General features: G+C 44.4%; 1 protein-coding gene across 1 annotated transcript; it reads right to left on the bottom strand.

The window, feature by feature from the left end:
• Nucleotides 1-31,916: 31,916 nt before the first annotated feature.
• Nucleotides 31,917-141,135, bottom strand: LOC126209997 (axoneme-associated protein mst101(2)-like). The gene is made up of 3 exons (XM_049939105.1): nucleotides 140,058-141,135; nucleotides 42,680-43,290; nucleotides 31,917-31,940 (listed from the first exon to the last, which is right to left on the bottom strand). Exons 1-3 carry the CDS (start codon nucleotides 141,133-141,135, stop codon nucleotides 31,917-31,919), a joined length of 1,713 nt encoding a protein of 570 aa, XP_049795062.1.
• Nucleotides 141,136-144,179: the final 3,044 nt, after the last annotated feature.

Genomic DNA, 144,179 nt, shown 5'->3' with positions numbered 1-144,179 from the left:
CTCAACCAGACTTAACGTCTGAGAAAGTAAAGAAATAATAATAATAATCCATCATCTTTGACATGACAAATGTAATTAAATATGGATATACTCAAATATGGATACAATACATATTTCTGCACATAATAAGTTTCCTAACAGATAAATTGCAAGACAAATGAATTACATAGTTCAGTGAATGACAGACAATTAACAATAAATACATGAAACAGTAATGCAACAGTTGCACAGTGTGGCATATGTATACTTTGCAGTTAATTTCTAGTTCACTCTTGTAGGGAAATTTGGTCATTTGTCACGTACTCAAGGAACTCTTGAGAACTGTAAATTAGTTTACTTTTCATCTACCTCGAAAGACTAGTTTTAAAATTAATTACATGTACTGTGTAGGCATTTTCAGGCAATTTCTTGAAGTAGACAGTACCAAGATATTGGTAACTTATGTATCTTTGCAACTCTAGCATATGTCACATTGTGTGTCCACTTTTATTGTCATGAACTGTTATCCGTAAGTCAAATATACTCAGATTCTCTTTAAGGAAGACAGGGCAGTTGTAAATATACAGACAAGGCGCTGTCATATTTAGTTTCTTAAAATCTCCACATGATTCATATGGGCTTAGTCCTGCTATGTATCGTATGGATTTGTTTTGCCATTTAAACACTTACTTTGAGCCTACGGAATTGCCCTAGAATACTGGAAGGATGGAACAGGCCAGTATTTCATAACTTCTAACTGAAACGCCATTTGCAACGTTCTATTCCTCAAACATGTCAAGCAGGGGACTACTTGATGCGCCATTGTGGCCATGTAGCAAACTACGATCTATCATAATAGGCATTACACAGTGACCAGAGCTCAGGACAGATAGCGGCTCTAAACGTCACAATACTTCCGCAGTGTTTGCCTGCACACCTAGCTATAATTGGAACAGACGAGCAACTGGAGGTTGAATGCTGCAGCCACAGAAAAATTGAAAGGACCCTGATTTATGTAGAATGGAGGAGAACCGTTGAGGCTGCTGTTGCCTTGTATGCTGAGCGCCTTCGAAAGAAAGCTCGCTGTCGCTCGTTATTTCACAAGGCTATGAACGCCTTTACGTCTGATGGCAGCGTACAGATCAGCGAAATGAACAAAGCATACTTGTTACATGAGATGCTAATGAAATAGCTGTACTAGGGGCAGCATACGACAACCCATCGGATGAGCGCCTGGGAATTAAATCATGATTCCGGTTTTGCCGTAGGTGGTACCGTTAAAATACTGGATCCTCATGGGTATCACCCATAGCATGTGTCGCTGCATCAGGAACTTCACGGGGGATATTTCCGTAACTGGGTAGTGTTTCATGAATGGGCACATCTACAAATGGAAACGACTACCATCACGTTGATAGCTGAGGTACTATTTTCTGCTGAGTCTACACTCACAAAGCATGGCAGCTTTAACTGGCATAACACGCATTACTGTAGTGTAGACAATTCCCCACATGTTGTGGCAAGCTCACCATCGGCGTCCTAGGTTGGTTAACGTACGTATTTGCGTCTGGGGCACAAACTCGTGGGTCCGTATTCTATCGATAGTACACTGGACTCAAAACCGAACGTTTTTGGAACAGGAACTACCGGTACTACTGCAGGATGTTGCCCTGGACGTTTCACAACGTATGTGGCTTCAGCATAACTGTTGCCCTGCACATTATGCAACTGAAGCATGGGAGGTATTAGACTGTGTTTTCACTGGTTCAGTGTCAGCCAGTTTGCCGTGGCATACGCAGCTCCATCGCATCTTTAACACTGGTAGCATGCCGCGACAGCGTGGACGTGAACCGTATGTGCAGTTGACGGACTTTGAGCGAGGGCGTATAGTGGGCATGCGGGAGGCCGGGTGGACGTACCGCCGAATTGCTCAACACGTGGGGCGTGAGGTCTCCACAGTACATCGATGTTGTCGCCAGTGGTCGGCGGAAGGTGCACGTGCCCGTCGACCTGGGACCGGACCGCAGCGACGCACGGATGCACGCCAAGACCGTAGGATCCTACACAGTGCCATAGGGGACCGCACCGCCACTTCCCAGCAAATTAGGGACACTGTTGCTCCTGGGGTATCGGCGAGGACCATTCGCAACCATGAAGCTGGGCTACGGTCCCGCACACCGTTAGGCCGTCTTCCGCTCACGCCCCAACATCGTGCAGCCCGCCTCCAGTGGTGTCGCGACAGGCGTGAATGGAGGGACGAATGGAGACGTGTCGTCTTCAGCGATGAGTCGCTTCTGCCTTGGTGCCAATGATGGTCGTATGCGTGTTTGGCGCTGTGCAGGTGAGCGCCACAATCAGGACTGCATACGACCGAGGCACACAGGGCCAACACCCGGCATCATGGTGTGGGGAGCGATCTCCTACACTGGCCGTACACCACTGGTGATCGTCGAGGGGACAGTGAATAGTGCACGGTACATCCAAACCGTCATCGAACCCATCGTTCTACCATTCCTAGACCGGCAAGGGAACTTGCTGTTCCAACAGGACAATGCACGTCCGCATGTATCCCGTGCCACCCAACGTGCTCTAGAAGGTGTAAGTCAACTACCCTGGCCAGCAAGATCTCTGGATCTGTCCCCCATTGAGCATGTTTGGGACTGGATGAAGCGTCGTCTCACGCGGTCTGCACGTCCAGCACGAACGCTGGTCCAACTGAGGCGCCAGGTGGAAATAGCATAGCAAGCCGTTTCACAGGACTACATCCAGCATCTGTACGATCGTCTCCATGGGAGAATAGCAGCCTGCATTGCTGCGAAAGGTGGATATACACTGTACTAGTGCCGACATTGTGCATGCTCTGTTGCCTGTGTCTATGTGCCTGTGGTTCTGTCAGTGTGATCATGTGCTGTATCTGACCCCAGGAATGTGTCAATAAAGTTTTCCCTTCCTGGGACAATGAATTCACGGTGTTCTTATTTCAATTTCCAGGAGTGTATGTAGCACGCGTGTCCACATTATTATATTTTATACATTTCTATCTGACACACCGATAGCTAACACACATGTGTGAGAAAAGTCACGGTAATTCTAGTGATCTGAATACAGTAGAAAGAAGGTTAACATTGCGGTATACAAAAACATGGCTGAGGTCGATAATGGAGGATGATCAACTTCATGGCTTAGCTCTGTTGAACACTCATCATGACATTGGTTGTCCTATTGCCAGGAAGAGTAGACGCCTAGAATTTATTATTTTAGGAAGAGAACCACATTGGAACTTTTTGTATCATAAGATGGCATTGTCTTGTAAATGTGTACGCACGACAAAAAAGTTTTGTCACCCAGGTTCACGGAACTCCTGAAGATAAACATGGACTGTGGATGTTGTATCACAGACAGCCCCTTCGACTGTTCAGAGATGTCACAAAACCTTCACAAAGATGTAAACAACCATGCACAAGCAGCACCTATTAGACGGAGTCTGTCCAATAGCCGATCAGTTCGTCATTCCACCAGGAAGGAGGTACATTGCTCGTGTTGTCTGCATTGTTACTTTGTGCCAGGAAGTGTTCTCAACAAGGGAAGTGTCCAGGTGTCTTTGAGTGAACCAAAACAATGTTGTTCAGACATGGAGGAGGTAAAGAGACAGGAACTGTTGACCTACCTCACACAGGCCGCCCAAGGGCTACTACTGCAACAGATAACTGGTACCTATGGATTATGGCTCTGCGGAACCCTGACAGCAATGCCACCATGTTCAATAATGCTTTTCATGAAGTCACAGGACGTCTTGCTATGACTCAAACTGTGCGCAATAGGCTGCATGGTGTGCAACTTCACCCCCGACCACCATGGTGAGGTCCATCTTTGCAACCAAGATAGCATGCAGCGTGGTACAGGTGGGGCCCAACATGCTGAATAGACCATTTGGGAATGGCATCATTTTCTATTCACCGATGAATGTTGTATATGCCTTCAACCAGACAACTTATGAAGACATGTTTGGAGGGAACCCGGTTAGCCTGAACTCGTTAGATGCAATTGTAGCAAGGTGGCGGTTCCTTGCGGTTTTGGGGTGCCATTATGTGGGGCTAGTGTACGCCATTGGTGGTCACAGAAGGCATCGTAAGTGCTGCTTGATATGTGAATGCCATCCTCTGACAGTGCAACCATATCAGCAGCATATTGGTGAGGCTTCAGTCTTCAGTGATGACAATTCGTGCCCGCATCATGCAGATCTTGTGAATGATTTCTTTCAGGATAATGACATCGCTCTTCTAGAGTGGCCAGCATGTTCTCCAGACATGAACCCTATCGAACATGCTGTTTATGGATGACGTGACCCACCGACCATTCTGAGGGGTCTATGCCAAATCGCCATTGATGAGTGGGATAATCTGGACAAACACTGCCTTGATAGTACACGATGACGAATACAGGCATGCATCAATGCAAGAGGACAATCTGGACCACCATGTCTGAAGGTCTCGCTGGGTGGTGGTACAACATGCAATGTATGGTTTTCATTAGCAATGAAAAGGGCAGAAATGATGTTCATACTTATATCTAAACATGACAAACCCACAAGCAGAAAAAAATAGTACACTAAAGACAACAATGCAGATAAAGGAAATGTATATTCACATCTTAATGTCTATACAATTAAAGTGGTGCACCACAAAAACTTGATGACTCGGGGTAGCGTTCTCGCTTCCCGAGCACGGGGTCCCGGGTTCGATTCCCGGTGGGGTCAGGGATTTTCCTGCCTCGAGATGACTGGGTGTTGTTGTTTGGTCTTCATCATCATCATTCATCCCCATTATGGTCGGAGGAAGGCAATGGCAAACCACCTCCACTAGGACCTTGCCTAGCAAGGCGGCGCGGGTCTTCCACGTCGCTCCCCTACGCTCTGTAAAGGAGTATGGGACTTCATCATCATCATCATCGTCATCATCATCATCATTATTATTGCTCTCTCTACCAGTTTTCTGTGCAGGTTCCGGAACTCTCAGAAATGAGGCGATGCAAAACTTTTTTGGTGTGTGTATAATCAGTTGAAGTAAAAATTTGCATGTGACTTGATTATTTGTGTTATGGTAAAAGTAAAGGTAGTGAAAGATATCTTTAGCATCCCCTCCTTGAGGTTTTTCTGTATCTGCCACTGATCTGATGGACTGTTTCTGCCCACCCTGTACACATGAGAAAAATAAATCAGAAATATACTGTTAAAATGTAAGTACTGAGTATATAATGATCAGAAAGAAAATTAACATGGTATTGTATAAAGAAACAAAATGGAAAATGTAGTATTAAAGTAGTTTCCCTAGCTTTCATGTACTGGAGAGTAATAAGGCATCCAGAAAAGTACTTGGTCAATAAATGTAGTGTGCATACATATGTGCAAATAAAACAAGAAAACTTGAGTATTATTTGTAAGAAAAATTAGCTTTGTAAGGAAACCACTGCATGTGACAGTTTTGTAGAGAAATATTATTAATAAACAATAACAAAAGATAGTAAATAGAAATGCATTGTCTACATCAAATGCATAACATTGTAAATAAAAATGAGAAATGTTAATAAACAACAAAGATAAGCATGTATTGTGAAAACAGTTGTTCATAATCTGTTACTGAATTTGTTATATAATAATCAGTTCCAATCCCTTCCACTAGATAATTATTGGTTATAGCAGGCCTGAAGATCTCCCCATAAATACTCAGACCTCAAAGGGAGAAGCTTAACACAGTTGAGGATTATAGTAATGGAGGAGGGTGAGCTCTGATCTTATTTGTTAGATAGGATTCCTGCCATTTTATTGTGCTTCAGTTGACTGAGGCATGTGGAGGGGTTACTTCGCAACTTTAGGGTGTATCATGTAACCTTTGGGTTATGTCAGGAGATTGAATATAGCTTCCACAATTGCCTAGGGTGTGTGGGAGTTCCCGTGGATGACTTCTTCTTTCTGTATATGTCTGTGGATCATTTCCTATAATGTTAGACACCATGTTTACATAAAGCTTACATATACGTAGCAAAAATACTGTGATATACATCAGTGTATAATCACATTCATAATCTGACTTCATATAAGCTGCTTACAAAATGTAATTATGTGATCTTCATTCAGAACTCTCAAGAAAAATAGAGGAAAAGTACAGTCGAATTAGCATTTTGTCATGAAATATTATTAGGTACATCATTCATAATTGAAGTGATTTTATATGTAGTTTCAAATCTGTTACAGTTTCTCTTTGCAGTGGATACTGACAAACTGTTTAATTTTTTATTTCAAGATATTCTTCAACACTGTAAAGGCAAATATTGACCAGATGGCTTTTTAATTTTCTTTTAAAAAGAGGCATATTTTGTACCATCTTGATACACTATGGTAAACTGATGTACAATGTGTGTCCAGAATTTACATGTTCTCTGTTAATTTTGGCCTACTTTGTTCTGCATGATAGTCATTTTTTCTTCTTGTATTATGTTCATGGTAACCTCTGTTCAGCAATGCAGCACAGTTTTTAGGTAGATAATTGTTTCATATACATACATATATACAAACACTGATGCTACTGTTAAAACTTTAGCTACCTGAATTTATTTCTGCAGGATTCTAGGGGATACTTTTGCAGTGTGTTGTACAGTTCTCTTTTGTAAACTTAATAATCTGTGTGTGCACATTTGCAGCATTCCCCCCAAGGCAGAATGCCATATGAGAGATGCAAATGGGCTAGTTTGTAGTACATTGTTTGTAGTGTGTGTCTATTTTCTGATTTTGACATTTTTCTCTTCAGTAATGTGCTTGAACCTATTTTGCTACAAATGTTACTTATGATTCTCCCATGTCATATACCTATCAATTCTTAAACCTAGAAATTTATAGCTGTCTGTCTCTCCTTTAGTTGTGTGTTTCCAAGCCTGGCAGTAGTATTGTCAACAGTGTGGTTTTTTGTCTGATGTATCTGCAGATATATGTTGTTTTGTTTCCCGTTATAAAAACTGTTTTCCTTGAAATAATTGTTTACAATTTTTATATTTAGCAAAGCCTTCTCTTGCAGGTCATTTGTTGTAGAACTGGTAATAACAAGTATAGAGTCAACATGACTACACTATCAGATACAGTTTTGGTCATATCATTGACATACAGAATGAATAGTGGACAAAGGACAGATCCTGGAGGAATCATGTGCTTCACAATTTCAAAATCTAAAAACACACTTACAGTATTATTTTCACTTTATTTCAGCACACCAGTTACTAGTTTCCAATAACAGTTGAATGTTGTATACTGCTTTCCCTCTTACACCATAACAATTGAGATTTTCTAATAGATTATTATGGTGTACACTGTCAAATGCTTCAGATAGGTCCAGAAACATATTGCAGAAGTTCCGTTCACAAAGTGCTGTAGTTAAGTGTTATGAATTCAGCAAATGCTGTTTTGAAGGATTTGCCCTTTCTGAACCCATGTTGTTCATTGTTGAGAATATTGCATGTTTGTATAAAATTTAATATTGTCATTTATTATGGTTTCTATTATTTTAGAAAGGAGAGATGTAATAGTTACAGGTCTGTAATTTCCTGGGTCTTTTTTGCAACCATCTTAATGTATAGGGATTAATTTACTCCTTTTGAGACATTTGAAATATACCTTTTTTCTAAAGATAGGTTTATCTGACTGGCTAATGACTTTACTACCCACTGTAAACAGCATTTAATTAGTTTAGTGGATATACCATCTAGTCCCACAGTGTTTTATGTTTTTAGACTATATATTCTTCTTGCGATTCCTGATTTATTAGTTGGGGCCAGGAATTAGCATATGGAATGTTGGTTTTTATTTTGGAAGTATAATTTTGATTTACTAATGGGTCCCCAACTTCAGTAACTTTGTTTGAAGTTCTGATGACATTTTGTGCATCCCTGAATTCCCTCAGATTTAACTCCAGTGTTAAGTCATCATTTCCACACATTCACCTTCCCTCTCATTTATGAGAGACCCTATGATTTTAGTGACCTTTGTTGAGGTTGCTGTCTTGTTTGAATAATATGTCAATAGTTTCTTTCATCAGTTGGCTGTACGATTTCTTCTTTTCGCTACATGCATCCCTATTCATTTGGGTTGGTCTTAGCCAACAATTTTTGTACACAATTTCCACTCCCTTCCTTTTTACCTCTACTTTCATTATACTTCTCATTTATTTCCCTATGTATTAATGGTCATGAAAAATCTGTGTAATGGCCTAATGTATTTCAGAGGGATTCCCATCCTTCATCTAGGTTTTCTGTTAAGTATAGTTCACTAAAATCTTGGATTTCCAATAGCCTTTCTAGCCTACATATGTTTGTATGCTTAGTTTGTCTAAGGTCTTCAAACATTTTTTCTGGCCTTCCTATGCTGTTTGCTGATTTAACTAATACCCTATAATGGTCTACAATGGTTATGTATATGAACTGTACTGTCTGCCTGCTCTGTTGTGTATTAATGATTACGTGATCTAGAAATGCGTCTGTATTTTCACAGCACCTCATGGGGCTGCCTACTGCTAAATTAAGTCCATAGGTTTTAATCAGATCTTAAGAACACCTTGTATAACAATTGTATTTCAGTGTGTTAATGTTTAGATCACTAATTACAATTACATAATTGAATTCCCTGTTAGCCTTATCTAACAAGACTTTTAACTCACTTTGAAATCAGTTTATCTGACCTTGATGAATTCCCAGTGGCTATGTGGGAGAAGGGGACTGGGGGTGACCTTGAATATAAATTGGCCAAGTGGGTAATCTGACACTGGATATGCAATTTGACAACCCCTTATGGTATCCTAGACTTTGAGGTCAGATTATCTCAGCTGAAAACACACTGCTGTACTGTTGCACATTTAAATTGTGTACTGATAACCCCTGTTCTCTGGAGATGCATATACCTTCAAATCTAAAACACACACTACTGTCCCATGTACAATCAAAGTGCATTTCACTCGTGAGTATTTTTGGGGATGGAATTTTCAGAATCATTAGTGCATATAGTAAGTACGTAATATTTCTGTAACTATGGTGTTGACTCAAGCAACCAGATTCCTGTGTAGCATCAGTAGATTGTGCAATAATTGTAGCAGGTGCCCCACCTTTCTTTGTCATGGAAGGTATCACACCTTATGGTCTTTTTGTTTTGAAATGAATTTTCCTCCTGTGTCGAGACATGCAGTGAAAGGAAGTGGATATTAACATTTTGAACACTGGGCACCTAGGGTTTAGTTCATAAAGTATACTTGACAATTTACTGGTCATCTATACACAATGAAAATCTGTTTCAGAGGGCAATTTACCTATGAAACTCTGCAAACAGACAGACATCAATGACCATTTTTTATATCATCATGACAATGTGGTGTTTTCGTAACAAATTTCTCTCAGTATGAAAAATTTTCAACTGCATTGGAAATTAAATCCTGTGTCACATCAGTACCAGGGATATTATCTTAATTTTATGTTTAATTATATTTGTGACAGTAGTAGTAAATTACATTATTCCAGTGCGCAATGTGTGTTCATTTGTTACAGTCCCATCATGGAACACAGAAAAGGCCTGGAGCTGAATGTCACAGCTTCATCAGATGATGTAAGTGTTTCTGTGGGATATTAAGTCAGTACTGTGAACAAAATACACTAATTAAAAACTTAAATATGTGGTATTGATGTTGCACTATAAAGCTATTCAAAAAATTAATTTTTCTTTGAAAATGAGTTACACTTGCCCCAGTGTGAAAAATTTAAGAGAATTTGGGAAACTGAAGCTTTCATCACAATATGCAAAAATACTAATTGGCATCTTTCCTTGCCTTTGTGGAACATCTATACTTTGAATTCAAGTTTTTAATAAGTGTTTTATATGCCTCTTTAATTTGTCCAAAAATGTACTTTTGTGGTTTCTTCACAGTTGCAAGAAGATTGCATCATATTGTTCAGAAATGTAAATTGTAGCATATAATGTCACTCCTCCTCCATTGGTCTTGAATTACATTGAACCATGAGCAGAACACATGGGCGTTCCATGAAGTCTCTCCCTTTCGCCGCCTCTCCCTTTCGCCGCCTCTCCCTTTCGCCGCCTCTCCCTTTCGCCGCCTCTCCCTTTCGCCGCCTCTCCCTTTCGCCGCCTCTCCCTTTCGCCGCCTCTCCCTTTCGCCGCCTCTCCCTTTCGCCGCCTCTCCCTTTCGCCGCCTCTCCCTTTCGCCGCCTCTCCCTTTCGCCGCCTCTCCCTTTCGCCGCCTCTCCCTTTCGCCGCCTCTCCCTTTCGCCGCCTCTCCCTTTCGCCGCCTCTCCCTTTCGCCGCCTCTCCCTTTCGCCGCCTCTCCCTTTCGCCGCCTCTCCCTTTCGCCGCCTCTCCCTTTCGCCGCCTCTCCCTTTCGCCGCCTCTCCCTTTCGCCGCCTCTCCCTTTCGCCGCCTCTCCCTTTCGCCGCCTCTCCCTTTCGCCGCCTCTCCCTTTCGCCGCCTCTCCCTTTCGCCGCCTCTCCCTTTCGCCGCCTCTCCCTTTCGCCGCCTCTCCCTTTCGCCGCCTCTCCCTTTCGCCGCCTCTCCCTTTCGCCGCCTCTCCCTTTCGCCGCCTCTCCCTTTCGCCGCCTCTCCCTTTCGCCGCCTCTCCCTTTCGCCGCCTCTCCCTTTCGCCGCCTCTCCCTTTCGCCGCCTCTCCCTTTCGCCGCCTCTCCCTTTCGCCGCCTCTCCCTTTCGCCGCCTCTCCCTTTCGCCGCCTCTCCCTTTCGCCGCCTCTCCCTTTCGCCGCCTCTCCCTTTCGCCGCCTCTCCCTTTCGCCGCCTCTCCCTTTCGCCGCCTCTCCCTTTCGCCGCCTCTCCCTTTCGCCGCCTCTCCCTTTCGCCGCCTCTCCCTTTCGCCGCCTCTCCCTTTCGCCGCCTCTCCCTTTCGCCGCCTCTCCCTTTCGCCGCCTCTCCCTTTCGCCGCCTCTCCCTTTCGCCGCCTCTCCCTTTCGCCGCCTCTCCCTTTCGCCGCCTCTCCCTTTCGCCGCCTCTCCCTTTCGCCGCCTCTCCCTTTCGCCGCCTCTCCCTTTCGCCGCCTCTCCCTTTCGCCGCCTCTCCCTTTCGCCGCCTCTCCCTTTCGCCGCCTCTCCCTTTCGCCGCCTCTCCCTTTCGCCGCCTCTCCCTTTCGCCGCCTCTCCCTTTCGCCGCCTCTCCCTTTCGCCGCCTCTCCCTTTCGCCGCCTCTCCCTTTCGCCGCCTCTCCCTTTCGCCGCCTCTCCCTTTCGCCGCCTCTCCCTTTCGCCGCCTCTCCCTTTCGCCGCCTCTCCCTTTCGCCGCCTCTCCCTTTCGCCGCCTCTCCCTTTCGCCGCCTCTCCCTTTCGCCGCCTCTCCCTTTCGCCGCCTCTCCCTTTCGCCGCCTCTCCCTTTCGCCGCCTCTCCCTTCACTCCACCACCAGCACATGTGGCCAATCAGTGTGATGGGGCTGATATGTACCCATCTGGCTAAGCCCCTTGGCAACACAGTGACCTGACTGCTGATGCTGAGCTGTTGCATGCTCATATACACACATTCACCACCGCCACCACCACCACCACCACCACCACCACACCATCATTATTGTTTGCGTAAAATATCACATAAATTTGGCAATGTGGGTTCTCTTGGTAAGATGTGGTTGGCTTCACTGTTCATAAAAACTATTTCTGCCACTCAGTGCCTTTTGTGCTTCTGCATATCTTGGCAACATCTGAACATCCCTCTGTCCGTTACTCCCCACCAGTCTTTGAATATGGTTCAGGTCTTAATGCGAATTGCAGTGGTACTGATGCAGTTATGCTGGCATTTGAGGGAGATATGCTCCTGGAGAAGGGCAAGGCTTTTGTGTTATTGGTGAGTCATGAAGCCATATGTTTTGCCCCACATGTGGTGTTTATGCAGCTTGTGTTTCAGGCACATCTTCCCGCTCTATTAAATGAACATGAGAGGAGCCCTTACATTCTGCCAGCCATGTGTGTTTATTGTTCCAACCAACACACTCAATGTTCACCAGATTGCCTGTTTTACAAGAAGGAAAAAAGAGAGAAGTCCTTTGATAGTTTATCTTACACTGAGGTTCGTCAAAAAATATGACAGACTTCACCTGTCGATCTATTTTATGTTTCATAGTTTATAAAAAACAATATGCCAATGTATTTTAGATATTCTCCATCTGCTATGTGTTGTACGTACATTTTAAATTTGAATTACTACACCATTCACAAAAGTACAAGAGTTATTTAGTGTTAATAATTCGCAAAACCAATAATACTATGTCTTCACGTGACACATGTCACATAGAGGGCGTGTCAAGCCCCGTCACACCGAGGTCTGCTGAACAAGTGCAGGTAAACAGCGACCTCAGTCTATGTGATCGCCGTAATGCATAGTGTCAACAGTGCATCCCAATTTAAGTTATACAATATAGGTTTGTTTCTAACAAGTGTAATGTTCATATACAGATGTAATTGTGATTTTCTATGTTGTACTCTCTGATCGTAATGTGAAAAATTTTTTAACTTCTAGCACTGAAGATGGTCACTCAGTGACAGAAAATCGATTCTGCAATAGTAAATATATACGACCAATGCTGTCTCTTTTTTCAAGTAGACTTCACCTGTGTCGATGGCTTCTGCCTTTCTCTCTGGTACATCCTTTCCACTTTCTCCGTACCCTAGTCCCCCCCCCCCCCTTTCCTCTTCCCTTCCCTGCAGTTCCCACGCCCTCCCCTCCACGAGCCACTCTCCCTTACTGGGCAGAGAAGTGTTAAGTTTTTGGCAAATCACTTGTGATTGGGTTCCCTTCTGGGACCTCTCCCTGGGGTCCTCCTGGTCGGAGGCCTGGTATCACAACTTGGCCATGGGACACGGTCTGTGTTCCCCAAGGTCACATGCTTTCGGCTGATGAAGATGAAGAAAAAGAAACATCTGTCTCAGGACTATGTCCGCATGGTACTTCCAGATGTGCCATCTTCTCTCACAACCTGAGTCTGTCCAATTATTGATGGATGCCACCTGTCCTCATCAGTGGTGGGTGGTGATCTGGTGATGTGATTGGCTCGTCTGTTCACCATCCATTTAGATACCCACTCTGTGCTTATTCAGTGGAACTGTAATGGAAACTATCGTCACCTCCCAGAGTTGCAATCCCTTATTGCCTTTTGACAGCTTGTGCTGTTCTCCAGGAATCTCATTTTACTCATGCTCACTCACCAACCATTCATAGATGCTATGCTTTTTTGGAATGAGATTGGCCCTTCAATGGCTTGCGGTGGTGTTTGCATGTTGGTCTATATGGACATTGTTAGTACACAGATCTCACTTCATACTACCCTGGAAGAATTTGCTATCTGGGTCCACTTGGACTCTGTGGTCAGTTTTCAATTCGCCACACTTTGATGGTTTTTGTTTGGTTACCATGTGACCCCAGCCTTTGCAGGATCTTTTCCCTTCCATGCTGGATGTTTTCCCCTTGCTATTCTTTTTCCCCTCCCTTGGGGACATGTCAGGTGTGTTACTGGGAATGTTCAGCACTGTCTGTTGCTGACATAAGAACAGTGTCACCACGGTTTTTTGTTCCCAGGTTTTCATTCCCTTTTCCTTTCTTTGTTCCCTTTCTCTTGTCCTTCCTCCACTTCGGCACTTGGGGTTCCTCTTTTCCTTCTTCCTCGCTGTGTACTCCTGAAGGCCTACTATGCATCTGACACAACAGGTGATTGGGTAACATGTAAATCCCAGCCATGGGTCGACAGGTAGGGATTGCACATAACCCCTGATACAGGCGAGGCCCAGGGAATGGTGATATGCCTAAGCTGCTACCTTCCCAAATTGGCAATTGGACCCCCCCCCCCCCCCCCCCCCCCCCCCGTCAGGTGTTTGCGAGGTGTGACTTGAGGTGTGAACAATCACCCTGGTGCACCCCCTGGTGAGGGAGCACCCAGATCAGATGGAAGGAGCAGACCATTGGAGATGGTGGCAATCATGGGTGAGTTTCTTCCAATGAAACAATTGTTTTCACAATCAATGTCTACAAAACGTAAACAGAATGAAGCAACCAATTCAAAGAACCTTCAAACTCCACCATCATTCCTAGTGGTATCATGTACTAAAGATGGTCAGTCCTTCGCAACGGTAAATCCAATTATTCAGAAAGGTGTCGATGCAATTGCCATCCCTGTGAAATCCTGCTATTTTTTACAGAGTGGCACTTCGCTTTTGAGACTACTTTTGATTCTCAAGCAACAACTGCTTGCAGCTTTTCACACCTGCATGGCTATCCTGTTAATGTTGAGGTCCATGGAACACTGAATTCTTCCTGCTGTGTTATTTATACTAGGATGCTAGATGATCTGACAAAGGCAGACACACAAACATATCTCTCTGATCAGGCTCTCATTACAGTACATAGGTGACGAAAAAGTAGACGCCTCGTAAGTGTCCACACTCACTCTCACTCTCTTTTGGTGGAGTGATCCTTCCATTAAAGATCAAAGCAGGTTATGAAGTTATCACAGTCAGACCATATATTTCAAATCCAATGCAATCGTATGAGTGTAATTGTAACAATCGCATTATAGTCCTGCCAACACCCATCCAAACGTGTAATATGTGGTACGGATTCTCATGAGGGTGATTTCCCACCTCGTTCTGCCCATTGCATCAACTGCAATGGCAAGCATGCTCCTCCTTCCATGACTGTTCAAAGTATCTCAATGAGCGGGCTCTCCTGGAGATGGGGGTGAAGGAAAAGTGCCTCACCCAGTCGCTCACAAGTTGTTGGCTAGTGGGAAACCCTGTGTTCTACCATCTGGCACTTACAGTACCTCTGTTGCTACATCTCGTTCCATGGAGGATGTGGCCTTACAGGCATGTGACCTTAAATTTAGCACCATGGTTGTGAAATTGCCCTGCACCTTGGTAGCATCCCCCATCTGCTCCTCCAGCTGTGCAACATGCCACCAAACTTCCGCTTCATGTGGTGAAGTCAGCAGCTACACAACCAGTAGCCCCCTCCCCTCTTTTTGTGGATACGTGCGTAGTGAGCACGGGACCCCGAGCTAATGTGGCCCTCCTTCCTTTCCGGGCTGCATACCTTCCTTTTCTGCATCCTTCCCCATCCCCCACCTTTGCCCCCCTCCCCCCCCCCCCCCACCACCTCTTTCCTTCACTTTGTCCCCCTCTGGGAGTATGTTTTGTGCCTACGTCTGGAGTTGGGCGCTCGAAAATGTAACACATTCCTTGCTCTCTCTGCTTGCAAGTCTTCGTCCTTACTTCCTTGCTTCGTCCTTACTTCCTTGCTTCGTCCTTACTTCCTTGCTTCGTCCTTACTTCCTTGCTTCGTCCTTACTTCCTTGCTTCGTCCTTACTTCCTTGCTTCGTCCTTACTTCCTTGCTTCGTCCTTACTTCCTTGCTTCGTCCTTACTTCCTTGCTTCGTCCTTACTTCCTTGCTTCGTCCTTACTTCCTTGCTTCGTCCTTACTTCCTTGCTTCGTCCTTACTTCCTTGCTTCGTCCTTACTTCCTTGCTTCGTCCTTACTTCCTTGCTTCGTCCTTACTTCCTTGCTTCGTATTTCCTTACTTCCTTGCTTCGTATTTCCTTACTTCCTTGCTTCGTATTTCCTTACTTCCTTGCTTCGTATTTCCTTACTTCCTTGCTTCGTATTTCCTTACTTCCTTGCTTCGTATTTCCTTACTTCCTTGCTTCGTATTTCCTTACTTCCTTGCTTCGTATTTCCTTACTTCCTTGCTTCGTATTTCCTTACTTCCTTGCTTCGTATTTCCTTACTTCCTTGCCTCGTATTTCCTTACTTCCTTGCTTCGTATTTCCTTACTTCCTTGCTTCGTATTTCCTTACTTCCTTGCTTCGTATTTCCTTACTTCCTTGCTTCGTATTTCCTTACTTCCTTGCTTCGTATTTCCTTACTTCCTTGCTTCGTATTTCCTTACTTCCTTGCTTCGTATTTCCTTACTTCCTTGCTTCGTATTTCCTTACTTCCTTGCTTCGTATTTCCTTACTTCCTTGCTTCGTATTTCCTTACTTCCTTGCTTCGTATTTCCTTACTTCCTTGCTTCGTATTTCCTTACTTCCTTGCTTCGTATTTCCTTACTTCCTTGCTTCGTATTTCCTTACTTCCTTGCTTCGTATTTCCTTACTTCCTTGCTTCGTATTTCCTTACTTCCTTGCTTCGTATTTCCTTACTTCCTTGCTTCGTATTTCCTTACTTCCTTGCTTCGTATTTCCTTACTTCCTTGCTTCGTATTTCCTTACTTCCTTGCTTCGTACTTCCTTACTTCCTTGATTCGTACTTCCTTACTTCCTTGCTTCGTACTTCCTTACTTCCTTGCTTCGTACTTCCTTACTTCCTTGCTTCGTACTTCCTTACTTCCTTGATTCGTACTTCCTTACTTCCTTGATTCGTACTTCCTTACTTCCTTGATTCGTACTTCCTTACTTCCTTGATTCGTATTTCCTTACTTCCTTGATTCGTATTTCCTTACCTCCTTGATTCGTATTTCCTTACCTCCTTGATTCGTATTTCCTTACCTCCTTGATTCGTATTTCCTTACCTCCTTGATTCGTATTTCCTTACCTCCTTGCCTCGAATTTCCTTACCTCCTTGCCTCGTATTTCCTTACCTCCTTGCCTCGTATTTCCTTACCTCCTTGCCTCGTATTTCCTTACCTCCTTGCCTCGTATTTCCTTACCTCCTTGCTTCGTATTTCCTTACCTCCTTGCCTCGTATTTCCTTACTTCCTTGCTTGCTTCCGTCCGTCCTTCCTTCTTTTTTCCTTACTTCCGTCCTTCTCTTTACCGTACCCCTTCTCTTTACCGTACCCCTTCTCTTTACCGTACCCCTTCTCTCCGCTGCGGCGTTTTAGACCTCTCCTCTTTCCTTTCCCTTTCTTTGTTTTTCCCTTTCTCTTTTTTCCTCCATTTGTGTGTCTGAAGGTCGACATACGAATTTCCATGCATAGCTCGTGACTGGGTAAAGCGTAATTCCCCACCCCGGGTAGACAGGTAGGACACGTACGTACCCCCTGGTAACAGCCAGGCCCAGGGAGGGGTGATTACCCGAGCTGATACCTTCCGAAAGTGCCGATTGGTCCCTCCGCCCGTTTGTCGGGAGGTGTGACCTGAGGTGTGAACAATCACCTAAGGCGGGAGTGCCCTCAGAGAGTGACCCCCACAAGGGAGGAGCGCGCCATCTGAAACGCCGGTAATCATGGGGGGTACTTCCGCAATGGTTTCCTCATCTTCTACTATGTCTGCTCACAAGCGTAAGTTCAATGAGTCTCAGCCACAGACAGTTCTTCCATCGTTGCCACAGTTCCTTGTTGTTTCTCGGTCTGAGGAAGGTAACGACTTCTCCATAGTCAACCCTTTCATTATTCAGAAAGGCGTCGACGCAATTGCGGGTCCTGTGAAGTCTTGTTTCAGATTACGAAATGGCACCTTGTTGTTAGAAACAGTCGGTGCCCCCCAGGCACAAAAATTGCTGTGTACTTCATTGCTACACACCTTCCCTGTCCGGGTGGAACAGCACCGTACCTTAAATTCCTCGCGTGGAGTCGTTTATACACGCTCCCTCGATGGATTGTCTGACGAAATTCAGCACTACCTGTCTGACCAGGGCGTAACGGCTGTTCATAGAGTTATGAAAAGGGTTGACACAAACATCATTCCAACCCGCACTTTCATCTTGACATTTGACAAAGTTCAACTCCCATCGAAAATCAAAGCAGGCTATGAGATAATTTCCGTTCGCCCTTACGTCCCAAACCCTTCGCGTTGCTATTGGTGTCAGTGGTTCAATCATACCAGCCAGTTCTGTTCCAATCCGGCCAAATGTGTTATTAGTGGTAAGGATGCCCATGAGGGTGCTTGTCCACCTCCATCCCCTCGTGGCATCAACTGTATGGGTGACCACACTGCTTCCTCTAGAGATTGCCCCATTTTTAAGGACGAAAAGCTCATTCAGGAAATCAGAGTGAAGGAATAGGTGTCGACCTTTGCTGCTCGAAAATTATTCGCCAGTTGAAAGCCCACTGTGCCTCAGACAGGTAAATACAGTACTGTCCTTGCCTCTCCTCGGCCAACAAAGGAGGCGGCCACGCAGACTTGTGACCTTTTACCTTTAGTGCCACGGTCGTCAGATCGGCCAGCGCAAAGATCGCCCGTTCAACCTCACCACTTTCGCCTGCCCACTCTATGGCTCACCCTTCATCGGGTTCTGCTAAATATCGAGCCCACAAGTCAGACACCTGGACTTCCAGAAAAGAGCTTACTCGTGAAGATTTTTTACGTCCCCCAACTTCACAACCATCGATTCCTCCTTCATCTAAACATCCTGTTTCCAAGAAGGCTAATAAGAAAGAGTTCCTCTCCCTCTCCGCCACGGCGTGTCTCATCTACAGCACCACCTGGCGGTAGCAGCCCTCGGCCGTCTTCTGTGTCGCCGAGGCGCCCTACTGGCGGCCGATCAACCGGCCGATCGCTGGTGGCAGGAGCTGCTCCTGAACAACCTATGGATCAGGATCTTCTGCCTTCGGCTGAATGCCGTTCCACGCTGTTGGTTGCAAGCTCCGAGCAGTCGTTGAGTTGAGGGCAACCTTGGTCACATTCTTCCATTTTCTGTCCACCCTATGTCCATTATCCATTGGAATATCTGCGGCATTCGAGCCAATCGGGATGAATTGTCGATCCTCTTAAGATACTACTCGGCGGTCATCTTCTGTCTTCAGGAAACAAAGCTGGCACTCCAGCACATGGAGGACTCGTGCTTCTTCTCCATGATACTCTCCATCATCAACCAATCCCCTTAAACACTACCTTCCAAGCTGTCGCCGTCTTTCCCTTTCTGGAACACCTTCTCTCTTTGTACTGTATACATTCCATCGTCCACACCAATGGCACGAGCTGATCTCCTTCATCTTCTTCAATGCCCACCACCCGCTTTGGGGATCTCCACATCCTTGTCCGCGTGGCTCACTACTGATAGACGTCTTCCACCAAGCGGATCTTGTCTGCCTCAACACTGGGGACCCTACATTTTCGTCTGCCTCCACGACAAATTTCTCTCATTTGGACCTTTCGGTCGGTACTGTTCCGCTAGCTCGGCGCTTTGAATGGTTCGCCCTTGCTGATACACACTCCAGTGACCACTTTCCATGTGTCCTTCGATTGCAGCCACAACTGCCATATATGCGCCCGCGACACTGGAAGTTTGCCCAAGCCGATTGGACACTTTTTTCGTCTCTAGCGACATTCGACGACCGTCACTTTCCCAGCGTCGACGATGAGGTCACACATTACCGACGTTATTTTTACAGCTGCGGAACATTCAATACCACGCACCTCCGAATTGCCCCGGCGCCCCCCAGTTCCTTGGTGGAACGAGGCATGCCGTGACGCAATACGTGAGCGGCGACGTGCTCTTCACTTTTTCAGACACCATCCTACTTTGGCCAACTGTTTCCGCTATAAGCAGTTCCGTGCGCGATGCTGTCGCCTCATCCGCGACAGCAAAAAGGCAAGCAGGGACTACTTTACTAGCTCATTTAACACCTTCAATCCCTCCTCGGAAGTCTGGTGTCGGATTCGACGGTTATCTGGCCTCACTGTCGCGCATGAGACATTAGTGGACCCCGTCGCAATATCTAACTCATTGGGTCAACACTTTGCTGAGATTTCGAGCTCTTCAAATTACCCGCCAGCGTTTCTTCCGAAGAAACTTGCAGCGGAAGTGCAACCTTTTGCATCCTCCTCTCAAAATAGCGAAAGCTATAATACCGTTTTCTCCATGCGGGAACTCCAACATGCACTCTCTTCTTCTCGTTCCTCCGCCCCAGGACCGGATGGTATCCACATCCAAATGTTGCTGTATTTATCATACCATAGTCTGCGTTACCTCCTTCGCCTTTATAATCGAATTTGGACCGACAGTACTTTTTCCAGACGATAGCGGGAAGCTATCGTCGTTCCTGTTCCGAAACCTGGAAAGGACAAACACCTACCCTCTAGCTATCGCCTCATTTCTCTCACGAGTAGTGTATGTAAGGTTTTGGAGCGTATGTTGAATTGCTGTTTTGCTTGGTGGCTGGAGTCCCATAGTCTTCAAACACCTGCCCAAAGCGGTTTCCGAAAGCATCGATCTGTAGTTGACTATCTTGTTGCTCTCTCCACTTATATCATGAACAATTTTCTCCGGAAACGCCAAACAGTAGCAATATTTTTTGATCTGGAGAGAGCATACGGTACCTGTTGGAGGACAGGCATCATCCGCACACTGTTCTCTTGGAGCTTTCGAGGTCGGCTGCCCCTTTTTCTTCGCGAATTTATGGCAGAGCGCACATTTAGAGTGCGGGTGAACAATACTCTCTCCCGTACTTTCTCCCAAGAAAATTGGGTACCCCAGGACTCTGTGCTAAGTGTTGTACTGTTTGCCATTGCCATAAATCCGATTATGGATTGTCTCCTTCCTGATGTCTCGGACTCCCTCTTTGTGGACGATTTTGCGATCTACTACAGCTCTCAACAGACCAGCCTTCTTGAACGACGTCTCCAAGGATGTCTCAATTGCCTCCACTCTTGGAGCAGCGAAACAGGCTTCCGCTTTTCTCCCAGTAAGACCGTTTGTGTTAATTTTTGGCGTCGTACGGAGTGTCTTCCACCTTCCTTACATCTAGGACCTGTCAGCCTTCCGTTTTCCGACGTCGCTAAATTCTTGGGTCTTATGGTGGACAGAAAACTGTACTGGTCCTCCCACGTTTCCTATCTTTCGGCTCGCTATCTGCGATCTCTCAACACCCTCCGTGTCCTGAATGGTACCTCCTGGAGAGCGGACCGAGTGGTCCTTCTCCGCCTCTATCGCGTCTTAGTGCGCTCGAAATTGGACTATGGAAGCATAGTCTACTCCTCTGCTCGGCCGTCTATTCTTCGGCGTCTCTATCCACCACCGTGGATTACGTTTAGTGTCTGGAGCTTTTTACACCAGCCCTGTGGAAAGCCTTTGTGCTGAGGCTCCTGAACCCTCGCTGTCCAATCGGCGGGCTGTCCTGAGTCGTTATGCTAGCCATCTGTTTTCCATGCCTGCTAATCCAGCCCATGACATTTTTTTCGACAGCTTCTTGGATTTAGGGTATGCAGGCCGCCCTTCCTCCCTACTACCACCGGGAGTCCGCTTCCGTCAACTGCTCCATTCTCTTTCCTTCCGCTTTCCTAAAACCTTCTTGACAACTTGGGGTACAGCACCACCTTGGCTCCGTCCCTGGACCTGCCTGCTCCGTGACCTTAGTCAGTTTCCCAAGGGTGGTACCTCTTCCCTTGTTTATCGTCGAGCATTTGCTGCTCTATGTGCACAAATTTATTTACACTGATGGCTCAAAAACATCGTTTCGTGTAGGGAGTGCCTATATTGTTGGCAACACCCAAAATAAATTTCGGCTTCCCGACCAGTGTTTGGTTTATACCGCGGAGCTTTGCACTTTTCTCCAGGCTGTCAAATACATCAGTCGCCATCAGCAGATACAGTATGTTTTCTGTTCAGATTCTTTCAGCTCTCTCCTCAGTCTCCAAGCTCTCTACCCTGTCCACCCTCTGGTCCACCGGATTCCGGACTGCCTCCACTTGCTCCACTTGGGGGCCGTCTCTGTGGCGTTCCTCTGGGTCCCAGGACATGTTAGTATCTGTGGAAACGAGGCGGCCGATCTAACGGCCAAGGCTGCAGTCTCTCTTCTTCGGCCAGCTATTCGCATGATTCCCTTCGCCGATCTACGGAGTGTTTTATGTCGTCGTGTTGCTCTTTTATGGCACGCACATTGTTCGACACTTCCCAATAATAAATTGCGGGACGTGAAAGCTCTTCCCTGTGCTTTGACCTCTTCGTCCCGAACGCGTCGTCGGGATCAGGTAATTTTAACTAGACTTCGGATAGGGCAATGTCTTTTTAGCCATAGACATCTATTAAGCGGCGTTCCTCCCCCACTCTGTCCCCACTGCTCTCAGCTGTGGACGGTAAGACACCTTTTACTTGACTGCCCCTATTTTACTCCTTTACGCGCCAGTCTACAGCTGTCGCCTGATATATCTTCTATTTTAGCAGATGACACGCGCTCAGCCGATCGCGTTCTTGAGTTTATTAGTGCCAGTGAAATGACGTCAGTCATTTGAAGCTCTTTTTGGGGACAACCAACCCCTTCTATAGTGGTTTTTTAAGCTTTCCTTCGGTTTTTAGTTTCTCCAGTTTTTTGAGTTTCGTTCCCATTGCTACTGGTTTCCAGTTTCGTTTTTTTACCTTTTCCTAAGTCACAGACTGGGCGCTAATGACCGTAGCAGTTTTGCGCCCTAAAACCATAACAAAAAAGAAAAAAACAAAAAAAAAGCCTGCCAGAAAGGGCATAAGGAATACTCTTGAAGACTTCCTATGTCCCTCCAGCCACCCAGTATCTGAATCTTCCTTGACTAACCGGAAAAGCTCAAGGAAGTCAAACAAAGGTGAATGGTCTCCTTCATGACCTGAAGATCCTCTTCACTGGTGTCACCACATGATACCTCCTTCTAGCCGACCTCTGTGTCGCCTGTGTACACCACCAAACATTTTTCTGCGTTGGACTCCACAGGCCGACAGCAGAAGAAAGCCGATGCTTCTGTGAACCTCATGGAGCAGGAGCCTCCAGCTTCTGTGCCCTGTCACAGCGTGTCTTTGCAGGCTGGCTCTCAGCAGCCACTGGGGTGACAACACTTCATTTTTCCTCATGATGACTGCCTTCAATCCAACAAAGGATTTACAGCTGCTTTTAGAATCACAGCATCTACTTGTTCTCTGCTTTCAAGAAACAAAATTGCATCCTCATGACCACTTTGAGTTTTTACATTTCTTCCCGGTGTATTTTGATCTTCTCTCCCGATGTCGGCACTTACCCTTTTCCCTTAGTGACATTTACATTCCTCCATTATCCAATGTCACCAGGGCAGATTTCTTCCAGCTTATTGGGCAGTTGCCTCAACACTTGCTGTTGATGGGTGACTTCAGTGCACACCATTCCCTTTCAGGTTCTCCCAGAGCCTGTCAGAGAGGTGCCCTCTTGGCTGACCTTCTTAATGAATTTACTTGTTTGTGCCTTAACACAGGAGGCTCACATTCCTTTTGGACTCCACACATATCTGTTCCAATTTGGACCTGTCCTTCTGCACCACCCAGCTTGTTCATTGTCTCAAGTGGCCCATTCACTCTGACACATACTCAAGCAACCATTTCCCATGTGCTATATGTTTGCTGACTTCTACCCCACCTAAGTACACACCCAAATTGTAGCTTACTATGGTCAACAGTCTGCTTTACTCCTCCCTGGTGAATTGATGAAAAACATTTCACCAGTTGTGATGACCAGATGAATATCTTACAAATGTTATTCTTACCACTGCAGAACATTCCATTCCTCACATTTCCTCTTTACCACGCCATGTGCCTGTCCCTTGGCAGTCTTAAGCACTCTGTGAAGCATGGAGATGTGCTCTCCAGGTTTTTAAATGTCCTTATACAATGGTAAACTTCATTAATTATAAACAGTTTTGTGCATAGTGTAGTTGTGTTCAGGGTAGCAAAAAAGCTAGCTGGATTTCATTCAGTAGTTGTTTTAACAGTTCCACTCCCTCTTCTGCCGTGTGGACCAACCTCTGACAGCTTTCTGGGACCAAGATCCATTCCCCAATTTCCTACCTGACAGTAGCAAATGATGTCATTGTGGAACCTATTACCACCTCCATCAACTTGGGCCACCATTTCGCGGAGATTTTCAGCTCTTCCCACTATCCTCCTGTGTTTATCCATCGGAAATTAATGCAGGCGGGTCGGATGTTCCCCTTGTCTTCTCAGAATCGTGAGTCAGTGCTACAATGATGCCTTTCCTATGAGGGAGCTAGATCATGCTCTCACTTCATCCCAATCCTCCGCTCCAGGGTCAGACACTGTTCACGTTCAGCTGCTGCTGCAGCACCTCTCTCATGTGGGCAAGCACCCTCTGCTTCATACATACAACAGCATCTGGGCAGAGGGCAAGTTTCTCAGACACTGGCATGAAGTCACTGTTGTACCTATATCTAAGCCAGGTATGGACAAACACCTTACTTCTAGTTACCGTCCTCTTTCTCTCACAAGCTGTGTTTGCAAGGTGATGGAATGTACAGTTGATGCCCAACTGGTATGACTGCTCAAGTCTCAGAACTAACTAACCACAGCACAGTGTGGATTTTGAGTGCTCCACTCTGCAGTTGACCATGTAGTCACTTTGTTGACCCATGCCATAAATGGTCTTATGCAGAAATTCCAGATTGTGGCTTTGTTTTTCGATTTGGAGCAAACCTAAGACATGCTGGAGGACTGGTAATCTCTGTACTATCTACGTGGGAGGGGGGGTGGAACTACAATCAAACCTTGTAGATATACCGGCACATCTTGACCTTTGTCTCTTGAATATTGATTCCCCCACAAACTTCTGCTTGATCGGTGGAACTTCCTCAGCAGTTGCCCTTTGCATTTGCAGCCCTTGTTTCCATCCATCCATATCTCTCTCTCTCTCTCTCTCTCTCTCTCTCTCTCTCTCTCTCTCTCTCCCTCTCCACTGGAGGGTCAATGATGACCTGTATGGTGGGGATCACTTTACAATCCTCCTGTCCTTCACTCAGTATCACTCCCATGGATGCCTGCCCAGATGGGGTCTTAAGTGTCAACTGGGGTGCTTTAACATTTGCTGCCACCGTCAGCTCCCTGTTGTGTGGAGATATCAGTGAGGCAGGCCAGAGTACAACTCCACTCATTCTTTTGGCAGCAGATTTGGTGCTCTCCTGTCATCGGACCTTCCCCAAAGGAAGACTATACCTTGGTGGTCAACAAAAATTGGAGGCCATTAGAGGTCATAGACAGGCTCTCTAGTGCCATAACCAGCACTCATCTATGGAGCACCTTATTGCCTTTAAATGGGTCCTTGCCCAAGCCCACCACATAATAAAACAGAAACAAGCATCTTTAACCATGAGACCAGGAGCCTCTCTGCAGCAGGTTTGGGGTAAGGTCACACATCTCCGTGGATACCAGACATCTGCAGGTGTGACTGCATTAACTTGAATGGCACTGTCAACAATGACCCAGACACCACCATTGAAAATCTTGCTCTGCTTTATGTCAAAGCCTCTGCATCAAATAATTACCAACCAGCTTTAGTGTCCCAAAGGAGTGAGTGGCAAAAGCAATTATCTTTCGCTGTCTTCCACCTGGAGCCATATAATGCTCCATTCAGCAAGTGGGAGTTAGTGTCCTAGCCCACTGTCCTGACACAGCCCCAGGGCCAGACTGCATGCACAACCAAATCCAAATAACCTGTCGGCTTATTGTCAGCATCATAACCTTGCATCATAAACCGTATATGCGCAAGGGTGAGTTCCATCACAATAGTGAGAAAGCATTATCTTCCCAGTACTGAAACTGAGTAAGCACCGTATAGAGATGGGACAGTTATAGCCCAATTAGTTTCACCAATGTTCTCTGTAATTTGCTTGAATGCAGAGGTGAGCTGGCAATTGTGTTGGCTCCTTGAGTCTTGGGGTCTTCCAGCTCTGTCACAGAGTGGAAGCAAATTTTGTATGGAAGGTGCCGAATGCTTGTGCCAGATAGGTACCAATGCACCAAAATGACAGAGATAAGGCAATGAAGTAAAAGAAAAATCCAAGCAATTAAGAGTAGAGTACCAACAGTAGGATAGAAACGTGGTCTAGGGGTAGCGTCTTTGATTCATAATCAAAATGTCTTCGGTCCCGGGTTCGATCCCCGCCACTACCTAAATTTTGATAAATAATCAGCATTGGCGACCGAAGACTTCCAGCATAAGTCAGCCTCATTCTGCCAACGGCCTTGTCAAAGAGGGCGGAGGAACGGATAGAGGTTCAGGGCACACTCTTGTCCTAGGGGTGGGAAATTTCCCCTAAAGGTGGAAGAATCAGCAATGATCAACGACATGAGGATGCAGAAGGCAATGGAAACCACTGCATTAAAGACACGTAATATGTATCCACAGGACACGTGGCCTATAATTGAAGAAGTGTCACGATCTCTCCATTGGCAAAAGAATTCGGAATAGTCCCCCATTCGGATCTCCGGGAGGGGACTGCCAAGGGGGAGGTTACCATGGGAAAAAGATAGAATAATCAACGAAAGGATAACGTTCTACGAGTCGGGGCATGGAATGTCAGATGCTTGAACGTGGTAGGGAAACTAGAAAATCTGAAAAGGGAAATACAAAGGCTCAATCTAGATATAGTAGGGGTCAGTGAAGTGGAAGGAAGACAAGGATTTCTGGTCAGATGAGTATCAGGTATCAACAGCAGCAGAAAATGGTATAACATGTGTAGGATTCGTTATGAATAGGAAGGTAGGGCAGAGGGTGTGTTACTGTGAACAGTTCAGTGACCGGGTTGTTCTAATCAGAATCGACAGCAGACCAACACCGACAATGATAGTTCAGGTATACATGCCGATGTCGCAAGCTGAACATAAACAGATAGAGAAAGTGTATGAGGATATTGAAAGGGTAATGCAGTATGTAAAGGGGGATGAAAATCTAATAGTCATGAGCGACTGGAATGCAGTTGTAGGGGAAGGAGTAGAAGAAAAGGTAACAGGAGAATATGGGCTTGGAACAAGGAATGAAAGAGGAGAAAGACTAAATGAGTTCTGTAACAAGTTTCAGCTAGTAATAGCGAATACCCTGTTCAAGAATCACAAGAGGAGGTGGTATACTTGGAAAAGGCCGGGAGGTGTGGGAAGATTTCAATTAGATTACATCATGGTTAGACAGATTCCGAAATCCCCCCCAGGGGATCCACAACTCTTTTGTGGATACGTGCCTCTATCGCGCCTTAGTGCGCTCGAAATTGGACTATGGAAGCATAGTCTACTCCTCTGCTAGGCCGTCTATTCTTCGGCGTCTCGACTCTCTCCACCACCGTGGATTACCTTTAGTGTCTGGAGCTTTTTACACCAGTCCTGTGGAAAGCCTTTATGCTGAGACTGCTGAGCCTCTGCTGTCGAATCGGCGAGCAGTCCTTCTGAGTCGTTATGCTAGCCATCTGTCTTCCATGCCTGCTAATCCAGCACGTGACATTTTTTTCGACACCTCCTTTGATGTAGGGTATGCAGGCCGCCCTTCCTCCCTAATACCCCCGGGAGTCCGCTTCCGTCAACTGCTCCATTCTCTTTCCTTCCGCTTGCATAAAACCTTCTTGACAACTTGGGGTACAGCACCGCCTTGGCTCCGTCCCCGGATTTGCCTGCTCCGTGACCTTTGTCGATTTCCCAAGGATGGTACCCCTTCACTTGTTTATCGTCGGGCATTTGCTGCTCTATGTGCACAAATGACGGACACCCCTTTTTTTACACCGTCGGCTCGAAAACATCGTTAGGTGTAGGGAGTGCCTATATTGTTGGCGACACCCCAAATCACTTTCGGCTTCCCGACCAGTGTTCGGTGTATACTGCAGAGCTTTCGCTGTTCTCCAGGCTGTCCACTACATCCGCCGCCATCAGTGGATACAGTACATTATCTGCTCAGATTCTCTCAGCTCTCTCCTCAGTCTCCAAGCTCTTTATCCTGTGCACCTTCTGGTCCACCGGATTCAGGACTGTCTGCGCTTGCTCCACCTGGGGGGCGTCTCGGTGGCGTTCCTCTGGCTCCCGGGACACGTTGGTATCTGTGGAAATGAGGCGGCCGATATTACAGCCAAGGCTGCAGTCTCCCTTCTTCGGCCAGCTATTCAATAGATTCCCTTCGCCGATCTACGGAGCGTTTTATGTCGTCGTGTTGTTCATTTATGGCACGCGCATTGGTCGACACTAACCCATAATAAATTGCGGGACGTGAAAGCTCTTCCTTGTGCTTGGACCTCTTCCTCCCGAACGCGTCGTCGGGAGGAGGTAATTTTAACTAGACTCCGGATAGGGCACTGTCTTTTTAGCCATCGACATCTTTTAAGTGGCGATCCTCCCCCACTCTGTCCCCACTGCTCTCAGCTGTGGACGGTAAGACACCTTTTAATTGAGTGCCCCTATTTTAATGCGTTACGCTCCCGTCTACTATCGCCTGATATATCGTTGATTTTAGCAGATGACACGCGCTCAGCCGACCGCGTTCTCCAGTTTATTAGTGCCAGTGAAATGACGTCAGTCATTTGAAGCTTTTTTTGGGGACAACCAACCCCTTTCTGTAGTGGATTTTTAGCCTTCCTTCTGCTTTTAGTTTCTCCAATTTTATGACTCGTTCCCATTGCTGCTGGTTTTCAATTTCGGTTTTTTACTGTTTCCTAAGTCACGGACCGGGCGCTAATGACCATAGCAGTTTTGCGCCCTAAAACCAAACCAAAACAAACAAACCAAAAAAGATGTACAGTAAATAGTCTAATTTTGTTTTTGGAGTTCCTAAGGCAGATAAAAGGATGAGGCTGAAGAATATTTCTAGGTTATTCACAAATTCTGGTTCTTGTACTTTCAGAAGTTGACTTTTGTGGAATAATTTGTATCTATCTTTTGAAGAGTATGGCTCTCATCAGTCAAGGAAATCTGTGACCATATGTGCCATCCTTCTTTGTATACATTGAGAATCAGCTGAACAAATGGCCTGGTCCCTCATACTTCAACAGTTACCTAAGATTGGCCATACACACGAATTGGAGTCATCCACCTGTGATGGAGCTAATACAATTTGTATCCCTACAAATCATTGCCTCACTTTATTGATTATAATATTGAATCATTGATAATGTAGTAATAGGGTATGGTACTTTCTTATTTTTTGAGATGCTTAGTTTTACATTTCTGTACATCAAATATTGGTACCAGTCTGCTACACTTGGATTTTTTTCCACATCCGGTTGCTTATTCCTGCAACTTCTTTCCTGATGATAATTAATCACTGATAAGTGTCATCTGTGAAAAGTCTGAGGTTGCTATTTGTACTGTTGGTCAGCTTGCTAACATAAAACAAGAATGATGAGGGTTCCAACACTCTCCATTTGTGCAAGCCAGGGGCTACTTTTACTTGGTTTGATGAGTCTCCTTCCAAAATTTCATTGTTCATTTTCCTAGTGCATCAATTTATCATATGATTGAATGCTCAGATTTTTCATTAAAGTCACCTTCTTAAGCTCTGCAACAATTATCACAAAAGTGTCTACTATCCAATGGGCAAGTAATAAATTTGTCTTTTAGTACTACACTCAGATTTGCTTGAACCAAGTGTGCTAACCTATGGAATGTGGAGACAGATAGTTCCTTTTTACACTCATGTCAAACGGCCTCTTCCAGCTAGTGTCAGTGGTGTTGGGGAATGGAAATGAAGTGGGAAGGTAGAGGCAGACGAAAGAACACACTGCGTATACTGTCCAAATGCTGTCTTGGCTTGCTGTCTATTGTTTGACACCACATCTGTATGGTAACAGTTAATCTTCTCTCATAACCCTAATAAATAGTGTGATATGTAACCTCTTCTGTTAAAATCAAGTGGTTTGCAGAGTATAAATGTAGATGTATTGCAGTATTTCTGATAGTCATTTGCACTCAAATTTTGTTCATTTACATTTATTAAAGTCCCGAACTTTTGTTCTTTCAGGAAAGGCGGTCTTCTGATTTATCAGATTTTCGAAGAAAGAGGAGGAGATCTGATGATGCAGGTAAGCTGTTTACATCCCACTGCACTCTGTTTGTTGTGAGAATTGTGTAAAATTTGGTCTTCCAGATTGTGATTCTCCATTACATACATGCCTCCTGCCACCCATTTGATAATTCAACTACTGTCTCAGAAAGAAACAAGCATAAACGTTGTAAAAAGTCCTTATTGGGCATTTCATTTAGTGACTGTCTGCCTTCAAGGAATCTGAGGTCACTATAAGTGGAAAAAAATAGCAGAATTTTCTAGAGCACTGGAATTCACTGTCATGTTTGGCATTTAATACTTTCTTCATCTAAAGTCACCCCCTTGGTAGTCTATATATTTGCTGGTGGTTACTTGACACCATTCCTTGTTGATTTGCCCATCTAATAACACTATCTACACACTACATCTAAATCTATACTGTGCGAGCAACTGTGAAATTCATGGCATACTGTGCATCCCATTGTACCAGTTATTAGGGTTTTTACTTGTTCCATTCACATACAGAGTGCAAGAAGAATAATTGTTTGCATGTCTCCATGCATGCTTTAATCAATTTAACCTTCTCCTTGCAATCCCTGTGGGAGCAATACATCAAGGGGTTGTAGCACATTCTGAGTGTCATCATTTGAATCCAGTTCCTTATACTTCACAAGTAAGCTTTCTTAGGATAATTTGTCCATCTTCAAGAGTCTGCTACTTCAGTTTTGTCAGCATCTCTGTGACACTCCCACAGATTAAACAAACCTGTGACTATTTGTGCCACTAGTCTCTGTACACGTTGAGTATCACCTGTTGGCCCTAATTGATGGGGGTCCCATACACATCAGTAATATTCTTGCATGGGTGAAGAGAGTGATTTGCCAGCAATCTCCTTTGTAGACTTATTGCATTTCCCTAGTATACTACCAATAAACTGAAATCTGCTAGCAGCATTACTCACAACAGAAATTCTGACTATTGATGTGATAGTCATAGGACGTTAAGTTTTTCAGTTTGTGAAGTGCTCAGTATTTCATTTCTCAACATTTAAAACAAGATGCCATTTTCTTGCACCAGCTCTAAATCTTGACATGATGAAACTGAAGATTGTCACTTATGTCACACTGTACTTCATTACAATGAGGTGACAATTGATGGGATAGTGATATGCACGTATATAGATGGCGGTAGTATTGCTTATGCAGGGTATAAAAGGCCAGTGCATTGGATGAGCTGAGCTGTCGTTTTTGCTCAAGTGGTTCATGTGAAATGGTATAATGCACGATTGTGAGCATGACAGTAAGAGACTTCAAACACTGATTGCAGTTGGAGCTAGACATGCGAGTCATTCCATTTTGGAAATCATTTAGGGATTCAATATTAAAAGATAGTGTCAAGAGCACGCTGAAATACTAGGTTTCAGGCTTTATCCTGCACTGTGGACAACATGGCAAACAGCCTTCACTTAATGAGAGAGCAGCACAGAGTTGTCATTGCTGACACAGGCAACACTGTGTGAAATAACTGCAGAAATCAATGTGGGATGTGTGACAAATGCATCCATTAGGACATCAATTAGCTATGCCAGCAGATGACTGATTAGGACATGTTTGCTAACAGCATGGTGTGGCCTGCAGCACCCCTCTGGGGCTAGTGACCATATAAGTTGCACACTAGATAATTGGAAAACTGTGGCCTGGTCAAATGAGTCCAGAATTCAGTTGGTAATAGCATATGGTAGGATTATTATGTGATGCAGACTCCACAAATCCACGGATCCAAGTTGTCAACTGGGAACTGTGAAAGCTGATGGTGGCTCCATGATAGTGGAATGGGTTCTCTGGTCCAACTGAACTGATTATTGATTGTAGATGGTTTTGTTTGGCTACTTGGAGACCATCTGCAGTCATTTATGGACCTCATATTCCAATACAATAATAGAATTTTTATGGATGACAGTGTGCCATGTTAAACATTTTGGTCAATTTTAATGAAGGATTTTTCCACCCATATTGTCAGACATGAACCCCATTGAACATTTATGGGGCATAGAGAGGTCATTTCATGCCTAAAATCTTGCACTGGCAGCCCTTAGATTTATGGATGGCTATAGAAGAAACATGGCTCAGTATTTCTGCAGGGGTTTCTAATGACTTGTCGAATGATGCTATGTCGAGTTGCTGCACTATACCAGACAAAGTAAGTCTGACACAACAGTAGGAGTAATCCCGTGACATTTGTCATGTTACAGCTAAATGTATCACCTGCAAAAAATGAGAGATCACTGCTAGTAACGTCTACAAGGTCATTAATATAAAAACATAGAGCCCCAACTAACTTCCCTGTGCCACACCCAAAGTTACCTCAACATCTGTTCATGACACAAGCCATGTCCTCCCTTCAAAAGAAGTTAATCCAGTCAAATCTTTTGCATATCATCCCCTTATGATTGTACTTTGGTAACACCCCCCTGCGGGTCCGGGGATTAGAATAGGCCCGAGGTATTCCTGCCTGTCGTAAGAGGCGACTAAAAGGAGACCATCCCCCTCACGGGGGTAGTTAGCGCCTGCGTCCGGAGACGGACGGTTTCCCGACCTATAATCGTGGTCTTTTTGGTTTTTCACTTCTCGTTTCTTCATTCCTTTTGTTGGTTCCTTTTTTTGCTCTTCTCCACTTCACTGTCTTCCTTACTCTTTCCCTTGCCTTCTCCTTGCCTTTTTCTCCTTGCCTTCTCATTGCCTTTTTCTCCTTGCCTTCTCATTGCCTTCTTCTCCTTGCCTTCTCCTTGCCTCCTTCTCCTTGCTTTCTCATTGCCTTCTTCTCCTTGCCTTCTCTGGTCTCCGCCTCGGCGTTTGAGACAGTCTGTCCTCTTTCTCCCTCTCTCTTCTTTTTCCTCTTCTTCCTTCCTCCCTGTGCGTGTCTGAAGGCCGACCCACGCGTTCGCACGCGTAGCCGGTGACGGGGTAACGCGTAAGTCCCCGCCCTGGGTAGACATGTAAGGCACGCGCGTACCCCCTGGTAAAGGCCAGGCCCGGGGAGGGGTGATTGCCTGAGCTGATACCTTCTGACCATGCCGATTGGTCCCTCCGTCTGTTTCTCGGGAGGTGTGACCTGAGGTGTAAACATTCACCTAAGGCGGGAGTGCCCTCTGAGAGGGTCCCCACAAGGAAGGAGCGCGCCATCGGAGACGCTGGCAATCATGGGGGATTCCTCCGCAATGGATTCTACTCCATCGCTTTCGACTTCGACCCACAAACGGAAACGTGACCAGCCAACAGTGACAAAAATACTACCGCCTGCCCCACAGTTCCTCGTCGTTTCTCGATCTGAGGAAGGCAAGGATTTTTCCTCTGTCAACCCTTTCGTTATCCAGAAGGGCGTCGATGCCATAGCTGGATCTGTCAAATCTTGTACCAGATTGCGTAACGGTACCCTATTACTCGAAACTGAGAGCGCCTTTCAGGCACAAAAACTGCTTCGGGCCACACTCCTTTACACATTCCCTGTCCGGGTGGAGGCTCACCGAACTTTGAATTCGTCTCGTGGTGTGGTCTATACTAGATCCCTCGACGGCTTGACTGACGAGGAGATTCAATCTTTCCTCGCTGAGCAGGGCGTGACGGCTGTCCATAGGGTCATGAAAAAGGTCAACAATGACCTTGTACCGACCCGGACACTTTTCTTAACCTTCGATAGTGTTAAGCTGCCATCGCGCATCAAGGCGGGCTACGAGGTCATTTCAGTTCGCCCCTATGTCCCGACACCTACGCGCTGCTACCAGTGTCAGCGTTTCAATCACACTCGACAGTCTTGTTCCAATGCGGCTAAATGTGTCACTTGTGGCAGGGATGCCCATGAGGGTGACTGTCCACCTCCGTCTCCTCGTTGTGTGAACTGTCAGGGTGACCATGCCGCATCCTCCCGCGACTGTCCTGTCTATAAGGAAGAACGCTGTATCCAGGAAATTCGGGTCAAAGAGAAAGTGTCCACCTCGGCTGCTCGCAAGCTATTGGCTAGTAGGAAGCCCACGCTGCTCCCAGCGGGGAAATACAGCACTGTCCTCGCCTCTCCTCGGACTACCCGGGAGGTAGCAACCCAGACATGCGATCTGACCTTCAGCACCACGGTCGTCCGTTCGGCCAGTGCTAAGATCGCGCGGTCGACGTCTCCTCTTCCTCCCATCACCCCACAGACACCAGCCACTTCCTCAGCTTCTGCTCAGTCGAAGACCCCGAAGTCAGATGCACGGGCCTTCAAGAAGGAACCATCCCGTGCAGACTTCCTCCGTTCCTCGACCTCCCAGCCTTCGACCGGTACTTCCACCAAACGTCCTTCTGAAAAGGCGCATAGGAAGCACAGTTCTCCTTCTCCGCCGCGGCGCCTTTCTTCTCCTGCGCCACCCAGCGGTTGCCGCCCCAGGCCGTCATCCGTTTCGCCTGGCCGCACCGCTGGTAGCCGAACGTCTGGCCGTTCACCGGCGGAGGAAGCTCCCCCTCCCGACCATCCTCCTGAGATGGCCGATGACCCTATAGACCCCATGGACGATGACTGTCCGCCTCCTGCTAGCGGCGGCAGTGCTCGCTCGAAGCCAGGCCCTAAGCGGCCTTCGAGGTGACCCCTTCTCTCATCTTCCTTTTCTTACGATGGCACTTATTACCTGGAATATTCGCAGCATTCGCTCCAACCGAGAGGACTTGAAGTTGCTGCTCCGCTCGCATCGTCCGCTCGTCGTAGCCCTCCAGGAAACGAAGCTACGCCCATGCGATCACATTGCCTTGGCACACTACACCTCTGTGCGTTTTGACCTACCCCCTGTGGTAGGTATCCCAGCTCATGGAGGGGTTATGTTGCTGGTCCGGGATGATATTTACTACGATCCCATCACGTTGCACACCGGCCTGCAGGCAGTAGCCATCCGCATTACTCTCCCCACTTTCACGTTTTCCTTTTGTACCGTTTACGCTCCATCGTCATCTGCCGTTACCAGGGCAGACATGACGCAACTTATTACTCAGCTACCTGCACCATTTTTGTTAACTGGAGACTTCAATGCCCACCATCCTCTTTGGGGCTCTCCAGCATCCTGCCCGAGGGGCTCCTTGTTAGCAGACCTTTTCAACCAGCTCAATCTTGTCTGCCTCAATACTGGCGCCCCTACTTTTCTTTCGGACACATCTCATACCTATTCCCATTTAGACCTCTCTATATGTACTCCCCAACTTGCACGCCGGTTTGAGTGGTATGCACTTGCTGATGCGTATTCGAGCGACCACTTCCCGTGTGTTATCCATCTCCTGCAGCATACTCCCTCTCCGTGCTCCTCTCGTTGGACCATCTCCAAGGCAGACTGGGGGCTCTTCTCTTCCAGGGCGACCTTTCAGGATCAAACCTTCACAAGCTGCGATCGTCAGGTCGCACACCTCACGGAAGTCATTCTCGCTGCTGCTGAATATTCCATCCCTCACCCTACTTCTTCTCCACGTCGCGTACCGGTCCCCTGGTGGACCGCAGCATGTAGGGACGCTTTACGTGCTCGTCGACGTGCTTTACGCACCTTTAAACGCCACCCTACAGTGGCGAATTGCATTAATTATAAACGATTACGTGCTCAGTGTCGTCGTATTATTAAAGAAAGCAAGAAAGCCAGCTGGGCTGCTTTCACCAGCACCTTCAACAGTTCTACTCCTTCTTCTGTTGTCTGGGGTAGCCTGCGCCGGCTATCTGGCACTACGGTCCACTCCCCAGTTTCTGGCTTGAAGGTCGCGAATGAAGTCCTTGTGGCCCCTGAGGCTGTCTCCAATGCCTTCGGCCGCTTTTTCGCCGAGGTTTCGAGCTCCGCTCATTACCACCCTGCCTTCCTCCCCCGCAAACAGGCAGAGGAGGCGAGGCCACCTAACTTCCGCTCCTCGAATCGTGAAAGTTATAATGCCCCATTCACCATGCGGGAACTGGAAAACGCACTTGGCCGATCACGGTCCTCCGCTCCAGGGCCTGATTCTATTCATATCCAGATGCTGAAGAACCTTTCTCCTGCGGGTAAAGGTTTTCTTCTTCGTACTTACAATCGCATCTGGATTGAGGGACATGTTCCCGCATGCTGGCGCGAGTCTATTGTTGTCCCGATTCCTAAGCCGGGGAAGGACAAGCACTTGCCTTCCAGTTATCGACCTATCTCGCTTACCAGCTGTGTCTGTAAAGTGATGGAGCGAATGGTTAACTCTCGATTGGTTTGGCTGCTCGAGTCTCGACGCCTACTTACCAATGTACAATGTGGATTTCGAAGGCGCCGCTCTGCTGTCGACCATCTGGTTACCTTGTCGACCTTCATCATGAATAACTTCTTGCGGAAGCGCCCGACCGCGGCTGTGTTCTTCGATTTGGAGAAGGCTTACGACACCTGTTGGAGGGCGGGCATTCTCCGCACCATGCATACATGGGGCTTTCGCGGTCGCCTCCCTCTTTTTATTCGTTCCTTTTTAATGGATCGACAGTTTCGGGTTCGTGTGGGTTCTGTCCTGTCCGACACCTTTCGCCAGGAGAATGGGGTGCCACAGGGCTCAGTTTTGAGCGTCGCTCTCTTCGCCATCGCGATCAATCCAATAATGGATTGCCTCCCAGCTGATGTATCAGGCTCCCTTTTCGTGGACGATTTTACCATCTATTGCAGCGCGCAGTGTCCACGTGTCTTGGAGCGCTGTCTTCAGCGTTCTCTTGACCGTCTTTACTCCTGGAGTGTCGCCAATGGCTTCCGTTTTTCTGCCGAGAAGACGGTCTGTATTAACTTCTGGCGCTACAAAGAGTTTCTCCCACCGTCCTTACGACTCGGTCCCGTTGCTCTCCCACTCGTGGAGACAATCAAATTTTTAGGCCTTACCTTTGACAGGAAACTTAGCTGGTCTCCACATGTGTCATATTTGGCCGCCCGTTGTACCCGTTCTTTAAATGTCCTCCGTGTTCTCAGTGGTATGTCGTGGGGAGCGGATCGAACCGTCCTCCTTCGCCTATATCGGTCGATCGTCCGCTCCAAGCTGGATTATGGGAGCTTCGTATACTCCTCTGCACGGCCATCCATCTTACGCCGCCTCAACTCCATACAACATCGGGGTTTACGACTTGCGATCGGAGCATTTTATACCAGTCCCGTAGAGAGTCTTCATGCTGACGCTGGCGAATTGCCACTCACCTACCGGCGCGATATCCTGCTTTGTCGGTATGCCTGTCGGCTACTGTCAATGCCCGACCATCCTTCTTATCGTTCCTTTTTTGACGACTCTCTTGACCTTCAATACGGGTTGTATGTCTCTGCCTTGCTACCCCCTGGAGTTCGCTTTCGTCGCCTCCTTCAACACCTTGATTTTTCACTCCCTGCAACCTTCCGAGTGGGCGAGAGCCGCACGCCACCTTGGCTCCAGGCTCAGGTCCGCGTTCACCTCGACCTCAGCTCGCTCCCAAAAGAGGTCACCTCCGGTTCGGTCTACCACTCCCGTTTTTTGGAACTTCGCTCGAAGTTCAACAACATGACTTTCATTTATACAGATGGCTCTAAGACCAATGACGGGGTCGGGTGTTCCTTTATTGTCGGGGCACAAAGTTTCCAATACCGGCTCCATGGCCATTGTTTGGTCTTCACAGCTGAGCTCTTTGCCCTCTACCAGGCTGTTCTGTACATCTGCCGCCACCGACATTCTGCTTATGTCATCTGCTCAGATTCCCTGAGCGCCATCCAGAGCCTCAGTGATCCGTACCCGGTTCACCCTTTCGTACACCGGATCCAACGCTCTCTTCAGCAGCTGGTGGACGTCAGTACGCCGGTTAGCTTTATGTGGGTTCCTGGCCATGTCGGTATCCCTGGGAACGAAGCTGCAGATGCCGCGGCCAAGGCTGCGGTCCTCCAGCCTCGGACAGCTTCTTGTTGTGTCCCTTCGTCCGATTTTAGCAGGGTCATTTGTCGGCGCGTTGTGTCGCTGTGGCATGCCGATTGGGCTGCACTTACCGACAACAAGCTTCGGGCCTTAAAACCTCTTCCCGTGGCTTGGACGTCCTCCTCACGCCCTTCTCGGCGGGAGGAGGTCGTTTTAGCAAGGTTAAGAATTGGACACTGCCGGTTCAGCCATCGCCATCTGCTGACGGCTGCGCCGGCGCCGTTCTGCCCATGTGGGCACTTGCTGACGGTTAGTCACATTTTAATGTCCTGTCCCGATCTTAAAACACTGCGCCTCGATCTTAACCTGCCTACTACTGTAGATGCCATTTTAGCGGATGACCCACGAGCAGCTGCTCGTGTTCTTTGTTTTATCAATTTGACAAACCTCGCTAAGGACATTTGATGATGTTTTTTAATCCTATGCCTGTCAGTCTGTCTTTTATTGTGTTTTCCCTTTTAGTTGTTGTTGTCAACTTGTGCCTCGCGGTGCATTCTTAGAGTAGTCAGGGCGCTAATGACCATTGAAGTTGTGCGCCCGAAAACAAAAAAAAAAAAAAAAAAAAAAAAAAAAAAAAAAAACTTTGGTAACAATCAGATGCAAGTTAAGGTTCAGGTGAGTGTTATCAGAATGTGTGTGATTGGCATGGAGATAATTCTGCTGGGGGTACCTCATTATATTTGAGCTGAGAATATGTTTTAACATTCTACAACAAATCAATGTCATGAATATTGGACATAAGTTTTGTGGACCAATTCTACTACCCTTCTTCTAGACAGGTGTGACATAGACTTCTGGGCACTGTTTTTTCTTCCTGGGGTCTATGATTGATGATAGTAAAGAGGGGCTAATTCAGCTCCAAATTCAGTATAGTGTCATCAATGGATTCCACTGGGCCTGGAGCTTCATTCAGTTTTAATAATGTAAGCTCTTACTCAACACCACTGACACCAGTACTTATTTCCCTCATCTTCTTATTGGTAAGTGGACAATGATTCTTTCCAGATCAAATTTTCCTTTTCGTTGTATTCTTGACACTCGAATTAAATTTAACTTTTCCAAAAATAACTCACTGAACCAGTGACCCAAATCACTGCCTTGAGTTACATATAACCCAGAGGCTCAGTTCAGAAGAAAAAGCTTTGATTCATGTGGAAGACATCAGAGGACTCAATTATTTGTGAAAGAAAATTTTTTGAAATGGGAATTTTGCAGCCAAGTGTGATATATCCTGGAAGAAGATCCATCATATCTACTGTCATCTCAACACATAGCTTTTCATCGCCAACTTTTGCAGTTCAGTGGGCAGTCGTTTTTCTGGTTTGTGTCCTCAGAATGGGACTGGCTGCTCATGTCACACACCAACTTACCTAATAACCAGTGTTCAGCTTCCTGTGTCAGAATGACAACTGTAAACTTTCATGAAGGATGAATTCCTGTGAGTTCCTGGTGCTCAGAGTGGGCTGTTTGAATGTGTGTCAAAATTAGTTGCGAAAACACTCTCTACTGCATGAGCTGAGGTGCCCTGACCACCCAAATCTCCCTGTTGAGCACTAGGCCCTCCTCTCTGTATTTTAATTATTGCCTCTGCTTTTCTGTGATAACTGGCAGTTCTTTCCTCTATAATCATATAATGCTCTTCTGTGCTGAATTCTTACAGAGCATGTTTTGCAAGTTCATACCACCAAAAGTTTGTACACCATTAAGATTTGTAGTGTGGCATATTAGACTGCTCAAGGGTAATTTTTAATTCCAGAATGGTGTTGCGTGTTGCTGAACTACAGATTACTTGTACTGACAGTATGTTCAGTTAGATAGCTGCCATTCCCTCTTACTCAGCATGGTCACACTGACATTGTACATGAAGTGACTCGCAATTCCTCTTTATATCCTGAAGACCTTGGTAAGGACATGATAGATGAGCACTCTACTCCCAAACATATCTCATGTACCACTCGTGGCTCTAATCCTTCAGTCACTTGTTAAGGAATGTTCCCAGTATTACCACAGACAGGACAACTTAACTGCATTCCTAGTGTTGGCTCTGGCATCTTCTCTCTTTCCCAAAGTGGAAATTTGCCACCTGACATATTAAGTAACCTGGTCCGTTGTTATGCCATACTTCCTCCCAGTCCCTTTCCACATCAATCATCTGCCTGTGGAAGAACCAAATGCAAGGCTAGCCATATGCAGCAACACAACTGATAATATTACAGCTCCTTTAGAGGAATTTACCATGCTTCAGAGTCATATCTCACCCTATCAGAGGCAGGGCCATCCTTAAAATCAAAATGTATTCCAGCTCTACTGTAACTTCTGTATGATATTTTACCTGAACTGGCACATGACCATCTCAAATCGCAGTGAAGAGCACAATTGCTACCCATGGGCAGAATGTGCTGCCAAGAAAGAGATGCTCAGCTACTACCTGGCTTCATGATCCACAGCGTATGGGTTCCCAGCATTCAGACTTCACCATTGCCATTGTCTCCAATATCAGATTATCTGATTGAAGTTCATGGGAGTTGCCTTATATCATACCTTTGTCCCACAAGCCTCAATCATCACTTGCTCCTGTCCCATGCATACAGACATATCCACCCCTGCCCTGTTTCTTGTATTTCATTCTCTTCACTTAAACTTTCTCTCCAACTTTGTCCTTCCATTTTCTGCCCCCCCCCCCCCCCCCACTTTGTCGCATCACACTCATCCACACTAAGCTGTGTACCACATGCGACTTCCCTGCTCTGCCAATGGCTGGGGCACATATGGGCTGTTCCATTTCGATTTGGAAAACAGGAAAGATTATTTTTTGTGAGTTCATTTTAGTGTAACCTAACATGGACATTGAGTTAATCTTCTACAAACTCACAGCTGTCATAAGTAGACACTTTGTTTCTTTGAATCACAGTTACTATAATAAAAAAACACATTATTCTAAGACTTCTCTGAACCTGTTTGAAGTGAAATTCTCAAACACAATTCAAAATGAAAGTAATATTGTATAGTTTTGGTATTTTTGTGCTAGTTAAAGAACTTACGTAAATTTAATTTTCAATACAGTTAATCTTTTTCTGAAAACGAGATTTAACTTGGAATAAAAAGTACTTTGTGCCATTCAGCATTGATATAAAAAAAGTATTAATGAACATTTTGTGGTACCTTCAATGGAGAGTTACAGGAAACATAAAAAAAAAAAAAAAATTGAAATAGATGCAAAACCTGATGGTTGCGCTATGCCATATTACAAAACACCCATGAATCATGATGCCATTGTTGATAGACTGCTAATCGTTTCACAGTGTGAAGATGCTGACAACTGGGATGCTATGACCATGAATAAAAGACTGTTTTTGTTCCCATGAACCAAGGCTGGGCAGGATGAGCAGGAAAGAAAGGAAAGTCAGGGAGTACAAGACCATGGACAAACTGACCTACACTGAGACTAAGAGAAAATTTGAACACCTACTTCCTGTACATATGGCATTGTCTTACGCCACCAGTACAACAGTTCTGGCATGATCAGCTCCGACAACCCAGGTCACCTCTCAGAGCCTCAGAGCCGGAAGACTACACCTACACCTGCCCCTGCGATGGTGGGAGAATTTTCTTCGCTGTTGATGATCCTGCACCACCTACTTTAGGAGCAACACCCCCCCCCCCCCCCCCCACAACCATCGGGGACATCTGTCCCCAATTCTAAGCCAGAGAAGTGTAAGTCTTCTTCAGTTTCTTTCGCTAGGATGGGGTCCTGTGGGTCACTCCCTTCCCAGCTTTCTTCTAGTGGGAAAGATGACACCCACCAGTGGCTGAAAATCCCAAAAGCAGCAGGTCGTATGGCTTCAGTCCCAGAGACTGAGCCAGTGAAGTCCTCCCAGCCAGAGGAACCCAAGGAGCAGCTAGAGAATTCCAACAAGAAGCCTCCTAATGCCAAGGAAATTGCAGTGGCACCCACACCATCGCTACCTACAAGCTGTGTGACTGAGGATGGGATGGAAAATTTCGGCGTATGCTGAGGACCTAGATCTCGCCATACCCTCACACTACAGATGTAGACTGTGCAGGCCATAAATCGGTGGCAGCAGGTGACTATGAGGCGTAAACTGCCTCATTAAATGTTGCTTCCCAGTCTCATGTCATCCTCCAGTGGAATTGCGGCAGTTTTTTCAACCGGATGGCTGAGCTATGGTGACCGTTAAGCTTTACACCTGCTATCTGCATTGCCCTCCAGGAAAACCTGGTTCCCAGCAATGTGGACGCCTGTACTAAGTGGCTACAAGGGATATTAAAAGAACTGTAGCAACTGTAATACTGTCTGGTGGAGTTTGCGTCTATGTCATAAACTCATTCTGTAGTGACACTGTGCCCCTTCACACCCCTCTTGAAGCTATGGCTGTCAGAATAAGGACGACACAGGAAATAACTATCTGTAATAAATATCTTCCTCCAGAGGGTGCAGTACCCTTGAATGCATTAGCTGCACTGATTGATCAACTCCTTAAACCTTTCCTACTTTTGGGAGATTTTAATGCCAATAACCACTTGTCAGGTGGTACCAAGATTACTGGCCGAGGCAGAGATGTCGAAACTTTACTGTCACAATTCGACCTCTGCCTCTTAAATACTGGGACCACCACACATTTCAGTGTGCCTCATGTTAGTTACTCGGCCATTGATTTATCAATTTGGAGCCCAGGACTTCTCCCATCTATCCACTGGAGAGCGTATGACGACCTATGTGGTAGTGACCACTTCTCCATCTTCCTGTCACTGCCCCAGTGTCAGGCACATGGACGCCTGCCCGAATTGGCTTTGATCGAGGAGAAGTGGGGACCTTTCTCCTCTGTCACTGCTGAATCTCCCCCACATGGTAACATTGATGTGATGGTTGGGCAGATGGCTAGCACAATTGTTTCTGCGGCAGAAAACGCAATCACTCGCTCTTTAGGGTGCCCAAAGTGTAAGGAAGTTCGTTGGTGGTCGCTGGAAATCGCTGAAGCAATTAAAGAGAGTTGGCGAGCTCTACAGTGGCATAAGCGGCACCCTTCCCTGGAGCACCACACAGCCTTTAAACGTCGCACTTTGCCGGGCACTTTGCCGGGCACTTTGCCGGGCACTTTGCCGGGCACTTTGCCGGGCACTTTGCCGGGCACTTTGCCGGGCACTTTGCCGGGCACTTTGCCGGGCACTTTGCCGGGCACTTTGCCGGGCACTTTGCCGGGCACTTTGCCGGGCACTTTGCCGGGCACTTTGCCGGGCACTTTGCCGGGCACTTTGCCGGGCACTTTGCCGGGCACTTTGCCGGGCACTTTGCCGGGCACTTTGCCGGGCACTTTGCCGGGCACTTTGCCGGGCACTTTGCCGGGCACTTTGCCGGGCACTTTGCCGGGCACTTTGCCGGGCACTTTGCCGGGCACTTTGCCGGGCACTTTGCCGGGCACTTTGCCGGGCACTTTGCCGGGCACTTTGCCGGGCACTTTGCCGGGCACTTTGCCGGGCACTTTGCCGGGCACTTTGCCGGGCACTTTGCCGGGCACTTTGCCGGGCACTTTGCCGGGCACTTTGCCGGGCACTTTGCCGGGCACTTTGCCGGGCACTTTGCCGGGCACTTTGCCGGGCACTTTGCCGGGCACTTTGCCGGGCACTTTGCCGGGCACTTTGCCGGGCACTTTGCCGGGCACTTTGCCGGGCACTTTGCCGGGCACTGCCTCAGAGAATTACCCCCCAGCCTTTTGCACACTCAAACGGCAGCTGGAAGGGAACGCCCCCTTTCACTACACGCAGCAGTGTATCCTACAACACCAAATTTACAGAGTGGGAGCTCCCCGGTGCCCTAGCACATTGCCCCGACACAGCTCCTGGGTCTGATCGGATCCACAGCCAGATGATAAAACCTCTCATCTGACTACAAGCGACATCTTCCAGTCATCTTCAACCAGATTTGGTGCGATGGTGTCTTTCTGTCGCAATGTCGGGACAGCACTATCATTCTGGTGCTCAATCCCGGTAAAAACCTGCTTGATGTGGATAGCTATTGCTCCATCAGCCTCACCAACGTTCTTTGTAAGCTGCTGGAACATATGGTATGTCGGCAGTTGGGTTGGGTTCTGGAGTCACGTGGCCATTAACGGTCTAGCAGCAGCTGTCAGGCCCTCAGACTCACTTTCTCTATATGCAGACGACTTTCGCATTTCGTACTGCTGCTCCAGTACTATTGTTGCTGAGCGGCGCCTCCAGGGGACCATCCATAAGGCGCAGTCACGGGCTCCAGCCCACAGCTTCCAGTTTTCACCCACAAAGTCGTGGGTCATGCACTCCTGTCGGAGTTGTATCATTGACCTGGAACCTGCACTTTACCTTTTTGACGATCCACTCACTGTAGTGGTGACATATCAGTTTCTAGGATTGGTTTTCAATGCTCGATTGACTTGGCTCCCTCACCTTTGTCAGCTTAAGCAGAAGTGCTGGCAGCACCTCCATTCCCTCTGTTGCCTGAGCAACACTATTTGGGATGCAGATCGCTGTACACTGCTGCAGCTCTACTGAGCCCTTGCCCAATCCCGAACTGACTAACGGCGTGTGGTTCATGGTTCTGAAACGACTTTAGCATTGCAATTACTCGACCCTGTGCGCCACTGTGGGGTTTGATAAGAGGCAGGAGCTTTTAGAATGAGTCCGGTGACAACCATACTGGTGGAGGCTGGTGTCCCTCCACTGCAGATTAGACGTGCGCAACTGCTCACCAGTTACATAGCACACATTCATTGTTGCCCTGACCATCGGAATTACCGTCTCCTTTTCCCACCCGTGGTGGTCCATCTCCCACATCAGTGGCCCAGATCGAGTCCAACGTTGGTGGTTTGCGTGCGGTCCCTTCTCTCTGAACTGGAGTCCTTCCCTTTACCACCTCTACTTGCGGTCCATTCACGTATACCCCCCCCCCCCCCAGGGGGTCCACAACTCTTTTGTGGATACGTGCGTGGCGAGCACGGGGACCCGAGCCATTGCAGCCTTCTTTCTCTCCCGGGCTGCATTTCCTTTCCCTTCCCCTCCTTTCCCCTCCATGCTCCTTTCTCCTCGCCCTCTCCTCTCCCTCTATTGGTGTCCTTCCTTATGTTGGCCCTCGCTATCCTCCTGGTTCTGTTGGTTTTACACTCCGGCTTTGTTGCGTAATCATCTCCTCCTTTTGGCATTCCTTGGTCCCCCTCTGGGGTTTGACCTCCATTACAAAATTTCTCCTCCGTAGTGTGAGCCATTTGGGAAAGAGCACCTTACCTAGTGTCTCCGATGTGCGCCCTCCTAGTACATTCCACCTTTTCTTTCACGTCGTTGTCTGATGCTAGGGTGCATAGCCAGCACGGTAGCCAGCCCGTGTGGTGGGGTCGCTATGTACCCTTTTGGTTGAGCCCCCTGAACACACAGGGATCACACTTCTGATACCTAAGCTGTGACCTCCTCATGCATGCCTTGGAGTGGTTGCTCGTCATTCTGGAGCATCGGAACTCCGGCAATGGCCGCCGTGCCAGACAGCCTTTGCTGTGGCTGGGTGGCGCCCATGAGGAGAGCCCCTGATCGGAATGGGTGGTATCAGGGCGGACGCTATGCAGATGAAACGCATATGGGTCCAAAACTCTGGCCGTTCTGCGGCCGTCTCTCTGCGTGGTACTGATTCCTCAAGTGCTGCTTCTCTTGCCCCTTCGGCCTTCCCTTCCATGGCTACCCCCTGGGAAGAGGGTCAGGCCCGTCGTCTAGGGGCAAAACATTTCCCCTGTTATCTAGTTTGCACCAGGACTGATGGAGATACTTTCACCAGTGTCAAACCTCTATTCTTTGTGGAACACATTGAAGACAAGTTTGGTGAAGTGGACTCCCTGAGCAAGATGCGGTCGGGTTTGTTGCTGATAAAAACTGCTTCAGCTGCTCAATCTGTGGCCCTTCGTGCCTGTACCCATCTTGGCACAATTCCTGTGTCCATTACCCTCACCAGTCTCTAAATATGGTACAAGGTGTGATTTTTCACGGGGACCTCATCTTTCAAACTGATGAGGAACTTCGGGACAATCTCGGAGGGCGGGGTGTTCACTTTGTTCGGCGTGTTCAGAAGGGTCCTAAAGATAATCGTATTGATACTGGTGCCTTTATCCTGGCCTTTGAAGGGGATACCCTTCCTGAGAAAGTTAAGATTATGGTCTATCGCTGTGATGTGAAGCCGTACATCCGCCCTCCTATGAGGTGTTTTAAGTGCTTGCGTTTTGGCCACATGTCTTCTTGCTGTTCCCAGGACCCTCTCTGTGATGACTGTGGACGTCCACTCCATGAGGGGAGTCCCTGTGTTCCCCCTCCTGTATGTGTAAATTGTCATGGTAGTCATTCTCAACGTTCACCAGATTGCCCAGTATATAAGATAGAAAAAACGATACAGGAGTATAAGTCCCTCGATCGTTTAAGCTACACAGAGGCCCGTAAGAAATATGCACGACTGCACCCTGTGTCCATGACATCTAGTTACGCCTTGGTTACATCTTCACCCCTTCCTTACCCCCATCCCGGACCCCTCTCCTCCCCCCATCGTTCTGTGGTTCTCCAATGGAATTGTAATGGATACTATCGTCACCTTCCGGAATTGCAATCCCTTCTTTCGTCCTACTCTGCAGTTTGTATGGTTCTCCAGGAATCTCATTTTACTGATGCTCACTCACCGACCCTCAGTGGATTACGTGTTTTCTGTCGAAATCGGGTCGGACCCTTGCTGGCTTCTGGTGGCGTTTGTACGTTGGTCCGTACAGACATTGCTAGCACGTGGATTCCTCTCCAAACTACATTGGTAGGGTTGCTGTTAGGGTCCACTTAGACTCTGTAGTCACAGTTTGCAATCTTTATCTCCCTCCTGACAGGACTCCTACACCTGGTGCCTAAAACCACGCTTCTTCAGCAACTTCCTCCTCCCTCCCTCCTCCTTGGGGATTTTAATGCTCATCATCCTTTGTGGGGCAGTGCCTTTCCATCTAGACGAGGTCTTCTTATAGACCAATTTATTGCAGACCACGACCTGTGCCGCCTTAATGATGGCTCCCCTACTCATTTCAGTGCCGGTGATGGTACCTTTTCTGCCATTGAACTTTCTCTTTCTTCTCCCTCTCTCCTCCCTTCATTACACTGGTCGCCAAACGACGACCTTTGTGATAGTGACCATTTCCCGTTGATTATCACGCTCCCTTCCCGCTCCCCGATGGACAGGTTACCTCGTTGGTCTTTCCACCGCGCCGATTGGCATCTATACACTGCACAGGTCGAGTTTTCTCCCTCTTTGTCGGGTTGTATTGATGACGTCCTACGTGACGTGTCTGACGAGATTGTTCGCGCTGCTAACCTTGCTGTCCCGCGCTCATCTGGACCATTTCGTTGCCGGCAAGTCCCGTGGTGGAGTACGGCCATTGCCATTGCCATCCGTGATCGCCGTCGAGCTTTGCAACACTTTAAGAGGCACCCATCCGTCGCCAGCCTTACTACCTTTAAACGCCTCCGTGCTAAAGCCCGTTATTTAATCAAACAGGGTAAGCGGGTATGTTGGGAACGATTCCTTTCTTCCCTTGGTTCTGCTGTCCCTCTGTCACGGGTATGGGCTACACTTCGTTCTCTCCAAGGTTGCCATCGGTAGTCCACCCTCCCAGGCCTTCACCTCCCAGATGGCATTTGTATGGACCCATTAGTTCTTGCAGAACATCTTGCAACCCATTTTGCAGTGGCGTCAGCGTCAGCCTCCTATCCAGCTGCTTTCCTTCATCAAAAACAGCTGGCTGAAGCTTCCACCTTATGTTTCACCCCTTGTGAGTCAGAATCTTACAACGAACCTTTTACTGAATGGGAATTTCTTTCCGCTCTATCTTCTTCTCATGATACGGCCCCTGGCCCGGATTCCATTCATAACCAACTGCTTCAACATCTCAGTGCTCCACAACGGCAACATCTTCTTCGGGTGTTTAACCGTATCTGGCTCCAGGGTGACTTACCTTCTCAGTGGAGGGATAGCATTGTGGTTCCTGTCCTTAAGCCTGGTAAGAACCCCCTATCTGTTGACAGCTATCGGCCAATTAGTTTGACCAATGTTGTTTGTAAGTTACTTGAACGGATGGTAGCCCGTCGGCTCAATTGGGTCCTCGAATCTCGGGATCTATTGTCGCCTTACCAGTGTGGCTTTCGAGAGGGACGGTCTTCATTCGATCATTTACTTCGCTTGGAATCCGCAGTTCGGCAGGCTTTTTCCCAGTGCCGCCATTTGGTTGCAGTGTTTTTTGACCTTCGCAAGGCCTATGACACGGCCTGGCGCCGTCACATCTTACTTACCCTTCATCAGTGGGGTCTTCGGGGCTCACTCCCGATTTTTATCCGCCAGTTCCTGATCCATCGGTCATTCAGAGTTCGAGTTGGTACTGCTTTTAGTTCTCCACGGACCCAGGAGACGGGCATCCCACAGGGTTCTGTCCTGAGTGTCCTTCTTTTCCTCATTGCTATCGATGGACTTGTGGCCTCTGTCGGTCCCTTGGTCGCCCCTGCCCTGTATGTGGATGATTTCTGCATTTGGGTTAGTTCCTCCTCGATGGAATCTGCAGAGCAGCAGCTCCAGGTAGCTATACGGCGTGCCTCTGCATGGACCCTTTCACATGGGTTTCAATTCTCTCCTTTAAAATCGCGAGTGGTCCACTTCTGTCGCCGTACTACGATCCACCCTGATCCAGAGCTCTATCTCGCTGCCCAACGATTGCCTGCGGTCCCACAGTTTCCTTTCCTGCGTCTTCTTTTCGACAACAAGCTCACTTGGCTGCCCCATAGCAGACTCCTGAAGGTAGGATGTTTCCGTTAACTCAATGTCCTTTGCTTCCTTGCCCACTCGTCTTGGGGTGCGGACCGTCCCCTCCTCCTCCGTCTTTATCGTGCTCTAGTTCTGGCTCGCTTGGACTATGGTTGTCAAGTTTATGATTCAGTTGCTCCTTCCACACTGCACGTGCTGGATCCAGTCCACCATCGTGGTATCCGTTTAGCCACCGGTGCCTTCCCTACTAGCACTGTTGATAGTCTCCTGGTTGAAGCTGGGATCCCCCCCCCCCCTTTCTGTTCGGCGGTACCAGCTTCTGGTGTCTTATGCACTCACTATCCGTTCCTCTCCCACTCATCCCTCCTATTCTATCCTGTTCCCAGACCATGGACGTCGCCCACCCGACTCCCGCCCTCGGGCGGGTTTACTGGTTGGGCTGCGCCTTGCGTCTCTTTGCCGTTATTTTCAGCTTCCTTCTTTGTCCTGTCTTCCTCGCTCCCTCCCCTCCACCCCTCCTTGATTAGTTCCTCGGCCTCGACTTCGGATGGATCTCCGCCGCGGTCTGAAAGATTCCATCCCCCTGGTGGTGTTCCATTCCTTTTTCCGCCAAATTTTGTGGGAGTTTCGGGATGCTGTTGTTTTTTACACTGATGTGTCTGAATCTGCTGATCGTGTTGGGTATACCTTCACGTCCTCTGTTGGAACGAAAAGTCATCTGCTGCCACCTACATGTGGGGTGTTTACTGCGGGATTGATGGGAATTTCGCAGGCGCTTACCTTTATTAAACAGTCCCAACACAACCGCGTTTTGTTATGCACGGACTCGATGAGTGGCCTTCTTGCTATTGACCGGTGTTTTTCGCGCCATCCCTTGGTCTCTGCCATCCATGACCATCTCGCTGATACTTACCCTCCGTTTTCTGTAACATCACCTGCAGCGGATTTACGGTTTCACATCAAATCCCACTTCGCACAGTCATGGGCCAATTCTTGGGAGACTACTCCCCTGTCTAATAAACTTCGTGCAATTAAGGTGGCACCAGGGCCGTGGCGTTCTTCCTTTCGCCTCTCCCGAAAGGACTCTACCACACTGTGTCGTCTCCGCATTGGCCATACCAGGCTGACCCATGGTTTTCTTTTGCGTGATGAGCCACCCCCACTATGTGGTTGTGGAGCCTTCCAGTCAGTAGCCCACATTTTGGTTGAATGCCCCCTTCTTTTGGCTCGGCGTGCTAAGTACAGACTCCCCCGCACTTTACCTTTGACGTTGGCTGACGATTCCCGGATGGTCTCTCTGGTTCTCGGTTTCCTCCGGGAGAGTGGTTTTTATTCTCAGTTTTAAGGTTTTTAATCTCTCTCTGGTGTTGGGGCAGGGCGGTGACTGGGTGTCTCCCACTGTAAGCAGTGTTTGGAGATTCCCGGTTCCCCTCTCTGACCGACATCCTCTTTTCTTCTCCTTTTACTCTATTTTTACCCTTTTTTCCGGCTTGGTTAGTCTTTTTATTCCCATACGTACTTTCTACATTCTAGCAGTTGTACCTTTTCGTCACAGGTGGTCTTTCCTATGTTGCTTCAGCATAGTGTTCGTTCTCTTGCTGACTTCCCTCTTTTTGTTTTTTACCAATGACAACATGACTGCCCTTTTACGTTTTTACCTTTTTCCGTTTTATTTTTCTGACTATACTGAGATGTCCCATTAGCGGAATGGAGCCTATCTGAAACAAGGGACTGATGACCTTGCTGTTTGGTCCCTTAAACCTCAAGCAACCAACCAACGTATACCTCCATGGTGTATGCCTTGACCACAGCTTCATCTGGACATTTTGCATGGCCCTAAGGACTTAATTAACCCCGCCGCTCTCCGCTGCCACTTCCTCTCGATTCTTGACGAGTTAGGGGGCTCTGAAGTGGTTTACACCAACAGCTCAATGGCTGATGGTCACGTAGGCTTCATATATGTTCATGGAGGACATGTTGAGCAGCACTCCTTGCCAGTTGGCTGCAGTGTTTTCACTGCAGTGCTGGCGACCATATATCGTGCTCCTGAGTACATCCACTCGTGCCCTGGCGAGTCATTTCTCCTGCGTAGTGACTCACTGAGCAGCCAGCAAGCTATTGACCAGTGCTACCCTCTCCATCCTCTGGTAGTGTCCATTCAGGAGTCCATCTATTCCCTGGAACAGTCCCACCATTCCGTGGTGTTTGTGTGGACCCCAGGACACGTCGGAATCCCTGGCATCGAAATTGCCAACAAGCTGGCCAAACAGGTGACGCAGAAATCACTTCTGGAGATCAGCATCTCTGAAGCTGACCTGCGTTCTGTCTTACACTGCATGGGTTTTCCGGCTTTGTGTGATGGAATAGCATAACAGCACACACATCAAAACTGTGTGTCATTAAGGAGACAATGAATGTGTGGAAGTTATCCATGCAGGCCTCTCACAGGGAGGCAGTTGTCCTCTGCTGGCTCCTCATTGGCCAAACGTGGCTAACGCATGGTTACCTACTCCGTTGTGAGGACCCACCTCAGTGTCGCTGTGGCTCCCAAATGACAGTCGTCCCTCTTGCTTGACTGCCCACTTTTAGCCACTCTGCGGTAGACTTCTAACTTTTCCAGCACGCTGTCTTCAGTGTTGGGTGACAATGCCTCCACATCAGCTTCAGTTTTAAGTTTTGTACATGAGAGTTGGTTTTATACTTCTATGTAGGTTTTAGCACATGTCCTTCATCCCTCAGTGTCCTCCAACCTAATGGTTTTAGGGTGGAGGTTTTAATGTATTGTGGTGTGTCTGACTCTCCCTTTTTATTCTTGTGGTTGGCAAAGCCACTGTAATCTGCTTTCATGTTTTACTCCCTTCTGTTTCTAGCTTCTCTCTCTTATCTTGTTCTCTTTTGTTCCTTTTAGTATTCGTTGCCTTCCCTTTGTTCTTGTGGCTTTTCCTTTATTTCCGTTTTGTGTTATATGTTTCGTCCATTTTATTCTCACCCTTGTGGCATTGTTTTATTAGGAACAAATAAGTGACCTTGTAGTTTGGTCTCTTATCCCACCTGTAAATCAACTAACTATCATCTGTCTCATACATATTCACACCAGATGGAATAGTTCTGTTTCATTACGGCTGCTCTCCCAAGGCTGTTAGTAGTTACGACAAGATGTTGTCCACTCCATGAACCTTGTTTTGACTCAGATCCTTCAGGTTCTTGATGTATCATATCTCCCATCTCATCTTTGTCCACATCCTCTTCCATTTCTATAACATTGCCCTCAGTTTGATGTCCTATGTACAGACCGTCTATATACTCTCAGCTTTTTCTTCATTATTTAAAAATTACTGTCTATCTCGGTTCTTCATATTCATACTTCTGCTTCTGTTACCTCTAAAGGCCTCTTCAGTATCCCCTAGTGACATCTGCTTCTGAATCCTTAAATTTGGACTGTAGCCCTTCTTGCTTAGCAATTTTACTGCCTGTCACTCGTTGACTTTTTATTCACTTTTGCATGCTTCATTTGCTGCATTTTTATATTTTTCAACAACTGAATTCTGATCTCCTGTGTTGTCAAATGACTTCTACTGAGCCTTTTCTTTTCACATAATTGGTCCTCTTCTGCCTTCATAATTCCAGCTCTCAAAGCTACCTATTGCTCTGTTACTGCGGTAATGGGCAATATCATTGGCTTTGGGGCCATTCTTGTGTAGGCAGAGGTTAGCAGAGGGTCACAGTTCTTAAATGATAGCATGCAATAGTTTAATTTGCATTTCAAGAAAGTTATAAATTGTTACAAAAAATTCTGACTGTATTGGGAGGCCTCACAAAAACCACTGGTGGGCTGCTATTAGCCCACACTTGTCTTATTGTGTTCCTTTTCTCCTGGTATTGTCAGTCACTGCATAATGCTCCCTCCATTACTTGCAGCAACCTCTGGCTCTTTCAGCTTATTCAGGTAATATGTCCTCCTACCTTTTTGACATTGCTTAAATTTTAATCTACAACATATAACCATACATCATGATCATTCTGCATTGCACCTTGATATATCTTTGAATTTGGACACAGATTTCTAATTCTCTTCTCCCAAAATCGTATAATCAAAATGAAACCTTGTGGTGGCTGCAAATCTTCTATGTGTGTAACCTTCTTTCATGATTCTTAAACCAAGTGTTACTGATGATTAAATTGTTCTGTGCAAAATTGTACCAGGCAGCTTCCTCTTTCATTCCTTTTCCCAGTCCACATTCCTCTACTATATGTCCTCTTTCTTTTCCTACTATTGAATTTCCAACCACTGTCACAATTAAATTTCTGTGTTCCTTAACTATCCAAATATTGTATTTTGTCTCACCACATTCAATTTCTCCATATGCAGAGCCAGCTGTATTGTAAACTTGTACCACAGCTGTGGGTTTTGGCTTCACATATCTTGGCTGCAATAATGTTACTGTGTTGTTCTTAGTAGCTTACTTGCATTGTTATTTTCTTATTCATTATTACACCTATTCCTGCATTACTACTATTTAGTTCCTTTCTACAGCCCTATATTGACTTAACCAGAAATTTTGTTCCTCCTACCATCAAACTACTCTAATTCCCATGACATCTAACTTCAACCTGTACATTTCCCTTTATACATTTTCTAGGGTCCCTGAAAGATTAAATGATACAATTTACCAGCTCAGACTTGTATGATTCCAGTTTTGTTTCTCCTGATATGGCAACAAACTCCTGAGTGGTCCTTACATGGAAATCCAAATGGGGGGATCATTTTTAGCTCTGGAGTCTCTTCCTAAAGAGGATACCATCATTTAACCAAACAGTAGAGCTGCATGTCCTTGATAGATAATGGCTGTAGTTTCCTCTTGCTTTGAGATGTTTGCTGTACCAGCACAGAAAGACCATTTAAGTTGTCACAAGGCCACATCAGTTACTTATAGTGGCTTATTTATGTGCTACTGAAAAGGATGCTGTGCCCTTTTAAGGAACTACACTTTTGACTAGTCCCACAAGAAATACTCCTTCTTTATGGTGGCATCTATGGCTCAGTATCACTAATGCATGGAAAATCCCAAAGAAAATACACCTGGTGACTCTTGAAATGGATGTAAGTCCCCCCACATGCACACGCATACATGTTTGTAATGTCATGCAACCTGACACAATAGTCTTATGCTCATGCCTGTCTGCAGCTCAACATGTCATCTTTATGGTGAGTATAAATCTATTACTTTCATAATATTGTTAATATTCCAACCTGGGTTTTCTATTGTTTAATTTGCGCCATTTTCATTCCATTATTAAAAACCCTTTGTCCCTCTTTCACGTGTATTATAGTTGTCTTATATTTGTGCCTAAATTTTGACAGTAACTTTAAATTGATCTTTCTTCCTGACAATCAGGACCCACAATACCAGTTATGGAGGAGACTGGTGTTCACAGGGGACGACAAGAAGAAAGAGAAGCACTAATGGTGAGTTTCATTAGCAGTTTACGAGTACCCACTCCCCCCTGCGGGTCCGGGGTAAGAATAGGCCCGAGGTATTCCTGCCTGTCGTAAGAGGCGACTAAAAGGAGTTTCAACCATTTCAGCCTTCCATGTGATGGTCCCCCATGGGGTTTGACCTTCATTTTTCAAAATTCTACAGAAGTACGAGCCTTTTGGGGAAGGACGCCTTACATGGTGTACCCTGGTCCTCCGTGCACTAAGACCTTGGCACTCAGCATTGTACGGGCGTTGTAACCATACCCACTAATCCTCAAATTGGGCCTAAACGCCTGATGGGTTGTACAAGTTACGCCCATAATGCGTCCCCATCTGCACCTACGATCATGATGGACTTTCCATGGCACCAGAAATCCAGCACGGTAGCCAGCCCATTGTGGTGGGGTCGTCAGATGAAACGTCAACATGTATCAGGTCGCTCTGCGGCCGAGTCTTTCAAAAGGAAAGGTACTGTTTCTAATTTTGGTTCTCCTGCACTTTCTCCCTTGGCCACTCCGTGGGATGAAGCATAGGCACTCCGGCTTGGGGCAAAGTACTTCCCCCACTATTCGGTCTGTTCTCGGACCGATGGGGGACGTTCGCCACCTCCAAGCCCATGTTCTTTGTTCAGCACATCGAGGACATCTTTGGGGAAATCGAGCTCTCAGAAAAATGCGTTCTTATAAAGACCACCTCCACCACACAGTCGGCGGTGCTCCAGGCGTGCGACCGACTAGGGGACATCCCAGTGTCCATTGTCCCGCATCTGGCACTGAATAGGACGCAGGTGTTATTTTTCATTGGGACCTCCTGCTGAAATCTGATGAGGAGCTCAGGGCCAACCTGGAGTGCCGAGGTGTGCATTTCGTCCGGCGAGTCCAGTGCGGCCCCAAAGACTGTCGCATCGACACCGGGGCCTTTATCCTGGCCTTCGAGAGGGACGTTCTCCCGGAGAAGGTAAAGGTGATGTGCTACCGGTGCGACGTGCGACCTTACGTCCCGCCTCCTATGCGCTGCTTTCGGTGTTTGCGCTTTGGGCACATTTCATCACGGTGTGAGGCTGAGCCCCTTTGTGGCGATTGTGGACGTCCTCTTCGTGAGGAACATACATGCACCCCAACACCTCGGTGCATTAATTGTCCTGGCATCCACTCGCCTAGATCTTTAGACTGCCCCGCATATCAAAAGGAGAAGAAGGTTCAAGAACTCAAAACTTTGGATCGTCTCTCTTATTCTGAGGCCGGGAAGAAATATGACTGCCTCCATCCCGTGACGTTGACAACTTCGTTTGCCTCAGTCGTGTCCACTCCTTCCACAGTATCCTCACCCCTATCCTGTTCCCCCTCCACCTCCTCACCCCATCTGGGGTCTACGCCTCTGCCTCCCAAATCCCTCCCTTCCAAATCCTCCTCCCCTGTGGCCCCCGCCCCCTCTGCCCCAGGGGGCCACCCTTCCTCCTCCTCCTCCTCCTCCTCCTCCTCCTCCTCCTCCTCCTCCTCCTCCTCCTCCTCCCCCTCCCCCCCCCCCACCACCCGCCGCCTGAGAAGCGATCCTCTTCTCAGGCATCCATTGCGGAAACGTTCCGGACCCCGGCTTCTGAGGTCCGGCGTTCCAAAATGGACCCCGCACGTGAGGACCTTCTTTGGGTCCAGTCCACCATCCCTGTGCCTCGTTGGACTTCCAAGAAGGCCTCCAAGAAGAAGTCTCTATCCCCCTCTCCACCCCGGCGCGTTTCGTCTGACGCTCCATCTGTGAGTCGCTGCTCCCGGCCATCCTCAGTTTCACTGTGATGCTCTGCTGCCAGGCGCTCAGCGGGCCTCTCATCAGCAAATGATGCTGCCCCTCCTACGCAACCCGGACAGCAGCCGCAGCTGGCGACGACTCGATGGAACAGGATCCATTGTTCCCTCGAAACCTGGCCCTCCGCGGCCGTCGAGGTGACCAGCTCTTCCCCCGTCTCGTTCCCTCCTTTTTTCTGACTAGCGATGGCCTTGTTACATTGGAACATAAGAGGTATTCAATCTAATTGGGAGGAATTACAACTGCTCCTCTGCCTGCACTGTCCGCTCGTCCTTGGTCTCCAGGAAACCAAGTTGCGCCCAACTGACCGTATTGTGTTTACCCACTATACCTCGGAGCGGTATGACCTCACCCCTGTGGACGGTATCCCAGCTCATGGTGGGATCATGTTGCTCGTTCGGGACGATGCCTATTACCATCCCATCCCATTGACCACCCCACTCCAAGCAATAGCTGTCCGTATTACTCTTTCTGCCTTTACTTTTTCTGTTTGTACTGTCTACACTCCATCGTCATCCACAGTTAGTCGGGCTGACATGATGCACCTGATTGTTCAGCTTCCTCCGCCGTTTTTATTGTTTGGCGACTTCAATGCCCATCATCCCCTTTGGGGCTCTCCTGCATCCTGTCAAAGAGGCTCACTCTTGGCGGATGTCTTCAACCATCTCAATCTTGTCTGCCTCAATACCGGCACCCTGACTTTCCTCTCGGACTCTACTCATACCTACTCCCACTTGGACCTCTCGACCTGTTCTACCACTCTTGCCCGTCGGTTCGAGTGGTATGTCCTTTCTGACACCTATTTGAGCGACCACTTGCCCTGTGTCGTTCGTCTCCTGCACCACACCCCATCCCCACGTCCTTCGCGCTGGAACATACCGAAAGCTGACTGGGGACTTTACTCCTTCCTGGCGACCTTTCCGGACCACGATTTTCTCAGTTATGACAGTCAGGTCGAATACTTCACGGCTGTTAACATCAATGCTGCCGAACGTTCCATTCCTCGTACTACCTCTTCTTCACGTCGCGTTTCCGTCCCCTGGTGGAACGAGGCTTGTAGAGACGCTATCTGTGCTCGACGACGTGCTTTACGCATCTTTCGCCGCCATCCTACGTTGGCAAATTGTATTGGATACAAACGACTCTGAGCGCAATGCCATAGAGTCATCAAAGACGGGAAAAAAGCTTGTTGGGCCTCTTTCACCAGCTTCTTTAACAGTTTTACTCCCTCTTCTGTCGTTTGGGGTGGCCTGCGCCGGCTGTCTGGCTTTAAGGCCCACTTCTCGGTACCTGGCCTGACCTCAGGTAATGAGGGTCCTCGTTGACCCTGTGGCTGTCTCCAACGCCTTCGGCCGGTTTATCGCGGAGGTTTCAAGCTCCGCCCATTACCACCCTGCCTTCCTTGCCAGGAAAGAGGCAGAAGAGGCTCGGCAACCTTCCTCCCACTCGCTGAATCTGGAAACTCATAATGCCCCCTTTACAATGTGGGAACTCGAACGTGCGCTTGCACTGTCCCGGTCCTCTGCTCCAGGTCTAGATGCCATTCACGTTCAGAGGCTGGCACAACTTTCTCCGGCGGGCAAAACCCTTCTTCGTACCTACAATCGCGTCTGGACCGAAGGTCAGGTCCCCATGCTTTGGCGTGACGCCGTCGTTGTTCCTATACCCAAACCCGGGAAGGATAGACACCTTCATTCTAGTTACCGCCCCATTTCTCTTACAAGCTGTGTCTGTAAGGTGATGGAGCGCATGGTTAACGCTCAGTTAGTCTGGATTCTTGAATCTCGACGGCTACTTACCAATGTTCAATGCGGCTTTCGTCGCCGCCGCTCCGCTGTTGACCACGTTGTGACCTTGTCGACATTCATCATGAACAACTTTTTGCGAAAGCGCCAAGCGGTAGCCGTGTTCTTCGATTTGGAGAAGGCTTATGATACCTGTTGGAGAGGAGGTATCCTCCACACTATGCACAGGTGGGGTCTACGCGGTCGCCTGCCCCTTTTTATTGGTTCCTTTTTAACAGATCGAAAGTTTAGGGTACGTGTGGGTTCCGTATTGTCCGACGTCTTCCTCCAGGAGAACGGAGTGCCTCAGGGCTCCGTCTTGAGCGTAGCCCTTTTTGCCATCACGATCAATCCAATTATGGATTGCATTCCACCTAATGTCTCAGGCTCTCTCTTTGTCGATGACTTCACGATCTACTGCAGTGCCCAGAGAACATGCCTCCTGGATCGCTCCCTTCAGCGTTGTCTAGACAGCCTCTACTCATGGAGCGTGGCAAACGGCTTCCAGTTCTCTGAAGAGAAGACGGTTTGTATCAACTTTTGGCGATATAAAGCATTCCTTCTGCCATCCTTACATCTCGGTCCCGTTGTTCTCCCATTCATGGAAACAACTAAGTTTCTAGGGCTCACATTGGACGGGAAACTTTGTTGGTCTCCGCACGTCTCTTATTTGGCGGCCCGTTGTACACGTTCCCTTAATGTCATCAGAGTTCTTAGTGGTTCATCTTGGGGAGGGGATCACACTGTCCTGCTTCACTTGTATCGGTCCATAGTCTGATCAAAGCTGGATTATGGGAGCTTCGTCTACCCGTCTGCTCGTCCATCCCACTTACGCCGTCTCAACTCCCCACCATTGGGGGTTACGTCTTGCGACCGGAGCCTTCTACACTAGTCCCGTCGAGAGTCTTTATGCTGAAGCTGCTGAATTACCATTGACCTACCGGCGCGACGTACTGCTGTGTCGGTATGCCTGCCGGCTGTTGTCTATGCCCGACCACCCCTCTTACCAGTCCTTCTTCGCCGATTCTCTCGACCGTCAGTACGGGTTGTATGTGTCTGCCCTGCTGCCCCCCGGAGTCTGCTTCCATCGCCTGCTTCGACAAATGGATTTTGCCCTCCCTACCACCTTCATAGAGGGTGAGAGCCCGAGACCACCTTGGCTCCAGGCTCCGGTTCATATTTATCTCGACCTCAGCTCGCTCTATTGCTCACGGTTTGTCGAACTTCATGCGCGACTTGCCAGTCACACCTTTATTTACACCGATGGCTCCAAAACTGACGATGGTGTCAGCTGTGCCTTTGTCGTCGGGGCCGTCACCTTTAAATACCGGCTACTCAACCAATGTTCCAGCTTTACGGCCGAGCTTTTTGCTCTCCATCAGGCCGTTCAGTATGCCCGCTGCCACTGCCATTCATCGTATGTACTCTGATTCACTCAGTGCTCTTCAGAGCCTTGAAGCTCCCTATCTGGTCCATCCCTTGGTGCAATGGATCCAGCAGTCCCTCCAATCTTTCGCTGATGATGGCTCTCCTGTCAGCTTTCTGTGGGTTCCCGGACATGTAGGAGTGCCTGGGAATGAGGCTGCTGATGTTGCAGCCAAGGCTGCAGTCCTCCTGCCTCGGCCAGCCTCCCATTGTGTCCCGTCATCTGACGTTAGTGGGGTTGTTTGTAAGAGGCTTGTCGTTGTGGTGGGATACTTGGTCATCCCTTCAAGGAAACAAGCTCCGGGCAGTAAAACCATTCCCAACTGCTTGGACAACCTCCTCCCGACCATCTCGGCCAGAAGAGGTCCTTCTGACCAGGTTGCAGATTGGGCATTACCGGTTTAGCCACCGCTACCTGCTCTCCAGTGACCCAGCCCCGGTGTGCCCTTGTGGTCAAGCATTAACAGTGCACCATATTTTATTGTCGTGTCCCCACTTTAGTCAATCTCGTGTTGTCCTGTCCCTGCCATATACTTTACAGGATATTTTAGCTGATGACCCTCGAGCAGCTGCTCGTGTTCTTCGTTTTCTAACTTTGACTGGCTTGTCCAAAGACATCTAACTCTTTTACTTATTTTATCTGCATCTTTGTAAGGACTTTCTGGTTTCCCCCCCTCCCCTTGAGTTTTACTAGATTCTATGTGCTCTAACAATTGTGACTGGGTGCAAATGACCTCAGTAGTTGAGCGCCCTTAAACCCCCCCAAAAAAAATAAGAAAAAGAAGAGTACCCCCACACTCGTTCCCATTTTCGTTCCAGGGCACCCACTCTTTTCGTGTGCATGGAGATCCAAGCAATGAAAATACACCATTCTTTTGTGTGCTGCTATCCCTTTCTGTAACTTTTTTTTCATTTGAGACAAAATGTCCCCCAGTGCATTATTTCTGATAATATTCACAATTTATTTCATCAAATAATCTCCTTTCTACATAACCCACCCACCTACAGGACAAACAATAGAGTTCAGTATGTGCTTTTGTGCACTGGTATCTACAAACTGCAGTCCCTTCCAAATGGAAGCAGAAAGTAGACTGTGAAGCCAACAGTTACACTTGGGAACAAATGACAATGACAATGAGAAGCTCCTGTCCTGATGTGACTCATTATGCTACTTTCAGGCTATTAGCCATCACTAACATGTGGAAGAAATTGTTTGAACTTTGCCAGTTTAGTGCTACCATGATGTTTGTATGATGACTGATGCACATCAGTATATCAGGAATGAGTTAACTTACTGAGGAAGCATGCAAGAGGGAATTACTAGATGTAAGAATACTTGGTACTGACTTACAAAGCAAGGAGAGCTTCTAATTCTGAAGGCTTAGGATAGGAATTGCTAAACTTCTACTACCCTTAATAACTTGAAAATGGACACAGAAACCACTGACAACCTTTGTGGAAAGAGTCTTCTCTCTTTATGCAGACTGGTCTGTCCACACTAAGTTCACTCATGATTTTCCTTATCAGAGAACACACCCAAGTTCAGTGTATTCCTCTCCTCACATTGGCTCGTATACTGACAAACTATTCCACCCTGGCTGGCCTGAGGAGAGATGGATGCATACTGATGTACAATGAAACAGCTGTTGGGCAGGTCCTGAGATTCATAGTGGATTTCTCCATGAAATTTGATGATCCTCTCAGCTTCATGACAGAGTTTGTCAAGAATCTGAAGGCAGAGGATATTACCACAATAACAGCGCTAGATGCTTCCAGCTGCATCACAACCTCATGCTGATCTACGATGCAGTTACTTACAGCCTATTAAGCATGCAGGCCCTTTAGCTGTGACAGGTCTTGTCTGTCTTCTTCTCCCACTGCCGATCTAAATGATGATACTATTTTCCCAGCATTCCTCTAACTTCATAGTTGTGGTGCAGTTGGTATTGTGGGGTGGGACACACCTACCATAATAAGTCAACATGGGTTTGCTGGCTGGGTCTTCCCCTGCACAGCAAATATCAATCAACAGTACTCCAATTAAAAAAAAATTCACTTTTAAGTAAACTTTATTAAAGACAGCAGTTTAAATATCAGGATGTTCACACCTACTTGATATTGGTTAATTAATGAATTACAGTCATTTTATGATGAATGTACTCCCTGCAACTTGTCTGAACATGTCCCATGTAGGGAGTTTTGTGCTGCTTGATGTTTAATGGTAGATTTGACCGCTGTTTTCTTCTATGGTTTCCATTCTATCTGTCCTCTGGAAGTCAGTCAACCTGTTGCCCATTCTCTATGGGCAATGATTTCTCAGATGGCGTGTCAGGCCTTTAGCCTTTGGTTTGGGCACCACTTGAAACAGAGTCCTCAACAATAGAGTACTTGAAACGCTCATTCCCTTCTGTTGTAAGAAAAAAAGTAACCTAGCAAAATTTTCCAGTGTTGTAGTAATTCTTCCTCTCTAGGCTTCATTGTTACAGAATTCCAAAGGAAAATGATGTACCACAGAACATACTAAATCCAGCAGTGGAATACAATAATGTTTTTAGTGCCAAGTTACTACTGTTTGTAATATTCCACAGATGCTACCAATGTTAAGTTGTTTTGAATTGCTTTTTCAGTGTATTTACTTTTACTTCCAACAGTGGAATCTATACACACATGCTCAGCAGTACCTCCATGAATGGCATTAACTGCTAAAAGAAGTAATTTTTTCAACATTTTTCACATTAGAAAATTTTATTTCAGGTGGAAATTATCTTTACACTTGAAAATACTGGAAATCACTGTTAACAAATGAACCATATGATACCCCATATTATTATTATAGAATGTGCCCTGCTGGTTGAAGTGAGTTAAGCCATCAACCCATCTTCCGCTCTACTCCAGATATTTGTATAGATTTCTTTGCTGCTCTCTCATCATCCACATTTCCCGAGAAAAAGTATATTTTACAATATGTTTTCTTTCCTAGACACGTGTTGTATTTTCTATTTCTCCACTTTTGCTTCCATTTCAACTTTACAGTATTTCCCTTGTTGTGGGTGCCAGTGCACTGCTAGTCCTTTGCCTGCCCCATTCCAGTCACGCCCCTGCTCACGATAGTGATTTGCCTGGATGAAATGCAAAGAAGCCTTAAAAAATGTCCAGAGCAGCTGCTCTAGCAGCTTCCATAGCACATGCTTGAGTGTGCCAATAATAGAGCATCCATCCATTATGGTAACTCTGTCTAGCTGTAGTGTTACATTTTAACTTTAAGCCTCCAGTTTTGATGTTTAGTTTCCCTTGAAGTGATGTAGTACCTGAATTTCGCATATCACAAAATATAAAATTACATTGCAATTTGATTTTGAGAAAATTGTTGATTGGTTTCTTAAAAGAGTTTTAACTTCAGTCACAGTATTCTCTATAACTATTGTCCATTTTTCAGTTATAAGCACCACTTTCATTTGTGATATCTTTGGGAGTTCAGCTGCCTATTCACTTCAACACAGTTTCTTTAGTTACTGGATATGGCATTTTGGAACTGTTGGAACTGTCATAGCCATGTGCTATTCCTTCATGCTCACTCAAAATTCCTCCCTTTTGTATTAGTATAAATACCTTTTAAGCTGTCATAGTGCTTTTTCCATTATGATACCATACACTGCCTCATCCTCCATTTTACTTACATCTCCACTATTGAATGTGTAAATTTGACTTGGGTTATTGTGCAGTAGCTTAAAAACATTAACAGGATTAACTGGCTTTCATCTACCCATTCACTACCAAATACAACAGCAGCCTCACTTATACTGTGTTCAGTTGCAATGCAGTGAGGGCGAACACTGATGCTAGGCACCACCTGCATGTTTTTAAGAGTGGATACCATCAATACTAAATTTTAAGTATGTTTACCATCAGTTGTAGCTGTTTGAACTTGGAGTAGTCTCCTTATCAGTAGTGAGCTGTCAGCTGTCATCACAATGCTCTGCTGACTGTTTGCGCCCTTACGTAAACTGCTCTGAGCAACTTACTTCTCTAGTGTTATTACACTACCATAAAACTTGGCATTCTAGTTGATTTGGAAAGGATGCTCAATAGTTAATTGTCTGTGCAGCGGAATGTAATGTAATGCTGATGGCGAGCATTGTTTGATCACAGACAGACAAAAATGATTGGGAGTTCAGTATACTCACCAGAATTTGCTTCATGCGATATAGGACAGAGATGAGAGAACAGTCAGAGAATGGAAAAAATTTCAATTTGTTTTCATGACAGTAATCCCTCATATTTTTCTTGGTCTGTAGTGTGGAATATAGGGTAAGGATGACCTGGAAACATCAAAAACCACCAATGAATGCACAGTCAACAAGAGACAGTTGATTGCGATCCACACTTGGTAGTCACTGGGGTTATACAATTTGATGTCCTGTCAGCTGTGTGGCCCCCCCCCCCTTCTACTCCTCCCTCCCCATCCCTCCCCATCCCTCTGAGCTCAGTTAGTGAGGAGCACTGGGGAAACATTACTGCCATGATCTGATGGTGATGTGGCTAGAGGACACCCGAGGTACTTCACAGTGGGGGCAGAGGTGTTGTAAGTGTTGGTTCAAACAGTGTCAGTGATGGGGGGGGGGGGGGGGATCAGCTGTATATAGGGTTGACTCCCACGGCACTACAGAGGTAATAATCTTGAATGTGTCGTGAGGGGCCTATTGGAGGTGTCAGTCATCAGTGTGTAAACTCCCCCATGAGGCTGACCACTCTTTTGAGCATTCATGCTTGGCTAACACAGGGCACCATCCTTTGGACACCTTTTCCTTATGTGCTGCCTCTCTCTCCTCCTGCTATTCTTTCTTCCCCTCCCTTGGGGACCACAAACGTGATATTTTTGGGATTATGTTCTGAATTTTTAAGTAGCATGACTTAAGAGCATGCCCTCAGCTGTTCTTTCCTTTCCTGTTTCCTGTAATTCCTCACTCGCTTACTTGCGCCCCCCCCCCCCCCCCCCCTCTCTCTCTCTCTCTCTCTCTCTCTCTCTCTCTCTCTCTCTCTCTCTCTCTCTCTCTCTCTCTCTCCCTCCCTCCCAACAGGCCATAAAGAACATAAGGAATACTTCCACAGAAACTCAAAGGCAAATATTCTTCTCCATTACTGACTCGAAGATCCCCTTCGGTGGTGTCATGACATGATAGCCTTATCCTGCCAACCTCCATTTTTGCCGGTGTGTGCGACCAACCATTTTCATGCCCTGGAGTCTGCAGTCTGACTGAGGGAGAATGCTGACACCTCTGTAGGTCTAATGGAGCAGCATCCTCCAACCTTTGCACCTTGTAGAAATGGGTCTTCAAAGGCTGGCTCTTGGGAGCTTCTGAGGTGATACACCTTCATTTTCTACCTCCTTTTTTTCCCCATCATGACTTTCCTCCAATGGAATGTTCATAATGTTGGATCCAAAAAGGAGGAATTCTGACTGCTCTCAGAATCACTGTGTTCACTTGTTCTCTGCCTCCAGAAAACTAATTGTGTCCTTATGGCTTCTTTGACCTCTTGCATTTCCGTTTGGCATATTTTGACCTTCCGCAAGGATGGAACTTAATCTGATGGAGGAGTCACACTGCTCATCCAGGATGATCATTTTCAAACCATCTCACTGAACATGTGGCTGCAAACTGTTCTGGTCAGCATTTTCCTTCCTCATTTCACCTTTTCTCTTTGTACCATCTAAATCACACCAGGGCAGACTTCCTTCACATTATTGGGCAGCTACCTCACCCGTTTCTGCTACTCTGTGACTTTAATGCTTTAATGCTTATGCCCTCTTGGCTGATCGTCTTAATCAACTCAACCTCTTCTGCCTTAGGAGCATCCACATTCCTTTCAGACTCCTTGCACACCAAGTCCCATTTGGACCGAACCTTCCGCACTGCCAAACTTGCCCATTATCTTGATTAGTCTATTCTCTCTGACACTCGAGCAACCATTTCCCGTGTGCTATCCATTTGCTGACTCCTACCCCACCCATGTGTAAAGCCAATTTGCAGCTTTCTGAGGCTCACTGGAGGCTTTAATCCTCCTTGGCGACCTCTGATGAACATCATCTGCCCAGTTGTGCTGACCAGGTAGAATACCTTACAAACTTTATCCTTACACCACAGAACATTCAATTCCTTGTGCTTCACCTTTGCCATGCCATGTCCCAATCCCTTGGTGGACTGAGGCATACTACAATGCAATTTGTGCGTGGAAATGTGCTCTCTCATTCTTTGAGATAGCAAAGCAGCTAGCTGCCTTTCAATTATTATATAATTTAACACTTCCACTCCCTCTTCAGTCATGTGGGCCATCCTCGGATGGCTCTCTTGGAACAATGTCTTTTCCACTATTTCCAGTGTGACCATAGCATATATCATCATGGACCCTTTTACTATCATCTGTACCTTGGGCTGCTATTTTGTAGAGCAGCGCCTTCCTCCATCAGAAACAAGTGGAGGAGCCTCAGGTGATAACCTTCTCCTATAAGAATCATGAATACTATAATACTGCTGTTGATTTGCAGGAGCTAGATCATTCTTTCACTTCATCCTGACCTTTCATGCCAGGGCCAGATCAAGTTAACATTCAGATGTTGCAGAACCTTTCTGTTGTGGACAAGCACTTTCTCATTCATACAAACAATCCCATCTGGCAGATGGCACGTTTCCCAGTCGCTGGCGTGAAGCCACTGTCGCACTCATACGTAAGCCCAATAAGGACAAACACCTTCCTTCAAGCTACCTCCACCTCTCTCCCACTAGTTGTGTTTGCAAGATGTTGGGAAGTTTGATTCCTGCCCAGCTGGTGTGGTGGCTAGTCTCACAATTTACTAACCACTGCACAAAGTGGATTTAGAGTGCACTGTTCTGCATTTCATCATCTCGTGACTTCAACCCATGTTGTAGACAATTTTTGTGGAAATGCAAGACTGTGGTAGTGGGTTTTGATTTGGAGAAAGCCTAAAACACATGCTGGGTACTGGTATCATCTATACTCTCTATACGTGGAGCTTAGAGGGCGACCTACCCTAATTCCTTCAGGAATTTCTTAAATACAGATTTTTAGAGTATGTGTGGGTTCTTCCTTGTCAGACAGCTTAATTCAGGAAAGCAGTGTGCCTCAGAGTTCAGTCCTGAGTGTTGTCGTCCTTGCTATCGCCATGAACCCTACTATGGCTTGTCTCCTGCTTTGCATCTCTGGCACCACTTTTCATGATTTTTGCGACCTATTGCAGTTCTGTCATCTTGTCTCCTTGGTTGGCATTTTCAGCATTATCTCAATTCTTTTTACTTGTGGAGCATTGACAATGGCTTTTGCCTTTCCACTGATAAAACCATTCGTATCAATTTTTGGCAGTTCATTAAGTTTCTTCCAGTTTTCACATCTTCGACCTGCTGCTCTTCTGTTTGCTGAAAATGCAAAATTTTTGGGGCTCATGCTTGACAGAAAACTTTCTTAGTCCTCTAAAGTGTCTGACCTGGCTGCCTTCTGTACCCAGTCACTTAATGTCATATGTGTGATCAGTGATATACTTTATGGGGAGTGGCTCAGACCACCCTCATCTGTTATTACCAATCCCTTGTCTGTCTGAAACTAGAATGTGGGTGTTCCATTTATTCCTCTGCATGTCTTTCAATTTTATGCCATCTACATACACTCCACCATTGCAACATCCATTTGAACACTGGTGCATTATACATTAGCCTATTTGGGAGTCTTTATACAGAAGCAGCCTAACTAATGCTGTCATACACTCCTGTTACTCACTCTTGATTGAGCCACTGTGACACTGTGATGTTTGTCAATCCCTGGTTACATTGGTCTGGTCTGAAACAATGTTGCTGACACTACTGCCAAGGCTGCAATCCAACCCCCCCCTTCCCCCCCCCCTTAGTTCTTTCATTGTTTCCAATGATCTCTGTGTTGCCATCAGTCAGCAGGTAGTGTCCCTTTGGCATTACCACTGTTCTTCCTTTAATGGGAACAAGCTCCAGGGAATAAAAACCTCTCAACTGCTTGGCCAACCTCCTCCTCGACCCTCTCACAGTGAAGGGATCATTTTAGGTAGGTTGTATATTAGCCACTGTCATTTTAACCGTATCATTTGTTAAGTGGTGATCCCTTACCATTTTGTGTTAATTGTCATCAACCTTTGATGGTTCACCATTTCCTGACAAAATGGCTATTTTTTAACCACTTACAGTCCAATTTTTTTTCCATGTGAGTTACTGGCCATTTTAGCAAATGATGTGCAGGTCATCAACTGTGTTTTACTTCTTATCCATCGTAGAAATATGGACATTTCATCTTCAGTTCAGGACATGCCTCCTCTCTACAGTTTATTTTATGGATCTTTTTCCAGGAGGATGTTGTTATTTTTAGCTGTTTTTGCATCTGTCAGTTGGGATTAATGTGTACCCATTTTTAACACCTCCTTTGTCTTTGTTCTAAGGTCCTGGCATGGGTGCATTTGACCTTAGTAGATTTTGTGCCACAGAACAAAACAATTAGTATTAAGAACATCCTTGATGGATCTGCTAAAAACAAATCCATTTTAAATCTGAAGAACCTTACAGATGTGCAACTCTTCACAACTTTGACTGGGCTGCCTTTGTGGGTGCTGACAAGAAATCTACTATTGGGTTCTGTAGAAGTCAAGTAGGGTTTTTCCATGTATAAGGAACTATTGAGCTCAAAATGTCTGCAACTTGGCGTGTAAAAACATTGAAATGACAGAAGCCTTTAAATGGGGAAAACAAATTTAATGTAGCTGATAAAAATCAAATGAAAGTGATTTCATCAGCAGCTTTTGGTATGTATGTTTAGAAACTTCTTGTCCCTTTGTGGCCATAATTTGTCACTAAAAATACTCTATTTATTATAACTTTTTGTAGGAAAGAATAGAGAGAAGATACATATGACACAATTTGCTGTGTGACATACTTGATTATTTTAAAAAACAGTTGATCAATTCCTATAAAATACTTGATGTATTCCATCATAGAGTTAAAATTTGGTAAATTGGAATACATTTTGCAATAAACATTTATCATTCTTTCACCTTTTAACAACAGACAGTATTGCTGAACTGTGAAGAATTCTGTTCATAGCAGTTCCTCTTGACACATGCACTGATGAAAAGTTTGTTGTTACATCAACATAGTACTGTAAGTGATTGTTGAATGGCATTAGATTGTTAGCTGTCTGCCTCCTGCGCACACCACTACTAATTCACAGCAAAACCATGCAGATTGATGCTTATCAATCCTATTCACTCATCATTTGTACTTGCACCAATACAATTCATTTTAATGTGGAATATTGTGTTTATAATGAATCATTTAAGATTGTTTTACTGCCACAAACCATTAATTATTACTGCACAAGTACTTTTGGTGTGTGTAGTTTCTTAAGCTTGGATACATGCATTTAATGGTGTCATTTTTTGTCAACTGGGACTCAAAATTTCAAATTATATTTAAAAAAATATTGACGAGTGGGAGCCCGCTGTGACATGCGGAGATTTGGATGGGAGAGCTGGTGTGGAGAGCTGCATCAACCCAATGTTTTGACTGAAGACAACAAGAACATTATTTTTGTTTTGAGTTGCTGTGCACTGAAAGGCAGGAAGTGCTATCATATGAAATCAGTATCATTGACAGGGTCTAGGTCTTGTTTTCCTGTCAGATCACACATTGTCAGTTTCTTCCTTTACTCCTCCATTTGGTCTCCTATCTATTTCCTGGGGTTTGGTTCTGCTCAGAAATCATGATAACTTTGTAGTGCCTTTCAGAATTCATCACTGGCATTGAGTGCATTTTGATGATGATGCTAGTATTTTATTTTTATAAAGTGATTCAACCTAACTGAAGAGTACAGTGTTGTGCTGTCGCCTCCCTAACTGCCAAAGTGGGAGGGAGTGCTATTTTTTTTAAAGGCTGTTGTCAGTGTGGCTAGTGTGTGAGGATGAACACTATGAAATGCAACACACCTTCCAACAGCAGGTAAAACTTGATCTTTTATGCAAGTCATTGGTGCTTAAGCTAAAAGAAAGTGTGCTAAATTGCAATGTGAAATACATACCTAAAGTTCAAGCCTCATACAGATGAATTTTGTTGCACCGAAGGATGAAATCACCACCTGCTGCTCCAGTGTAAGGTTTGAGGATGACACCATTGTGCTTTCTTAACTGTGGAGTTTCAATGGAGTGATTAAAACACAATAGGATAGAAGAGGTCATATCAAGGAACTGGATAAGGAGTTCATTGTGGCTTTCGATATTGGAATACAGTGTTGCAGATGCACTTAAAATTATGTAGCATGTCCACAAGTTGTACTAACCAAGTGAGAATAGTGTTATGTTCTACTGTGCTTTAATTACTTCACTGAAATGCCACACTTACATTATAATGCTGAATAGTGGAATAACATAGGTGAAAAGAAACGTCTGTTTTGGGAAAAACCACGACACACACATTGCATGTGTGAGCATGTATTAATCATACAGATGTTTTAGTTCCTCGCCAAATAGTACCACATCTATGATTTTGGAATCTTGTGGTAGTAATGATTTGCTGCATACTATTGTTTCTTCAGTGGCTTATTTCTGTAGTCCCTGTCATGTCTTTCAAACAAAAATTATAAACAAATTTTGAGCTTTACAGCTAAATGATTTTGAAAGGTGGTAGTACTTAAAATCATGTTTATTCAGGTTTAGACTATTGAGTGGAGGTATTTTCCATGGTAGTATACTTTAACTGATAACGTTCCAGCTGCCAATTAGCTTTCATTGTAGTCCATTTGGTAAAAGACATACCGATGCCACTTGACAGAGTTGCTATTTGTTCCATGTGTGTGTCCTCTCACAGCACGAAACAGAATCCTCCTCTCAAACACAGTTACCTGCTGTAGCTGTGTATTGTAAGCAGATGGCATTGACTAGATTCCTCTGCTCTAGTAGCAATATAAGCATTTGTGGACTGTTGCTTCCTGTTTTCCTGAGTTATTTCTGTTTGTGATCCCCTATAATTTCTGAGAGACTGTCCAGTTCTGCATGGTCCAATTGAATGATATTCAAAGATGAAATATTTGTTTTATAGCTTGATGCAATAGAAACTGAATAAAATCAATGCTTGGTTCAGCCTACTAAAGTGTGTGTTAAAATAAAGATTGAGGAGCTAGAGTGAGTGTTGAAAGTAATGGTTGTCAGCCACAAATAGTGTGGGAGAGGTCGTTGTATCACATTTTGTACTGCTTCTAACTGGTGGTAATAGTAATTGCTCCTTCTAGAATATACAGTATCATAACCCAGTCTAACATAAGTGGAATATTAATGAGCACTTACTACAGATATTTATTTGCTCGTATTTGCAGTTACATCAGTCATCACCCTTTGATTCATTGTGCTTCGTGTGTGGGAAAACTGCTGTACCTAATGCATCACCACTGTCATCGCGGACAGAGACACGAAAAATTAAACTGTACAAGTGTCTCCAGCTTCTTGCAGAAGATATATTAGACATAGAGATAAATCACGATGGAGTAGTCTGCAATGACTGCTGCTGCATAATTAACATAATTGATGAGTGCGAAAGCAAAATAAAGAAGTTCAGGAAAAAAATTCTGCAGCAACTGCTCCATCGTGATGAAGTCTTTCGTCACCATGTGGATGATGCCACACACTCCGCAGGTGAGTAACATTATCTGGTTTTTAGTGTATATGATCATTTTGTTTGATGTTACTTGCTAACATGAAGTCTTGAAACAAATTTTCTGAGACCTCAGGGCAACACGGGGAATGTGGGGAGGATATGGTGTGATCATTCTAGTGGAGAGCTGTTTATGGTTATTGTAATGAACTTTCCATGTTCTAGTTTGAGAGGGAAACTTCTAATGCTCTCTTTCCTGTTTTGTATTTTATTTTGCTATGGCAGGGGTTCCAAAACTACCACTCTGATAAAGCACTCTGAGAATTCCACTACATTGACGGAGCACCTAGCTTATTTTGAAAGCTAATAAATGTAAAAGAGTCAGAACCTTATTTTATTCAGTGATTTCTTTGGTTTTAAGTTAGAGCTTGTAACCCTCTCACAATTTTCCGGGAAGCCACTTGTAGCACTCAAGGGTCATACGCAATATTTCATTAAAACTTATACTCTGGTAAGTTGACGGGCTTCACCATATGAGAAAGGATTTTGGTATATATGTTGACCGCATGTACCTGAATGGAGGCAAAATCAGACTTTCACCCACTCAGTAACAACCATGATACGTCAAACAAGTCTGAAGTGCAACTACTCGTTAGGACGGACAAGAAACGACACCGCAGATGCTACCAAATTATTAATAATACGGTCGCCAGCCTAATTAGGCATTAACTGAGTTTCATCCCACTACAAGTTGAAGTACGTTCATACCAAACAACATGTAACAACACTGCATAATATGGTAAATTTTAGAACCAGAAAATCTACTGAACTAATAATTCCACTTTCTGTACTAATATGAACAAGCCATAAATACACAACAATACACTATAATGTTTACTACAAGCTTTGTACTGTCTACTGATCTGATTAAAATCGGGCATAGGTTACCCTAGAATTAGCACTTTCAAAACACACATACAATGTCAATTTTGACAAAGGTAAAACACTAATAAATTCTGGTTTTATATTGACTTTAACTTTGCTGGTCAAATCAGTTCAGTACACTTCATAATTCAAATGAATAGAAAAGAAAAAAGGGGAGGGGGGACCCTGAAACTGTTATGATCACTGTATTGAAACTATTAACTATTGAAAGCATTAAGCACTCAAGATTTCCAATATATGAGTTACTACTCTTTTTGTCTTATTACCTGCTCATTTAACTACCATTATTTTTGTCTCAAATTAATTAAACTTCATTACTAAACCAATTTCAACATTATCTTCCAACTTTGTCATACCTATTTTATTTGCTTATATATCCTTTAACAACAAAGTTCTTTAAACATCGTTCTAACATAGATAGGTCTGCTGGTAATTATTATTAACATAAACTTTAAATCTTCATCTCGGGACACTCAGATTGCACAACATGTGGAAAGGACCTGTCTAGGTTAGTGACGAGGATAATTAAATGATAGGACAGTTCTGGTAAGAGTTAAGTTGTTATTGAACAGTCAGGAACAAAAGTAACACTGGTCCACACGAATACAGTACTAAAAGATTCAACCTGTTTGTATCGATGCGGCGGTTGGCGGACGGCGAGATGGCGAGGCGCAGAGCACACATACAATCACAGCTATGGCTCTTGATGTATCGGCACTTTACTTCCTCATAGTGTCACAATGCTTTCCCTTTAGTGCCTATGGAATATTGCCATGCTGTATAGGCGTCTGAAACGGCACATCCGAGGCTCAATGAAATCACGTTTTCCAGGAGAGCCTCCTCGATCCAGAACATGTTGCTCAGATCAAAGCCCAACTCCGACTACTGCTGCTGAGCCCGTTATGCCGTGCCGCGCCCGTGTGCATTTTTCCCGCGCTCGCCTGCCACCCACCTTTTACTGCTCCCCTACAGACAGGGTATTCACCAGAGGTTTTGCATTCTACATATCCTAATACATTGCCTACGTATGGACCAGGCACACAATTACAACTTTGACATCTTACAACAGTTTCAACATTTCTTACATTTCCATTTTGTTATAATATTGCTTGCAATTTGACATAAACATTAATATTCACATCGAAAATTGTTTACAGTTTCTTTAACATAATGGCAAGAAAAGAAAAAGAAATGAAATCAAAACATTGATTACACTAATTTACCGAAAATCAGAAGAAAAAATTATTATATGTACAATTGTTGTTGTTACAAGCTAACAACACAGAAATCAGGACAAGGCAAAAAAACCTTTTGTGATGATCCAAAGGTTTTATTATTTTGGGACTGTGTGTGGAGACCGTGAGAAAATTATGAAATATGTCCAGTGAATCAGTGTGCCTTACCTCTGATATTCACAATATTTATTGCCATCTTCCTAACACCCAGAAATTTAGTTCTAAAGAAAACCCTAGTCATGAGACGACATGAAGCATGACATCCAAAATACTGATTCCTCTATCATGTACAACTAGATCTATTAATCATTGGTGTAATTCTTTGAAATCTTCACCAGAAATGGCTTTACAACACATGGTAACACATTTCCCTGTTACACTATTGTTTATTACTGCTGGTATCACTGAAAGAGCTGTGTCAGTGTCAGTTTTACAGCAAATGTGTCAGTTTAAATCAGTTGTTCCTGTCTGGAAACACAATATTGGAAAGCAGCATGTGTACTTAGTAAATGTCATGTTCTCATACACAACCTATCGAAATTTATTCCATACTTCACTTTTTGGATCCACCATATTTACTTCTTCAATGTGTATGCATTGGTTTCAGTCTTACTTCTCACTGCATTGGCTTTCTCATGCTACAGGATTATTCATGCACAAAGCAGAAGACAGTACTGGAGATAATCATGGACTGTAGACACATTTAACACGTTTGGAGTGAAAACTACTTAGGGCTGACAAAAGAAATTTGACTTTTACTGGAATAATGGATAGAAACAACACAATCATGACACATGAACATTTGTGCCACACCAGGATGCAAACAGAAATTTTTCATTTTATGCCATTTGTTGCCTTGACTGCTTGGGTTATCAGTGTGTGTTCCCTATTAATTTCCATATTCTGGAAACTGCAGACTAGTGTATCCAGTATGTTACTCTTCCTTGCTTCTAGATCTACTGTATTTGTGAGGGACAGAAGACATTACAGTCCATCTGCATGAGAGGCTGGTATGCTGTCAGGCACATATATTTATACAGGTGTGGCACCCATTCCTTCAGAATAGATAGGCTGAAACTATCAAATCTCACATTTTGTACTCGCTTACTCGGTTGGGCGGGACTCCAACCCCTGTGTGATTCATCTGTGAACTGCAGTTTCCTTCTCATGTTGTACATTCCTATGGCTGCAGTCAGGTGTCCTGTGGTGAAACTATTTAGTACAATGTGGTATTATCTTCCACGTCTTATCTTCCGTACTTCTTCCCAAAATGTATTAAAAGTACTTTAAAATTTGGATTGTGTGTCATTGCTACACCACATTTTTAATAACTTTCCATATTACTTTTGACTTAACAAATAATTTAATTCTTTCATCTTTACATTTATGAACTACACTAAAACACCACCTTCATTCATGCAGTATAAAAGAGAGACAATGATTTCCAATTTTCCCCTTCTGTATCTCACAATAACTGTCCTTTGGAAGCCCGTGCATCTGCAGCACAGTGTGGTGACCCACAGAATACCTATTTCTACAGCTGGGCAGGTACTTTCTCATGAAAGCTGCTGCAATAGCTATCCTGTGCTGAAGGTTAATATTGGCCCCTGACATAAATCACCACACATAAAATAGAAATAAAACTAATGAACAACATCTGCACATTTATGTTTGACATGTTCTATTAGGTTGCTATTTACATGATGTATAAGTAATTCCTTTTTTGAAAATGTCATTCATTGTTAACAATGCATAGGTATGTGCATCACTCCTGGAGTGATACGTATATGCACAGTCCAGAAAAGTTGTATCCCAATGCTCATTTTATTTGTCTTTTTTCTTTTTTTATTACACAAATGGCATGATACTGATTACTGTTTCTTACTAATGGCATCTGACATTAGTTACAGGGCCAGAATACCATTGTGTGTTTTAAAATGTGTGTATACCTGTCATTGTAACCATTTAGGAATAGGAGGAGGAGCATGTCAGTAAAGCAATACATAAAGTTCTTAAAAGATGTTTCCCTTTGTACAACCGTAGGCACAGCTGAACCACAGCAGCTTCCCACACAAGAGGCTGGAAGCGATACTGAGGCTGGGGCCAGGACAGCTACAGATGTACTCGGTGAGTAACAGAAATAGCCCACAGTGGGAGGCTTGTGTTCCTACTCTATACACCAGTGAATGAAATGTATCTGGACACTTATTGTGGACATTAAGACTGTGTGTGTGTCCACCCTTCCCCTTTATGATGGCTTGAACTCCTCTGGGGGCACTTTCAGTGAGATGTCTTAATCTGTTAGAAGGAATGGCAGCGCATTCTTCCTCTAGGGCTGAAACCAGAGAAAGTACAGATGTTGGGTGCTGGATTTAGAGTGAAGTCACCTTTCTAACTCATCCCAGAGGTGTTCCATTCGATTCAGGGTGGCACATGGGGCAGGAAAGGTCACTTTAGGAGTGCCACATCCACAAACCATTGCGTCACAATGCTGCTACATGACAAGTGGCATTTTTGAAACAATTCAAGCAATCATTGCCTCTGAATTGTCCCTCTGCTGCCTATAGTACACAATACTGCCAAATATGTACTTGTTCTTCTACATTTGACATTTCCTTAAGTGCGATAAGGAGAGAACAAATTAATAAGGAGAAATTGCATGCTGTAATACTGCCTTCCTGCACTTCATTGTTGGCATGAAAGATGACACGTAATGTTCACATTGGATTCAACAAACCCAAATTCTTCCATTGGATTACTGTGGGGTATTGTCTCCAAAAGTCCACTGTCCTGTGGTCATTGCTCTTTACACTACCTGGAGAATGGCTTAATGTTGAGAACAGAAATGTGTGATTTTAAGAAGCTGCTCAGCCATTGTGACTAGTTTCTTGTAACTCCCTGTGCACAGAACTTCTCTTATGGGACTGCTAGTAGCATATCAAAACTAAGTGACCACAGCAGCTATATTTTACCACCACCCACCACAATGTTAGATACCCCCTGTCCAGCAGCACATTAGGCCTGCCCTGAATTCATTTAGCTTTTAATAATTTTTTCATAATGTGTGGCCACACTCATAATATATTTCCTTATATTGCCATTAGACTGTTGTTTATTTGCAGTGTTACATTTACACTTACACGATCATGATTTTGTCTTCAAAGTGCCATTATCAAGTCTTTTTAAATGTTATACAGTGCCTAAGGTGGCATACTCTCATATTTCAAATACACTATTAGATACATTGTCTAAGGGTCGATATTTCTGGTAAAACCTTCTGCTTTGTTTCATATGTGAGTATACCATCTTGACTGAATGACAGTTGGCCAACTGTCATTCAGTCAAGATGGTATACTCAGTGATGAAACAAAGCAGGTAGGCTTTACCAAAAATATCAACCCTTAGACAATGTATCTAATAGTGTGTTTTAAATACAAGAGTATGCCATATTGGTCACTGTATAAAACTTAACACTTGATAATGGCAGTTTGAAGCCGAAATTATGATCATGTAAGTGTAAATGTAACACTGCAAATAAACAACAGTCTAATGGCAGTACTGGCTTTAAAGTCATTTTGCTTTGTTTTTTACTTAATATTCCCTCTTCACTATCACATCCATGACTGTTGACTTGGGCAAATTCAGGAGGGTTGAAATGCCTCCCTGTTTTAATTACTCAGGTGACATCCAAAGACAAATCCATGTTAAATGTGCTGAGCTCTTCTGACTGACCAAGTCTGCCATTACTGCTTCTTAACTGATAAAGTAGTACCACCTGGCACCTTCTGTAATGGTAGGTCCACCTCTTCAGAAATATAGTGGTCAATTCTGCCCTAAATAAGTGTCCAGGTACTTTGATCAGATAGTGTTTGGTAATTCTTATTTGTGATATCTGTAACCCCTTAGTCATCTGGCCACACTAAAATGAATTAGAATTGACAAATTACAATATGTTTTATTGCAATAATGTTCATTAATATTGAGAAGTTCAATCTGGAGCAAGTAGATACTGACTTACAAAATTGAAAGTTTGTGTGGACAGCAGTGGAAAAATGAAAAGCAGAGAATTACCTAGAGAGACAGGGAAACAAAATGATCAGGGAACAGACTGGAGTGGGAAGGAAGTGGTGTGACATGCATTTGGGGAATGGGCTGCAGATGGGGTGAGAGAATTACATCCTATAATAGTGAAGAGGAGAAAAACTGTGGTGATAACCTGACTAAATGGGGAGTGGACATGCGTATAGCTTGAGACTGGAATACCAGGAGAAGTCTGGAGGGAGGCTTTGTCCAACAGTGGGGCTCCAGTGATGATGCTAGTAGAAAAAATTAGGAAGATTTGAATTTCAAAATTGAACATCTATGTGCAACCCAGTAAGGTAGTAACTGAAATGAAATATTGGGGTGTGAATCTGGTTTATAACTGGCCCTAGCTGTTAAATGAAATACTACCATATGAAGAGCTTGGTACTAACGTTTTTCAGAGGCTCCCTCAACCGTATTGTGATCAGTCAGATGTAAGCATCCCATCAACACATTTGTTTGTGTCCTTAGGACTATAGGAATGTCCCATTTCTGTGGGGAAATGTTTTTGCTTTGTTGGTACAGTAGTGTGTACAGTATGTTTCATAGAAAGAGCTTCCAATCTTTCACTTTGGTTTCTGTAAGTGACAGTCTGTGAAGATACACATTATCTGTTACATTATTTGCTATCTATATAGTGTTAAACTTATATATATATATTCATTGATAAAATTTTCTTGAAGAGAACAGGTGTCCATCTCTCTTAATCAGAAGGTTAAGAGGAATAAAAATTTTCATCATTTCTTCACATTCAAAACTACATTCCTATATTTATAATAGCGACCACAGCTAATTCTGATCATCATTCATTGGACAACATGTCTGGTATTGCAGTAATAGGCTATACAAACCAACCTTGCTAATTAATCCATGTATCTGCTTATGAGAACCATATAAAAATCCCAACTGTAAATGGAGTTAGCACTCAAAAACATAGATATATGGTTTCCCATGTACTATTTTTCTTACTTACTGTGAGATGGGGCACTGGAGACAGTTGTATTATCTTTATTTTGTCTTGGGTGTCCTGATAGCTTTTTGGAGTCTTCAGTTGCTACAGTCCTCCTTGGAGGTATCTGTTGTCATTCTTCGTTGGAGGGGGAGGGGGGGGGGGGGGAGTGTTACAAAGAAGCCTCTCAGCAGAAAATAAGGTTTCTGTGATCTATGTTAAGATAAGAGAGCTAATCACCTCTGAAATGAAGGTGCTGGGAGTAAATAGTGTAATGGAAACAGCTGCAGGATAGCACACAGGACAAATGGGTTGACATTGAAAAGAATGGCTGATAAGTAACCAGATGTTATGTACATACTGTATCAGTTCTTGTTCCCTTCTTTTATTTCAGGTGACACTCCATCTGAACATAAATGTTTCAGAATATGACTTTCACTACAGTTCGTTCCTAGACCAATCCGTTCATCTTTGTGCCTCACATCTCTACAGGGAGACCAGCAGAAAACTTGCTTATGCCATCTGCAACCGATTCTCCTGGCCACATGTCCCAAGTATTGTGGGTGATGAATGCACAAAAGAAATGTGCTCAAGGAGCAATGAGTGGCAGCCCTTCATTGCAACATGGAAGGTACATAATGTTGAGCAAGTGAAACAGTTTCCTAGTGAAGGCAACATAAAAATTGTCCTGATGTGCTTTGGGTGTCACCAACACAGTGAACCTGCTTGAAGGTGCAAATTGAGCACTGGCAGCTGCACTTGGGACGTCCTAGATTCCAATGATATGTGCTGCACTCAGAGGAATAGTTGACTGGACCAACAGCAAAATATAGAGAACTGTCATCTCAATGAATTAGATGGCAGTGCCATCCAGGAGGCACAGACCTTAAACAAAACTACAGGAATCAGGCAAGGACATGATTAAGGAAAACTGTTGCGTGGCTCAAGGCAGCTTGATCTGGTGAGGCTAGGCTTGTGGCAAAATTTCCAGTATCAGGGAAGAGGAGTGACAGTGAAAGATAACTGAGGATGCAGAATCGGTGCCCTGGAGAAGAGGCTGGCACTCAGGAGATGACAAAGATTGGAGATGACCAGGGCCAAATGGCAATGACCTGAGGTGGGTGATGGCATGCTGTGAAGGTGCCTGTTGGAGAAGAAACCCATTGTGTTACAGATGCTACAGTGAAACTCAGAATATTTGGGTGGGGAAGGAAGTAGTGATCCCAAGGATGGGTGCAGAGCAGCAGCAATGGGTGGGAAGCTTGAGGGAATGAAGGGCCACTTGTTTGAAGGAGACAAGAAGTGGACAGTATTGATAAATGTGGATGGATATTTGCCACCATTGTACTGACCCCTGCAGGTCTGGGGGTTAGAATAGCCCCAATGTATTCCTGCCTGTCATAAGAGGCAACTAAAAGGAGTCCCACATGTTTTGGCCTCATGTGGTGGTCCCTTTTAGGGTTTGAACATTTTTCAAAATTTTCCCAAAGAGTGAGCCAATTGGGGAAGGGCGCCTTAAAAGATGCATAGTGTCCATCGTGCACTGAGACATTTAGCCCACTTCGTCGTGGCATTGCAGTCCCACTCATTCTCCATCTCTTGGGCAAGGGCACCTTCCTGGGTGTGTTTCCCTCCATCCACTATGCAGTGTCCTTTTCAGCACTGATGACCATAGACTCACTTGCACCTCATATCCAGCATAGTAGCCAGTCTGTTGTTGTGGGCCACCATGTAGCCTGTTGGTTGTAGCCCCCTGACCCCACAGAGTTCACTCTGCTGATGCCTTTGCCATTAACGCCCCACGTATGCCAAGGAATAGTTCCCTGTCACCTTGGGCCATCAGGACTCACGGCAGTGGCATCGTGACAGGTGGTCCTTGCTGCGGCTACGTGGCACACAAGGGGATGGGCATTGGAGTGGGTGGCATCAGGGCGGATGACGTGCCATGGAGTGTAGTAAGTCTTTAAGCAGTCGAGGTCTAATTTCAATGTGAAGAAGTATGACCCCAAATCGTTCCCCTCCCTGGACACACCATGGGAGGAATGCCAGGCTAAGGATGGCAGCAAAGCTTATTCACCCCAGTACCTTGTATGTACAATACTTTATGGGGAATTTTCCATGTTAACGAAGCCTCAGTATTCTGTGGAGAGTTAGACAAGTTTGTGGAGGTGGAGGGTTTGTCCAAAATGTGCTCTGGGTCAGTCTTGAGAAAAACAGCATCCTCCGTCCAGTCATGGGCATTACTTACTTGCAACACCGTTGGGGGATGTTTGTTACCATCACGCCACATAACAGCTTAAATGTGGTCAAGGGTATTATACTCCATAGGGACCTTCATTTGCAGTATGACGATGAGATGCGCGCCAATTTAGAGCAACAAGGTGTTCATTTCACCTGGCGCATTCACCGGTGTCAAAGGGATAATCAGGTTGCCACCGGTGGCTTCATCTTGGCCTTCGAGGGTCAAGGTGATGGTCTACCACTGTGATGTCAAGCCATATATCCCTCCCCCGATGTGGTGCTTTAAGTGCTGGAAGCTTGGCCATATGTCTTCCTGCTGTACTTCCAGCATCACATGTTGAGATTGTGGATGTGCATCACATCCCAGTACACCTTGTGTCCAGCCTCCCATCTGCATCTACTGTGGAGAGCAGCATTCACCTTGCTCCCCAGCCTGCAGGATTTTGTGGAAAGAGAGGAAAATAATGGAATGCAAGACCCTTAACTGACCAACCTACACTGAGGCTGCGCATATGACATTGACTTAAGCTGCTGCTATGACAACAGTTTTAGCGCCTTCTGTTCTGCTGTGTACAGCTACCTCTGAGCCGTCAGACTTCACCTGCCTCCTTGATGGTGGTGGGCACTTTCCTCCCTGTTGCTCCTGCACCACCTACTTTGGGAGCAACACCACCACTGCCCCAACCTCCCCCCCCCCCTCCCTCCCAACCATTAAAGACATGAGTCCCCCACTTCTCAGCTGGAGAAACAAAGTCTTCTTTGGTTCCTCTTGCTAGGAAGGGGTCACTTGGGTCACTCTCTTCCCAGGTTCCTACCAGTGGCAAAGCAGACACCTGCCAGTGGATGAAGCAATGACAGGTAGCTGGTTGTAGGGCATCACGGTCCTCAGTCCATGAGATTGACTCAGTGAAGCCCTCAGAGCTAGAGAAACCAAAGGAGCAGTGAGAGAGCCAAAAAGTGGTAGTCCCCCAAGAACTCCAACCTTGCGGTGGCACCCATACCTCTACTCCATAAAAGCTCTGTGTCTGATGATGGTTGAGAATCTGGTGTCCCCTGAGAACCTAGATCTCTCTAGGTCCTCAGACACAATGGATATTGATTGCACAGGTACTTGGTGGCAGCCAGTGACCCTGTGGTGTAGCCTGCCTCACTGAGTGTTTCATGCCTTCCCTGCCTCATACATCGTCATATTCCAGTGGAATTGTGGTGGTTATTTCCACCACCTGGCTTAGCTGTGGCAATTGTTGAGCTTCACACCTGCTTTCAGCATTGCCCTCCAGGAAACCTGGTTCCCAGCAATGTGGAACCCTGCCTCTGTGGCAATAGGGGATATTACAAGCACTGTAACAAATATACTGTCTGGAGTTTGTCTATGTCCTGGATTCGGTATGTAGTGAACCTGTGCCCCTTCACACTCTTAAAGCTGTGGCTGTTAGGATAAGGACACTGCAGGAAATAACTGTCTGCAACGTATATCTCCTTCCAGATGGTGCAGTAGCCCTAAACATTTTAGTTGCACTCATTGATAAACTCTGTAAACTTTTCCTACTTTTGGAGATGTTTATGCCTATAACCCTTTTTGGGATGCCACTATGCCTACTGGCAGAAACAGAGGGGTCGAAAATTTACTGTCCAAGCTCGACCTCTGCCTCCTAAATATTGGGGCCCCCACACATTTCAGCGTGGCTCATGGGACTTACTTGGCCCTTGATTTATCAATTTTGCAGCCCAGGACTTCTTCCATCTGTCTACTGGAGAGCCGATGGGGACTTGGGGTTGTAGTGACCACCCTCCCATCTTCCTTTCACTACCCCAGCACCCTGACAACAGATGCCTACCCAGATGGGTTTTAAACAAGGCATCCTCGAAACTTTCACTTCTGCTGTCACCACTGAATCTCCCCCACATGGTACCATCGATTTGGTAGTTGAGCTGGTTACCAGAACAATCGTTTCTGTGGCAAAAAACGTGATTCCTTGTTCCTTAGGGTACAGACCTCAACAGGTGCCCCTGTCGTTCACACTGATGCCGTATTACCTATGATGCAAATGTGATTGCCAAGCACTTCGCTCAGCACTATGCTCGAGCCTCTGTGTTGGAGAATTACTCCCCATCCTTTCGTGCCCTCAAATGGTTGATGGAAGGGAAAGTCCTCTTGTTTACTACATGCCACAGTGAACCCTTTAACACACCTCTGAGTGGGAGCTCCTCAGTGCCCTTGCACATTGCCCCAACACAGCTCCTGGGCCAGATCGGATCTACAGTCAGATAATTAAACATCTCTCATCCAATTACATGGGACATCTCACCATCTTCAGCTGGATCTGGTGCAATGGCATCTTTCCATAGCAATGGCAGGAGAGCACCATCATTCCCTTGCTCCAACCCAGTAAAAACCCACTTTATGTGGATAGCTATCAGCCCACCAATGTTCTTCGTAAGCTGCTAGAATGTATGGTGTGTCAGCCGTTGCGTTGGGTCCTGGAGTCACGTGGCGTTCTGGCTCCATGCCAGGGCAGTTTCCACCAGGGTCGCTGTACCACTGATAATCCTGTGTCCCTCATATCCTTGCCACATTACATGAGTGGGGTCTTCAGGGCCCACTCTCGATTTTTATCCAAAATTTCCTGTCGCTCCATATGTTCAAAGTTGGTGCCTCCCATAGTTACCCCCATATCCAGAAGAACGGGGCACCACAGAGCTCTGTCCCCCCTGCGGGTCCGGGGGTTAGAATAGGCCTGACGTATTCCTGCCTGTTGTAAGAGGCAACTAAAAGGAGTCCCTCCCCCTCAAGGGGGTAGTCAGCACCTGCGTCCGGAGACGGACAGTTCCACGACCTATATTTGCGGTCATTTTGGTTTTTCACTTCTTCTGGTCTCTTCCTTCCTTTGGTTGGTTCCTTTCTTTGTTCTTCTCAATCTCACTGTCTTACTTACTCTTTCCCTTGCCTTTTTCTCCTTGCCTTTTTCTCCTTGCCTTTTTCTCCTTGCCTTCTTCTCCTTGCCTTTTTCTCCTTGCCTTCTTCTCCTTGCCTTCTCTGGTCTCCGCCTCGGCGTTTGAGACAGTCTCTCTCCCTCTCTCCCTTCTTTTTCCTCTTCTTCCTTCCTCACTGTGCGTGCCTGAAGGCCGACCCACGTGTTAGCACGCGTAGCCAGTGACGGGGTAACGTGTAATTCCCCGCCCTGGGTAGACAAGTAAGGCACGCATGTACCCCCTGGTAAAGGCCAGGCCCCGGGAGGGGTGATTGCCTGAGCTGACACCTTCCGACCATTCCGATTGGTCCCTCCCACCATCCGTTTCTCGGGAGGTGTGACCTGAGGTGTAAATATTCACCTAAGGTGGGAGTGCCCTCTGAGAGGGTCCCCACAAGGAAGGAGCGCGCCATCGGAGACGTTGGCCATCATGGGGGATTCCTCTGCAATGGATTTCTCTTCTTCTCTCTCGACTTCTGCCCACAAACGGAAACTAGACCAGCCACCAGTGACAAAAGTAATACCGCCTGCCCCACAGTTCCTCGTAGTTTCTCGATCTGAGGACGGAAAGGATTTTTCCTCTGTCAACCCTTTCGTTATCCAGAACGGCGTAGATGCCATATCCGGATGTGTCAAGTCTTGTACCAGGTTGCTTAACGGTACCTTGTTACTTGAAACTGAGAGTGCCTTTCAGGCACAAAATCTGCTTCGGGCCACACTCCTGTACATGTTCCCTGTCCGGGTGGAGGCTCACCGCACTTTGAATTCGTCTCGTGGTGTGGTATATACTAGATCACTCGACGGATTGAATGACGAGGAAATAGTCTTTCCTCGCTGAGCAGGGCGTGACAGCTGTCCATAGGGTCATGAAAAAGGTCAACAATGACCTTGTACTGACCCAGAAACTTCTCTTGACCTTTGATAGTGTTCAGCTGCCGTCGCGCATCAAAGCGGGCTACGAGGTTATTTCTGTTCGCCCCTATGTCCCGACACCTACGCGCCGCTACCAGTGTCAGCGTTTTAATCACACTCGCCAGTCTTGTTACAATGCGGCTAAATGTGTCACTTGTGGCAGGGATGCCCATGAGGGTGACTGTCCACCTCCGTCTCCTCATTGTGTGAACTGTCAGAGTGACCATGCAGCATCCACCCGCGACTGTCCCTTCTACAAGGAAGAACACTGTATCCAAGAAATTCGGGTCAAAGAGAAAGTGTGCACCTCGGCTGCTCGCGAGCTATTTGCTAGTAGGAAGCCCACGCTGCTCCCAGCGGGGAAATACAGTACTGTCCTCGCCTCTCCTCGGACTACCAGGGAGGTTGCGACGCTGACATGCGATCTGACTTTCAGCACCACAGTCATCCATTAGGCCAGTGCTAAGATCGCCCGGTCGACATCTCCTCTTACTCCAGTCACAACCTCAGACACAAGCACCTTCATCAGCTTCTGCCAAGACGAGGACCCAGAAGTCAGATGCACGGGCCTTCAGGAAGGAACCGTCCCATTCAGACTTCCTACGTACCTCGAACTCCCAGCCATCGACCAGTACTTCCACTAAACGACCTTCCAAGAAGGCTCATACGAAGTACAGTTCTCCTTCTCCGCCACGGCGCATTTCTTCTCCTGCGCCACCCAGCGGTTGCCGCCGCAGGCCATCATCCGTTTCGCCTGGCCGCACCACTGGTAGCCGAACATCTGGCCGTTCACCAGCGGAGGAATCTCCCCCTCTTGTCCATCTTAACAAGATGGCCGATGACCCTATAGAACCAATGGACGATGACTGTCTGCCTATTGACAGCGGCGGCAGTGCTCGCTTGAAGCCAGGCTCTCAGCAGCCTTCGAGGTGACCCCTTCTTGCTTTTTCTTCTCATGATGGCACTTCTTCACTGGAATATTCGTGGCATTCACTCCAACCAAAAGGACTTGAAGTTGCTGCTCTGCTTGCACCGTCCGCTCGTCGTAGCACTCCAGGAAACGAAGCTACACCCATGTGATCAAATTGCCTTGGCGCACTACGCCTCTGTGCGTTTTGACCTGACCCTGTGGTAGGTATTCCGCCTCATGTCGGGGTTATGTTGCTGGTCTGGGATGAAGTTTACTATGATCCCATCACATTGTACACTGGCCTGCAGGCAGTTGCCGTCCGAATTACTATCCCCACTTTTACATTTTCCATTTGTACTGTTTACACTCCACCGTCGTCTGCTGTTACTAGGGAAGACATGATGCAAATTATTGCTCAGCTACCTGCACCATTTTTGTTAACTGGAGACTTCAATGCCCACCATCCCCTTTGGGGCTCTCCAGCATCCTGCCCGAGGGGCTCACTGTTAGCAGACCTTTTCAACCAGCTCAATCTTGTCTGCATCAATACTGGCACCCCTACTTTTCTTTCGGACACATCTAACACCTATTCCCATTTAGACCTCTCTATGTGTACTACCCAACTTGCACGCCAGTTTGAGTGGTATGCACTTCCTGATACATATTCAAGTGACCACTTCCCGTGTGTTATCCATCTCCTGCATCATACCCCCTCTCCATGCTCAACTAGTTGGAACATCTCCAAAGCAGACTTGGGGCTCTTCTCTTCCAGAGCGCCATTTCAGGATCAAACCTTCGCAAGCTGCAATAGTCAGGTCGCACATCTCAGGGAAGTCATTCTCACTGCTGCTGAATATTCCATCCCTCACACTACTTCTCCACGTCGTGTACCGGTCCCCTGGTGGACCGCAGCATGTAGAGACGCTTTACATGCTCATCGACATGCTTTACGCACCTTTAAACTCCACCCTACAGTGGCAAATTGTATCAATTATAAACGATTACATGCGCAGTGTCACCATATTGTTAAAGAAAGCAAGAAAGCCAGCTGGGCTACTTTCACAAGCACCTTCAACAGTTTTTCTCCTTCTTCTGTTGTCTGGGGTAGCCTGCGCCGGCTGTTTGGCACTAAGGTCCACTCACCAGTTTCTGGCTTGATGGTCGCGAATGACATCCTTGCGGCCCCGGAGGATGTCTCCAATGCCTTCGGCTGCTTTTTCGCATAGGTTTCGAGCTCCGCTCATTACCACCCTGCCTTCCTCCCCCGAAAACAGGCCGAGGAGGCTAGGCCACCTAACTTCCGCTCCTCAAATAGTGAAAGTTATAATGCCCCATTCACCATGCGGGAACTCGAAAACGCACTTGCCCGGTCACGGTCCTCCGCTCCAGGGCCTGATTCTATTCATATTCAGATGCTGAAGAACCTTTCTCCTGGGGGGTAAAGGTTTCCTTCTTCGTACTTACAATCGCATCGGGATTGAGGGGCATGTTCCCGCATGCTGGCGCGAGTCTATTGTCCCGATTCCTAAGCCGGGGAAGGACAAGCACTTGCCTTCCAGTTATCAACCCATCTCGCTTACCAGCTGTGTCTGTAAGGTGATGGGGCGAATGGTTAACTCTCGTTTGATTTGGTTGCTCGAATCTAGATGCCTACTTACCAATGAACAATGTGGATTTCATAGGCGCCGCTCTGCTGTTGACCATCTGGTTACCTTGTCGACCTTCATTATGAATAACTACTTGCGGAAGTGGCCGTCCGCGGCTGTGTTCTTTGATTTTGAAAAGGCTTACGACACCTGTTGGACGGCGGGCATTCTCCACACCATGCATACATGGGCCCTTCGCGGTCGCCTCCCTCTTTTTATTCGTTCCTTTTTAATGGATCAACAGTTCAGGGTACGTGTGGGTTCTGTCCTGTCCGACACCTTTCGCTAGGAGAATGGGGTAACACAGGGTTCAGTTTTGAGCGTCGCTCTCTTCGCCATAGTGATCAATCCAATAATGGATTGCCTCCCAGCTGATGTACCAGGGTCCCTTTTTGTGGACGATTTTGCCATCTACTGCAGCGCGCAGCATACATGTTTCCTGGAGCGCTGTCTTCAGCTTTGTCTTGACCGTCCTTACTCCTGGAGTTTCGCCAATGACTTCCGTTTTTCTGCCAAGAAGACGGTCTGTATTAACTTCTGGCGCTACAAAGAGTTTCTCCCACCGTACTTACGACTTGGTCCCGTTGCTCTCCCATTCGTGGAGACAACAAAATTTTTAGGTCTTACATTTGACAGGAAACTTAGCTGGTCTCCAGATGTGTCATATTTGGCTGCCCTTTATACCCGTTCCCTAAATGCCCTCCGTGTTCTCAGCGGTACGTCGTGGGCAGCGGATCGAACAGTCCTACTTCGCCTATATCAGTCGATCGTACGCTCAAAGCTGGATTATGGGAACTTTGTATATTCCTCTGCATGGCCGTCCATCTTACGCCTCCCCAACTCTATACAACATCGGGGGTTACGTCTTGCGATCGGAGTGATCTATACTAGTCCCGTCGAGAGTCTTCATGCTGAAGCCGGTGAATTGTCACTAACCTACCAGCATGATATACTGCTTTGTCGGTGTTCCTGTCGGCTACTGTCAATGCCCGACGACCCGTCTTATCGTTCCTTTTTTGATGACTCTCTTGACCGTCAATACAGGTTTAATGTCTCTGCCCTGCTACCCCCTGGAGTTCGCTTTCGTCACCTCCTTCAACACCTTGATTTTTCACTCCCTGCAACCTTTAGAGTGGGCGAGAGCCACACGCCACCAGGAGCAGCTGCTCACGTTCTTCGTTTTATCAACTTCACAAACCTGTCCAAGGACATTTGATTATGCTGTTTTTTTTAATCCTATGCCTGTTGATACGTCTTTTATAGTGTTGTCCCTTTTAGTTGCTGTTTTAACCTTGTACCTTGCGGTGCATTCCTAACTTAGTCTGGGCGCTAATGACCATTGTAGTTGTGCGCCCTAAAACCACAAAAAAAAAGAGCTCTGTATTGTCTGTCTGTATTTTTAGTGACCATTAACGGTCTAGCAGCAGCTGTTGGGCCCTCTGTCTCGCCTTCTCTGATGCTGAAGACAACTGCATTTCGTACTGCTGCTCCAGTACTAGTGCTGCAGAGCGGCCCCTACAGGGAGCCATCCACAAGGTGCAGTCATGGGCACTAGCCCACAGCTTCCTATTTCCAGTTGTGAAGTCATGTCATGCATTTCTGTCGACGTCGCACCATTCATCCAGAACCAGAACTTTACCTTCACGATGATCCACTCACTGTAGTGGAGACTTCGATTCTTGGGACTGGTTTTCGAATCCCAGTTGACTTGGCTACCTCACCATCATTTTAAGCGGAAGTGCTGGCAGCACCTCAGTGCCCTCCGCTGCCTGAGCAACACAAACTGGGGTGCATATCGCTCTACGCTATGGCAGCTCTACAGAGCCCTTGTTCAATCCCACCTTCCCTATGGGAGTCCGGTTCATGGTTCGTCAGCACCCTAGTATTGTTTACACTTGATCCAGTGCACCACTGCGGCATTACTCTAGCGACAGGAGCTTTTAGGAAGAGTCTGGTGACCAGCATACTGGTGGGGGGTGGAGACCCTCCATTGAAGGTTAGGCATACACAACTGCTCGACAGTTACATTGCACACCTTCATAGTTCTCCTGAGTATCCAAATTACTGTCTACTCTTCCCAACCATGGCATTTCAACTTCCACATCTACGTCCCAGGTCAGTGCTTATGATTGCAGTTTGCATGTGATCACTTCTGTCTGAACTGGACTCCTTCCCTTTACCACCTCCATTCCAGGTCAACCCACATACTCCTCCGTGGTGTTAACTTTGGCTGCGGCTTTGTCTGGAAACTTTCATATGGCCCTAAGGATTCAGTTACTCTAGCGGCTCTCTGCTGTCACTTCCTCTCAATTCTTAACGTTTTCTGGGGCTCTGACATGGTTTACACCGACGGCTCAATGGCAGTCATTGACAGAGGCCATATTGAACAGCATTCCTTCCCTGATGGCTGCAGTGTTCTCACTGCAGAGCTGGTGACTGTTTCGTACTTTTGAGCATATCCGTTCTTGCCCTGGGGAGTCGTTTCTTTTGTGTACTGAGTCATTGAGCAGCCTACAATATATCAACCAGTGCTACCCTTGTCATCCTTTGATTTTGATTGGATTTGATTTTATCAGGGAAGCTAAAACAGCTTATGTCTAACCCGCCAATGCCCACCCCGAAACTAAGTTTATTGCATGGTATCACTCCCTGTCTACCTAGTAAAGCCAACCAGTGCCCTTGAATATTGCAAGGAGTCAAACTACCAGTTTTTTGTTAGACACAATTTCTTCAGGTCTAGTTCTTCTGAAGATTCTGTACCTTTTACTCTCCAATGCCATGCATTCAAAGATTAGGTATGATGAAGTTTCTTATCCCTCATCACAGATCCTACATTTAGGGCCCTCTTCTATTTTACCCATTGTATGTACGTGTTTTTTGAGATTCCCATGGCTGGTCGTAAGTCCATTCATGAGTTTGATCTCTTTCCTGTTCAACCCCAGGATTAAAGAGATTCTTTTAAAACATGGCTTGGGCATTATTACCTTCCCATGTTTTTGTTTATGGACCTTGGTCCAGTGTCCTACTTGCTGTTTCCTAAGCCAGTTCCATAGTTCTAATTTAATCGTAGCCTTGGTGATTGTCAGGACAGGTTCCAATCCAATAAATGGAGTTGTCCACATCCTAGCCAACCTGTCGGCTTGTTCATTGCCACAGATCCCTGTGTGGCCAGGGACCCATACTAGGTTTACCATATTGCTTCCCCATAGCTCCACCAGAGCCCTGTGGCATTCTGCAACAATCTTAGATCTCATTGTAGGAGCTGCCAATGGTTTCAGAGCTGCCTGCCTGTCTGAATAGATGCAGATACTAGGCTTCTTGTAGCACTATGTATATTCTCCTCCACATGTGCCCCGATTGCGGTAATTTCAGCTTGGAATACAGTGGCCAGTTTTCGTTGAGAGGTGATGCCCTCCAGTCTTGGCTGAACCACATACACCCCTGCCCCAATGTCTTGGTCAATGTTTGATCCATCGGTGAACCAAATTATGTCCCCGTACGGTGTCGAACTGTTCTTCCCTCACTTCTCCCTGCTTCCAATTATATTGTAAGGCTTGTCAAAGCAGTTGGGAGTTATTATGTAGTCAGCAGGCATTTCCCCAGCCATTCCTATATTTACCTCACTCACTATGTTAGTGTGTGATTCTCGATATCTGAGTGAGACCCAGTTTTTGCCAGTTTTAAGTCTGTGTGCCCCAGCTGCTGCTTCCATTCTGACCTAAAGGTGTAGTGGAGGCATGTCCAGTATGGCTTCCATTTCAGCGGTTGGTGTGCTGCTAATTTCACTCACTATGGCTAAACAGGCCAATCTCTGCACCTTAGCCAGCTCCTTAGCTGCAACCTGCTGTTCTACCTTCTGCCACCAAACTATGGCTCCGTAGGAAATCGTAGGTCTGACCACTGTGGTGTATATCCAGTGCATACCCCTGGGGCTTAGGCCCCAGTTTTTGCCACAAGCCCTTCTAGTACTCGCTAGTGTACTTTTTGCCTTGGAATGGACACTCTTAGTGTTAGGGGTCCATGTTAGCTTCTCATCTAAGGTTACCCCTAAATATTTCACTATCCCCTTCACAGGTCAAGTTTCATCGAAGAGCTTTGTATTCCAACTTGAGTGTCGAATATGTCTCTTTGTAAATGGCACCACAACAGTCTTCTTAGGATTAACACTGAGATCCTGTTTAATGCACAAATTTTGCCCAATGTTCAAACTTTCTTGTGCCATATTTCTAACTGTATGAGTAAATTTGCCTAGTATTACTAGGACAAGGTCATTTGCATATCCTTAGCAGAAGCATTGTCTGGAAATTAATTGCACAATGATTTCATTCACCACTAGATTCCACAACAGCGGTGACAGAACTACTCCTTACGTGCATCCTCTAGTGGTGTTAATTACCATCTCTTCATTCATCATGGTATCCTCCACATTCCTTCCACTAAGTGTGGCCCTGGTCTACCTGCATATAGTGGTCCCCAGGTCATGCACCTCTGCTACCCTTACCATGGAATCGAAGGTCATGTTACTGAAGGCCCCCTTGGTATGTAGGAAGATACACAGGGCTATTTCTAGGAAGTGATTTCTCCACCTTCCCAACGAGTTGGAGGAGAGCTGACTCGTATGATTTACCTGGTTGATACGCGTGCTGGTTTGAATGTAGGGGGGCACTACTTAGCATCCTCTCCTTAATATATACATTAACCAGTTTTTCCAATGTTTTGAAAATGGAGGAGGACAGACTGATTGGTCTCATATCCTTCACCTTCGTATGATAAATTGTCTCTGGCTTTGGAATGAAGACAACCTTCACTGCCCTCAAAGCACTGGGAGTGATTCCTACTGATAGGCTAACCCTGAATAGCCTGCATAGAACTCTTATGAGCTTCTCTCCTGCCTGTTGAATGAGAGCTGGAAAAATTCCATCTGGGCCAGGTGACATGAACAGTTAGAATGTTCCCACCACCCATAGTATTTTATTAAAGTTCACACATTCCTTGGCCGATTCCCAGTCCTCTCTTTGAGTGCCTGAGAACTGTTGTGTCTCAGGGATCACATTTTGGACTGTGTGGTCTGGCAGAGCATACTGAGGAAAGTGAGTTTTGAGGAGCAGTTCCAGCATCTCATGTGCTGTTGTGGTATATTCCACATCCTCCTTCCTCAATGTATCTCATGGATTGGTTGGTACTCTAGTGAAAATCTTGTGCAGCTGTGCACTCCACTTCCTCACAGAATGCCTCCCAGGATGCCTCCTTTGCTTGTCTGATTGCAATATTGTAGTTGACAAGGGCCTCAAGATATCTAGCCCATTGTCCTTTGTCTCCCAATATTAAACAGTCTCCATACCTGTTTCCTTTGCATTTCTAAGTTATTACACCAAGGTACAATCCTATATGTGCACTTCTTAGTGGTTGTGCAGTTGTCCTGATATGAGGTCATTATGGCAGAGGAAACTACCTCTGCTACTTCTTCCAGTTCTACTGGATTCCTTATTGAGGTTTTAACTTCCAATAAGCCTGAATAAAGGTCCCTCGTATATCTCTCCCAGTCTGTTTTCCTGGGATTCCTATAGGTCATCGTCTGTCTGATTCCCATTTCAACCTTGAATTTAATGTAGATGTGGTCCAATGAGGATGGCTCCAGCACCACATGCCATTGTTTGACATAGCTGCCCATCATCATGAAACCAAAGGTTATGTCAATTACTTCGTCCCTCCTGCTATTCCTGAATGTAGGTTCATTGCCCTATTCAGGACCTCTAAGTTGATAGCTAAAAGGAATTCAAGGAGGTATTCACCTCTACAGTTTGTCTCCTTGCTGCCCAACAGTAGGTTATGGACATTGGCGTCACATCCCACCAGCAGTTGGTCACTTTGCTCATGGCAAGTCTCTACCAGTCTCCTCACCTCCAAGGAGGGAGGAGGAGAGCTGTCTTCATAAGGGAGGTATGCTGAGGCCAAAACAATTTACATTGTGGTAACTTCATCAAATTGCTGCAATTTAATGGTCACTAAATCCCTTGAGGAGAAGTCCGTCATTGGCATGAAAGAAATTCCATTTCCTACGTAGATGCATGGTCTGGAGTTTCTTAGATTTCTAACATGGAATAGCTTACCTCCAGTACCATCGAGACCCAATACACCCCCTTCATATAAATAGATTTCTTGTGTTGTGGCCACGTCCACTTCCTGCCTCCCCAGGCAGTGACTCAGGGCAGCAGAGGCACCCTTTACTGTGCTGCAGATTAATCTGCAACATCTCCTGTCTCCATCTTGCTGCCATCTTTGAGGTCTTTGAAAACCCTGACACTGACCTGCAAGAACCCTAAAAGCAATATCAGACAAGCCTTTGATCTTAATCCAATGTGCCATGCACCTGTTGGCACAGATCCCATCACAACTTGTGTTGGGTCAGGAAGTTAAGTAGGACTAGGAATGGATAGGGAAGATGGGATGTTGTGGGACACTCTTAGCCTGATCCATCGGCTGAGGCCTTTCCAGCAGTACATCCTCTACCTTAGGCATAGCCCTCAGTGTCATGCGGATACGCAAGCCTCTCCACCTCCACAGACAGTTCTTTGTCAAAGTGGTGCCCCCGGAGAGGTCGTCATACTTTGGTAGCAACCATCAAGGAGTCCATCTATGCCATGGAATGGTCTAGTCATTCTGTGGTGTTTGTCTGGGCTCCTGGTCACATCAGAATCCATGGAAATGAGCTTGCCGACAGGCTGGCCAAACAGACTACACGGAAACAGTTTCTAGAGATAGGCATTCCCGTAATTGACCTGCCTTTATTATATGCTGCGAGGTTTTTTGGCTTTGGGAGACTGAATCACATAAGCTCAGTATGCACACCAAATTGCGAGCTATTAAGGGGACTGTGAATGTGTGGAAGTCATTAAAGAGCGCCTCATGCAGGGACTCTGTGGTTCTCTGCCAGGTCCACATTGGCCACACATGGGCGACCCACGGCTATCTTGTGCACTATGAGGATCAGCCTCAGTGTCAATGCAGTACCCAGTTGACAGTGGCCCATTTTCTGGTTACTGCCCCACTTTGACTGCCCTGTGACGAAATCTTCGGTTACTAGTCTTGTTGCCACTAATTTTATCTGACAATGCCTTATCGTTGTTGTTGTTGTTGTTGTTGTTGTGGTCTTCAGTTCTAGGACTGGTTTGATGCAGCTCTCCACGCTATTGTATCCTGTGCAAGCTTCTCCACCTCCCAGTACCTACTGCAGCCTACATCCTTCTGAATCTGCTTAGTGTATTCATCTCTTGGTCTCCCTCTATGATTTTTACCCTCCACGCTGCCCTCCAATACTAAATTGGTGATCCCTTGATGTCTCAGAACATGTCCTACCAACTGATCCCTTCTTCTAGTCAAGTTGTGCCACAAGCTCCTCTCCAATTCTATTCAATATCTCCTCATTGGTTATGTGATCTACCCATCTAATCATCAACATTCTTCTGTAGCACCACATTTCGAAAGCTTCTATTATCTTCTTGTCTAAACTATTTATTGTCCACGTTTCACTTCCATACATGGCTACACTCCACACAAATACTTTCAGAAATGACTTCCTGACATTTAAATCTATACTCGATGTTAACAAATTTCTCTTCTTCAGAAACACTTTCTTTGCCATTGCCAGTCTACATTTTATATCCTCTCTACTTCGACCATCGTCAGATATTTTGCTCCCCAAATAGCAAGACTCCTTTACTAATTTAAGTATCTCATTTCCTAATCTAATTCCCTCAGCATCACCCGACTTAATTGGACTACATTCCATTACCCTCATTTTGCTTTTGTTGATGTTCATCATATATCCTCCTTTCAAGACACTGTCCATTCCGTTCAGCTGCTCTTCGAAGTCCTTTGCTGTCTCTGACAGAATTGCAATGTCATAGGCGAACCTCAAAGTTTTTACTTCTTCTCCATGAATTTTAATACCTACTCCAAATTTTTCTTTTGTTTCCTTCACTGCTTGCTCTATATACAGATTGAGTAACGTCGGGGAGAGGCTACAACCCTGTCTCACTCCCTTCCCAACCACTGCTTCCATTTCATGCTCCTTGACTCTTATAACTGCCAACTGCTTTATTTGATTTTTTTATTCTTGTGGTCAACCAATCATGGTCATCTGCTCTCCCTCCAACCTGTTTCTTCTGCCTCTCTGGTTTTCATGTCCTGTTTTGTTCACTGTAGTGTTCGTTGCCCTTCTATCATTCTTGGGTTTTTTCTCCCCCATTTTGTGCTGTGTCGTTTTATTCTTTTTCTTATGGAATTATTTTAATTGGAACAAGGGACAAATGGCCTCAGTTTGATCCCTTCCCCCCTTCTTTTAACTAACCAGCTGTTGGACTGAGAAGGTGCTGGCATGCATCATGTAGGGGCTTACAGGGGGACAATGGCTTCTGGTATGCAAGTCAGAAACAAGAGGCGTGTGTGCCAGCGATGGTTTTTGGATTCAAAAGGGCACCAGGGTTGGTGGCACTAGCACTTTCGTTGTGGTGGCACTAGCACTAGCAGCACTGGAAAAGGGTGTTGGATGTGCCCATTGCTGCAGCCATGTGTCTTTTTTGTAACACTGATGCAGGCTGGCTGGGAATTGGACAGTGACAGGACACAGGTGGCAAATGGGAGACACACAGGTGGGACATGAGGGTGCCAATGGGGCCAGACAGGCAGTAACAGCTGGAGATGACATAACAGAAGCTGGGTCAGATGTAACAGTGCAAGCAAAATGCACCAGGAGACCATAGGTTTCTCTTCACAAAGTGCAGCAACTGCAGAGGGAGGAAGGAAAGCTGATCACAGCAATGGACTTTTGGCAGAAGGTATGAGCAGCATTGGACATCGCTGGTGGAGTCAAGCTGTTGGGTCAACATAGTCAGATGAGTGAAGAGTAAACCTGGAAAAATGAAACATTTGTGGCAGCATTGTTTAGAAAGGGCAACTGGGCCGCCAAAAGTGAGACACTAGTTGAACCTTGGCGTTGAAACGAAAGTTTAGAGACAAAAACCGAGATGAGCAGGGAAGTTAATGAGGCTGTAAGAGATGGCTGTGGTGACCAGACCACAGCACCGCCAGGCAGGGCCTGACCAAAGGCAGAAGGCAGGCCATGCATGTGTCAGTCAGAGAACAAAATAGGGCAAGAGCCACATTGACCAAAGAGGAGGACCAGGAGGGGAAGGAAGAGACCTAAGATGGGCTTAAAGCATCAGTGAGAGCAGACTGATGGGAGACATGGCAGGAGGTGAGAGATGAGATCTTACTAGAGAAGACAAACATATAGCAATGGCACCAGGGGAGAGAGAAGGGGGAGCACCCAGAGTGCAGAGGATTCTGGGGGCTGCAGAAGATAAGGTTTGGGCATGGAAGGAGCCGAGGTAAATGAGCAAGTGAGAGCAATGGCAAAAGCATGAAAGAGATCCCTAGGTTGACAAGATGGTGGAATGGCACATCAGGACGACACCAGAATAAAGGAATGAAGTGTAACCACCACAAGACAGAAAAAGAGAGAGAAAGTAAGAATAAGGCAAAGACTCACTGAACATGAGACAACAAAAGTGTGCAGTCATCTGCAATGCAAAGGAACCAGGTGCAATGTTTTTTAAACAGAGTAAAACCATGCAAACACTGTATGGAAGCACATGAACACACAGAGGAAGGCTACCTGGTGGAACACAAGTATCTGGAGGCTAGAAAATAATGAAAAATGCACAAGAGGGATGCTCCCAGTTAGCCAAGAAGAGTAGAACTTCATTGCAATCTGAGGAATGTACATGATAACTAGGATCAAATGAAGCGCTTAGGAATATAGTCACGCCACTCCTAAGTAGGTAACTGATGTCAAGCTTGGAATTTGGATTGGTTGGTGAGCTGCTGTGTAGTGTCCTCTAAAGGATGTCCAGTGGATGAATACTAGGAAGTTTTCCAGTGTCATATGGCCCGCAGGTGGGAGGTACGCAGTGCCTGTCACTGGCAAGATGAGCTGGACAGTGTCTCAGGATCATGATTTTGTGTCATCGCATTGTCACTGTAGTCTTGTACCATGGGAAGCAAGGACAATGTGTTGGTTCATGGTTGGTTCATCTTTCTATAATGCAAACTGCAAGCATATATTAACTGGGTTCTTTATTCGTAAGAGTAGATGACTTAACTCAAGATAGTCCTGGTGGTGCTGTAGAAGCTCTCTGTAACAGACCATGTTAGCCTCTCTGCTGGTGAAGTAAAAGTCTGCCATGTACACTATTCTGGTCACTTAGTACTGCCTGCGATGGTCCCCAACTGTAAGTGACTACGACTGCTGACTCTACTTGTTGACTCATTGGACGAAAGATAGAAACAGACTGACTGGCCCGTCCAGACCAAGGTGGTGATGTAAAAACTGGTTTTGCAGGATAGTCAGTCAGGTTATGGTTGTGGCGGGGGCCGTAATCAGTTACTGTTAGCTACACAAAACACACAAATGTTTATTTTCCTAAGAACCACTAAATTACACTTAGCCTTAAAAGGATCAAATTAAAACAATATGGCTGAAGGCGTAGATAAGAAAACTTCCAATCGCTGTTGGGATGAAGGCCCAAACAGCATAGTGAATACATTATTGTGGCCAAGATAGACACAAAGCCCACGACTACTACAGTAGTATAACTTTATATACCAACTAGCTCTGCAGATGATGATGAAATTGAAGAAATATATGATGAGATAAAAGAAATTATTCAGCTAGTGAAGGGATGCGAAAATTTAATAGTCATGGGTGACTGGGATTCGAGAGTAGGAAAAGGGAGAGAAGGAAATATAGTGGGTGAATATGGATTGGGGGAGAGAAATGAAAGAGGAGGTTGTCTGGTAGAATTTTGCACAGAGCATAACTTAATCATAGCTAACACTTGGTTCAAGAATCATGAAAGAAGGTTGTATACTTGGAAGAATCCTGGAGATACTAAAAGGTATCAGATAGATTATATAATGGTAAGACACAGATTAAGGAACCAGGTTTTAAATTGTAAGACATATCCAGGGGGCAGATGTGGACTCTGACCACAATTTATTGGTTATGAACTGTGCATTAAAACTGAAGAAGCTTCAAAAAGGTGGGAATTTAAGGAGATGGGACCTGGATAAACTAAAAGAACCAGAGGCTGTACAGAATTTCAGGAAGAGCATAAGGGAACAATTGACAGGAATGGGGGAGAGAAGTACAGTAGAAGAAGAATGGGTAGCTCTGAGGGATGAAGTAGTGAAGGCAGCAGAGAATCAAGTAGGTAAAAAGACGTGGGCTAGTAGAACTCCTTGGGAAACAGAAGAAATATTGAACTTAATTGATGAAAGGATAAAATATAAAAATGCAGTAAATGAAGCACGCAAAAAGGAATACAGAAGTTTCAAAAATGAGACTGACAGGAAGTGCAAAATGGCTAAGCAGGGATGGCTAGAGGACAAATGTAAGGATGTAGTGGCTTATCTCACTAGGGGTAAGATAGATACTGCCTACAGGAAAATTAAAGAGACCTTTGGAGAAAAGGGAACCACTTGTATGAATATAAAGAGCTCAGATGGAAACCCAGTTCTAAGCAAAGAAGAGAAAGCAGAAAGGTGGCAGGAGTATATAGAGGGTCTATACAAGGGCGATGTACTTCAGGACAATATTATGGAAATGGAAGGGGATGTAGATGAAAATGAAATGGGAGAGATAATACTGCGTGAAGAGTTTGACAGAGCACTGAAAGACCTGAGTCGAAACAAGGCCCCCGGGAGTAGACAACATTACATTAGAACTACTGACAGCCTTGGGAGAGCCAGTCCTGACAAAACTCTACCATCTGGTGAGCAAGATGTATGAGACAGGTGAAATACCGTCAGACTTCAAGAAGAATATAATACTTCCAATCGCAAAGAAAGCAGGTGTTGACAGATGTGAGAATTACTGAACAATCAGTTTAATAAGTCACAGCTGCAAAATACTAACGCGTATTCTTTACAGAAGAATGGAAAAACTAGTAGAAGCCGACCTCGGGGAAGATCAGTTTGGATTCCGTATAAATATTGGAACATGTGAGGCAATATTGACCTAACAACTTATCTTAGATGAAAGATTAAGGAAAGACAAACCTACGTTTCTAGCATTTGTAGACTTAGAGAAAGCTTTAGACAATGTTTAATGGAATGCTCTCTTTCAATTTCTGAAGGTGGCAGGCGTAAAATACAGGGAGCAAAAGGCTATTTACAGAATGAGATTTTCACTCTGCAGCGGAGTGTGCACTGATATGAAACTTCCTGGCCCTTCCATGCCTGCAAAAGGCAAAGATCCCGGGTTTGAGTCTTGGTCGGGCACAAAGTTTTAATCTGCCAGGAAGTTTCAGGCTATATACAGTTTGTACAGTAACCAGATGGCTGTTATAAGAGTTGAGGGGCATGAAAGGGAGGCAGTGGTTGGTAAGGGAATGAGACAGGGTTGTAGCCTCTCCCCGATGTTATTCAATCTGTATATTGAGCAAGCAGTAAAGGAAACAAAAGAAAAATTCGGAGTAGGTATTAAAATCCATGGAGAAGAAATTAAAACTTTCAGGCTCGGCAATGACATTGTAATTCTGAGACAGCAAAGGACTTGGAAGAGCAGCTGAAAGGAATGGATAGTGTCTTGAAAGGAGGATATAAGATGAACATCAACAAATGCAAAACGAGTATAATGGAATGTAGTCGCATTAAGTTGGGTGATGCTGAGGGAATTAGATTAGGAAATGAGACACTTAAAGTAGTAAAGGAGTTTTGCTATTTGGGGAGCAAAATAACTGATGATGGTCAAAGTAGAGAGGATATAAAATGTAGACTGGCAATGGCAAGGAAAGTGTTTCTGAAGAAGAGAAATTTGTTAACATCGAGTATAGATTTAAATGTCAGGAAGTCATTTCTGAAAGTATTTGTATGGAGTGTAGCCATGTATGGAAGTGAAACATGGACGATAAATAGTTTGGACAAGAAGAGAATAGAAGCTTTCGAAATGTGGTGCTACAGGGGAATGCTGAAGATTACATGGGTAGATCACATAACTAATGATGAAGTATTGAATAGAATTGGGGAGAAGAGGAGTATGTGGCACAACTTGACAAAAAGAAGGGATCGGTTAGTAGGACATGGTCTAAGGCATCAAGGGATCACAAATTTAGCATTGGAGGGCAGCGTGGAGGGTAAAAATCGTAGAGGGAGACCAAGAGATGAATACACTAAGCAGATTCAGAAGGATGTGGGTTGCAGTAAGTACTGGGAGATGATGAAACTTGCACAGGATAGGGTAGCATGGAGAACTGCATCAAACCAGTCTCGGGACCGAAGACCACAACAACAACAACAACAACAACATACTTCCTAATATCTACACCTCCATATTTCTTAGCACAGTGAGCATGTTTCAAATGATTCTTCTATCCATGACTTAAAATTTGTGTAATTTGTTATTCAAGACTAATCCTTCACCTGGCTCTGCTACTGGGTTGTAGTGCTATATTTTCAATTTGTTAGACAGAGACCTTGTGTTGTAAACATTCGTGGTTATACCACATGGTCTCTCCATTTATGATTTGTCCCAAGTATTTTAAATTCATTAACCCTCCTTACCTCCCCATCTGTTTCTAGGATTTCAGGGGCATTTCTCATGTTTGTCAGAAATTTTGTTTTTTATACAGAAACTCTTAATGCTGCTTTGTTGGCTGTTTCTCTTGAGAGTCTGATTTGTATTTCTACATTAGTTGGATTTTCACCTAGAATGGCATAATCATTTCCAAATGATCGACAGTGAATTTCACTGTTTATTTTCTTAGCATCTAGTCTTACTGGTACTACCTTGTGTTCTGTCAGTTTTTGTTTGCATTATCTTACTATTTTCTCTAGGATGAAGTTAAAGAGGAGTGGAGACAGGCAGTACCTTGCATTACACCTATTTTTATTTGGAGTGCCTTCAATACTTCACACCAAAAATGTACTTTCGCTTCATTGTCTGCGAGTGTTTCATGAATAAGGTAGTTTAGCTTTAATGCCAAATTCTTGAGTCACTTTATCTAGTGATTCCCTGTCAATCAAATAAATTGCCTTTTTAAAATCTATCAATGTTAAAATTATGTCTTCAGAGTTTGTATGTGTGTGGCAGATAATGGACTTGATGTTGAAATTCTGTTGTGAGGAAGATCGGCCCTTTCTAAATCCACTCTGATATTCTCACAAGTAGCTATCAAGTGTTGCTTCTACCTGCTCACTGACAGTAGAGATACATCTCTGGAGCTATTTACATCATGCTTATTGCCTTTTTTGTGCACAGGATGGTTAAGAGCCACTTTAGAGCCTTTTGGCATCTTTGCAGTTTCCCATATTTCTTAAAATACGGTCTGAATTCATTTTTTTTTTGTTGAGACCATTTTATAATTTTCTCCGCTGGCTTTGTTGTTTTTCAAGGTATTCATTGCCTTTTTTTAGATTTCCTTGGCTGTAGGTGGTGGATTTGCTTCTGTTTTTCCATGAAGATGTGGAAATTATAGCTGACAGTTCAGTTCTCCAGAGTTCAAGATTTGTTGAAAGTACCATACTTTCTCATTAATTCACAGGTTATTTGCCTATTTTGCTTATTTTACCATTTTATTCTCTGAAGTAAATACTTAAAACTTGGCCGCCCTTTAGGTGATTTTTAAACATCCTATAGAAATTCTGGGTGTGATTTTTAACAAAGCTGTTTTGTATGTCAAGAAGTTTACACTTCCCAAAAGACCATTTAGCACCCTTTATTATTCTTTCAGTTTCTTTCCTTTGCCCTTCAAGTTTATCAAAGTGCTTAGTCTTCCAAGAACATTTCCTTTTTTCCTTTCTTTTGTTCCTGCAACTGCTTTTTCACATGTTACATTTCACCAGACTTTCTTCTTTTTTTGTTGTACCAATAGATTGTTCACTGCCCTATTGATTGCTTTGGATAATTCTTCCCATTTTCCTGATTCACCTATTTTAATTTCTTCTTAAAAATGTTGTATTGTCTCTTTTGAGCCTCTGTGTTATACTTAATCTGTTTTTGCTGTCTTTTGTGGTTTTATTAGGGAGAAGATTAAGTTTAATGTGTCATGTGATAACAGACAAATTCCCTGTTTCTTGTTACTTTCACATTCATGATTTCTTTAGTATTGTTTTGAGAAATAGCCACTTGATCTTACTGCATTGCATCTAGTATTATATTTGGAGATAGCCACCATTTTGCTTTCCATGTCATTTTATGAAAGAAGTTGACATAAACTCCAACTGAAATGTTTTATGAAGATTAGTAAGTCCTGAACTATTTTCGTTCATTTTTTTTTATGGGCTGGATATTCTCTTAAAATACCCCAGTAGCATCACAAAATTTGTTGATGTAAATTTTGATATTTTGTCTTTAAAAAGTTATCAAATGCTGCTACTTCTCTCATATTTTTCTTATCGTCATTAATTGGAATGTGGCAATCAACAATTATACTGTTTATTTTTGCATTTCACGGTGAGAAGTGTGTCTTTCTCAATGGGATTGAAATTGCCACATTGTATTCAAACTTTTTATGAACATAGGAGGCAGTACCAATTATTGGCATACCTATTATAATTCTTATTGCTGGTTTCTCCTCAAAAAATTTTGTTGTTTTCTTCCATTCTGTAACATTTTTGTCGAAAAATTGTTTCTTGTACTGCTAAAATTTGTATGTCGTGCTTGTCTAAGAGAATTCAAAGGTCTTCCTGTTTACCGAATGTTAGTAATGAGTTCACATTCAAGGTGCCTGTGAAGAATTGTTAATGATGTGGTGGTGGTGGTGGTGGTGGTGGTGGTTATAAAAGTAAACAGATGAGTTTTAGGACTTATTCTTTCATGTACCAAATGATTTATATCTTTGGTTTACACCACAAGGCACTTCTTTCTTGATATTCAACAAGATATCCCTGATTTCCAACAGTTGCTATTTTTAAGTAACTAAAAAATTAAAATTTTTTATAATTTTAGCTCAAAGATCTGGCTTTATCTTTAGCTTTAATAATTTTAGCTCAGGACCAAATTATTTTGGAAAGTTTAGAATGCCACCATGTGCAGAAAATTGCAGACTGCAAGTTATCAGAATTTTAGGAAAGTGTGACAGTGTACAGGGATAGGTGGTGACTTGAAATAGTATCTTAAGTAATTAATGACTTTTGAACTACATAAGTAATGTATACATAATTACTACTTCAGTGTCAGGAACAACTGACCTACAAAGCTGACTAGGTTGTTGTTTCTCAAGGTAAATTGTGACACATGTATTTTTTGCTTAGTAACAAATATACAGTATATTGAAATTGTATCTTTTATGAAATAATTAACAAAACTGGAAAACAATTGTCACAAAATATTCAGGCTTGAAGAAAGTACAAATAGTGAACCAGAACTCCACAGACATACGTCTAGACATTGTTCAGGGGTCCCTAAGTATTTTGGTATAAGGAACACACTGTATACAGCAGCTTGTTACACAGTAAGTTTAATTGATTTAGTCTGTTACCCATATTACAATGGTTTCTATGAAAAACTTTGGCAAAACTGGAAGAGTTTGCGTGTTTAAACATCAAAACACAAAACGCAGGTTAATGCCACTACACATTGATGAAACTGTGGTGTGGTGGCCTTTGCTGTGGGAATAGTTCAGCACAGTGTAATCATTCCACAGCATTCAATGAACCCATACAAAAACTACATGTCGGCCAATTCTAAGTGAGCTACGTTATCCATAGTTGTGTGTGTCACTGTTCATGTAGAACTAATAGGAGTGGAAGAACAATTCTGAGACAGAACTGAGCAGTACTGAATGCAAGCTCAAAGATGAAGAGTAAGATATGCATTATGTTGCTAACAGTAACTACTGTTAATGAATAGAACAGATTTGTTTCCAAACACAAGACATGGCAGACACCATTGATATGTGGTGGTGTGCTGATGTATTCAGTACATATGAAGTGCTGAATGTGCACCTGTATCTATTAATCATTGGCCTAGTTCTTTAAAACCTTCACCAGAAACAGCATTAGAAGGACTTGTACCTTTAGCACACATGCCTACACCCTTTGTTGTTAACCTATTGTTTAATATGATCAGTATCACTGAAGGAGCTGTGTCAATGTGGGTTTTCTTACAAATGCATTGCCTTAAATGAGTAGTTCCTGACTGGAAACACAATAATGCAAAGCAGTATATGTACATAGTTGACTTCCTGTTTTCTCACATTACATGAGTGGTCACCTTAATTGCTCTGGCTGTCAGAGCATGTTTCATATCTAACCCAAATCTCCGTATGATGGACACTACAGCATGTTGTTCCCAGTAAGTTGTTCTACTTTGTTTGCAGGTCTATTGTGTTTCTGTGAAATAAGACAACATTGTCCATCTGGACTGAAAGGCAAATATGCCATTACGCACGTGTATTTATAAAGGTATGGTGTCTGTTGTTATGGATGTGTGACCAAAAGAACAGACACTATATCTTTAAATTATCTAGGTTTGCCACATTTTCTGTGCTTGGCTATGACAGGTGGTGTGGGCAGACTAGATCTACATCTACATCCATACTCCACAAGCCACCTGACGGTGTGTGGTGGAGGGTACCTCTAGTACCTCTATCGGTTCTCCCTTCTATTGCAGTCTCGTATTGTTTGTGGAAAGAAAGATCATCAGTATGCATCTGTGTGGGCTCTAATCTCTCTGATTTTATCCTCATGGTCTCTTCGCGAGATATATGTAGGAGGGAGCAATATACTGCTTGACTCCTTGGTGAAGGTATGTTCTTGAAACTTCAACAAAAGCCCGTACCGAGCTACTGAGAGTCTCTCCTGCAAAGTCTTCCACTGCAGTTTATCTATCATCTCCATAATGCTTTAGTGATTACTAAATGATCCTGTAACAAAGTGCACTTCTCTCCGTTGGATCTTCTCTCTCTCTTCTATCAACCCTATGTGGTATGGATCCCACACTGCTGAGCAGTATTCAAGCAGTGGGTGCACAAGTGTACTGTAACCTACTTCCTTTGTTTTCAGATTGCATTTCCTTAGGATTCTTCCAATGTATCTGTCTGGCATCTGCTTTACCAACGAACAGCTTCATATGATGATTCCGTTTAAATCACTCCTAATGCCTACTCCCAGATAATTGATGGAATTAACTGCTTGCAGTTGCTGACCTGCTATATTGTAGCTAAATGAGAAAGGATCTTTCTTTCTATGTACTCGCAGCACATTACACTTGTCAACATTGAGATTCAATTGCCACTCCCTGCACCATGCATCGATTCATTGCAGATCCTCCTGCATTTCAGTACAATTTTCCATTGTTACAACCTCTCAATATACTACAGCATCATCTGCAAAAAGTATCAGTGAACTTCTGATGTTATCCACAAGGTCATTTATGTAGATTGTGAATAGCAACGTTCCTACAACACTCCCCTGCGGCACACCTGAAATCACTCGTACTTCGGAAGACCTCTCTCCATTGAGAATGACATGCTGCATTCTGTTATGTAGGAACTCTTCAATCCATTCACACAATTGGGCTGATAGTGCATATGCTCTTTGTTCATTAAACGACTGTGGGGAACTGTGTTGAACACCTTGCAGAAGTCAAGAAACACGGCATCTACCTGGGAACTCGTGTCTATGGCCCTCCGAGTCTCATGGATGAATAGCGTGAGCTGGGTTTCATACGATGGTCCTTTTCAAAACCCATGCTGATTCCTACAGAGTAAATTTCTTGTATCCAGAAAAGTCATTATACTCGAACATAGTACGTGTTCCAAACTTCTACAACTGATAGACGTTAGAGATATAGGTCTATAGTTCTGCACATCCGTTTGATGTCTCTTCATGAAAACGGGGGTGATCTGTGCCCTTCTCCACTCCTTTGGAACGCTATGCTCTTCTAGAGACCAATGGTACACCGCTGCAAGAAGGGGGGCAAGTTCCTTTGCATACTTTGTGTAAAATCGAACTGGTTTTCCATCAGGTCCAGCGGCCTTTCCTCTTTTGAGCGATTTTAATTGTTTCTCTATCCCTCTGTCATCTATTTCGATATCTACCATTTTGTCATCTGTGCAACAATCTAGAAGGATTTACAGTGCCGTCTTCCTCTGTGAAACAGCTTTGGAAAAAGACATTTAGTATTTCGGCCTTTTGTCTGTCATCCTCTGTTTCAGTACCATTTTGGTTACAGTGTGTCTGGACATTTTGTTTTGATCCACCTACCACATTGACATAAGACCAAAATTTCTTAGGATTTTCTGCCAAGTCAGTACACAGAACTTTACTTTCGAATTCATTGAACGCCTCTCGCATAGCACTTCCCACACTACATTTCGCTTCGCGTAATTTTTGTTTGTCTGCAAGGCTTTGGCTATGTTTATGTTTGCTGTGAAGATCCCTTTGCTTCTGCAGCAGTTTCCTAACTTGGTTGTTGTACCACGGTGGTTCTTTTCCATCTCTTATGACTCGCTTGGCACATACTCATCTAATGCATACTGTACAATGGTTTTCAACTTTGTCCACTAATCCTCAACACCATCGCTACTCGAGACAAAACTTTTGCATTGAGCTGTGAAGTACTCTGAAATCTGCTTTTTGTCACTTCTGCTAAACAGAAAAATCCTCCTACCTCTTTTAATATTTCTATTAATGGCTGAAATCATCGATGCAGTAATCACTTTATGATCACTGATTCCCTGTTCTGTATTAACTGTTTCAAATTGTTCGGGGCTGTTTGTCACCAGAAGGTCTAATATGTTATTGCCATGAGTACGTTCTCTGTTTAACTGCTCAAGGTAGTTTTCACATAATGCACGTAAAAAAAATTTCACTGGATTCTTTGTCCCTGCCACCTGTTACAAACGTTTGAGTCTCGCAGTCTATAGCCAGAAAATTAAAATCTCTACCCAGAACTACAACATGGTCAGGAAATCTACTCAAAATATTTTCCAGATTTTCCCTCAGGTGCTCTGCCACAACAGCTGCTGAGCCAGGGGGCCTGTAGAGACATCCAATTATCATGTTTGAGCCCACTTTAACCGTGAACGTCACCCAAATTATTTCACATTTCGGATCTCCGTCTATTCCCTTCGATACTTTTGTACTTTTTATCACTATAAACACACCTCCCCCTTCACTGTCGAACCTGTCTCTGCATTATACATTCCAATCTGAGTTTAAAATTTCATTCCAGTTTACATCTGGTTTAGCCAACTTTCTGTCCCTAGTACTATGTGGGCATTGTGACCATTTATTAATGAGAGCAGTTCTGGGACCTTTCTATAGACGCGCCTGCAATTTACTATTAGCACATTAATATTGCTGTTCCCCCATTGTGTTTTGCCTATTACTATAAATTTAGCCTGTGGTCACTTAATATCACATTTTGTGCTCACTTGCTTAGTTGTGCAAGACGCCAGCACCTGTCTCACTCCTCTGTCAACCACAGCTTCCGTTTCATGTCTTATTTCTCCTAACACTACAGTCAGATGTGTTGTGGTGTAATTATTTAGTCAAATGACAAACTATCTGCTTTACCTTATCTTCTATACTTTCCTGAAACCCTTTTAATAATTACTTTAAAATACATAATTAATGTCTTTGCTACGTCACATTTTTATAAATAACTTACTGCATTACTTTTGATTTAACAAATTATACTTTCCCTCAAAACACACACACACACACACACACACTCTTTCTCACTCGATGCCGCTGCAATAGGCGTCCACTGCTGAATGTGCATATTGTCCCCCGACATATGTCACCACATACAAAATACAAATAAATCTAATGAACAATATCTGTACATTTAAGTATGATATGTTGTTTAAGGTCACTATTTTCATACTGTATTAATAATATTACTTTTTTAAGTATATTGTTAATAGGGCATAGTTCTGTGCATCATTCCTCGGGAGTGTCGTGTATAAGCACAGTTCACAAAATGTGTGTCCCAGAGGACCTTTCTTTCATTCTTTCATTCTTTCTTTCTTTCTTTCTTTCTTTCTTTCTTTCTGTTTTACAAACATGCAATGGTCATGGGTCTCTTTTTCTTAATAATGGCTGCTGAAATGAGTTGTAGGCCCACTACACTTCTGTGTATGATATAATATGCTTATACGCCAGTCATTTGAGGTATAATAGGAACACATCATTAAAGCAGTAGATAAAGATTTTAAAAGAAGTTTTCCTCTGTGTGTTTACAGCTGGAGGTGCTGGGGGTAAGACCAGGCAGCGTCATCTGGAGCCGGAGCCTGGCCCCAGTTCCAGGTCACCAGCTGCACACACACCAGGTGAGTAACAATAAGAGCCCACAGTTGGAGGTTGGTGTTTCTACTCTACTCTACTCTACTCTGCTCTACTCTACTACTCCTACTCTGGAATCAAATGTGTCTGGGCACCTATTAGTGGACTTCAAGATGGGGTGTGTCCACACTTCTCCTTTAAATGATTGAACTCATGTGGGGAAACTTTCATCCCTTCTTCCTCGATAGTCTATACTGGAGATGATGGAAATAGTGGACATTGGGTTTGGAGTGAAGCCACCTTCATATCTCATCCCTAAGATGAACCATTGCTTTCATGCGGGAACATGGGCAGACAGACACACTTCAGGAATGTCACTGTCCATAAATAATTTTCTCACAATTCTGCTTCATGACAGGTGGCATTGTTGAACTGATTCAAATGGTCATTGTCTCTGCAATCTTCCTCTGCTGTACACATTACACAGAACTGTCAAATATATGCTTATCCTTCTGCATTTAGCATTTTTGAAAGTGCAATAAGGGGAGAACAAGTTAACGAGGAGGACTGGCATATTGTAAGACATGCCTCCTGTGAATGTTATTGTTTGCACTATGATAATGGCAGGTAAAGTAAACATCGGGTTTTTCAAACTGAACCCAGCCATCAGATTGCCATGGAGCATGATACAGGGCTGGCCGCTATCTAGAAATATAGCAACCCAATTTTATTGACAATGTAACATACTTGGTGTGGCTCTGGAAGCTTGCATAAGTTAAAAATTGATTTTCATGGTATTGTTATACTAACCCAATTTTCTTGTTATTTTAAAGGTGGTTTGACATGAAACATGACAGTTTGAGGAATATTGGAGATAAACAAAATGTGCTCATTGGGATAAAATAAAGAGTATATGTTATTTATTTATTTTATTTATTTATTTATTGTTCCGTGGGACCAAATTAAGGAGAAATCTCCATGGTCATGGAACGAGTCAATACATGAAATTATAACACGATATTAGAAACAGATAAAATGAAATATAGAAAAAAAAACATATTCAGGTGACAAGTCATAAGTTTAAATGAAGACAATCAACAATGTAACACTGGAATTTGCTTAATTTTTTAGCTCTTCCAGGAGCTCCTCGACAGAATAGAAGGAGTGAGCCATGAGGAAACTCTTCAGTTTAGACTTAAAAGAGTTTGGGCTACTGCTAAGTTTTTTGAGTTCTTGTGGTAGCTTATTGAAAATGGATGCAGCAGAATACTGCACTCCTTTCTGCACAAGAGTCAAGGAACTGCATTCTACATGCAGATTTGATTTCTGCCTAGTATTAACTGAGTGAAAGCTGCTAACTCTTGGGAATAGGCTAATATTGCTAACAACAAACGACATTAAAGAAAATATATACTGTGAGGGCAATGTCAGAATTCCCAGATTTTTGAATAGGGGTCGACAAGAGGTTCTTGAACTTACACCACATATAGCTCGAACAGCCCGTTTTTGAGCCAAAAATACCCTTTTTGAATCAGAAGAATTACCCCAAAAAATAATACCATACGACATAAGCGTATGAAAATATGCGAAGTAGACTACTTTTCGTGCTGAAGTGTCACTTATTTCAGATACTGTTCTAATGGTAAATAAAGCAGCATTTAGTTTCTGAACAAGATCCTGAACATGGGCTTTCCACAACAGCTTACTATCTATCCATACGCCTAGGAACTTGAACTGTTCCGTCTCGCTTATAACATGCCCATTCTGTCTGATTAAAATGTCAGTTCTTGTTGAATTGTGAGTTAGAAACTGTAAAAACTGAGTCTTACTGTGATTTAGCATCAAATTATTTTCCACAAGCCACGAACTTATTTCATGAACTAAATTATTTGTTACTGTTTCAATATTACACACAAGATCCTTCACTATCAAGCTGGTGTCATCAGCAAACAGAAATATTTTTGAATCACCTGTAATACTAGAAGGCATATCATTTATATAAATAAGAAACAGCAGTGGCCCCAGCACCGACCCTTGGGGAACGCCCCACTTAACAGTGCCCCATTGGGACTGAACATCACTACCACTCTCAATATTGCGGAGAATTACCCTCTGCTTTCTGTTCTTAAAGTAAGAGGCGAACCAATTGTAAGCTACTCCCCTTACTCCATAATGGTCCAACTTCTGCAGTAATATTTTGTGGTCAACACAGTCAAAAGCCTTCGTTAAATCAAAGAAAACACCTAGCGTTCGCAACCTTTTATTTAATCCGTCGAAAACCTCACAGAGAAAAGAGAATATAGCATTTTCAGTTGTTAAACCATTTCTAAAACCAAACTGAACATTTGACAGCAAATTATGTGAATTTAAATGCTCCAGTAACCTTGTATATACAACCTTCTCGATAACTTTAGCAAACACCGATGGCATAGAAATAGGTCTAAAATTGTCAACATTATCAATGTCTCCCTTTTTATAAAGTGGCTTCACTACCGAGTATTTTAATCGATCAGGAAACCGACCACTCCTAAAGGAAAAGTTACAGATATGGCTAAGTACTGGGCTAACATACATAGAACAATACTTCAGTATTCTGCTAGATACCCCGTCATATCCATGAGAGTTCTTGGTCTTTAGTGATTTAATTATTAACTCAATCTCCCTCTTGTCAGTATCATGGAGGAGCATTTCAGGTAACAGTCTCGGAACACTTTTTTCTAAGAGCGCTATATGATTCCCTGTTGGAATTACGTTTCTATTTAGTTCACCTGCTATATTCAGAAAGTGATTATTAAATACTGTACATATATGCGACTTATCAGTAACACGGACATTCCCACTACGCACTGATTCTATATCCTCGACCTGTCTCTGCAGACCAGCAACTTCCTTTACGACTGACCATATGGTTTTAATTTTATCCTGAGACTTAGCTATTCTATCTGCATACCACATACTTTTTGCCTTCCTAATAACATTTTTAAGCACCTTACAATACTGTTTGTAATGGGCTGCTGCATTTAGATTTTGACTGTTTCTAACGTTTTGATATAATTGCCACTTTGTTCTACAAGATGTTCTTATCCCTCTAGTCAGCCACCCAGGCTGCCTGTTTGTGCTAGTACCCTGTTTTGAACGTTGTAACGGAAAGCAACTTTCAAAGAGCATGAGAAAGGTCTTTAGAAAAACATTATATTTATCGTTTACTGTCTCAGCGCTATAAACATCTTGCCACTCTTGTTCCTTTATAAGGTTTACAAAGGTCTCTACAGCAACCGGATCAGCTTTCCTGAACAGCTGATGACTATATTTAACACGAGTTGCAGCATAAAAATCTTTTAAAGTTAAAATTTGCGCATCATGATGTGAAAGGCCATTCACCTTTTTTCTAACAGAATGCCCTTCTAGTAATGAGGAATGAACAAAAATGTTGTCTATGGTTGTTCTACTGTTCCCTTGCACTCTCGTTGGAAAGAATACGGTTTGCATAAGATTATATGAATTAAAGAGGTCTACCAGCATCCTCTTCCTAGCACAATCACTTATACAATTAATATTGAAGTCACCACATATAACTAACTTTTTGTATTTCCTATAAAGTGAACCAAGAACCTCCTCTAGCTTTAGCAAAAATGCTGTGAAATCGGAGTCTGGGGATCTATAAATAACAACAGTTACAAGTTTAACTCCGTTAAATTTAACCACACCTGCACAACATTCAAACACCTTTTCAGTGCAGTACTTTGAAACATCAATTGACTCAAATGCGATGCCGTTTTTCACATACATGGCTACTCCCCCACACCGCAAAGAGCTCCTCGAAAAGCAGCCAGCCAACCTGTATCCTGGTAAAGGAAGCCTCTGAATTATCTCCTTATTTAAGAAGTGTTCAGATATACCAATAATTTCAGAGTCAACATCTATAAGCAGTTCACTAACTTTATCCCTAATACCTTGTATATTTTGATGAAATATACTAATTCCCTCATTACTCGGATACCTAAGCTTTGTCAAAAGTGATTCCCTTGTTAGAGAGACTTCCCTTAAGCAGGAATACCTATCAGCTGACTTCAAACTAAAAAAGGTGCAGCTCTAACACACACTACTGCAGGAATTTTCCCATGAGTGATCCCACCAACCCCACCTATGCTGTCACCTATAAGCTTTGCCAACCTCTCCTTCCCATACCTGTTGAGGTGCAGGCCGTGTCTAGTGAAACCCGTCCTGCTGATAGACTCCACCGACACCACTGAAATGTGAGCCATGCTTTCTGTCATCAGCGCACCCCCAAGTCTCATGTTATTACGCCTGACGGCTGTATTAAGATGAGGCCGATCGTGACGCTGAAACAGTTCCACGAAATGCACATTCGTGTTGCCAGTCTGAGTGGCTATCTTTTCCAGGTCACCATCTATGTTATACTCCCCATCCCTACCAATACTATTACCAGCCCCACCCACAATCACTACCTGATCCTCTTAAGTAAAATCCCTACATAACCCCCCTATGTTAACAGTCACCTGAGCCAACCCTGCATTAGGCTTCACAATGCTGGTGACCTGGTACTCACTTCCCAGCACTTCCTGCAACTGCTGGCCTACACCTCTGCCATGTGAACTACCTAACAGCAGAACCTTCTTCTTCCTCTTCGACTTTGCAACTGTTCTAGGCACAGTAACTACTGAGGTCTGCTGCATACTTCCTACATCTACAGCTACTAGAGATTCCTCTCCACTAGACTCTGACAGTTCTTATTAAAACACTAACCACATCTTTACAATTGCAATCGGTTTATACATGACGATTTGTATCCCTGTAGGAAGAATTGTGATAGTGCAACTATCCTACATTACAGGGTAAAAATGTAAACGTTATGCACTTCCTCAAAACCAGGAGATCAAATTGGTTGGTTCTTTTGTCTTAGGTGTGATATAGACAGGACCTTCGTTGCTTTAATATGCCATTTTTTCCATGTGGGATTCCTGAGAAGCTGCAAAATCCCCAATTTCTTCTGTACGAAAAGAACAAACTATGGGGATGTCCACTTTTGCAGTTTCTTTTGATTGGAAATAAGGGAAAATTTTACTGTTGGTTCTAAAGATGATATTCTCAGGGAACATCAAAACAATTATTTATAACATTACTTGTTGCTAAGAACCAGTGGTTCAGAGTTGTCATACTTTTGTTGCAAATTATGCATGTAATTACTGGTCTGATGCATAAATATAGTTTTGTCTGATGCCGTGGACGTGTGGCAAGGGTTGTAGGGTCATCAAGGATTTCTCAGGTCACAAAATTATTTTTTTAGTCATACTTTTTTCACCAGTGAAGCTTCATGATAACTCGCTCTAAACAATAGGCACTTGATACTTATACAGATATGGCCAGAGTGGTATTGCGGTAACAAAACATAGGGTAACAAGGATCTTAATATACCTGGAAAGAGAAAGATGGTAAAAATCTTGTAAAAACTGGGAAGACTGGAAATTCAGTAAAACATTTCTAACAGTTTTACTCTTGTTTCCTGATTACAATCTACAAATTCCAAAAACCAGTCAAGTGTTTGACATTTATCAGTATCCTTATCACAGTAAATATAATGCAGGGTGAATGTTGTTTGTTCAGTGTGATTTGAATCTGGAGTTGCAGCAACAGTAATTGAGAAAAAATGTTTTATTTTCTCTCTGTTCCAATATGGCACCAGTGACATGACAACTAGAAATGCGTTCATTGTGAGCATCGCATATCAGATAATGCACATGTAAACTCTTTCCAGACACTTGTTGGTATCTGACCTTGCTTATGTATTGGATCATTGTAGAAATAAGGGTACTAATATTCACAAGCGAGTTTCTTTGTTTGTATCTGCAATTTCCTGAGCGGAACCTCTGACTGCCAAACCTCTTTGACCAAGAAATAATATTACATCAAGTAACATGAGAGCTCCAATGCAAGTTGGCTATTCTACAGATGAACAGAAAACATTACGTCTCCACTACCAAGCACTCTTCCATGTCATTTCACTCCTTCACTTTCATGATTCTCCCATCAAAAATATTTAGAAATGGGAGTATTCCATTTGAAGTTTGCTCTTGGATGAAAAATATGTTCTATGTACTCATTTTTCATTCATTGAGGATGATTTGAATTTCAAAACAGAATATTTTTGTACAGCCTCTTAGGGGAGAAAATGAAATTAAATATTGGGCTGTGAATCTAGTTTGACAGGCTGTAGTTGATAAATTCAGCACTACCCTATGAAGTATTTGGTACCAACATTTTCAGAGGCTCCCTTAACTCTTCTGTGAACCATTGGACTTAAGGGACCTGCCAGAATGTTTGTTTCTGAGTCCACACATCTGTAGGAATGTCCAATTTCTGTGTGGTACTGTGATGTGTTGTTGAGTTTTAATACTATTTGACCACAGAGGCTGACAGCTGGTGTTAGAAATGTATATTTCTGCTGTATTTCTACAGAACCGAGCACTGTATGTTTTGTGGAAGGAGCTTCTTATATTTCCCTTCTTTGTGGGTGGCAAAGTCAGTGAAGGTATTACACTACAATATTTGCTACACTTCTAGTCATGGATGTATATGTTCACTGATGACTTATTATGAAAGAGAACTTGTGTCTGTGTCTTGTAAGTAGACTGTCCAGAAAAATTAACATTCTGACCATTTCTTTACATCAAAAACTGTTCCTACATTTCTCATAGCTACCACAGCTAACACTAAGTATCAATGGCTGGACATGTCTGGCATTGCAGTAATAGGCTATAAAAACCAACCTTGCTAACTAACCCGTGTGTCTGTTAATGCAAAACCATGTGAAAATCCTGACTAGTTTTAGATTAGCCCTCACAAATGTACAGATACTGTACCCAAAGATAATGTACATACAATAACACATCTTGTCCTCTTGATTTATGTGGGATGCCATTGCCTTTGCTCATAAAATTTTTCCCACTTAGCCTTTCTCTACAGTCTGTTCCCAGACCAATGTGTTTGTCATTATGCCTTATCTTCTATAGGGAGTTCAACAAGGAACTCCCTTGCCCAACCTGCCACCCACACTCATGGTCCGATTTACCACCAAATCTGGATGATCAGTGCACAAGAAAGAAATGTGCTCAGGTAGCCACGAACATTAGAATATCATTGCAACACGGAAGGAACAACATAATACTGAGCAAGTGAAACAGCTTCCTAGCAAAAGCGATGTGTAAATAGTCCTGACAGGCTGTAATGTTGTCACTAAAGAGAATCATTCATGAAGGTGCAAGTAGGGCACTGCAAGGTGCACTGGTGATGTCCTAGATTCCAATGTTGTGTGCTGTACTCAGGGGTAAAGTTGTCACTGTAACAGCAGCAAAATATATGAAAACTGTTATTCCCATGGAGGAGATGGCAGTGCCATCAAGGAGGTGCAGACCTGGAAGAAAAATACAGCAATCAGGCCAGGACATCTTGAAGGAGGGATTATGTGGTGGAATGACACTGGCAGGTAGATACCAGAATGAAGGGATGAAGTGGCACAAGACAGGCACAAGATAAAACAGGTAAGAATGAGGCAAAGAATCACAGAACACGAGAAAACAGAAGTGTATAGTCATCTGCAACCCAAAGGAAACAAAAGCAATGTTTTTTAAACATGGAGCAGAACCATCAAGCTTGGTGTGTGTGGCGAAATAAATAAAAAACATTTTACATTTTAAGTTCCACGTCATTGTTGATTTAATCAGAGTTCTCACCTTAGACATAGAATTAGTCCTCCTGCACAATATTAATTCATTAGTCACCATCGATGTCCTTCTCTTTGTTGACCGTGTGTACCATCATGAGTCGGCATCGGTTCACTTCACGAAGACGGTGGAAACCAAGGAAAACAATGCTACGTCGCTATAAATAATTTTCGTAACATTTCGATACTTTTCACTATTTTTTATTCACAACACAATAAGACTTGCTGTGCTCGTCGCACAAACCATAATTACTAACTATATGGCTGCCTTTCCGCACAGTCCAAAAATCACGTCCATCCTCCACAAGGCAACAATCGAAAGTGTCCCTTAGCTCCTTGGAGTATGAAACAAAAGAGAATCCAATGTGAACTTTACAAAGATTATAATATACATGCCTCTCAATTTATCTTTGGCACAGCTTTTAAGATACTGTATGTCTCTGCATAGGAATGTGTCATTACAACTGCCCCCCTACTGTATACTGTCACTAGAAAATTTTATTTGATTCACAGGATACAGTAGTCGACCTTGCAATTGATAGGTTTGGGGGGTATTTTATTTACAAACTTCATTTTTATTGTCTCATTTTCATGGCACTGTGAATTCCTTGGTATTTCTGAGTGTGTCAGTTTTTTGGTATACTTATGCTAATATTTACAAACCTTAATCCTAATATACAAAGTTCTTGTTAATACTGAGAAAATGACATCATGTAGTAAAGTTTGTACAATAAAATATACAATGAATACAACGTTACATGCAAATGTTTCCTTCCTCATCAGAGGTGAAAATTAAGTCCTTGTATTGCTTTCTGTATTTATTCTGGGGCGACGAGCTTTGTTCGCTAGCCGCAGTGTTGAATATGGGCATGTGATACGCGCGCCTGATTGTTTGGTCGTCTGTTAGCGGGCGACGTTGGTTGAATGCGCGCGCCAGTGCACTGAATATACACCGACGTGCGGGTTCCGTCGAGACTTCCGAACCTCAGTATGCGTGTGCTTTTTGTAGTTCCTTCCAGTACTTAGACTGGATACGACGAGGTACATTGGAATACGTGCCCCGAAGAACACACCACACTATGTGCGAGGCGGAGGACGATCCCGTCGATGCAGCTCCTGGTAAGAAGCGTACCATTTAAAACTTGTTTGGCATTGTCCTTTCCTATTGTGAGCAGTGAAAACAAAAGACGGCTAGAGCTAACCATGAATGCCTGTGTGCGTTACACCTGCAACATTTGCCGATACGATCATGTTAGTGCTTCATACTCCCAGCTAGGGTGGCTGCGGCCGGACAAATTGCGCGACTACCACACTCTGTCTACTCCACCAACTCCTCGAGGCGCAAACAACCCAGTACCTTGCCTCAGAGATTAAAAACCTGTCATGTCATCATAATCGAAACACGAGGTCACTCTTATTTGGTATCCTAACTGTGCCCACTCACAAAACAAAAACTTTTGCAAACTCCTTCTCAGTTGCCGCTGTCCGCCTCTGGAACAAACTGCCCCTTACCTTGCGCGAAATTCAATCTCCTGCTGCTTTTAAGAAGAAGTTGAAGCATTTCCTACTATCATCCTCATAAAGTTCTCCACAAAATTAATGTACAAGGACAATCCCCTCATCTGTCAAATAGCAAAGCTAGCGTCTCCTATGTTGCTCCTGAGATGCCTTCCTCTTCATCTATCTCTATTAGCCACGCAATATTCTTTTCCTTTATATTTCCTTAATTATGTTTCATCATGTCTCTCTATTCTTCTCCTCCCTTCACCATGAGTCTCCCTCATACTCCCTGCTGCCAGCACTCCTATCTCAAATCTGTCTGTTCAATAATGTCTAATTATAACAGTACTTGTGATCTAAGAATATAAACTCTATATGTATGTATTTTTCCAGGTGTACCTTTCAAATTGTTTATTTCACTTTTTGTACTAGATGTAGTTTAACATGTCTACTAAAACATATGAATGTAAAATAAGTAGAATGCCTGGTTAGATGTAAGAGAGGGCCTGATGGCCCAAATCTTGCCAGGTTAAATAAATCAATAAATAAATCAATAAATAAATCAATAAATAAATCAATAAATAAATCAATAAATAAATCAATAAATAAATCAATAAATAAATCAATAAATAAATCGATAAATAAATCAATATTGTTACGCCATGGGTCGTTTGACGATACAAGCTTCAATTTTCGATGTCACTTGTTTAGGCTCGCTGACACTTGCAACGTAGCCCTCCTTTGCACAATTTTAATTTCTACACACACCACTTTAACCGCGAGTATTGCGATCGAAACTTTCTTTTCACTACACTTTTTTCTTCGCATTAACCCCTTTTACCTATTGTACTGATCTTCATTTCCCTCAATACTTCAGTCAATGTGCATAAGTATTCACAAAATTGTAAGTCACGGGACTTGGCATGAAATACAAAATACATCACATACAATGGAATAACAAACAACACATACAATACATTGGTTACATTAATTACAGGATAAAACTACCGACGAAAGTTGAAAAATTTTTGACCAGTCGAATGGCTTCTTCGTCTTGGATTTTACTGACACACACACCTTTTTCCATTAATCAGTTAGAAGGAACAAGTCCTTTGTTTTCCTTCTTGAACTCGAGTATATGTTAAGGTTTACCTCCGTTACGTATTCTTCATACGCAACGACATGCATCAGCATGCAGAGAACACACCTGTAGCCGCTCCACTGCACCTTGGGAAGGGAATTTTGTACCTTCTACTTAGGGTAATGGCAACGACTACGTGTATGCTACGGTTTTTACGTATAAATCTGAAAATGCACGAAATAATAATTTATATGTAGCATAAACCTAATATGTACAGTGTTTTTGTGCTTAAGCACGTTCTGGTGTGCTTGTAAATCATTACCTCTAATAAAATTTCCTACATTAACATAGACATATAAACATACAATCTTGAAGTTCATGGTGTAGCTACTATTAATATGTACAGTGTTTCATAATAGCGGCATGCCCTTGTGTGCGTGTATCATTTTCAATTAAAGTGTGCTTATAGGCGTCTTGAGTTATCATGGGAGAAAAAATAGACATTTTAATGCATCGGTTGTCATGAAAATCTATGTACACGAATAATCAGACTTTCATGGCTTCAGTGCAGCATGATATTCTGTATGACGTTTTCTGTTCATAATTCATTTTATAGACGATTCCTTTGCTTACAGGTCGTCGATCACGCTACTTACCTGTTTCTCGTATAACGGCGATATCATTTTCATTCTTTGTGACTGTAAATAGTTATATGTATGAAAGATATAATTTTGACATGATTTATCATTTCATATTTCAAGTGTGTAAAGTAATTCATACCTTCCTTCTGCATACCTGAGTGAAGAATCGCTAATGTTGCACTGGGTATCAGGTTTTTCGTATTTTCTCGTAAACTCGTAGAGTCTTACAGTTTTAATTAAGTTATTTCTTGACGTTAGGTATACATGTTTATACGAGGTTGTCTTAGAGTTTAATTTTCCTTAAAAACTTCTATGTTGTTTAGGTTCCGTACATGTACAGAGCTTCTTTAGCCTTTCACACATTCATACATACGTTTATACACACAAAAAACATCTACCACTACAATATACACATTGCTGGTGGGGCCCTTTTTCGGTACCCTGCACCATTCCCTCAATATTCCAAAATAATTCAGGGTGTGCTGAGCATCGTCCCCTCATACTAATAATACTTAAAACTAAATATTTCTTCTCACATACATAACTGCCTTACGGTCCATTAATGCGCAATCATTCCATATTTTCCTCCTTTACACTTTAGCTTTCGTACATGTAACCTTGTGTATAGCTTATATATTCTACAAAGTTGTTTGCTGAGTGCTTTAGGTGTTTCCTAACGTTAATGTGTTTCTCTCCTTATAAATCCTAGGTATTTGTTTTGACAGCGATTCAGTTCATTACTCACGCTGCATGGATCTGTTTATTATTATCCTATTTTAAAGCTTGTCACTCTTTTCCTTAGTCACAAAAATTCCCGCGTTTACCTTGTTGTTCATTCTGAAAATCGCTAACTACTGTGTAATGTAAATGTATGCGTTATCTCTTTGATTTCCTCTTTGCTGCTTTTTCCCTATATGTAATTGTGTGCTGTTCTCGTGTACATAGCCTTTCTTCCGGTTATCTATCTGCATTTTTTTTTTCTATTTTCTTTCTCCTCCCGTACAAGCTAAGATTTTTACTCAGTATAATATAATATTACAATACCGTCCATGACCAGTATGTACTTGTATGTTCACTTTTATTACGTAATACCAGCTTATAATTAAATTTTCTAAGTTACTATTTACAAGACTTGTGTACCGTTTCCTTTCTTGTTTTTGAATGACTTTCGTCTCTGTGTCTCATAGTAAGAGTGGTCTCAAAACTTTTAAACGTTCCGCGCATGCGCGCTTACGTACCACGACTGGACTGTAGGCGCGGGGAAAACTCTGCATTGTTGGTGAACATTATTCGTGATAGCCACCATCGTGTAATATGAGTCACGTGTCGTCTGGACTCGACTGCGCATGCACCTTCGCGCTTTGTATACGCTCAACTGATCAGACAGGGAAGGGGGAAGATTTCTCCCCGGCTCGCTGCCTACAGCGCGGCCAATGACCTCGTCTTGACATGCAGCTATCACGTGCTCATTAGCTGAGCGTTGGATTGCAACTTCGACGTGTGGTTTGTTGCTCGTCTCAAGCGAACAAACTCTGACCTTCGCGCTATTTTCTTTGTTCCCCTCTCTTAAATAACTGAGTTAGACTACAAAAGTACCGTATGGTTTATTTTATAGTGTTAAGACTCACAGTAACACATGTTTCATTAGGTTTGGTTAAATATGCATTTTTAAGCTGGCATATGCCCCCAGTTGTTCGCAAGTTTCTTAGGTTAATGACAGCAATTTTACTATGTGATCCAAGGTTGTAAAATTTCAATTTTGCTAAAATAACATACAACCTTGAATGAAAAAATTCCTTGATATCCTTGTGGGGGTATAACCCTTTCACCTTGCCCGTTCGTGTGTTACCTAACAGATAACATCCTGGGTGAGGTTTGTCTATTATAATGAAAGGGCCATCATACAACAACTGCCACTTTTTGTTTAATGCCTTAATTTTAGAGGATTTTGGGTGGGTACGTAATAGTACTTCCTGTCCAATGTTAAATTCTGTAACGTTTCCTATCTTTTTGTTGTTATTACAACCTGCACGAGGTCACTTACCTTGTCCGGTGCTTTCATCTCTTCTTCACATAGATCATCTTCTACGGTAGCATCCTGATCATATCTTAAAAATAATTGTTAAAGATGTAATGTGTGCTTGTTTGTGCCCCCTGTTGTCAAATCGGTCGGCCGGTGGGGGCTCATTGCGACCGATTGTTGTTTACCGGGGGAGACAACGGCGTTGCTTCAGTACTGTCCGTTACCTCTACGAAATGTACTGAGTGGTTATTCTGTCCACAATTTGTTTCCGGACCGCTGCGTGCAACATTTTCTTGCGACAGGCCGTTGCTATTCCTCCTTGGTCTGTCATTTCTATTACCATAACTATTGTAATTTTCATTTGTGTGCCGCCTTTCATAACGCGGACCTGACCAATCATTCACGTGATTTCTATCATTTCCATACCGGCGTGGACCGTAATCTGTACTATACCTTCGGTCTTCACGTCTCTGTGGCGCCAAATTCCTCCGATTTCCGTAATTCCAGGTTCCATTATTTGGCCTTGTCGCATACGGATGCCAACTGTGTGGGTTTTGTCCACTGCCATTAAAATGATATCCGTTACTGTTGTTTTGATTGGTTCCGGAATATTCATTCCGATTACTTGTGCTCGGCTCTTCTTCGCATATTAGATCAATTGAGTCAAGCACGGAAAGAAAGTATTCAAGGCCGTTCTCCGGTATGGTTACCAATTTCTCGCGTAAGTTCGCGGGTAGTCTGTTTTTCAGAATTTTGAGAACATCTACGTGCGGTATTGGATTGTTCCAATAGCGCGTCTTATTCAAATACTTTTCGAAATACTTTCTCAACCCGCCGTTTTTGAGGTTGAACGGTTGTGGGTTGAATACCTCACGTCGCAGTCTTTCTTGGACCCCAGCAGACCAATATTTCTCCAAGAAAGCCCGTTCAAATTGTTCGTAGGTGACGCACTGTTCAGCCAAGTCTGTGGCCCACAAAAGTGCGTCGCCTTGTGTGAAGCCTGCTACATATCTAATCTTCTGTGCCTCAGTCCAGTTTCTTGGTAAGACATTTTTAAATGCTCTTACAAATACGACTGGATGAGTTTTTCTGGATTCTGTGGAGAAAACTGGAAACTGTCTATGTCTCAACAGGCTCTCATCGACTAGAATCATCGAGATGCACGGCGACACGCCTACTGCCTGTTGCAGCACCGAGTTTGGCGAATAGCCATTGTTTGCCTGCGCCGGTGCGTGCACATACGCCGGACTGGGCGCGTGATGTATTGCGTTATTGACATCGTAATCTGGCACGGGCGAATAAGTGTCGTGCTGCCTATTGCTTGACGTAGGCAAGTCATTTGAAACATTCAGTCTACCAGCAATTTCCTTGCGTATTCTGTCCTCGGCTACTTTGATTTCGTTACCTAATTTTTCAAAAAGTTTTGTTCCCCGGTCAGTTATTGATTCATTTACATTACCGGTTTCTAAAGTTTCATTTATTTTGATCATGTCCACGTTGATAGGTCGAGTCTCCTGTTTCAGAAAACCGACTTCTTCGTTAACTTTATTAACCTGGTCCGGTATTTCTTCACATGCGGACTGTACTCTTGTTAAATTTAATTGAATAGCTTGTACGTTTTCATGTATTTCTTTTTGTACGGTTTGTGTTTGATTGTGTGTTTCTACTATTTCTGACAGTTCCTGTTCCTGTTTGTTTGTAAGATCTGAGAATTTCTTTTCTAAATCATTTGCCAATACATTGTATACACTATTGACTGTTTTAATGACTTTGTCTTCGATCTTTTGATCGATTTCATTGGTGAGTTTATTTAAGCGTTGATCGAAATGTCTGTGCATGTTTTCAAATTGCGTATTTACACTTGAAAACTGCTGTTGGAACCCAATTTCCATGTTTGACAATTTTGTGTTTGTCATGTTGTGGCTGATTTCTAGATTCGACAGTTTTGTGTTGGTTGTGTTGCGGCTGATTTCTAGATTCGCCAGTTTCGTGTGCGTTGTGTTGTGACTGATCTCTAAATCCGCCAGTTTTGTGTTCGTTGTGTTGTGACTGATCTTTAAATCAGATAATTGCTCGCTCACGTTTGACATCAGACTATATAGTGCCTCAAGCGTAACTGACGAAGCTTGTGTGTTTGTATTTATGCCATTATTTGTTGCCATTGTTTCTCTGCCACGGTCTGATTGAATCGAAACCGGGCTAGGTTCACTGATTTCACGCGAAATATTTTCATCTGATCTGGTAATCGATGCTTCATCGACTGTGTACAAGGTTTCATTTGCAAGTGGTTCGTTATTGTTAATCCCTGTGGAGTGCAATTGAATTGTATTTACTTCTACATTATGTTGTGCTGAAAAACTAATTGCGTCATCATTTACGTCACTATTGTCAGAATCGGTGACGTGTCCATGAACATTTGTCAAATTAAAATTCTCAGATTCCATTGTGAAGATATTGTTTTTCTGTACTTTACTGAATCTAAATCTTCAAACTCTCTCGCAGTTGAATTAATAAAAATATCTCGCAATTGTTATTTTTAGCGCGTAGGAAATTTACAAGATGGCGCACTACGTCTTCTAATTCTGCGATTGTAGAACATAAAAAAGTAATTATCAAAGTGTAATTGTGTGTTGCCACAAACACTACCAGAATTTTAATATGGAAAGGAAAAGGTTCTGCTTTAAGTGGAGCTATGCCAGGTGCAGCCACTGCATGCATTTGCGCTTTCCTACCTTAATTACAGCTGAGCTGCGTCACTCACGATTACGTTAGGTTTGGAAATCCTTGTCCTTGTTCCTTCTGGTTATTGTGCCATCCGTTTATACAGTTAATATTGTTTCACCTTATTCGTCATTTTCCATGTGCGTCATGTAACAGAGAAACAGTAATTAGTACAAGTACATTTGTAGTAAAACAATGAAGTACTTACTCTTTGATCCACCAGCACCGTCCTGTCACAGTCGCCAGTGTGGCGAAATAAATAAAAAACATTTTACATTTTAAGTTCCACGTCATTGTTGATTTATTCGGAGTTCTCACCTTAGACGTAGAATTAGTCCTCCTGCCACAATATTAATTCATTAGTCGCCATCGATGTCCTTCTCTTTGTTGACCGTGTGTACCATCATGAGACGGCATCGGTTCACTTCACGAAGACGGTGGAAACCAAGGAAAACAATGCTACGTCGCTATAAATAATTTTCGTAACACTTCGATACTTTTCACTATTTTTTATTCACAACACAATAAGACTTGCTGTGCTCGTCGCACAAACCATAATTACTAATTATATGGCTGCCTTTCCGCACAGTCCAAAAATCACGTCCATCCTCCACAAGGCAACAATCGAAAGTGTCCCTTAGCTCCTTGGAGTATGAAACAAAAGAGAATCCAATGTGAACTTTACAAAGATTATAATATACATGCCTCTCAATTTATCTTTCGCGCAGCTTTTAAGATATTGTATGACTCTGCATAGGAATGTGTCATGACATGTGGAAGCACATGAACACAGATCGGAATGCTACCTGATGGAACACAAGATAATGGAAATAAATTTTCAGAGACAGAAAAGTAAGGAAAAGTGCACAAGAAGAGAGGCGTTCCTGAATAGGCGAGAAGAATAGAGCTTCGTTGCAACACACACATTGTACACGGTAACATGCAGCAAATGAAAAAGCTTTCCAGTGAATGCAAGGTAGACATTGTCCTGATCCACTAAAAGATTGGCACTAATATGAGAACTACTGCTGAAGCTTACATTCCTGCAATCTGTATTGTTACAACTGACAAACACTGCTGTAGGCACCATCAGTATAGGCTGCACTTGAAATACCAATATTGTGTGCTGCACTGCTAGGAATACAGTCACAGCACTCCAAAGTAGATAATTGGAGTCGTGCCTGGAACTTGGATTGGGTGGTGCTCCACACTGCAGTGACCTACAAAGGCTGACCATTGGAGGAATGCTTGAAAGTTGTCCAGTGTCACATGGCTCATGGATGGGAACTATGCCGTGGCTGTCACAGGCAAGATCATAGGCATTGAGTTTGGATTTCAGGCTTCTTAACATGGCAGCAACAGACAGCCGTCTGTTGTGTGGTGTAAGGATGGATTTTAAGGCAGCAGTCAGATGGTACATCACCCATTTGCACCTCAATCCTATTGTGTCTCCTATTCCGTCATGTTGTCATAACCATCCGCTTTCCTTCCTGCCCCACTTCTACAAAGAATCCAGCTGAGAAATACCCCACCCATTTGCCACTCATTCTCCTGGCTGCATCTACTCATCAGTAAGTAAAGAAAGGAGAGTTACATTGCACGTCTTTGGTGTGGCAATTTTACTGTGTGAACAGCAAAAATCTTGTAAGCGATAAACATTTTTCCTATAACTTTGTGTTGGGTATACCTGAGAAAAATTCATGATAGTTTGAAATTGTGGGTGAAGCTTTTTGCTAGTCACTATGTTCTCTCTTTGCAAAAGACCGGATTAATATAGTGTGAGTATATGCATGCAGTGAGTGAGGCTGCATATACAGTCTTATTCACTGTTTGTAACTGTAGCACTTGGCACAGTGAGTTAACTCTGTAACATAAGGTTGTGTGTTTTAATAGGCAGATGACTACAGGATTTAAAATTTTAAAATTTGTTCAGTAATGTTTTGAAATGTTGATGGTAAATGTTTGTTTGCCTTGAAGGTCTTCAGATAGCCAGCCTCCAACTGGAGTAAAGTTCTGGCTTTCTTGTGCATAATTGAGTAGATTAGATGCTGATCATTCACTTATCAGTAGGGATTTGAAAAGACTGACATAAATGATTCCATTCTCTTTCATTTTGTTTTGAAATGATCTTATTTTATTTGGTTGCTTTATGTTTGCAGGTAAAATGTTCGTTGCATTGACTGCAAATTTCTTTTTCTGTCAATCAGGACCTCTTCAAGAGGAGCTGTCCCCGATACTGGGGAATAGGGGACAGTCAGGCAGCATCCCTGAGCCTGGCAGAACACATGTGAGTTTCACCAGGAGCAAGAAAGTTAGATTTTGTAGCATATAATTCACATCACATTGCTTCCTGACCTCTTTCCACAAATTTAATCAGCCTAGAGGTTTCAGCCATTACAATACTTCCTCTTTTTGTGTGCTGTCCTGCACACTTCCAACGTACTTAATGAAGTAAACTCCTTTCTGCTCATCCTATTTACCACAACTTCAGTAACATTATGTCCAGCACTCCAGTTGGTTTCCTGACCCCAGAACCTTAGCAACTCCTTCTGCACTGGTAACTGAAATGTTACCTAAAGTCTAAATTCTCTATGAACAATCCCAAATGTTTATCAAAGAATACTGACATACTGCATCTTCATCTAGAAGAGAATCTCTCCTTAATAACTAAAGGCTGTACATAGTATATGGAATCTTAATGACAATCAACTTCTTTTTCATTCTATTGATGTAATGGCAGTACTCACAGTGCTCACAGGTCTAAGGGCACGGCACATAACTGAACCAGATTGAGACGGCATGGAATAAACAACTCAAATCAGCAGATACAGTGAAGCACGATAAAGCAGCTATTGTCCCATCTTGCAGAAATGCTTCATTCACCTGCACCAGATTTCATGCACAAGAGAGGGAGAACTCCAAAAGCATATAAAAGTGTAAATCATTTATTTGAACTTAAAATTAACTTTATGGTAGCCACTGTCATTCATACATACTATACACATTGTGAAATACATAACGTTACCAAAGTAATAGGTTATATGACAGTTTGTGTTATATATACACAGATTACAACCCATGAGCGAACAAAAAATTTTATTAGGTGGAACTAGGCCACCACTTAATTTTACAGAAAGATAAACTTTCTTCAAAACCAAAAGGCGTCTTCTCCTACCAAAATTTTATAACAAGCCAAAGAATATGCCACCTTATTGAATCGAAATTTTAGCAACTGAACTGAATTTACATTCTTTTGTTGGGGTTTTCTCACAATGTTTTCTGGCAGATGACAAGGAAGTACAGGGATGCAGTGTCTGGAATCGGTGGCTGGCATAGTAAAGACGTGGCACCTGGATGTTCTGGCTGCATTGAAGTATATTCCAGGTGGCAGTCTGCGGCAGGTTGAAGGACGCCAGTTTCCCTTTCTTGCGGCTATTTAACCCAGCAGCTCCAGTCTTCCTCTGCTGATTCCAGAGTGATGATTGGCAGCTGTTGGTGATCCCTGACTGGCAGATGGTCATATCATAGTGTGACCATCCGCGCCGGAAAAAGGCTCGTGCACATGCTTAGTTGGCGGCTGATTGAATGTTTGGCGGGAACGCCTGTAGTGCTGGCTGGCGGAAGGTGCCAGCAGTAAGTTGCAGGCGCCACATAACTGTGCTGCAGTAGCCAACTGTTGCGTTTGTGTGCCTGCGCACGTCACGACAGTTAGTATTCATTAAACATGTCAATTTCCACTTACAGTTTACAAAAATATTTATATGTATTGCAATTACACATCAAAGTACTTTGCTAAAATGACAGAAGAGCCACTCCTCTTGATACAATTGTAGCTGGACAAACTTCCTAAAATCTTCTTAAAATTCTTCACTGGTTTTTAAATCAATATCGCACACACTTCATAGACAGGTCTTATTGTCTCTGGGTATCAAGAGTTTCACACACATGTTGCTTAGTAATTCAGTAAAACTGACTTCATGTTTTTAAGCTCATGTATCACAGCTTGTGCAGTGTAATGTAAAAGTAACTTTGTAGCTATGTAATATTCAGATAGGTCTCTGGTACATGAAACAGAATCAAATGATGATTCTTTTGACAATCCGCCAGTTCTTGTACTGACTTCTTTATGCTGACAGGTGTCCCTCCAGCAATGACTCTATGATCAACACAGCTGCTGTCTGTCATAAAAATTACACTGTATAGTATCTGCCACAAGGAGTGCAATTCTAAAGGCAAGGGCTCATTCCACATTAACTTAGATTGCCACAGTCAATGTCAAATATCTTGCATGTGCTCACAATGGGCCTAATTAATCCAAATGAATAAAAATGTGATGAAGTGACAAACAATACAGTGCATTTTATGAAGCTGTAGACATCAGGGGCTGGTTTTACACTGTTCACAAGATGCTGGATGCTAGAGTAAATCTAAAGTTTTAGCATCCTCATTGTTGTCAAGCAGTAGAGGTAATTGTGTTTCTTGCACCACTGAGGGGATATTTTTGAGTAGTCACACTGTTGCTGCACCATTTCTATAGTGAAGATCCACCTTTCATAAATATCCTTGTGAGATCTTGCTGGAGCTTGATTGCTGGCCCTACTGAATCACAACGAAAGATTGTCCACAGAGAAACAATTAGTGATGATGTTTGCTGCTTCAATGTGGTCACTCTCTTTGTGAGCTGGTTGTAACAGACACCATTCTGCAAGAAAGGTTGCACAAGCCGTTTGTCATGTGACTGTCTTCAGTTGGTATTCCTGAAGTGTTGCACATACCACTATTCCACAATATTTGTTGGTAAGCATGATCTTAACCTGCAACCAGAACTTGTCAATATGTCTTCTCTATATCTGCTGTGAAGGCAATGCAGTGCATTCAGAAACACAATATTATGGATTACAATTCCTGTTGAATGATTGGTCCTGTCATTAACAAACTGTTTAGTTACTAATCCATTTTCAATATGGTAGAAAAATCAAACACTACTCTCAGTGAGTAGGCGATCTGCCTTCCTCAGAGACAGTACTACGCACCACGTAACACAAAATGGTATCTGTAATGACTACTGGTTGCTAAGTCTTTGTACTCCCTCATAAACTCGGCATAGCTTTCTTTAAACTTTGGTTGTCTCACAAGTTTCTATTCAGTCTGAGAGAAGCATTTTGCTGCAGTGTGAAAAGAATTGAGTACTGACTCATCTCTTCCCAAAACAGAAGACAAACAATGAACCAGCCTGTGGAATCTATATTTGTGTGTTTTTGCATTGCTGCTCTTCTCATCGTTACAACATGATTTAGTTCTTCTGTCTCCAAGAATCTGTTCAAGGAAGTTTGAGCATCAGTGTAAGTTTTTGCAAAGCATAACATGACTGAACACATTGATGAAATGTGCTCTACCATTTGATATTGCCCTGACATATACTGAAGCACAGGACGGTCACTTCCTATGGAGACAATCCTTGCCTTCTAATAGCAACTTAGATTTGTCTCCAATTACCTAAGTGCTTGGCATTGGAGGGAGACTGCTGTTTGTTCCCAGGTGTGCTGTGCCATGGTGGTACTGTAGTCTTGTGATCTGCAATGATTCACATTTATTTTTGAGGAAAGCACTCTCTCTTCAGATGACAGGGAGCTATTGGGGCTCAGACTGGCTTCTGATTTTGTTCTTAGAGACTGGTCAACTTTTTCTTTCAGGGGCTGAAACATAATCATGTCTTGCAGGGATGCATTTAGTTGTAATGCCACCGGTGCATGCACAATTGCTTGGAGCCTTGTTAAGCAGTGCATGAAATGCACTTGCACATGCCCTTGTCATTGATGGGAGTGCTAAGTTTCTTCCCACGTGTTGATGCAAGAAACCGAGTGTTATTGTATCTGTTGCAAACCATATTAAAGGCCACATTAAAGTAAGTGCTAGTCACTAGAATATGAGCAGTGGCATTGTGAGCTTCACATTACTTAACTAAGCAAATGATAATGCTTAGCAGTGCCCTGTAATTCCTCATTATTTACCACAAGACTCAAAAATGTCATAAAAATGCCTGAACTGCATTACATCATCATTAAATGGTGGCAGTTAAGTGATGGGCAACTTGGTGGTACTTTCGATGTACTCAAGTCAGATGCATTGGCACAACACACTCGCAGCAGTCTCGCGCAACTGAGACCACTCTCATACCATTACATCCTACCCTGGATTTTCATTGTTTGAATGTAGATCTCTAATAAGACCCCGATGGTTCATTGTAATAAGAATAATTATGTTTCTTTTACTGAGGATTTCTTCATATTGTGATCTGCCATAATTAATTGTTGTTTTTGAGACAGCTGACACCTGTGAACACCTCATTAGCAGGTTCGAATGGGTAGATCCACAATATAAACCGTGGTAACAGAACATATCTTTTGGCAGATTGATTAGCTTTTTCTAAATGAATAATATTTAGATAATATTCAAAACGATAAATTACTAGCTTGCAGGACATGGCTGACAATATTTATTTCACTGATATTGCCAAAAAGTTGGCACAAGTTGCAAGTTAAATAAAACATTTATTGGTTAACACTAAAATATATTTAGTGTGGACAAGGTGGATTGCCACTTGACACTTTTTCAGAGACAAAAAGAGTTCAGATTATTGCTGGTGATCATAGTGAGAATGTAACAATAGTTGAATATGGAAATGCTGTAATTGCAGGTATCCCACCTATAATTGTGTTTAGAGGAATGCTGTGTAAAGATGAAAAGCATTAAAAGTTCTTTGATGACACCTGTTTCAAAATAACAGAAAAAGCTCAATGACAGCCAGTGTCCTTGCAAAACCTTCCTACTTCTTAATGGAGCTAAATCACATCAGGATGCATAGTATTGTTGCTGCTGCTTGAGAAAACAAAATATTCTATTGCCTATAAAGGAATTAAATGTGAATGTATGCCAATTGATAAATGTGTTTTCAAAACATGTGAATATTCTGGGAAGTTGCTGACCTAATTCCTGGACATCTGGAGAAGTTGAGAGTTATAGATGTGATATTTGTAAGTGCCTGGCTGAGAGAAATGACACAAATGAGCCTGACTGCTGTTTCGAAGAAACAGAAATGTTTCCTTCCAATCTCTAAGTGATTCACAAGTCTAGATTTGCACCTTCAGTTTTTGCTGAGCATTCTATTGAAACAAATTTCAGCCATGATGCATCAAACTTATCATGTGATGATTCAGCAGTTGACAGTTCTCCCTAAGCTATTGGTCTAATGTAGGGGGTACTCAATAGAATCACTCAGGGAATACTACCAAATTAGTGATATCTTCTTTTTCCTCTTCCCCTTGTTCCCTCCACTATTCCTTCTATTCCTTCCTTCAATAAACAGTCCCTCCTTAAACAATGTCCAATCCAGTTCCATTTTCTCTTTCAGCTGACTTTGAGCATGTTTCTTACTTCTCCAACTCACCTTAATACTTCTTCATTCCTTACTCGGTCCCCCAGTTCACTTTTTCCTTTCTTCTCCATATACAGAACTATAGTGCCTCCAATCTTCTTTCATCTTCCTTCCTCAATGTCCAGGTCTTTGCACCATATAGTGCAATGCTCCAGATGTGACATTTGACAAGTCTTTTCCTCAGATCTTTGTTGAGTGGTCCATAAAGTGATTTGTTTCCTCTTGAATCCTTCTTTTGCCATTGCAATTCTTTTCCTAATTTCTGTTGAGCAATACATATCATCCATTATTACAGTTTCCAAGTAATTGAAGTTATTCAGTTGGTCTATTTCCTCTCCCCCTATTTTCATACAGAGTTTTGTCCCCTTTTCTCCAATTACCATGCTTCTTGTTTTCTTCTTGTTAATATTCATTTGATATTCTTCTAATTATGTGTTTAGATCATATATTATTTGTTCCATCTCTCTTGTACTCTCTGCCATCACAACCATGTCATCTGCAAATCTTATACGTTCCATTCTCTGACCCCCTATTTAAACTCCTCCCCTTCCATCAAAACTTTCACTAATAATTTCCTTCAGGTATATACTGAACAGTGTTTGTGATAAGCAACCACCTAGTCTTACCTCTTCAGAGTTCAATTTCTTCATTCATCACACCTCCTACTTTTACTCTTGCTCTCTGGTTCAAATATAGATTTTAATTAGCCATCTATCCATTCAGTCAGCTCCATGTTTCCTTAAGATTTCCATCAGTTTGTCCCACCTGACAGTGTCAATAGGCTTCTCAAGAGCAATGAATGCAATATACCCCTTCTTTTTCCTCTCCATGTACGTTTTCCCTATCACCTTTAGTAGCCCAATGGCACCTGTAGTCCCCACTCCTCACCTGAAACCAAATTGTTCATCTCCTAGTATGCAATTCAACTGTCCACATAGCTTTGTGCTGAGCATCCTCAGCAAGACTTCCGCTGCATGTGTATCAGCCACACTGTTCTATGTTTCTCACACTTTTTGCTGTTCTTTTTCTTTTCTACAGGTATTAAGATTCTTTCTGTAAAGTCCATTGGTTATTTTCCTGTCATGAATATTTGATTACACAATTCAATCAACTCCCTTTTCCCTTCTTTCTCCAATGAATTTATAGACTCTTAAATCTCACTAGTTAGTATTGCATTTCCTTCGTCATCATCTGCAACTTCATCTTCTTCTTCTATCCCAATGTCTTCTTCACTTGGTCAGCTGTTTACAGCATATAGCCATTTATATATTCTTCCCATCTTATCAAAATTTCTTGGGGTTCACTCACCATTTTACCATCTGCTGCCTCTACTTCCTTCAGTCCATTGTCGTTTCTCTTTTCCCCTGAATGTCAAATCCATTGCTTCTTTGTACATGAAATCATATTTTCCTTCTTTCTCTAATTTCACTGTCTTGTCACACTCTCCTGTCAGCCATTTGTCCTTTGCTTCTTCTGTCTCCCTTCTTAATTCATTATTTAAACTTCTGTAGTTATGCTTCTCTTCTTCTGTGTCTACAGTTTTCCACTTCCTGCAATCACCGATCTTGGTTATCATAACTGGTGTTACCCGTTCTTTATTATTTTCCTCTCCTTGACTCAGTGTTTCCTTAGTTGCATTTTTGATCCAATTTTTAAAATGATCCTGCCTTCCATCTGTGCATTCCATTTCCTGACTTTTCATTATGATTTCACAATATGCATTCTCCAATTTTTCACAATTGCCTTTGTCTTTGTTTCTCAAAGTTAATGTGCTCTCTCTTCTGTCCTTCCCAGGTTCCTTTCAATTAAACTATAACATCAGCTATTACTAATATATGATCTGAATAAGTATCTGCCCCTGGATAGCTTTTGAGACTCTTTAGGCAATTTTGGTGTCTTTGTTGTATCATTATGTAATCAATTTGATATCTTTTGTTGTCAAATCGAGGTATCCAAGTACACTGTCATCTTTTGTGGTTACCAAATAGAGTATTTACAACTACCATGAAATTTTCATTGCAGTATTCCAAAAACATTTGCCTTTTCTCATTTCTTTCACGCAGTCCATATTTTCCCAGAGCTTCTCCTTCTGGTCCTTCACCAACTACCACATTCCAATCACCCATTATAACAATACATGCATTTCTTTTCTCTCTCTGCTAAGTTTTCTATCATCTCACAACATTCTTATACCTCTTCATCTGAATGATTACTTGTTGGCATATAGACCTGGATGATAAGTAAGTCATTCATTTTCTCTCTGTCTCATCATCAATATTCTTCCACTAACATATTTAACCTTGATTACATTGTCCACCACCTGTCAAAATTTCAATCTTATTCATTCCATTTTTATCTTCACCTGAATAGTACAATCAGAAGTCATCACTTCCTAGTTTTCCACAACCACCCCATCTCACCTCACACATACAGAGTATACCCAATTTGTTTCTTGTCACTTCATGTTTGGCGTTTTCTAATTTCCCTTCCTGGAGAAGGCTTAAAACATTCCAACTACCAATCCTCAATAAGTCTTCCTTCTTCTCCTTCCTTCCTTTTCCATTTTCCCAAATCTCTGGACTCCTCATTGTATTCGCCTCCTGGAGAACCGATTGAGGTCTCCTTCCTTCCTTTTCCATTTTCCCAAATCTCTGGACTCCTCATTGTATTCGCCTCCTGGAGAACCGATTGAGGGGAAGCTTTACCTCTGGAATATTTTACAAAGAGATCAAGCCCATGAACATCTGGGGAAGTAATTCCAGTAGTGGTTTCCCATTTCCTTCCACTGTCCTCCATATCCTGTCAGCTTGCTGACCCAGTTCACCACTGGGGTTGGTTACCCAACCATCCACTGGGTTGCTCAGCTTAACAGGACCATGATGTGTAGGTAGGATTGTGGAGAATTAAGATAAGAGAGGCTAAGAGAACTCTCTTGTTGCGTTCTTGTATGTGCTCTCACCCCCATTTTTAACCAGAGTCACAAGGTTGTAGCAGTGATCGGCCCAAGTAATCTCCCAGACCTACCAAAGGACGACAGATAACTTCACTTCACCTGATAATGAGGATGACCTATAAAATAAAGTTGCACATTGCGTTATCAACTTAACCTGGAACTTTCATTTTTCTGCTTGCATAATTATTTTCCTCAGTAAATTCTAACTGAAATTATTATTCTTTAAGTAAGGGCCATGTGATGAATAACTCTGTTATTTGTACCGGAACAACTATGAAGTTCATAATTCACCTTCTCTACCCATCAAAGAGAGAGAGAGAGAAAATGACTGGCTAGTACCGTAGGAGGATTGCCATGAATTTCTAAATTAAAGAGTCAGAATGTACTGGCCTCAAAGTTCCTTGCTGTATAATGTCGAGAGTTACAGACGGGATAGATTGCTGCTCACTGTAAATGTGACACATGACCTACAACAGGAAAGTGGAACACCCTGCACAACATGGAGATAAACATAACATGCCCAATTTCAATGGCTGCTTCACAACCCAGGCAATCTGTGTTGTCGCATACACCACCAGCTTTTCTGAACTCTCGAGACTGGAGTTACCCTTAAAACACATACTCTGCTTCTGAAACCATCCCTGCCTCAACCTACAGTAACCTACTGTCTCCCTTCTTCTGCCAAAATGTCCCCTCTCACCCTCACCCCACTGTTCTATCATCTCCCAATTCACATCCCCACTGTGCACGGCTCTCTGCAAGTGCACCAACCAGTCCCTTCTCCTTTTGTGTGCTCCTTTCCTTTCTGCTCAGTTTTTTCCCTTCCTTTCCTCCCTCCCTCACTCCCACCCTTCCTCCCTCCCACCCAAACTCCCTCCCGATTCTAAACCAGATAGCCTCATCTGCCACCTCTAGTCCCTGCACACTCTGCTAAGTTGCACTGTTTCCTCCTCTTCAACCTGTATGGGATGTCCCTCTACCTGCTCTGCTCCACTATGGATTGTTAGTTCTGTTTAATATATTGGTCTGGCCTGAGCAGCTAGAGATGTGGTGGTGGTGGTGGTGGTGGTGGTGGTGGTGGTGGTGGTGGTGGTGGTGGTGGTGGTGGTGGTGGTGGTGTAGCTTCTTTTTCAGTAGTTGTAGTGGCAATTGCCTGTAACACAAGCTTGTTCTTGTAACATCTGTGAATATGGCCTTGATGTGCTGGTACCATGAACAGCTGAAATCGTGGAGAAACTACAGCCATTCTTTTCTTGTTGCTGTGTAGCTCTTCTGTGTGACTTAACCCATCAAACCCAATTTATTTTTAGTCATTATATATTCTGTATTTTTGGGAAACTGTGTCCTCGCAAAAAGGTACCAGTAACACTTTCTATCATGATGACCTCATTGTTGGGCATGCATGAGATTTGCACACACGAGGGGACCAGAGTAAGTGTTCAAATTCAAAGGAGTGTTTCCGAAGTCACTCGGCAGCAATTCCGGATATGTGGAGTGTCGCATTTACCTGCTGGAATTGCTGAAATCTGTTGGAATGCACAATGGACATGAATGGATGCAAGTGATCAGCCAGGATTCTTAAGTACATGTCACCTGTCTATCACATCTAGACATATTAGGGGTGTCCATCCCTGGTATTTGAGGGGTCAGTTCGACAGAATATCATACTTAATGGCCCAGGTTCGATTCCTGGCTGCGTCGGGGATTTTCTTTTCTAAGGGACTGGATGTTGGGATAGGCTTACATTCATAATTTCATCCCCATCAACACGCAAGTCACCAAAGTGGTGTCAACTCGCAACACTTGCACCAGGCTAACTGTGTACTTGATGGGAGGCACTAGCTACGTGGCATTTCCATATCAGGGGTTCAATATCACTCAAATTGCACATGCCCCACACCGTTACAGAGCTTCCACCTCCTGTCTTGTGAGGTCTATGGATCCGTGAGGTAGTCTCCATACCCATACACTTTCATCCACTTGATACAGCTTGAGATGACTCATCCAACAAGGCAACAAGTTTCCAGTCAAGTCCAAGACCAAGGTTTGAAGTGCAATTACTGATGTAGACATATGATGGATTTTCACTTTTATATAACTTGTTGAACATAAACCAGGATTTACAATATTATTCAGGTCACACATGGTTTGTACTTAACGAGAGTTCTAGCATACTGTATATCATGTGGATGCATGTGCAATTAATTACAAGCAAATTAACAACAGACTAATTGCTCCAAAAAGAAACAATGAGAAAGGGAAGATCAGGAAGATGATGGCGAGGTGAGCAGTCTTGCGATGGACCATCATAGCAACAATGGTTTGGGGCACAGAGGAGTGAAGATGTCATGGGAGGGCTTTGAACACCAGCAAGGCGCTAATTACTAGTGACAAACATAACAAATAAACATAGATGAACAAATACACCATTGGCTGTCATCACTCATGACTTGGGTACAAATCAAACTGCTGATGTCTGCTTCACTGTGATATCCTTTTGGTGCTGATGGTGAATGGATGATTGTAACTGAGGTATTGTCAAAGGTGATTGACTTACATACAACAAATAGCATATTGATCCAGTTTTGATTTTGCACGCATCATGCTAATAATGTTGAAAACAATTAAAGAAATTTTCTTGCCCAAATGGCCTGACCTCTGGTGTAAGCTGTTAAGGATTCGGCAAACATCTGAAGTATGCAGATGAATTGACTTTCGATCAATGCAGGTCATGTATCTGGCACATTAATGAATTTCTAGGTATCCTCCATTCACACAAATACTATTATTTGGTGGGGACAGGTAATGCTAAAGCTATACAAATTCATCTCAAGGTCCCCCTGCAGGTACGGGGGTTAGAATAGGCCCACAGTATTCCTGCCTGTCATAAGAGGTGACTAAAAGGAGTCTCAAATGCTTCAACCTATATGTGATGGTCCCCTCTCGGCTTTGACCTCCATATTTCCAATTCTTCTGAAGAGTGAACCAATTGGGGAAGGGCACCTTACATGGTACATTGTGCCCATTGTGCATAGAGACCTCTAGCCAGCCTTCTCATCGTCGCACTGCCGTTCTGTTCGTTCCCCATCTCTTGGGTGAGGATACATTCCTAGGTGCAATTTCCACCATGCACTGTGCATTGTTGCTTTTTGCGGAGCTGATGACCAAGGACTTCCTTGCACCTAATATCCAGCATAGTATCCAGTCAGTTGTGGTGGAGCTGCCATGTACCCTGTTGGTTGTAGCCCCCTTACAACACAGGGATCACTCTGCTGATGCCTGCGCCAACTCCCCACGTATGCCAAGGAGTAGAGGCCTATCTCCCTGGGGTATCCGGACTCCCGGCAATGGCCATCCTGCCAGGTGGCCCTTGTAGAGGCTGGGTGGTGCCCGTGGGGAGGGCCCTTGGTCGGAGTGGGTGGCATCAGTGCAGATGACCCACAATGAAGCGTGGTACATCATCTCTTGCTGGTGGCCATCTACCAGCAGTCTCTAAGCATTCTTGGGCTCAGTTCAATGCTCAGAAATACAATCCCAAATCATTCCCCTCCCTGGCCACAGTGTGGGAGGAGTGTCTCAGGATGGCAGTGACACTTATTTGCTCTGGTTCCTAGTTTGTACAAGAGCTGAAGTCTTTCATGTCAAAAAAGTCTAAATTCTTCATAGAGTGTTTAGAGGACATGTTTGGGGAGGTGGAGGGCTTGTCTAAAATGCGCTCTTGGTCAGTATTGACAAAAACAATATTCTATGCCCAGTCCTGGAGATTACTTGCTTGTGACAAGTTGGGGGATGTTTCAGTTACCACAACACACCATAAGAGTTTAAATATGGTCCAGGATATTATTTTCCGTAGGGACCACCTTTTTAGTCTAATGACTAGCTGCGCGCCAATTAAGAACATCAAGGTGTTCATTTCATCTGGCACATACATTGGGGTCTGAAGGATAATCAGATTGCTACTGGTGCCTTCATCTTAGCCTTCAAGGGTGATACATGACTGGAAAAGTTCAAGGTGATAGTCTACCACTGTGACATCAAGCCCTATATCCCTCCCCTGACAAAGTGCTTTACGTGCTGCAATGTCGGCCATATGTCTTCCTGCTGTACTTCCAGCCTCACATGTCGAGATAGTGGATACCCATCATATCCCAATACTCCATGTGCCCCACCTCCCATCTGTGTCAACTGCAGAAAGCCTCATTCACCTTGCTCGCCGGACTGCCGGATCTTACAGAAGGAGCAGGAAATCATGGACATAAGACACTGGACCGACTGACTTATACTGGGACTAAGAGGAAATATGAATGACTCCATCCTGTGTGAATGGCATCCTCATATGCCACCACAACCACCACCATGATGGCCCTATCAGCTCAGAGAATTTCAGTCGGCTCACAAAGTCGATCAAGTCCAAACACCCCCTTGACCATGGGGGCACTACCCACCCTGCTGCTCCTGCTCCACCTACTTTGGGAGCAACCATCCCCTCCCCACACACCTATTGGGTATTGGGGATGTCCGTCCCCACTTCTAAGCTAGAGAAATGTCCAACTTGTTCAGCTGCTCTCTTGCAAGGGGTCCCTTGGGTCCTTCCCTTCCCAGGTTTCCACAAGTGGGAAAGATGACACCCGGCAATAGCATAAGTGCCCACAAGCAGCTGGTTGTAGGGCTTTGTGATCCTACTCCATGCTGGAGACTGAATTGGTGAAGCCCTCCCAGCCAGTGAAACCCAAGGGGCAGAGAGAAAAATCCAAGAAGAAGACCTCTAAGATGAAGGAACTTGTGATGGCATCTAGCCCACTGCAACCTACAAGCTCTGCATCTGAGGGCGAGGTAGAGACTCTGGCGAATGCTGCGGACCTAGATCTGGCCTGACTCTGACACAATGGATGTCACTCACACAGGTGCTCAATCGGTGGCAGCAGGTGACCCAGTGGCGTAATCTGCCTCTTCGGTCACTTCACACCTTTCTCAGCCAGGGGCAATGTCAGCTTCCATTGGAACTACAGTGGTTTTTTCCGCCATCTTGCTGAGCTCGGTCAACTTCTCAGCCTTGACCCTTTCCTCTACATTGTTCTTCAGGAATCTTGATTTCTGGTGACTCGTACCCCTGCCCTCCATAGCTACAGGGATTATAATAGGAACAGGGTAGCTTATGAGAGGATACCTGGTGGTGTCTGCATCTATTTCCATCACTCCCTTTACAGTGAGTCTGTAACTCTACAAATGCCTTTAGAGGTTGTCACTGTTCGGGTGTGGATGCCTCTGGCTGTTACTATCTGCAGTCTCTCTCTTCCACCAGATGGTGATGACCTGCAGCATGTCCTGGCTGTACTGATAGTCCAATTGCTGCCATCTTTCTGTTACTTGGCGACTTCAATGCCCATAAACCTCTGTGGGGTGGATCAGTGGCAACAGGCTGAGGCACCATCGTTGAGCAAGTATTGGTACAGCTCGACCTTTCTCTTTTAAATAGTGGTACCTTCACACATTTCAGTGTGGCACATGGCACATAGTCTGCAAACGACCTTACCAGCTGCAGCCCTAGCCTATTACCATCTGTCCCATGGAGTGCGCTTGACAACTTGTGTAGTAGTGACCACTTTCCAATATTTCTGTCACAGCCACAGCATCACTCTTCTGGGCGCCCCTGCAGATGGACTATGAACAAGGCTGACTGGGACCTGTTCACCTCCATTGCCACTATTGAGACTCATTCCAATGACGCCATTGACGCCGTGGTTCACTCGGTCACCACCGGCATCATTACTGCCGCAGAATGTGCCATTCTGTGTTGTTCTGGGGCCCCTTGGTGGAGGTCTGTGCCTTGGTGGTCGCCCGAGATGGCTGAGGGGATTAAAGATCTCAGGCGGGCACTCCAGCATCACAGGTGGCATCCCTCATTAGAACACCTCATCGCCTTTAAACGGCTTTGTGCACAAGCTCACTGCCCCCCCTGCAGGTCCGAGGATTATAGGCCCGAGGTATTCCTGCCTGTCATAAGAGGCGATTAAAAGGAGTCCCTCCCCCTCAAGGGGGTAGTTAGCGCCTGCGTCCGGAGACGGACGGTTCCACGACCTCTATTTGCGGTCATTTTGCTTTTTCACTTCTCGTTTCTTCCTTCCTTTGGTTGGTTCCTTTCTTTGCTCTTCTCTACCTCACTGTCTTCCTTATTATTTCCCTTGCAAAATCTCCTTGCCTTCTCCTTGCCTTCTCCTTGCCTTCTCCTTGCCTTCTCCTTGCCTTCTCCTTGCCTTCTCCTTGCCTTCTCCTTGCCTTCTCCTTGCCTTCTCCTTGCCTTCTCCTTGCCTTCTCCTTGCCTTCTCCTTGCCTTCTCCTTGCCTTCTCCTTGCCTTCTCCTTGCCTTCTCCTTGCCTTCTCCTTGCCTTCTCCTTGCCTTCTCCTTGCCTTCTCCTTGCCTTCTCCTTGCCTTCTCCTTGCCTTCTCCTTGCCTTCTCGTTGCCTTCTCGTTGCCTTCTCGTTGCCTTCTCGTTGCCTTCTCGTTGCCTTCTCGTTGCCTTCTCGTTGCCTTCTCGTTGCCTTCTCGTTGCCTTCTCGTTGCCTTCTCGTTGCCTTCTCGTTGCCTTCTCGTTGCCTTCTCGTTGCCTTCTCGTTGCCTTCTCGTTGCCTTCTCGTTGCCTTCTCGTTGCCTTCTCGTTGCCTTCTCGTTGCCTTCTCGTTGCCTTCTCGTTGCCTTCTCGTTGCCTTCTCGTTGCCTTCTCGTTGCCTTCTCGTTGCCTTCTCGTTGCCTTCTCGTTGCCTTCTCGTTGCCTTCTCGTTGCCTTCTCGTTGCCTTCTCGTTGCCTTCTCGTTGCCTTCTCGTTGCCTTCTCGTTGCCTTCTCGTTGCCTTCTCGTTGCCTTCTCGTTGCCTTCTCGTTGCCTTCTCGTTGCCTTCTCGTTGCCTTCTCGTTGCCTTCTCGTTGCCTTCTCGTTGCCTTCTCGTTGCCTTCTCGTTGCCTTCTCGTTGCCTTCTCGTTGCCTTCTCGTTGCCTTCTCGTTGCCTTCTCGTTGCCTTCTCGTTGCCTTCTCGTTGCCTTCTCGTTGCCTTCTCGTTGCCTTCTCGTTGCCTTCTCGTTGCCTTCTCGTTGCCTTCTCGTTGCCTTCTCGTTGCCTTCTCGTTGCCTTCTCGTTGCCTTCTCGTTGCCTTCTCGTTGCCTTCTCGTTGCCTTCTCGTTGCCTTCTCGTTGCCTTCTCGTTGCCTTCTCGTTGCCTTCTCCTTGCCTTCTCCTTGCCTTCTCCTTGCCTTCTCCTTGGCTTCTCATTGCCTTCTTCTCCTTGGCTTCTCATTGCCTTCTTCTCCTTGGCTTCTCATTGCCTTCTTCTCCTTGGCTTCTCATTGCCTTCTTCTCCTTGGCTTCTCTAGTCTCCGCCTCGGCGTTTGAGACAGTCTCTCTCTCTCTCTCTCTCCCCCCCCTTTTTCCTCCTCTTCCTTCCTCCCTGTGTGCGCCTGAAGGCTGACCCACACGTTCACACGCGTAGCCGGTGACGGGGTAACGCGTAATTCCCCGCCCTGGGTATACATGTAAGGCATGCGCGTACTCCCTGGAAAAGGCCAGGCCCGGGGAGGGGTGATTGCCTGAGCTGATACCTTCTGACCATGCCGATTGGTCCCTCCGTCTGTTTCTCGGGAGGTGTGGCCTGAGGTGTAAACATTCACCTAAGGCGGGAGTGCCCTCTGAAAGGGTCCCCACAAGGAAGGAGCGCGCCATCGGAGACGCTGGCAATCATGGGGGATTCCTCCGCAATGGATTTCACTCCATCTCTCTCGACTTCTGCCCAAAAACGGAAACTTGACCAGCTACCAGTGACAAAAGTACTACCGCCTGCCCCACAGTTCCTCGTCGTTTCTCGATCTGAGGACGGAAAGGATTTTTCCTCTGTCAACCCTTTCGTTATCCAGAAGGGCGTCAATGCCATAGCTGGATCTGTCAAATCTTGTACCAGGTTGCGTAACGGTACCTTATTACTCGAAACTGAGAGCGCCTTTCAGGCACAAAAACTGCTTCGGGCCACACTCCTGTACACATTCCCTGTCCGGGTGGAGGCTCACCGAACTTTGAATTCGTCTCGTGGTGTGGTCTACACTAGATCCCTCGACGGTTTGACTGACGAGGAGATTCAATCTTTCCTCGCTGAGCAGGGCGTGACGGCTGTCCATAGGGTCATGAAAAAGGTCAACAATGACCTTGTACCAACCCGGACACTTTTCTTGACATTCGATAGTGTACAGCTGCCATCGCGCATCAAGGCGGGCTACGAGGTCATTTCTGTTCGCCCCTATGTCCCGACACCTACGCGCTGCTATCAGTGTCAGCATTTCAATCGCACTCGCCAGTCTTGTTCCAATGCGGCTAAATGTGTCACTTGTGGCAGGGATGCCCATGAGGGTGACTGTCCACCTCCGTCTCCTCGTTGTGTGAACTGTCAATGGTGACCATGCCGCATCCTCCCGCGACTGTCCTGTCTATAAGGAAGAACGCTGTATCCAAGAAATTCGGGTCAAAGAGAAAGTGTCCACCTCTGCTGCTCGCAAGCTATTGGTTAGTAGGAAGCCCACGCTGCTCCCAGCGGGGAAATACAGTACTGTCCTCGCCTGTCCTCGCCTCTCCTCGGACTACCAGGGAGGTGGCAACCCATACATGCGATCTGACCTTCAGCACCACGGTCGTCCGTTCGGCCAGTGCTAAGATCGCGCGGTCGACGTCTCCTCTTCCTCCCATCACCCCACAGACACCAGCCCCTTCATCAGCTTCTGCTAAGACGAAGACCCAGAAGTCAGATGCACGGGCCTTCAAGAAGGAACCGTCCCGTGCAGACTTCCTCCGTACCTCGACCTCCCAGCCTTCGACCGGTACTTCCACCAAACGACCTCCCAAGAAGGCACATAGGAAGCACAGTTCTTCTTCTCCGCCACGGCGCATTTCTTCTCCTGCGCCACCCAGCGGTTGCCGCCCCAGGCCGTCCTCCGTTTCGCCTGGCTGCACGGCTGGTAGCCGAACATCTGGCCGTTCACCGGCGGAGGACACTCCCCCTCCCGGCCATGTTCCCAAGATGGCCGATGAACCTATAGACCCAATGGATGATGACTGTCCACCTACTGATAGCGGCGGCAGTGCTCGCTCGAAGCCAGGCCCTCGGCGGCCTTTGAGGTGACCCCTTCTTTCATCTTCTTTTTTTTTTTTTCTTACGATGGTACTTATTCACTGGAATATTCGCAGCATTCGCTCCAACCGAGAGGACTTGAAGTTGCTGCTCCGCTTGCACCGTCCGCTCGTCGTAGCCCTCCAGGAAACGAAGCTACGCCTATGCGATCAAATTGCCTTGGCACACTACACCTCTGTGCGTTTTGACCTACCCCCTGTGGTAGGTATCCCAGCTCATGGAGGGGTTATGTTGCTGGTCCGGGATGATATTTACTACGATCCCATCACGTTGCACACCGGCCTGCAGGCAGTTACCATCCGCATTACTCTCCCCACTTTTACATTTTCCATTTGTACCGTTTACACTCCATCGTCGTCTGCCGTTACCAGGGCAGACATGATGCAACTTATTGCTCAGCTACCTGCTCCATTTTTGTTAACTGGAGACTTCAATGCTCACCATCCCCTTTGGGGCTCTCCAGCATCCTGCCCGAGGGGCTCCCTGTTAGCAGACCTTTTTCCTTTTTAACCAGCTCAATCTTTTCTGCCTCAATACTGGCGCTCCTACTTTTCTTTTGGACACATCTTACACCTATTCCCATTTAGATCTCTCTATGTGTACTCCCCAACTTGCAAGCCAGTTCGAGTGGTATGCACTTTCTGATACATATTCGAGCGACCACTTCCCGTGTGTTATCCATCTCCTGCAGCATACCCCCTCTCCGTGCTCATCTAGTTGGAACATCTCCAAAGCAGACTGGGGGCTCTTCTCTTCCAGGGTGACCTTTCAGGATCAAACATTCGCAAGCTACGATAGTCAGGTCGCACACCTCACGGAAGTCATTCTCACTGCTGCTGAACACTCCATCCCTCACCCTACTTCTTCTCCACGTCGTGTACCGGTCCCCTGGTGGACCGCAGCATGTCGAGACGCTTTACGTGCTTGTTGACGTGCTTTACGCACCTTTCACCGCCACCCTACAGTGGCGAATTGTATCAATTATAAACGATTACGTGCACAGTGTCGTCGTATTATTAAAGAAAGTAAGAAAGCCAGCTGGGCTGCTTTCACAAGCACTTTCAACAGTTTTACTCCTTCTTCTGTTGTCTGGGGTAGCCTGCGCCGGCTATCTGGCACTAAGGTCCACTCACCAGTTTCTGGCTTGACGGTCGCGAATGACGTCCTTG

The sequence above is a fragment of the Schistocerca nitens genome, chromosome 10 (assembly GCF_023898315.1).
Source record: "Schistocerca nitens isolate TAMUIC-IGC-003100 chromosome 10, iqSchNite1.1, whole genome shotgun sequence".
In the NCBI taxonomy this organism is placed as follows: Eukaryota; Metazoa; Arthropoda; class Insecta; order Orthoptera; family Acrididae; genus Schistocerca; species Schistocerca nitens.
This window is presented reverse-complemented; position numbering and strand designations above follow the sequence as displayed.

What these genes read in the sequence shown, in the direction of transcription:
- LOC126209997 (XM_049939105.1), bottom strand. Translation starts at nt 141,135, where the DNA reads ATGAGAAGCCAAGGAGAAGAAGGCAATGAGAAGCCAAGGAGAAGGCAA. An exon ending in AAGGAGAAGGCAAGGAGAAG is followed by an intron (nt 43,291 to 140,057) that starts GCAAGGAGAAGG and finishes TGCCCGGCAAAG; the next exon opens with TGCCCGGCAAAGTGCCCGGC. An exon ending in CCGGCAAAGTGCCCGGCAAA is followed by an intron (nt 31,941 to 42,679) that starts GTGCGACGTTTA and finishes CATTTTTTGCAG; the next exon opens with GTGATACATTTAGCTGTAAC.